The sequence below is a fragment of the Syngnathoides biaculeatus genome, chromosome 4 (genome assembly GCF_019802595.1).
Source record: "Syngnathoides biaculeatus isolate LvHL_M chromosome 4, ASM1980259v1, whole genome shotgun sequence".
NCBI lineage: Eukaryota > Metazoa > Chordata > Actinopteri > Syngnathiformes > Syngnathidae > Syngnathoides > Syngnathoides biaculeatus.
The window spans coordinates 21,881,085-21,999,929 of NC_084643.1; the positions used below are offsets into that span (position 1 = coordinate 21,881,085).

Here is a 118,845-nt window from a genome sequence, read left to right on the forward strand (position 1 = left end):
ACTTGGAAATGCCACTCCACGTAGAGAAAAGTCAAAATAAAGTCATCAGGATCTTCTGAGTTAAGTATTAAGTCATACAACACTATTACAGGAAGAAAATAAAAGCTGAAGCACCAAGTACCCCCTACTCCGCAACACGTAACAGTTAACTCCTTGCGCTACAACTATAGTTGTGTCACTTGTCTTTATATAACATCCTTTATCCATCCATTTTCAGTGCCACATAGTCACTCGGGTTGAGGGCTTGCTGAACTGGTGGAAAGCCAATTACAGGCCACATATAAACAAGCATTTGTACTCACATTCACAGCTACGGGCAATTTAGAGACTTATATTAACCTACAATGCATGCTTTTTGAGATATGGTAGGAAGTGAGTACCGGGAGAAAACCCATGCAGGCACAGGGAGAACATGTAAACTCCATACCGGCGACCCAGGGATTTGAACCAGAGTCCTCAAAACTGCGAGGCATATGTCCTAACCACTAAGTCAACCACCATTCCATCGTTCATATAATAAATGGAGATATATTTGCACTTGTTAACCCTCACCATTAATATAAAAGTGTCAGCATAATACTTCATGATGACAGGAGTAAGAAACCAACAACTTTTCTTTTCTTGTTTTATATATATATATATATATATATATATATATATATATATATATATATATATATAGACACACACACACACGTGGAAAAAAAAATGTACCGTAATTTCTGGATTATCAGACGCACCCGATAAGCCTCGCTCAGTCCATTTTGTACATACATATGCAGCACCTGTCTATAAGGTGCATGTGCCCACATGCTATGTATGATATTTACAAAGAAAGACGGTACACAGAAAGAGTTTTCAAAGTTTAATAATATACCTTAGCATTTCTTTCCAAATAGTGCCTCTGACGCGGCAGTATCACAGGAGCACTACGGTAGTAACACAGCACTAACAGGGCTGGGTTAAAAAAAAAAAAAAAAAAAAAAAAAACATCGGTAAAAGTCACTGAGATGCGGCAGTAACACAGCAGCAACACTGTTCAGGGCACCTGCTTTTATTGCCTCTGAAAGCTTTTGTCATCTTATTATATTGGTCCAGTTCTTCCCACTGCAGTTTCCAGCATCTCCCCATCGATACATTTATGCCAAGTTTACGTGCAGCAGCTCTGTTTGCTTCTTTATTGGCCATCTCGATTGCTTTTGAAAGCTGCGTCCGATGCATTTCTTCTTGCATTTTCCATGAGGGTGGGTTCATGCTAATGTTATTCCTGCATAAAGCTCGACGTTACATTAAACTTGCGTCTTCCTCAAGACATATTCCACCTGTCTCACCTTTTCTGCTCGAGCTCCCTGGCGGCGATTAGAAAAAAAATGCATGAATTAGCCGCATCATTGCATAAACCGGAGGGTTGAAAGCGGGTGACAAAAGTCGCGTCTTATAGTCCGGAAATTACGGTACTGTGGTTTCAATTTTATGTAGCACTGTATGCTTTGAAAACAACTACATTGCAGTCACACTCATTCAAATCACAATCTCATACTTAGATACTGAAACATTACCAGTTATATCCCAGAAATGTTTTCAGTGTAATGGAATTTCCTTTTACATGGCTCATGATGTTGATGACTAAATGACGTAAATGCCATCAGAACTTGTGCTTTTGTGATAACGTCTGAAGATGCTCAGTACGGTTAACTTGCATTTCCTGTTTCCGGGTGAATACTGACTGTTTAGGATCAGGCTTGTTTTGTTACCAACGTTTATGACGTAAACATGTAAATTAATGTCAAGACTACACAAAATAACCAATCTCTTTCAATATCTATGCATTTCTACTCATAGCAAATTTTATGCGCAGGATTTTTTGTGCTCGACTGTGCAGATTGCGAGTGCGATGGCGCACAGGCGCCCGTCAAGTCAGAGTGAAGGACATTGTAACTAAAAATAAAGTTCTCCTTGTTTGGTAAGAAAAACCTTTTATCTTGAAATCACTTTTTTTTCCCCTCAACACTCCCCTTTATATGTGCTGATTTTTCAGAATAATTAAACATGTCATCTGATCATTTAGGGTCATTTGTTCAAGACACTGTTCAACTGTCACCATTGTTGTTGCTTTGGTTCCTTGTTACTGAAAGGAAAGTAAAATCAGCTACCGGAAATGACTAAAAAGTGATGAGGAACCGCCACCCTATTGCGTCCCAAACACCATTAGCCGTCGTGACATTTTTGCCTTGGAGAAGGACCACATTTTCAAAACTGCGCATGTGGGTCACGCTCGAGTATAAAGGCAAACTCTGTGCGGGAGAGCTGCAGTGACATCAGCACAGTCGCCGCACACATGAGTATAAAGACACCTTTTAAGACATTGGCACCATGCACTTGGCAAAGTGTCTCAATCCCTCGGCTTCTCCAGATATTGTGCATGCTGAGGGTCAGCACGTTTTGACGATGCGGAGTATTGCGTCAATGGAAAGGGCGATACAGTGATACGAGATGTCTCTGCAGGAGGCTTTCAAACTCACTTTCAATGCTCCCTACTCAGCGAAACACACCATCCATCCATTTGCTTCTAATTATTCCATCGCAGGGGCAGCATCTTTAGCTGAAATACATCTTGAAGCAACTTTCCTGGAACTAGAAAGCTCACAAACGCAATTAAACAGAGTTGCTGCCGTGAAAGTAGTATGGGATATTCCCATTCACCTGTTTTTTTTTTTTTTAACTGAGTCAACTCTTCTTCCTTAAAATCTGCAAAGTTAAGGCTTTATTTTTCACCAACAACAAATACATATAAGTTGCGGTCCACTCAATACGGAGAGCCTCCCAACTTTTTTCAAGGCTATGTTCCATCCATTTTTTTGAGCCCCACTTCCTCACGAGGGTCACAGAATTGCTGGAGCCTTTCCCAGGTTTCGTCGGGCAGGGGGCAGGGTACACCCTGAACTGACTGCCAGCCGATCGCAGTCCAAGCTATGTCATAATTTCCAAATATGGGATGGCCGCACCACCGTTGCGGTCATTGTTGCACATCGACTGTGCCGTTTCACACAGACCAAGTGCAGTGTGAAAAGGCCTTTAAAGTGTGACGATTATTGGTTTCCATACTCTATAGTTACAGCCCTATGAAAGCAATTTTGTTTCTCTGGTTGACTGAATTGTATCCTGGAATTAGGAACAATAATGTATTTGATATTCAATTGAGCATTATAGCAGGTTAAGACTATATACTATTGCAGAATTTATCAATGAAAATGTGTGAAACTCCATTTAGTCCCAACTAAAGAAGAAATTATTGGTCCTCTCAAAACAGAATGGTGAACCTTTCAGGATGTTTGACTGAACATTACAAGAAACAAGTCCTACATTTTTAGTCAGAAATCAGGTTGGATACGTATGATTAAAAGGAACATGTCCTGACCTCTCTAGACACATTTTCAAAACAAGAATTGTAATTTCTTGAAAATAAGGTGCCATTTTTTCCAAAAATATTTTCAAAAAGTCATAGAGCACATTATATTTAGGCATGGATGAAAAATAAAAAAAAAAATACAATCACACTCTATAGTCGAATACAGGGACAGAGTGGTAAAAAAAGGTATACATATAAATTTCGACATCATATTCGATGTCTCATGTTACAAATATTTATTACAGTAATGTGCCCCACCAACCTGAACTCTGACCTCCTCGGTGGGGCGGGGTGGGGGAAGCTTTGCATTTAACGATCGTTAGCATAGCATATTTGTTGCTACTGTACCAAACATCAAACGACTGTCTGCGAGTTTGTTTTAACTTAAAAGACAAAAAAAGGTCGATTGGAAGAAATGTTTCACCAATCTGGCAGATGATACAGGAAAACCGGAAGCAAAACAACGTGAGCTGAAACTACATAGTACGATCATTTGGAAAAAAAAAAAAAAAGGGTTGAAATGCTCGCTTTTTTTAAAAATGCCCATTACGCTAACTTCTACGTAGATTGAGATTTCGTTTTGATCGCGACCTGACGCTATGAAGAGCTGGTACAGATTGCAGCCTAACGGGGGCAAGAGGCTCCGCTGTTAGCACGGTGGACCTTCCCCTCAAAGCGCTGACAATGAGAAATAAAGGGAACCAAGATTCGCCATGGATGGTACAGAGGATGACATGCTCTGGGAGCAAAATAGGATCACTGTACATAATTCAATGGAGGAAGCAACGGAAATGTACCAAATCATCGATGAGTTCGACAGTGATTCACCAAAAGTAGATCAATGGATATTTTTCAGATTGGAGATGAGTCAGATGGTTCTATTGAAGTCTTGGCAAACGATGTGTAATGTAGTGAATAAACTGCACCATGCACAAACATTTTATGCACTAATTTTTAATGCAAAAAAATGTTTAAGTTAAATAGTTTTCAATTATTTATTTAAGACTGTAATATGTGTTAAACAGGATTAATAAAATGTTATGCTATGGTTGAGCATTTATTTTAGTTAATTGAGGGATTCTTCTCTAACAATTGGCGGGACCAGGACAAGCGTGTCCTGTCCCAAGATATATATTATTGCTGCATCTGTGCATGCACAAAGATTATTATTAATGATTGTTGTACAGACGATTTTTTGAAAACCAATACAAGTAAAAACAATAAAAGTAAAAACCTAGCAAAATAGAAATACAGATAATTGCTAGGATTTTGAGCATATGGATCGTAGCAAATTGGAGGTGCACATTGTACATTGAGAGAAGGGTTTTCCTGATTTTTTTAGGTCAACTTTGGGGGTGCGCATTATACTCGAGAAATTACGGTAGGTCTCTTCCTTTCATAATTCAGTAATGGCCTCACCCTATCGCAAAAAAATATGATAACGTTTGTATGATCAGACTTGCTCTCATCTTCCATTACCATCCAAATGTCTAGTTTCCTATCAATGTTGGACTGTGTTACAACAAGCATAATAAACTGCCTTTATACCTAGAGTGGACTTGCGCAGTTGATAGGCTTCAAAGCTTTCTTGAAGACACCCATATCTCTTGGTGAGTTTCTCTTTCTTGAGCTCCAGTCCAGGCTGGAGGGCAAGGTTTTCCTCTGCCAAGGTTCTGTTGTTTACAAGTGTTGTCTCTTTACTTAGCTGGACTTCCTGCATCTGAAACAACACAATATCGGCAATGCACATTAGGATCATAAAGGAGTCAAATTTACCTCAAGGATCAGAAAAAAAATAAAAACATCCAGTAAGGAAAGGTGTTTGTCCATAACATTATTTTGTCAATGATATGAGAAATCATATATATATATATATATATATATAAATTTCATGTAACAATCTTTTTCATGTCCATATCAGAAAAGGGCTCAGTAGTTTTAAAAATATAAAATGTTTACATTGCCATGAAAACAATGATCTTAACTGTAACAATACAAGGATTCTGCTGCCCTAGCAAACAACTACTAATAATTATTAGAATGAGTCTCATTGCCTAATGTGCAATTATAACAACCAATATATGTGAGGACCTGAGAGAAGTTAAACGCATACCTTAATGTTACAAACAATGGAATATGTTTTTCGACTGACTCATGCATACCTTATTACACTGAACAGACATGTTGTACTGGACAAGTAACTAAATACATGAAATACCATTGTCTTGTGCTCATGTTTTTACAAGCCAGTTTGCACTTGTATCGTAGCTAGCTAAAAGATGCAAATCTATAAATAGCATCCACACCTGCAGGCCTTGTTTGACAAAAATAAAAATAAAAAAAAAACATTTTCCAATGGAAAGTACCCTTTTGTTACACTCTCCATCTGTCCATCCATTTCTATCAACTTATCCTCAACAAACTTTGGGCAACTCTCTAACCTAAAAACTGAGACTGATTCTTTAACAAATTCTCTATCTTGCTTTTACTACACACTTTCAGGGAAACATAATCACAGTGACATGAACACAAGTTAGAAACAATACTCTTAAACCAGTTCTGCAGTTTTAATAATTGTTGGTCTTTTAGAATTATAATCTTTGTCATTGCACAATCATTAATTTAATTTGTTGGTTTCCCTGAGTGGAACAATACTCTCACAACTAACTGCAACTTAGCAAAAAGGGATTGGTTTGACCAACACTAACAAAAGAAAATAACTTAAGACGTGACATTGAACAGTATTTTTGCAAATCATGCAAAGCTTTAGTTTGTTAGCATCTTGAGGTTTAAATCTAAGTGTGTTCTGAAATAATAGTGTCAATTGCAAAGTAAAGAAATATGATGAGTATAAAGCTGGAAAGTGAATCTGTTGCAAGATAGCAGCATATACAATATGACTGATCACTACAATACTGAATGTTTGTAAGAGTGTACTGTACACCGCTTGTAATTTTTATGGATAGTGACTTGCATCCCTCAGCCCCACTTTCTACAAGTTCATAGCACATCAAAAATATGTGACTTGTTGGAGCTTTTATATCATCATAAAAACGCTCATGTTGTTGTTTTCCATTCAGCTTGTCCCTTTCGGGGTCGCCACAGCGTATCATCTCAGATGAACGCATATATATGTTTGGCACAATTTTTACGCCGGATGCCCTTCCTGACGCAAGCCTTCTCAGGGAGTGGAGGCCCTAGTGGGATACGAACCCACAACCCCTGGTTTACTAAACCAGTGCTCTAACCACTATTGGCATAAAAACAATGAGTGTGACTGATACAATACAAAAGACGGTTAATCCTGACACAAATTCCATAGATATTTATTCTGGGAAACCTCTTAATGAAACAAAGACTCCGGAGATCGACCAGAAGGGCAGACTGTACAGTAGGCAACCTGACCGGTACCCCCACAATTCTATGTGTCAATTCTGGTGACTGTTAAATGTCGCAGTCTACCTTAACTCATTCCCTGCAAATGCTGTCCAAAGTAGTCATTCAGTATCAAGGTATTCTCTGTCATTGTCTTGATGTCTTGAGGGGAACGCCTCTCCCTCAAATTGAAGAAGAAAGAGATGAGGGTGCAGGAGGATAAGAAGATGAAATCATAATGGCAGATATGAGGGAAGTTAAAAATGGAGAAAAGCAAAGCTTTTGGTACATGAAACATATTGCACCAAAACAAGAAAAATATTCCTGTGACTGACAGCAATGACACCTTAGTTCATGCGAGGGAATGATGCCACTGCAAACCATTCCCTTTTTTGCAAATGTATAACCAAACATGCCGGGTGAGAAGACCTCGGCCACTTGCAATCTGATCGTCTGACGACCAGGATTTGAGTAAATGGGATCCGGAATCGAGGCGAGTGAACTCCCTCAGAATCGCCTGGAAGCAGAGCTTCAACTCCTTACTAGGTGAGGTTAGCTACATTTAGCAAGCAAATACGCTCCTTCAATCCTTATCACGTAAACATAATTTAATCCCACGAATTCACATTACAAATATAGAATCTGTTCCCAGTATTGAATTGAATTTTCCATTTGCAGCTCATCCATCTTGCAGTAATGGAACACCCATGAGTCGAACATCTTTTAGGACTTTGACGAAGAACAGTCATGGTTTTTTTTAATCTTGCAAAATACATCAATAAAATGTATGCATGTATTTTTTTTTTAACTTAGAAGTTATACAGTACATCCAGCAGACATTCTACTCTAATTCCAGTATGCAGTGACAACCAAAAAATGTCTCCCCCCAATCATGTCCCACTACAACAATCTTAATGTATTTTTTTTTTAATCATAATATTTCTAAACTGCACAAGTTATGCTTCAAGCAGAAGTGGGGACTAGTTTAGAAGACAATGACAACAGCACAAGAGCCCACTCACCACCAACCATAAATAAAATCCAGATGTGGATAAATTCAACTTTATACACCAGGTAATAAAAACCTGGACTATTAAGGAAGCAGAGGAGAATGAGGAGCAAGAAAGAGCGAGTGGGGGTGCCCCATTTGTTCACCTATTTTTTTGTAAAACTTCGTAAAAGAAAAAAAAAGTGTTAGTCATTGTTCTAAAGCAGGGGTGCTCAATGAGATCGATCGCGAGGGGGGGAAAAAAAAAAGCCATATTTTATTTTGCTTATTTATTTTAATTTTAGCTCACAGCACATGTGCAAACAAGTACAGGAAAACACACGGTCAGTGGGTCCCCCCCTATTTTAAGCTCTCACTTAAGAAATCTTAAACGTGTATGGATGCTGCAGTAAAGGAGACAAAAACAATCACTTTCATATGGAATGGGAGGGTGACATTTTTTTTCACGATGTCATTTTCCAAGTGTGTTTGCCACATCTGCCAGTGTCGTGAAATGTGGACTGGCATTTTCGAACTGTTTATGGAAAATATGACACCGACATTCCGCCTAAAAGCAAGATGAGAATGAGAAAAGTGAACAAACTAAAATCCCAAATGGCCACAACGCAGTCACCGAAGCATCGTTTCCATGTTCGTCACGTCACACATAAAAGAGGCATAGCTGACTTGTTGTTCTGATCTTTAAAAAATAAGGCAGAAATATTATCTTCAATAAAATCTCTGCAGCTGTAAAGGAGTACAGTTACATGACGCTGTGAAGCCATGACTGATGTATGGAAGAACATCTCAGATTGTGTGTGTTTCTCACTGTAGTTGGACGAATCCACAGACGTGAGTGACACAGGCCAGGTAAGCATTTTCATTCGTATGGTGTTTAGCGATCATCAATGTGAACTGAGATAGTCACAAAAAATGTTTAAAGTTAATTATGTTATGCAATATTGGCTCATGCGGTTATGCAAGGCACACAAATACATTTACACAAAGAATCCTCAATGTACTTTAAAATAAATGTGTTTGTCTTTTTTGTAGTGGGTAGATTTTGTGACTTTGTCATTGGTGATTCTTTAAAAAAAAAAAAAAAAAAAAAAAAAAGAAAAAAAACTTGGGAGTGAAAAAAGTCTGGCCACCCTTGTCCTAAAGGACCTGTTTGCCTTCAGATTGTTTTCCTTCAGAAACAGCATTGGCTGAAAATAGTCCATATTTGACTGCTGATTACTAAAGAACAGTATACACTACAGAAACATTTTTCAATGGAAAAAAAAGTGATCTTTCTTTTAGTGTTTACATCGTCACGTGACAATATTCTGTGGGGCTTGTAAAATTGCTTGAAAACGCCTGCCAGTCTGGGGGTTCCCTGCTCAGGAAACGGGTGGCAGGGAATGAGTTAAGAATCTTAAATTACAAAGAAGAGAATAGTTCAGGCTTGGGCATGAATGACAAAGCTGTTTGACAACAGATGTAATTTAGTAACAATACAACCCGCTTCTCTTTTTGTTGGTGTTAGTAGGTACAATATTGGGTCTTTTACCATAAAGAAAAGACTGTCTCATGTGTGGACATATTGGTTTACATGCAAAATGCAGGATGCAGTTTTCCTTCAAAGTTCTTGTAATAATGAAGCAAGAATTGACAATGCAGGTAAGCTATTGTCTTCATGTAACACATTATTGAGGTGCACTTCTGTGCACGGCTAAATGATCCATGACACCCACTCTTTATTTCCATTCAGTGCCTTTTAGCCAAAACTACAATAAGCGCACCTATGCAAGTCTTTACTTGGTTGAAACTCTTCTCAAGACTAAAGTCAACAACTGTATTATTGTTCAAGTAAATACACCCCTCCCACTCTGTAGCTTATGAAAAGAGGAAAACAGAGACTGACTGACAGGGCGTGGATAAGAAACAGAAAGACTGACTCACAACCCAGTCATAGTCTACCTTTGTAAGGTGAAGCGAATGGTCCTTGAACATTTTACCTTACAATGGACAGTAACTAAGGGAAAAGTCATCATTCGTTTGCAGTTCAAGAAAACATCTTAAAATTTCTGAGTGGAATCGAAAATAAAACGCTCAAGTAACTTGAAAAAATTATTTATTTAGAAATCACGTATAGTGTTTCTAATTACCTACCTCACGGGTTGAAAAAAATAGCAAAGAACGGATGAAGTCCTCACATGGCCACATGTACAGTAAATCATAAAGCAATAATTTTCCTGAGCTACTGACTCAGCAAATTACTTTGAAGCCGTAAACCCTAGATCAAAAGTTTCGATTTTGAAGTAGTTGGGTACTGCAGCACAAAATCCCTTGTAGTTAGTGTGAGAGCATTTTGATAGCCTCAGTTTTACGGAAATACTGTTCTCGGAAAACACGAAACACCGAGTAAGGCTTTTCAGATTAGATAATCGAGATAACGTGTCGACGAGTTAGCCAATAATTAGCAGGTTTTCCCCAGTGCTGTCTGGCAGGACGACACGTATCCGTAAGAGTCGTGCCGTAGCTAGGAAACTTCTTGGCATGTTTTCGCGTGACTCATCAAGACAGTGCTTCCTTATATATATATAGAACTGTTGGAAAACGTGCATTCAAAACAGAATACACTAATGATCACTTGAAATAATATTTGCCTGACAAGGTTAACAATTTGCACGTTTGTCATCAAGTGCTGTTACTTTAAATATAGTAAATATTATATATTCAAATGACAAACACTGACACGGTGTCGAGTGGGGTGTTTGGTTGGAAAATAAAACAAAGGGTTCAGGAAATAGTAACCGACCAGCGAGCCAGTAGCTAGCAACAACGACATTAGCAAAAGCTGAACATACCTCGTCCATTTCGTGAATCATTTTAGTAAGTTTTTCGTCGTCCTCGAGAATTTCGTTGAGCTGTGTCAACGAATACTCGCCAAATTTGTTGGAAAAGTTCGACATTTTCGCAGCCGTCGTGTATTTATCCTCGATACAGTGCCTCTTCTTCCCGTTTGTGACAGCTGACTGAGCTTCTCCTTCAGGAAGTACATATAATACAGGCCCAAAGTTGCATTCAGGGCCAGTCGGAAAAAGGTTAATGTGGTGTATATATAGCAAACGGGCAATTGATCAAGTAAAAAGAAGTTAACTTACACAACGCACGATCATTTAAAAAAATCTAGATTACAGTATTTATAGTAAGAGATGACAAATTAATCGTCAGAGGATTCAAAGCAGCATACAGGAACTGGGTTTTCTTAAATATACAAAATCTACATTTTCAATGAAATACATACTTGTAGGAAGAGGAAATTTAATTAAATGTAACGCAAGAACTAAGAAAAAGAGAGACTTATATTGGTTATTTTGTGACTATTACTTTATCCACATACAAAATCATAACACAGAGTACCGAAACACAAAACACTATTTACAGCCTAAATAGCCCATCAGCCTCTTTTTTTCCCATCAATTGGCCTTAAAGTGCAACATTTGCCCTTAAATCAATCAATACTGTATTATATATTCAATCAGTTAATGAACAAATATATACCACCATCAAAAGTCCCAGACCTCAATGACTCAATTATTCCAGTTGAAAATCTTTATTGAATATTTATTTTCAGAACATATTTTCTCAAAACCACGTCGTTCAGATCACATTCAAAGTAAATGGGGAGATATTGATCAGTGTGTAGCATCCATGTGCCTGTGTGTTCTTCCTACATCATATGGATTTATGGTCCTGGCCAGGGGCCATCCATAGCATACCTGGATTGCTAGTCAACTATGACAATTGAGTTAATTTAGGTCTGGAGAATGGGTGGGTGTGAAGAACTTCTAGGTGCAGCTGAGGCGTAGAGAAGCTCCAATTTGGTGACCTCAGTATTGCATCTTGCAGAAAGATGATGTGGTTCTGTTAGCATCATCAAGCCATGATATCCAACACGAACCGAACCGCTGCTGAGTGTGAAGAGGCTGGGATGAAAACTTGCACCTCCAAATCTGAGACCATCATCCTTAAGTTGGAAAGTGCCCTCTTCAGGTGGGGGATCAGATCCTGCCCCAAGTGGAGTTTGGATATCTCGGGGTCTTGTTCACGATTGAGGGAAGAATGGAACAGGAGATCAACAGGCACATCGTTGCAGCATCTGCAGTGATGCAGACTTTGCATTGGTCAGTTGTGGTGAAGGAGCTAAGCCGAAAGGTGAAGTTCTCTTCAACAGTCGATCTACAGTACGTCATAAAATCACATGACTTTTGTTTACGTCGCCATATTGCCGGTCAAACAAAGCATTGTTCAATGCTAAGTTTGTTGAGACGAAACGAAAACATGTCTTACAGGACGATGCCCAGAGTTTTGTCCAATACGGTTAGACATTTAAGAAATTAGATAAGAAAAGATAAGAAATTGGACTGTTAATTCACTTCTACTTGTCTTGGACAACTTGCTATACACATGTATCTGGTGAGTAAGTTGTTGAGATTTACACAGAAAAGTTTGAAAGCGTATAAAAGTCTGGACGAATACAAATACAGTGAAGAAAATAAGTATTTGAACACCTTGCTCTATTGCAAGTTCTCCGACTTAGAAATAATGGAGGGGTCTGAAATTTTCATCAAAGGTGCATGTCCACTGTGAGAAAGATAATCAAAAAAGAAAAATCCAGAAATCACAATGCATGATTTTTTAACAATTTATTTGTGTGATACAGCTGCAAATAAGTATTTGAACACCTGTCTATCATAGAATTCTGACCCTCAAAGACCTGTTAGTCCGCCTTTAAACGTCCACCTCCACTCCATGCATTATTCTAAATCAGATGCATCTGTGTGAGGTCGTTAGCTGCATAAAGACAGAAGTCGACTCCATACAATCAGTCAGACTCAAACTTGTAACATGGCCAAGACCAAAGAGCTGTCCAAAGACACCAGAGACAAAATTGTACAACTCCACAAGGCAGGAAAGGGTTACGGAAAAATTGTCAAGCAGCTTGGTGAAAAAAGGTCCACTGTGGGAGCAATCATTAGAAAATGGAAGAAGCTAAACATGACAGTCAATATCAATCAGAGTGGAGCCCCATCCAAGATATCACCTCGTGGGGTCTCAATAATCCTTAGAAAAGTGAGGATGACAGGATGACTGCACTGTATTAAGGAGAGGATGACCGCGGCCATGTATTGTGAGATTTTGGGGAACAACCTCTTGCCCTCAGTCAGAGCATTGAAGATGGGTCGTGGCTGGGTCTTTCAACATGACAATGACTTGAAGCACACAGCCAGGAAAACCAAGGAGTGGCTCCGTAAGAAGCATATCAAGGTTCTGGTGTGGCCTAGCCAATCTCCAGACCTAAACCCAATAGAAAGTCTTTGGAGGGAGCTGAAACTCCGTGTTTCTTAGCGACAGACCAGAAACTTGTCTGATCTAGAGAAGATCTGTGTGGATGAGTGGGCCAAAATCCCTCCTGCAGTGTGTGCAAACCTGGTTAACAACTACAGGAAGAGGTCAAACGTTTCCTGTCATTGTTCACCAGGTACCAAATATTAACATTTGTTTTCTCAGGTCTTCAAATATTTTTTGCAGCTGTATCACACAAATAAATTGTTAAAAAAAAATCATACATTGTGATTTCTGGGTTTTTCTTTTTCGATTGTCTCTCTCATAGAGGACATGCACCTACGATGAGTTTCAGACCCCTCCATGATTTCAAAGTGGAAGAACTTGCAATATAGCAGGGCGTTCAAATACTTAATCCCTTCACTATGCTTCGTTCCTGGATCTGTTCTCAATCAGAAATAAATCCAGCATACTGATGTGGAGACGGCACGTGAACGCGGAAGCGTATTTGGACACGTTAACCTTGGCCGAAATCCATCTATCTTTTCAGCTGGTATTCATTTCTCAGTGGGAGAACTTGCAATATAGAAGGGTATTCAAATACTTATTTTCTTCACTGTACGTTCCTTCACTCGCCTTTAGTCCTGAGCTGTGGGTTGTGACAGAAAGAACAATACATGAGCGGCTGAAATGAGTTTCCTCAGATGGGTGTCCAGGCTCTCTTTTAGAGATAGGGTGAGAAGCTCGGTCATCCGGGAGGGACTCAGTGTAGAGCCTCTGCTCTTTTGCATTGAGAGGAGCTAGATGAGGTGGCTCAGACGTTTGGGATGCCGCTCTTGTGAGGTGTTCCGGGCATGTCCCAACAGGAGGAGAACACAGGGATGACCAAGGACACACTGGAGACACTAGGTGTTTCAGTTTTGTTGGGAACATCTGGGGAAAGCTGGAGGAAGCGGCTGGGGAGAGGGAAGTCTGGGTTTTACCAAAGCGATAATCCCTGCAATCTAAAATTGTGACTTGTATTTAAACGGTAGTGTATTCATCCATCCAGCCTTCTATCCATACATTTTCTTAGACTTATCTTCACAAGGGTCGCGGGAGTGCTGGAGCCTATCCCGGCTGTCAACGGGCAAGAGGCGGGATACACCCTGAACTGATTGCCAGCCAATCGCAGGGCACATGGAGACAGAGGAGTCACTCACAATCACACCAAGGAGCAATTTAGTGTCCAATTAATGTTGCATGTTTTTGGGATGTGGGAGGAAGCCAGAGTTCCCGGGGAAAACATCCAAACTCCACCCAGAGGGGCCAGGATTTGAAATCCAGTCCTCAGAACTGTGAGGCCAATGCTATAACCAGTTGCTCCACTGTGTACTGTGTATTGTGCTGTGAAAACTGACCCGCTCTTTGTTTTTTTGGGGCATATTTATCATGAAAATATCTCCGATCATGAAGCTGATTTTAGTATTAATATTAAGACAATTGAAATGTGAAATTGTTTCAAAAGAATTTTATTACAGAAAAAAAACCCAAACCTATTTTGCTCAACATGAAGGTGCAAACCTTATAACCTGTTGACACCAAAAACTGGAATAACTTGACATCAATAACAGATTATTTATTTTTGCATCACTGAGCAGAATTGTTTACTAACATTTATTTAGGGTTGCTGGGCATAAACAGTAGTTGAGGTCACAGCACAGCGTCTCATTTTTTTTAACCCTATAGTTACGGTCATAGAACATAACCTCTTTTTTCGTCAGTCAGATGGATTTACTAATTGATTCTAGCGTTTCTTACTGCATAACCACAGGGCGCTTGAGGGCATCAATAGATAGCTAGACATTCAGTCTACAGATTACTGATACCCTGCTAAAACATTTCTATAGAAATTCTATAGAATTTGTACAGAACAACTTGTTCGATAGAACTTTGGCTGAGAATTTCTATAGAAATTCTATAGGACTTGGGTCCTAAAGTTCTATAGTTCTTTAGAAATGTTCTATAGAAAATTTTTAGCAGCATCAAATTTTTGGGGTCAATGGAAGGGAATCCTTTATTGTCATTCATGCTTTTCACCTTGGAACTCTCCCATGGATGTGATCTTAGTCACATGTGGCCTGCAGTTTTTTAGATGTTATTTAAGGTTTATTTAAGACTTGGACATATCGCTGTTGCTCTCCTGGAGTAATTTTGGCCGATCACTCCTGAGAAGTTGCTCCATTCCCAGTTTTCTCCATTTGTGGGTATGGCTCCAAATGGGTCAGTGGACTCCCCAAACCATGGAAATTCATTTGTAATCTTTTCCAGACTCCTCCAGACTGCTCCTTGTAGGTCCTTTATTTCTTTGGATTGTAGCGTAATAGATTGAGCTCTCATACCCCACTTTATGTTGTCTCACAGGTAAAATTTAAGTGATTTCTTCATTTAATAAATCTGGAGGTAATACAGCCTGGCTGTGGCGAGTGAAATCAAATTCAACTGTCCTAAAACTGTGGGTGGGCAATTACATTTTTTACAAAGGGCCAGATAGTTTTGGATTCTTTTCCATTTAAAAAAGAAATGTTAATTTAGAAAGAGCTTTTTCAAATTATTTGGGCTCTTTTACGGATTGGAATTAGCAATGTGATCCAAAACAAAACCAAAAAAAAAAACTGAAATCCGTCAGGAGCAAATACTTTTTCTATAGCTCTGTAATTTTTTTCTTGCACACCAGTAGTCAAAATTAGTGTGAAAATTATGCATATATTTAATGAAATATTGAAAAACCAGTAACTCGCCTGACTTTGGTGCGGTAGCGTTACGTTCAATTCCCAATCAGTGACGGTGCAATTGTGAGTGCAAATGATCATCCGTGTCTGTGTGTGCCCTGCGACTGAGTGACGATTAGTCAGGATGTAGTCGACCTTTTGTCCGAAGTGCGTTGCGTTAGGCTCCAGCTGCCGATGACCCTCACCACGATAAGCGGTGTTGAAAATTGATGCATATTGAAAAACCAAACAACAAAAAACATATCTACATAGTTTATTCTCAGTAGCGAGGATTGTAGTCTTGCTCACTTGCACTGCTGCTTTGTCTGCTACGCTGGTGTCCTCCATCAGCTTTCCAAGAGGAATTCTCTGAATGATTCAGTACTTCATCCCCTGTCTCTATGCCCAGAACCTGTCGCTGCACCAGTTTGTAGTACAACCCCCCACTGGCCATCAGTTGACTGTGAGATCCCTGTTCAGCCACACAGCCCTTATCAATCACAATGATGCTGTCTGCCCTCTCCACGGTACTGAGCCGATGTGCAACAACTAAGACTGTGTGCTCCCTCATGATGTTGTTCAGAGCTTGCTGTACCTGTATGAATGATAAGATTAAAGAAAAGATTAAATGACAGGGTGAAACCTCCAAGGCATATGCAAATAAAACAAGCAAGGCTGCTATGATTTTATATATCATAAGGAGTATACAGTGTAGTCAAAACATATCATGGATTATATCAGAATTTTTGATAACCTTAAATGTGTCGAATTAGACTGTGGATAAGTGGGCTAACCGGAGCATTTAATGAGCTACAAAAATGAATTTTGAAACCAATCAAAAGGCACACAAGGCAATCGGTGATTAGATTGTCGAGGTGGGTAGTCAGGGCCCTTAAGATCCCAAATCTGTTATTATAGTCTGTCAAAATAAAACTGTCATAAAAAAAAAAACGTTGCAGTCTTGGTCGGCGTGATGACAGTTTTAAAGACCAGCACATTCATTAGCAGTCTTTTTGCTGTTTAGCTGTCAGTAATAATGAGTAGTCATTTCAAAAGTTAAATATGAAGGGACGTTATCGCCCCATACACACACAGATAATATATATTGTTTAAATATACTTATTGTTGGAGGTTATTCAGTATTTTTATTTTGTCTATCCTGTTAGTTCTGTTGAGAAGAGTAAAATCCTAAGAAATTGATGAAAACCAAACAAAAATTCCAGATTTAATTGACATTTATCCATAAGGTCTATTTAGGGGGGCTATTTTACCAAACCAAGTTTTTCTAGCAGTTGGGATGGAAAATGGGTTCAACAGTGCCTCAATAAGTGTGAAAATTAATTAAAAGACGCTTTTTTTTTTTTTTTATAAACGAGAGGCCTGAAACCAAGTCATTCGAATTTCTCAAGCTTATCTACGTCACTAGCAAAGATCTCCATCTTCCCCTTCCACGCCCGAGCTAGCGTTGTCAACAATTTCTCTCACTAATCGACATCCCTAACAAAGATCTCTTTCCACTGCGGGGCCATCACTGCCAACATGACAAATGTGCTCCCACAAGTGGGTCTTCTACATGGAGATCTTTACCAAATATGGACAAAGCGGATAGAAATCGTGATCAAACCGAAGTAGCTGCCAGAGGGGCCTTTTCTGGACACTGTTTTTTTTTTTTTTTTTTTTAAATAAACTTGAGACTTTTACACGAGGTCCATGTTAGAGTCACTCAATGGAGGTCTAAATGCCCAAAAGAGAGGAAGTTTAAGACCTGTCGATACTTTAACATATGGAGTTACTCTTAAAATTCAATAATGCTGAGTGTTGCTGATGACGGTGATTTAAATTAATTTCCTTCCTTGTACAATTGAGTTGTTGATGATCAAGCATTGAGGTCATGGGATTAAAAAAAAATTATAGCATCCCAAAAGAACCACTTTTTTCCAGAAGGTTTATTCAAAAGAAATGTTTGCTGTAAACTAGATCAACAATAAAAAAAAATTGTCCTGCATGTGTAGCTCCAAGCAAATTTTTGCTGCCTTTGCCTTATGGAATTTTTGGAACACATTAATATAAACATTTACAACAGTCAATAACCCATAACTGCTGAAAACAAACCAAGTCAACATTTCTTACTTTTGTGATGATAAATAATAAGTACTCCTGTAATCCAACCAGCATGTGGTCAGTCTGTTCCACATTTGCTCCCACCCAAAAATTAAAAATAAACATCTACCTACAAAATGCAAAACGAAGAATGCATTCTTCTCTGAATGCATGCAGACATAATACACGTACTTTCACCCCCTTTATGTTCCAGTTGAATTGTGAATTAAATGACATGAGGTGCAATTGACTTCACAGGTTCCACTCGACAGCGTTCAATGATTCAAGACAAGTTATGAGAGTGCATTACGAGGGTGTCTTTCATTTCAATAAAAACAGTATGTCACTTACAATATGTTCACTCTCTGCATCCAAGGCACTGGTCGCTTCATCTAAGATAAGAACACGAGGTTGTCGGACAAGAGCTCTTGCAATGGCCACCCTTTGTTTTTGCCCACCTGACAACTGTGCGCCTTTCTCGCCAACACCTAGCAAGTGTAAAAATGCAAACACAGAGCACAAATAGTTTAACTCTTGGCAATCATTTGAGGGATACTATTACAACATTTAACAATATCACATATACTCTAAGAGAAATAGATTTGAAAGACAGAAATGAAGATATGCAATAATAACTTGATTGATAGCCATGGGGCAGGCCGATGATGAAATCATGGGCATTCGCCTTTATGGCTGCCTGTATGACAGCCTCCATGGGGACATCAGTCAGCCCATAAGTGATGTTCTCCTCTATTGTTCTGGCAAAAAGCACCGGCTCTTGACCTACAAGCGCCACCTGTATAATGATATGATAATGATGATAATGACAATGCATAAAATAAAATCCAGGAGGAGATCATCAAAATGGTAATGCATTGGTTAGGTTCATCAACAATAATGATTAATAATGGTGTCATTGTCTTCCATTGCTATTTCTATGAATTTATAGTACATTTCATAAATCGCAGAATTTCACATTTTCATTCCTGACCATCTGACACAGACTGACCCGAGAATGGAGGTCTCCATGATTGAAGGTGTGAACAGGCTTTCCGTCCAGCAGGACTTGACCTTGCTGGGGAACATAAAAGTTTTCCAATAGGTTGACGCAAGAGCTCTTTCCACTGCCTGAAGGTCCAACCAGGGCGGTCACCTCGCCAGGCTTAAGAGTGAATGACACTCCCTACAATATACCAATAATTATTAAACCTCAACAGCGAACCATCTTGAATCCCATGGGATTTGTTATATGTACTGGAAATTTAACCTTGAGAATTTCAATCTCTGGTCGAGTAGGGTAGGAAAATGTGATGTCTTGAAAATCTACCAGACCAGTGAATGTCTCCAGACTATCTGTACCATCTGGTGGGTGTTTGGGTTTTCGGTCTAAGTACTCGAAAACCTTTTCAGCAGCTCCTACGCCCTGCATGAGGCCTGAGTAAACTGATGCAATGTTCTGCAAGGTGGATGCAACATGAATTTAGTAACAGAAATATGGACCTTGTTCATGTTTTAGTCCAAACAAACACAATAACAGAAAATAAATATATACCGCCAAACATTCCCCCATTTCAAGCATGTATATGAAAAAGGATAACAACTGGCTGCTTTCCATCTGACCAGTCACCACAAGGTGGCCACCATAGGTGAGGATGGTAACCTCCAGAGCGAGCTCTGATATCTAGAAAACAGAAACACTAGATAAATACCTTCTCTCTGATCAATATCTTCCATCCATCCATCCATCAATCCATCCATCGTTATTAGAAAACAATTAGTGATGCATCATCTGATACCTACACAACTGGACCACATATAACAGGCATATGCCAGGGCTTGTTTCTTGTTCAGATGGTACATGACAACCAGCTTGTCATAGTAGGAGTCAGCCTCTCGATGTTCATTGGCAAAGCTTCGTACTGTCTTCATGGCTGAAATGGTTTCTTCCGCAACTTTGTTAGCCTTTGCAAGAGTTGTTTGAACCTCTTTAGTTAGTTTCTGGAAATAAAGTATTTATATTAGTTATCTACCATTAATCTTGATTAAAATTATATATAAAATATTCAATAGATTACCTTGTAGTAATTGCCATAGTACTCGGAAAGAAGGGCTATAAAAGGAAGTCCCATCATATTCACTAAGGTTAGCTTCCAGGACATTCCAAACATGAAAATGAGAAACCCAACAGCCTTGATGGTGCTCCTCAAGAACACATTAATATTCTGGGAGATGAGGTCACTCACTTGGGTGGTGTCAGCTGACAGACGTGACGTGATGTCACCTGGAGAGTGACAAGTAGATGAGAATATTAAAGTGCCTTGTAAACCGAAGGATGGATGCTATGGTGAAGCTGTTAACATTACCTGTATGGTTCTCATCAAAAAAGCCAATATCCTGCCTCATCAGAGTTCTAAAGAGATGGTTTCTGAACCGAAGATTTAATCGTGCAAATGTGAGTGTAAACACTCCGCCACGCACTCCAACTGCAACTGAACTGAACGGAAGTAAAGTGCTTTTGTCAGGCATTTTAATATTTATGTTTATCATTGACTAAATTACAGACATTCTGGGCTGACAGCTTTTGCAGAACCAATCATGATGGCTTTGAAAAAGAAAAAAAAAAAAAAAAAAAAAATCAGTTACCATAATTTCTCATGAATAATGTGAAACATTTTCAAAAATTGTCAAAAGCCAATCATGCACATTATACATAGATATCGGAGTGAATGGCGTGGAAACCCACAATTTATAAGTTTATAAACCGCTATCTAGATGTCATGAAAAAACTGTACTTTCATTCCAAAAGCCAACCGCCACCTAGAGGTGATGAGAAAGGTGTACTTTCATTTCAAAATCCCATCACCAACCTAGTTGTTATAAAAAAAAGTGTAGCCTTCACTTTCTTTCCAATATGACGGATGTATTAATTATTGCATATATGTACAATTTGCTCACAAGTTTACAGAATTTGTGAAATGTCTGATGACTGAACAACAATCAATTTCTTTGTTTTGTTGAATGAGAATATCTTTCTGAAATGGTTGACCATTTAATTTGAATCCCATTAAAATAACATTCTGAGTTTCGCCTGACCTTTAATATTTTCTTTAAAGAATTGTACCCATCTGACAAATTCTGCCAGGGTAATTAAACATATGACCACAACTGTTTTCTCATGAACTAAATAAAAATAGCACTGTGAATTTCAAAATAAGAGGAAATAAAAATGATTGTTTAAAAAAAGTGCTTAACTTCTGAATAATTATATGAAAGAAAAAAAAAAAAAAACTAACAATATACAGCTAGTACTTCATGTGTTGATAATATGGGTAGAAGCAAAATCAGGCATTTCAAAAATGCATTAAACATAGGTAGAAGAGTTTTCCAGATTTTTTTAGGTCAACTTTTGGGGTGTACATTACACATGGGGGCCCATGAAACATGAGAAATTACAGGTAATGTAATTTTCTGATTCCCTCCACCAACAACATACAAACAGTACGCACGCGCGCTGCCACCTTTGTAATTTTCGGACAGCTGTTAAAGTCGCAAAGCTGTGGGTTCCATGAATGTCAGCGGTGCAATGCATTAAACCAGTTCACGAGCAGTCTGGACTCCGGACGAAATTGAAAGCTATCACTTTTAATTTTAAATGTCTTTTAAACTAACTATTGTAAGTCCTTCACTGAGTCAGTCCTTGCCCCCATGATGATTTCTGACCGTCCACTTCAGTATAGTGTGTAAGTAGTAGCGTATAAGTAGTTGTGAACCCACAATGTATTCTCCACTTAAGACTATAACATCCATTCATTTTCTTGACCACTTATCCACACAAAGGTTGCAGGAGTGCTGGACCCTATCCCAGCTGTCAACGGGCAGGAGGCGGGATAAACCCTGAACTAGTTGCCAGCAAATCGCAGGGCACATCGAGACAAACAGACGCACTCACAATCACACGTGGGGGCAATTTAAAATGTTGTTTTTGGGACGTGGGAGGAAACCCACACAGGCACAGGGTGAACATGCAAACTCCACACAGGCGGTGTCCGGTATTGAATCTGGGACCTCAGAACTGTGAGGCCAACTCTTTTTCTTAGTTACTCAAAATATAAACGAATTAGATTTACAAACTGATGTGTTACCATCATTGGTGTGCAGTCACTGTATTTGAGTAAAAATGTTTACCAACCAAAATCTCATTGTAAAAACATACATGCATCTACCTCGACTAAGAAAACAGGCTTAGTTAGTAACACTGAATCTACACATAAGGTTTGTTGCCACCTCCTGGAGATACCAGTCGTTAAAGTGGTGCAAAATTATCTTGAAAGATGAAAAATTGTTTTCATAACCCACACTAAAATCAGCAGACTCTTCCATGACCATTTTTTGTGGAAATTGCCTTTGCTGGTTTTTTATGTAATACAGTACTACTAACAGATCATGAAACCTCCTTGAATGAGGTAATACTGTCCCTTATGACACACATTTCGGTTATGATTTTAACCTCCAAAACATATACTGTGAATTATTTTAAAGATGCACATCTCCCTCTGCCCCATCAAAATGATTATAGTCACCTGGTGAAGGCCAAGACTGTCAGTGTGATGGCAGGTTTAGCAAAGTATTCCATGCTATGGTGAACCACAATGCTATCGATCGCCTTCCCATAGTAGTAAGGAATGAAGGCTTCACCTGTGAGTGACAAAAGAAATTCACAGTGGAAACACTTCATTTGGTCTCTAATTATTTGTTATTAAAAAAAAAACAAATGTTATCCTCAAAACTTGGAGCAGTGTGTATTATTCCAAGTGGTACTTGGTGCAACGGGTTTGAAAATGACATGACTCAATAAATGATACTAAAGTAACCTGTAGCATTACAAAATACAACAAATATGGATTTTGAAGTGTTTGATAGGTCATGACTAAACTAATAAATTAATTTTCGACATGAGCGGGGATGCAACATTCTAAAAAAAAAAAAAAATCAATTCTAATAAAATTAAAATATTTTACACAGTAAAATGGTTTTGAATAAAGGTAATTCAGTTCGTATTGTCAAAGCAAAGCAAAGCAAACAAAACTAGCTGATTACCATCCCACTAAAGATACTCACACACAGCAGATATGACAAGGAAGATGATAGCTACAGTTAACAGTCCCCCATCTTTTTTCGTGTAGCTCAGTAGACGTCCCAGCGTAGCCCCAGTGGTGGTCTTCTCTGTTTCATTCTTCTCACTATTGTTTTTCCCCTCAATGCATACCCCATCTTCCTCCTCTTCACCCTCAGGCTGAAGCAAGTTCTCAGTGTCATCACAATGTCCCAATTCACTGATATTTTCCTTCCCTAGAACCCACCACACCCCGAGAACTCCCAAGGAGGAAAAACAGGTCCAGCAAATCAGACTCAAAGACCAAGGACGATGAGCTAGCGACTCAAGTTCACTGAGCATCAGCAGCTTGGCCAGAGTATATGTTATAATGGTCTGACAGACTAAGAGGACGATGGTGGTGAGTCTAGCCACCCTATTTGGGCCATCTTCTCTGTTCCATAGCACTCCAATAGATGCACCCAGGAGGAGAGAAGATCGAAGCAGCACAGTCCCCCAGACGTCCAGTGTTGACTGCAGAATGCTAAAGTTCAAACCATCTTCCACAAAAATGTGAAACTGTGATCCGTGAATATATAGGAGTGTGGCGATAATTATGTCCACTAGAATGTATGAAATAGTACAACTCACATTTAGTTTGATACCCATGCTGATTCCTTTGTTTGTCAAGCGCTAAAAGAGAAACAGTGACTGATACTGTTGTGTTTGAACAGTAAAGAGTACTGTATTCAGGTTGAGGATTTTGGGCCAATTATAAATCCCTGAATCGAGTGAATTGACTATACCCTGACGGTTCAGGTTACATTCAGGGCAGTAGCAAACTAATTCCGTAATAGAGTGTCAACAAAAATAATTCCCACTTTGGGAATTGTTTGGGGACACAGACTATCCATGGTAATTAGCTTACGGCAGACAGCAACACATCTTTCCGCTGCTATCAGCACCTGCGTTATCAAGTCTCGTGGCACTGCCAGTCATGCTGTTAGTAAAGTCCAAAGAGACTTACCGAGGGTTTGCTGAATAAAGAGTCTCAGATAAACGCCAACAACTCGGGAGTCAACGCGCTAACCTTGTAATGTCAGGTCGAGTTAGTTTGGGCAGGTGAGAATTCGGTTTTATAGCGACGAAATGGTGTGCCCCCGTCTAAGTCCTGATATTTGACATTGACTTGGGAAATCATTGACGTGAGTACGGCGTCCCCCTTTGACTTTAAATTCTGCTTCCTGGAGGTAAAGCAGGCGGACACCCAGATTTAGCCATCTCGGTCGCGGAAGGGACCACGTCTAAAGCTCCGCCCACACTAAGTCCTGCAAGTTCAGGAACGCGAGTCACAAGTCACGGCTCTTAAAGACAACGTCACTGATGCAACCAATTACCTCGTCATGAAAGCCTTTTTAAATGCTCATACGTATTTTGACATACACCGCGCATTTCAGACTATAGTACAGATAGTAAGTAGCCCTATACTACTACATACAACCAACTAACTACCAACTATTGAAGTTATTGTCAAGCAGGCACTTGGCGTAGTGCATTGTGGTATGGTTCCGGGTTGGAACCGCCGAGTGGGAAATTTGGAAAACCTCAATATTAGCTATAACGTGCACCCATAAAATTGATGAGGATTCATGTTAAAAGGTCATTCTTAAAAGGAAGGATGGGTACTAACGGTCCATATTTCAACAACAAAACAAATCTACGTATTATTTGAAATGATTTATTGCTCAAGAAAATGAAGCTACCAATGTTTTCCAATATTAGTACATTTTAGCATTCTTTTCCTTTCACCATGACCCGTTAGGGGTCGCCACAGCGTGTCATCTTTTTCAATGTGAGCCTATCTCTTGTATCTTCCTCACTTAACACCAAGTGCCCTCATGTCTTCCCTCATAACATCCATCAACCTTCTCTTTGGTCTTCTTCTTGCTTTTGCCTGGCAGCTCCATCCTCAGAAGCCTTCTACCAATATACTGACTCTCTTGCCTCTGGACATGTCCAAACCATTGAAGTCTGTTCTCTCAAACCTTGTCTCCAGAACATCCAACTTTGGCTGTCCCTCTAATGAGCTCATATCTATCACACCTGCTCACTCATTGAGAGAACCTCAACATCTTCATTCCTGCCACGTCCAGCTCTGCTTCCTGTTGCCACCGTCTCACCATAGTTTTATAAACTTTGCCCTTCATCCTAGCAGAGACACTTCTGTCACATAACACACCAGACACCTTCCGCCAGTTGTTCCAACCTGCTTGGACCCGTTTTTTCACTTTTTTAACACACTCACCATTGCTCTGGATTGTTGACCCCAAGTATTTGAAGTCGTCCACCCTCGCGATCTCTTCTCCCTGGTGCCTCACTCTTCCCCTTCTACCTCTCTCATTCACACACATTTTACCTCGGCTAATCTTCATTCCTCTCCTTTCCAGTATATGCCTCCATCTTTCTAATTGTTCCTCCACCTGCTCCCTACTTTCACTGCACATCACGAAAACATCATGGTCCAAGGGGATTCCAGACTAACCTCATATGTCAACCTACCTACCTACCTACCTACCTACCTACCTACCTACCTACCTACCTATCTATCTATCTATCTATCTATCTATCTATCTATCTATCTATCTATCTATCTATCTATCTATCTATCTATCTACTATCTATCTATCTATCTATCTATCTATCTATCTATCTATCTATCTATCTATCTATCTATCTATCTATCTATCTATCTATCTATCTATCTATCTATCTATCTATCTATCTATCTATCTATCTATCTATCTATCTATCTATCTATCTATCTATCTATCTATCTATCTATCTATCTTCTCCACTACCACTTCTTTACAGTAAGTAACCTCCTTCAGATTGCACCATCTGCACAAACTATGATCTACCTGTGTGCTTCTACCTCTGGTCTTGTAGATCACTTTATGTTCCTGCCTCTTCTGGAAAAAAGTTTTCACTACTGCCATTTCCATCCTTTTTGCAAAGTCCACCACCATCTGGCCCTCAAAGTTCCTTTCCTGGATGTCGTAGTTACCCATCACTTCTTCATCGCCCCTGTTTCCTTCAACATGTCCATTACAATCTGCACCAATCAGAACTCTTTCTCTGTCTGAGATGCTGAGAACTACTTCATCTAGTTCCTTCCAGAATTTCTCCTTCAACTCTAGGGCACATCCTACCTGTGGGGCACAGCCGCTAATCAGATTTTACATACCCTCAATTTCAAATTTCAGCCTCATCACCCGATCTGATGCTCTTTTCACCTCCAGGACATTCTTAGCCAGCTCTTCCTTTAAAATAACCCCAACTCCATTTCTCTTCCCATCTACTCCATGGTAGAATAACCTAAAGCCTGCTCCTAAACTTCTAGCCTTACTACCTTTCTACCTGCTCTCTTGGTTGCAATATATATGAAGCTTTCTCCTCATCATCATGTCCTTTAGATGGACGCTCATATTTATTTGGCACAGTTTTACACCGAATGCCCTTCCTGATGCAACCCTCTGCATTTATCCGGGCTTGGGATCAGCCTACAGATTGCACTGGCTTGTGCCCCGTTGGGCTGCATTTCAGTACATTTTAGCATAAATGGTCAATAATTGCCTTTGGAATACCCACTTTTCATCACCAAAATCAACAGGCCGCCCCGGTCTTGAAATGATGACAAAATTCACTGCATGTCAGGTGTGATGAAAATGAATGTACAACAAGAAAAAGTGGCAAGAATTGTTCATATTTCAGATATATCAGAGGTGGTTAGAGTAGCCAAATATTACACTCAAGTAAGACTATTATTACTTAACAATAATGTGACTCAAGTAAAAGTAGTCCTCCAAAAAAATTGTAAAAAGTACACAGAAAACAGTGCCAGCAGACAGTGCCAGAACAATACTACGACACATAAAAGCTGTTGTTTTTCTTCATCACAAGTTAAGCACAAGTTGCACGATTCCTTCAATGGTAATGAAAAACTTTCCAACATTGTTGCCAAGTACCACATTAATTAGACGGGAGGGTACTGTATAGAGGGAATGCGCCTAGGTCATAGAATTATGTCATTTTCATTTAGGCCACCATACTGACGATCAGACGAAGCATTGTTGAAAGTTGATTCCGTTGAGACAAAATGAAAATATATCTGATAGCACAACACCTGATGCTGTTAAAGATTTAGAAGGTGATAACAAACGAAGATATGCGGAAAAATCAGACACTTGGCATAGAGGATCCATTTTTAATGCCGAAGTCAATGTTTTTGCCAATAAGAAATTGGACTGTTGATTTGCTTCCCTGTCTTAGATAACTGGATAAACATGTATCTGGTGAATAAGTTGTCAAGTTTTACACAGAAGAGTTTAAAAGTGTATAAAAGGCTGGACCCATACAAATAATTCGTTTCTGGATGAGTCATAGTAGAATTGAATGAAATAAGTTTCATCATATGATGGCAAAGGTATGTTACAATTTACAATACTATACTTTGCATAAGCCAGGGCATTAAATCTAGCTATGATTTTGGACCAAGTTATTGCAGAATGCCTCGAGATTTTTTTAAACTGACAACAAAGCTAACTGGAGTGTTTGAAGCTCAGACTTTATTATGTCTAATGAACCAAGAAGTATTCATAGATTGATGTTGCTGTTTTTGAAACATTCTAATCATCCATATACCATTTGTGGAAAAAAATAAAAAAATTAGGACAGGGAGTCGTCTCCTCCATAAACCTCTCTGTGACAGTTTATTATTTTTTTTAAATATGCATTGTTGGCAAATGAGTCAACTTGGCATTGTGAATACTTATTAATAATTTGAGCTAGAGAAGAACAATTCCTCCCTGAAATGAAATGATCGCTACTATAGGCGTGTGTATTTCGTAGGGCACCATCCATCCCGTTTAATTGGCAAAATCCATCCACATTTTCTGGTCTTTTTAGCTGGCATTCTATAGAATATCTTTCAAGAACTGTCTCGTCTATTGTGACAACCCACAGCACAACAGGTCTCGGGCATTGTGAAAAATCTGCTCCGGTTCAGCGTCTCCTGCACTGCCGAGCAGCAATATGGCGTTGTAAACAAACTGACGCCACATGCACAATCTCTATGGGTTGTTTTCACTGACGTCACATTTTTTGCCTAATTACCCATACAGCACTGCGCACCACCATTTAAACGCCCTACCTAATTCGCCTACCAGTGTGAAAGTCTCCGGAATGCTCTTCCTTACTGTTTGTGTTTTTGTGATTCACAAGCGTCTCGGGACTCAAGTACACAAGAGGACTTGCTAACCATCAGAGAGCCTTCCTCTGACTTTTCTTCTGACTTTTTTTCGACAACTCTCGCCACTTCGCTGAAGCTTTTCCAGAGTTCCCAATTGGCGCACTCTTCAAAGCCTCGTGACAAAGAGGCTCGCAATCTGGGATACAAGTCCGCCTTGAAAGCAGGGACATCCTCTAACGCTTCCGATGAAAGACTTTGGACGTTCTGAGATTCTGTGCTTCACGGAAACTTGGCTTTGTGGATATGTGCCTAACGAGTGCTTGACGCTGCTATCACGCTGTCCGGCTTCAACCGTGTCGACAGGCTAATAAACTTAATTGATACTCTTTCAGAAGGCCGACAGAGTTAAGATCCATTTTTTGTTGGTCACTTAAAAGATTTGAGAATTTTATGAAACACTGGATTTATTTATTCCGGTCTTTCTGCCATTGTCATCAAATTTTGAATAAACATTTTGCTTTGCTTGTGGTGAACTAATATAAAAATTGAATAAATGGAGTTTGGCTCTATATTAAATAAAATAATATTCCACCGCCTTTCATTTTCCGTGTAAGCATACCGGTGAGTAAGTTGAGTTTTTTTATATGGACACTTGTACGCTAACACGGAAAATGAAAGGCGGTGGAAGATGCTTTTATATGAACGAGGAATGGTGGATGGACGTTACAGAGCTCAGCACACAGAGACACTGTTTTTGAACTGTAAGCCGTTTTATTCGCCATGTGAGTTCACATCTTTTTCAGTGAAGAAAATAAGTATTTCAACACCCTGCGATATTGCAAGTTCTTCCATAGAGAAATCATGAAGGGGTCTGAAATTTTCATCGTAGGTGCATGTCCACTGTGAGAGAGAGAGAGAACTTAAAAGTAAAAATCCAGAAATCACAATGTATGATTTTTTTAACGATTTATTTGTGTGATACAAAATAAGTATTTGAACACCTGAGAAAAGCAATGTTAATATTTGGTATAGTAGCTTTTGTTTGCAATTACAGAGGTCAAACATATCCTGTAGTTGTTCACCAGGTTTCCACACACTGCAGGTAGGATTTTGGCCCACTCTGCCACACAGATCTTCTCTAGATCAGACAGGTTTCTGGGCTGTCGCTGAGAAACATGGAGTTTCAGCTCCCTCCAAAGATTTTCTATTGGGTTCCAGTCTGGAGACTGGCTAGGCCACACCAGAACCTTCACATGCTTCTTACGGAGCCACTCCTTGGTTTTCCTGGCTGTGTGCTTTGGGTCATTGTCATGTTGCTGTTGAAAGACCCAGCCACCACCCATCTTCAATGCTCTGACTGAGGGAAAGAGGTTGTTCCCCAAAATCTCACAATACATGGCTGCGGTCATCCTCTCCTTAGTACCATGCAGTTGTCCTGTCCCATGTGCAGAAAAACACCCCCAAAGCATGATGCTACCATCCCCATGCTTCACAGTAGGGACAGCGTTCTTGGGATGGAACTCATCATTCGTCTGCTGCCAAACACGGTCAGTGGAATTATGACCATAAAGTTCCATTTTGGTCTTATCTGACCACAAAACTTTCTCCCATTATTCCTCTGTATCATCCAAATGGTCATTGGCGAAATGAAGACGGGCCTTAACGTGGTGGTTTAAACAGAGGAACCTTAATTCCGTGCCATGCCTGATTTCAAACCATGACTTCTTAGTGTATTACCACCAGTCACGTTGGAAACGGTGGTTCCACCTATTTTAGGTCATTGACCAAGTCCTGTCATGTAGTCCTTGGCTGATTCTTCACCTTCCTGACCATCATTGAGATCCCACAAGGTGATATCTTGCATGGGGCTCCACTCCGATTGAGCTTGACCGTCATGTTTAGCTTCTTCCATTTTCTAATGATTGCTCCAACAGTGGACCTTTTTCACTGAGCTGCTTGGCAATTTCTCCATACCCCTTTCCAGCTGTGTGGAGTTGTACAATTTTGTCTCTGGTGTCTTTTGGACAGCTCTTTGGTCTTGGCCATGTTACAAGTTTGAGTCTGACGGATTGTATGTGGAGGACAGGTGTCTATGCAGCCAACGACCTCACACAGGTACATCTGATTCAAGATAATACATGGAGTGGAGGTGGACTTTTAAAGGCGGACTAACAGGTCTTTGAGGGTCAGAATTCTAGCTGATGGACAGGTGTTCAAATAATTATTTGCAGCTTTATTGCACAAATCGTTAAAAACAAATACATTGTGATTTCTGGATTTTTTTTTTTTTTTAGATTATCTTTCTCACAGTGGACATGCACCTTTTGATGAAAATTTCAGACCCCTCCATGATTTCTAAGTGGAATAACTTGCAATATAGCAGGGTGTTCAAATACTTATTTTCTTCACTGTAGCATGACCGCTGCGCTGGCAAAACTCGCTGAGCAGATAAACGAGATTGAAAAAAACCCCAACCAGATTCACCACTCATTATTCTAGGAGATTTTAACACAGCTAAACTTAAGCACAAACTTCCTAAATATGGGTTGATTTCACGTGACGTCAAGATCAAGGGCACAATACTGTGCTTTTGTGACACAGTCCTGAGTCCCATGATGTGTGTATGCCAGTTAGCCTAGTAGTCAGTCTGGGCTTGATGTGTTGTTGGTCACGTTTTCAATAAATGCACTGAGAAACATAATGTCATCCACCTTCCTTCATTGATTAAAATGATGTAAACATAGCTGGTCAAGTGCGACATTCTTTCACACCTCATGCATGTCGCGTAAGGCCTCAAAACTGTCACCAATCATCGCCAAAATATTGTCCTGAATGTAGGTGGCCACATCAAAATGTGTCTGAAAATGAGATATTTCATCAGAAAAAGTCTAAAGTGACAACTAATCCTTTTTGGGGGGTCTGCAAGCATAGTTTTTAAAGCGCAGAACTCTGTATACAGTATACAATGTAATAAGTGCCAATGTTCTCACAATTAACTAACTTCACAACAAAATACTACCAAAGGCAAAAGTGAACTGAAATAATTTAATACTTTCTGAAGAAATATTGTATTTCATCTGGTTTCCAGGCAAAGAAGCACAATTAATCATGATCATTAGAGCCAGTTATACAACGTTAGTGTTAAACGTCATTTTAACACCATCTAGGTACCCCTTGCTGAAATGTGGTCTCCTTCTGAGATGAACATTGAAGAGAGTCCTGAATCCTCAATGGACATCAGATTCAGTGAAGTGATAAGTTAATTCAGTTTTTATAACTTGAGAGCTGGTTTGCTCTGTGGCCAGCACAGTCTCCACAGGGAACGACAAATATAAACCCTCTTCTTTCAGTTTTTTCGAGGAATGTGGATCTCCAACACAAAACGGAGGCTCAGATGTTTTTAAAGTCACTGAGGGGTTACTGTGTGCCTTTCTTTTTACACTCTTCTCCTGTTTGTAGGCTGCTTTCATGTTGGCTATCACCTGAAAAGAAGACCCACATTCAGAGAGAAAACAGGTAAAGGAAAATGAACAGCGTAATTGAATTCATCCAGATACAGTGTATACATATAGTTTTTTTCTAAATCTATTCAACTCTTCATTGTAATTTAAAATGAATTCACTAGATTAATTTAAACATTTTGCTTTGCTTGTGGTGAATTAATATACAGGCTTTACTTTTTGGAAAAAAAAATGGAATAAATGGAGTTAGCCTCGATATTAAAAAAATAATATTCCATATTATGGGCACCTACCTGTATGCTTACACGGAAAACGAAAGGCAGTGGAAAAAGCTTTTATATCAACGAGGAATGATGGACGGACGTTACAGAGCTCAGCACACACTGCAGCCCGCTTTTAGAGTTGCTGTTTTTGAACTGTAAGCTGTTTTATTCGCCAGGTGAGTTCACATCTTTTATCCTAGTCAGTATTTACATTCCGCCTCAAGCTAATCAAGCTAGCATGACCGTCGCTCTGATAAAGCTTGCAGAGCAGATAAACGAGATTGAAAAAAAAAACAAACCACAGTTTCGCCGCTCATTATTTTAGATTTTAACACACTAAAACACGCTAAACAAAGCCCAAGTGTCATCCCTATAAACATTCTAAAATAGATATTGTAATGAAAAAAACGTATAACATTATTCACCAGAATATCTATACGAAAAAAATAAATGTGAGCAGAGAGCGCATCATCCATGCGCAAAGTTGCAGAAGTCTCATTCTACGATATCCAAGTGGTCGCCAAATTGGCTGCGTCCTCCGTCCGTGACGTCACCCAGACATTCGCAAAAGAAAACACGCGGTTCACCCTAACTATGGGAGACAAACGCGCCCATCCTGACACGGAAGCTCTTTTTGAAAAGGAGAACACCACACAACTGAGTGAAGTTACAGGGGCAAAATTACACTATTGTTTTGAGCCCTCGGGGCAATACTACACGATTGTTTCGAGCCATATTGAGATGATATGCGATCATGGCCAAACCTCATCCCCGTCCGATCCACTTCCGCCGCTGAGATGAGTCGGCCCGTGTGGCTTATGACAGAGCCGATTCCTGCTTTAGGGGGGTATTCACAGACGGCGCAGTACTGAGCAACACAGTCGAGCCGGGTCGCTTTACGTGCGCACGCGGCTGAGTGACGCATTCTCGGCTGAGTTCTTCAGAGCCGCCGCCGTCCCCAAAGCCTGACGCCCTGCCTTCGCAGAAGCAGTGACCGCTGAACGCGGCGCCTCAGCCGGTGTGGCTGATTTTCTGGCCGTGGCGGCATATAATGGAGCGGAGCCGTGCTGCTTTTAGGGGTATGTTCAAAGCCGCCGCAGTACTTGTTGAACACCGACGAGCCGGGGCGCATTACTGCCTACGTGTTATTTGGAACCCACGAAGCTCTCGTCCTCTACACCCATGCAATCCATTTTTCACAACCAACCGGGTCTCTTGCAAACTTATGAAGGCTAAATCCATTCTCCCGAGTGTTCAAGCAATGTCCAGCAATGCAATGAGCCGGCATTTTGGCTAACACGAAGAAAAAACGAGCTACCTTCCCGGAGGTAAAACTAATGGAAACAAACAAGTCCACGAGGGGGCGCCTCTGTACTGTACGTCACTTCCTGCTTGTTCTCGAAAACAAATCCCTTGAGAGGATTTTCATGGCGAGAGTTACAAAAAGCTGTATCCGTCAAAATCATGTTCTGTGGTGAAAAAAAGGCATGGGCCCATATTGGCTGATGTTTTTTCATTAATAACATACTAAAAATCATCTATTTCATGACAGGAGCCCTTTAATCACGAACTCCCTCAATATGGGTTGTTTTCACGTGACGTCACCAATTGTGCTGCCTCGGGCAAATAGCTCACGAAATACCATCAAGACTCAAATTTTATATACTACTATTTATATACTATAAAAAAATAAGAATGAACTAACCATTTACGAAATGTCTTGAGCGGACAAGTGCCCGATCCCACTGCTCCTCCTTTGTGATTTATGTCACATAGAGTAAAAGATCAAGGGCACAATACTGCGCCTTTGTGACGCAGTCCCGAGTCCCATGATGTGGGGTATGCCAGTTAGCTAAGTAGTCAGTCTGGACTTAATATGCTGTCGCTCGCGTCTTCAATAAATGGAGTTAGAAACATAATGTCGTCCACCTTGCATATGTATGTGTAACGAGCTCAGGGATAAAAAATGACCACTGTACGAGACGGCACAAAAAAAGAACACACACACACACACAATATATAATTCACTCAATTGATTAAAAAAAAAGAACCTTCAAGCTAATAATGACCCCATTTCACTTAAGATAAGATAATCAATTACCAGTTGCTTAACAGTGTCCTGCTGTTCCTGCATTATGGTCATGTATGTAGAAGCCTTCTCTTTGACAGAATAGAGATCCTGCTCGTCATCATATCCTAGTGGCCCAAATGTAGCCTATGTGAAAGCAAAGAGAATTCAGAGAACAGAAAACCAACTGCCTTGCTAAAATCCAATTCCGTTGAAATTGGGATGTTGTGTTAGATTAAAACAATAAAAACAATGATTTAGAAATCATGTTAAACTTATATTTAGTTAAATACACTACAAATACAAGCTATTTAATGTTTAAACTGATTAACTTTTTTTGCAAATATTCATCAACTTGGATTTTTATGGCTGCAACATGTACCAAAACAGCTGGGACGGGTCATGTTTACCAAAGCGTTATATCACCTTTTCTTTAAACAACATTCAATAAAGGCTTGGAAACTAGACACTAATTGTTGAAGCGATGTAGGTGGAATTCTTTCCCATTCTTGCTTGACGTACATCTTCAGATAGTCAACAGTCCAGGGTCTCCGTTGTCATGTTTTACACTTCATAATGCGGCACACATTTTCCACGAGAGACACGTCTGGACTGCAACCAGGCCAGTCTTGTACCCTCATTCTTTTAACGATGGAGCAATTCTGTTGTCACACATGGAGAAGGTGGTTTGACACTGTAAATTGAGAAACACTGTCCATACAATGTTCGACTATGTTGTCACTAAGAGTTGAACTTCGCCCCATCATTGCTTGTGAATTACTAAACTCAGGGAAGCTCCTTTTCTTACCTAATCATGGGACCCCCCTTTCGCAGTCTTTTTTGCTACGTGTCCCATATTTTTTTGAATGTGTTGCAGCCTATTTGCTAAAAACAAAGTTTATCAGTTTGAACATTAAATATCTTGTCTTTGTAGTGTATTAAGTATAGGTTGAACAAGTTAAGCATGTCATTGTATTTTGTTTTAACTTAAGTTTAATACAACGTCCCAACCTTATTGGAAATTGGGTTTGTAGCTTGTGCCAAATCTTACCTGGTTAAGATTATTAGCTTTCCGATTAAACATGAGCGAATAAGGAGTGAACTTAGTTGTGGGGTTTATGGATGTTCTAAAGAGAAACAGCAGAGGGTCCAGGAAGTCGTCCCAGTCTGCCTGCTTTTCCTTCACCATCTCTCTAATGGCCTCTTTCAGCAACGGACTGGTGCAGTCGTGTAACGGGTTAAGCTGAGGTTGGGCCAGAGGAGAGACTTTCTGCACGATGCCCCATCTGTTGCTCAGCAGATTTGTTACCTGCCAAAAAGAATCCACAACACACTGACCAACAAAAGTTCCAAACTTTGTCATCCTTTGACCGATGAGCTTGCTTGATTCGTTTTGAACTTACATCTCACCTCATCACAGAATTCTGCGCTCTGTGTGCACACAACTGTTTTAGGAGCACCAAACCTGAAAACAGGATAAAAGCATACTTTTAAGCCATACATTTCTAAATATTTAAAAAAATATACATTACAAGTCAGGTTTTACCTTGATTTGATGTTAAGATTTTAAGGACCTTAAAGTGCCTCTAAAGTTAAAATAAAAATGTCTTATAAGTTTGACATACCACAAAGAAGAAGGTTGTTAATTTAAAACAAATAAAAATCACATACAACACACATGGATAAAATTGTTTCGGCTCCTCTGTTAATGAAAAACCCAGTGGTGACAGCAATTAAATCAGACAAAAATAACAAATGAAAATGTAATGGAAATTAAATAATGAAAATTAGCATTGCTTTTGAATTGTGGCTCAACAGAATTATTTTAAAAACAAAACTCATGAAACAGGCCTAGACAAAAATTATGACACCCTTAATATTTTAACACAACGTTTTGAGGCAATCACTATAATCAATGGATTTTTCTAACTTTCAATGGGAAGTCTGCATCTTTCACCAGGTATTTTGACCCAGACTTCATGAGCAAACTGCTCCAGTTATCTCAGGTTTGAAGAGTACTGCCTCCACATGGCTTGTTTCAGCTTGAATCAGTTCCAATAAATGGATCAATCCATTTATTTTTTTGCTTTTCATTACTTTTTGTTTTAGAGTTCCTGTAACAGTCATGGAAAAATAGAGATAAAAAAAAAATCTGTATTTTTCAATGACAAGCATTTCCATTTTCCATACCTGGAAATGGATTAAATCAAATTCCTTACTTTCCTTACAGGCGTAGGAACTCTATACGCTACGTAATTTTTTCCGTCACAACAATGGCTTTTTCTTTGTTTAACAGAGGCATACAAACAACTTGTCCACGTGTATGTAAAATGAAGCAACAAAATCACGGTAATGACGCTATGAGCATGTCTTACGAATCCGCTGAAACCACAACCCTCTCAAACGTGAATCAAATATGTTGATTAAGTTTACCATGAAAGCTGCTAGCCACCAGCGAACATGACAAGATAAGCAAGCACAACGCAGTTCTTAGTCTTGCACGTTTTGAGCAATTATCTTTAAACAAGTATAATGCACAGCATTTAGGAAAACATCTCTGAATATATTTAAAGGGCTACTGACACGTAAAGCATGATTTTCAGGATGTTTTTGATTTAAAAAAAAAAAAAAAAAAAAGATAGCCAGAATGGACCCATCTGTTTTTTCACCACACGTCAATGATGTTGTCGTATATGGATTTTTGCATCTCCTGCCATATGAAAATCCTCTCGAGGCATTTGTGTTGGAGAAGAACCAGGAAGTAACGTTTTTTGCAGTAGCCGGGTCGAGTGTTTATATTGGTTTTTACCTATTGTAACGGTGAAAAATTACTTGGGTTTTTTTCATCGTGTTAGTCAAAATGCTGGCTCATCGTATTGCTGGATTTTGCTCAAACACTCGGGAAGATGGATTCACTCTTCCACACTTTTGCAAAATACCCGGTTCGTCGTGAAAAATGGATTGCGCAAGTGCAAAGGACGACAGCTTTGTTGGTTCTAAATGAGTACCTGTATTGCGTTTAAGACAATTTAATCAGACACACAAAACTATAAAATAGAAGTACAAAGACAGTTTAGTAGCGTGTAACATGAGCTAACTAGCTAACTCGACGTATAGTCACCAAACTCAAACAACTTCTCCGAAAGCAGCAATAATAGAAAGCTCTGTCGGCGTCCGACTACGTAGTCCTTCTCTCAGAACATAACAACAGCAGTGAATAGTAACCGGGAAGTGTTACAGGTATATATCCATCCATCCATTTTCTTAGCCGCACGATGGTCGAAGGTGTCCTGGAGCCTATCCCAGCTGTCAACGGGCTGGAGGCAGGTTACACACACGCCGACACAGGGAAAACATGCAAACTCCACACAGAGAAGTCCGGGATTGAACAGCTGCACCACTGTGCAGCCCCATAAAATATGTTGTTGCTTATACAGTACCACCACGAGAGGCTATAACTTAGCGGCTAATAACCAGCAAAGATTAAATGCGTGCAAATTTCCCCGCTGATGAATCTGCCTCAACTGCGACAGCCACAGAGCTTTATCCTGTCAGGTTGACCCCACGGGAGATTAAAGAAAGACAAATTTGGGTACGTTTTCACAGTTTTGGTGCAGAACAAGTTGGCATCTTGGCTTAGCTAGTACAAATGGTTTGTAATGCTAAGCACCGGCGACATCTTGGGCGCCATCAAGTATGTTTCTTCCGCGTTTGGCTGCGAAAGCTGGCATACATCCAGATTTTGCTTGGATTTAAAAAATGTTCTTTATTTTCAATTAATGTCCAAAATATATGTAATAATATTACTTCACATTGAAGGGTTTATTGTACATATGAATTTTGGGGAGAGTCTTCCTTTAAGTATAGACGAGGAAATCCTCACCTTGTCTGTACTGCCACAGCATGGCAGCTGAAAGATTTCGTTCTCTTGCTTGCACTCAAGGTCACGATGACTTTCTGGTCAGTCTTTTTCAAAACATGGCGTTTCAAAGTGATCAGCACAGATTTGCTATCTGCTATTCTTTTTTCACTAGGAAAGCGAAAGAAACTCGCCACTGCCTGAACAAAAAAATGCTACACAGCAAAACATCGTGAAATCGAAAACACAAGAGCAACAGCATGTAACAATACCACATAACGCCAAACTGTTATGTCACAGTGTCGGATCTGGCTGAATACCAGAAGGAACTCCTGTCGATCCAAAAAGCAGAAGACGGATCCTGGATTGTATTTATCAATTTAACTGCTGTATATCTGATCACTTCAAAACGGCAGATGTGGTTTGTAAAGAGGTTCTCGGGTTAAACAAAATGTTTAAAATTTTGTCTTCTGAACTTAAAAATTGACATATCCACTAACAACTAGAGAGCTGAACTTTACTCTTGTTGACAAAAGCTCATGTCATTTCAAGTGACTTTTACCTGGACATGCATTTGGAAATACATCTCGCGACAGAGACAGCATCCGTCTTTTGGACTGGAAATGCCTCGGGCCATTTACTAAAGTAATCAATGAGAACTGCAGCATGTGTGTTGCATTGCTGGGTTTCTGGGAAAGGCCCTGTGGAACACAAAAAAGAAACGCAAAGAGTGTCTCAAAGTTGGAACCCATGACAGAAAAAAGAAAGGGGGAAAAAAAAAAAAAATATATATATATATATATATTTTAAACAAGAAAATTGAGCATAAACCTATAATGTCAATTCCAACTATATCCCATGGAGCATCAACTTTGATAGGCCGGACTGTCCTCGCCATATTTTTATTCCTCTCTGCATGCTGACATGTTTCACATACTTTAATCTGAAAAATCAAATCAGACAGGTTAAGCATCAGCATTTTTCTACAGTCCATTTATGCTAATATATATACACAGTATTTATAAGCACATAATAACAGTACCCAGTCCACCACATCCTTGATGATGCCCAGCCAGTAGTACTTGCTTTGAATTCTATGGACAGTCTTCTTCTGACCTAAATGATGTCCGATGTCATTGAAGTGGCAGTCGAGAAAAATCTGCCTCTTCCTCTCAGCCTCAATGACCACCTCTCTCTTTTCTTCTTTCTTTGGCCCTACATAATAGAGCTTTCCATCTTACAACATAGAGACAAATTGTAATTTAGTGGGTGCAGGCAGGAAAGGTTCTTATAAACTATTTCAAATTACATAAATGTAAAAAAATGTGAAAGAAAAAGTTCATGCTCTTTCAGTAATAAGAGTATCACAGCAAATGTATTTGTTTTCTTGTTTTCTGGGGTGTCGCCTGGTTAAACGTCACTGTGAACTTGGAACCAATGTTTAAGTTTAGCAAGCTCTTTTCTGTCAATAAATAAATAAATAATGAACTTTTTGAGTTGGAATGTTTTCTCCATGATGGTCACTGAACGAAAGTGGTCATTTAAAAAAAAGTATAAAAAGTTCCGAAAAAAATGTGTTACAAAGTACAGTACACACCGTGATGATTTCAAATTAGCATGTATAGGAAACGGAAGTTCGTCGATCTTGACGCGCTTGACAAGGGGGAATCTAGACGTACATTTCGTCAAATCGATAGTGTATAATGTTTTAAAGCAAGCCTTACCGTCGATGATGAATTTCTGCGCGTATCTTTTTAGGTTCTTCTTCCTTAAGGGATTCGTCGTCTGCGGGAAGCACCCCTTGGCCACAAAAGTGTAAATGTCACCAAGTTTATTCGAGCTAGAGTCGACGACTTCCTCTTCTGCTACTTGTAAATGGTCCACGCTCAACATTTTTTGTTCAATAACCAGTTTAATAACGTCACAAAAAGAAACGTCAGAATACACCTAGCAGCATCTTAAAGCTAATGTTGAAGCATGCGACGAGAGTAGCGTCGTCTTCTTCTTTTTCATTCTAATGATGAAAAGCAACACAAAGGATCGTTATCGCCACCAACTGTTTCTTCCACAAAATGTGTTTTGATAACGCGCATGGAGCTGTCATTGCTCAGCGGTAAACGCTGGGAAAAAATTATGACATGCACGTCTGCCACATTTGTGTCAAAACAGTCATGTGTAATAGAACCTTATTTTGTAAAGGTTGATTTGATAGACGTTATTTTTTGCTCATAAGTTGCGACGGAGTTTATTGTGTCTTTAAAATAATTGTTTACACAGCTGTGTCATGGTTCAATGGTGAGTTTTATTTGATTTCAGTTTAAAATCAATGGGTAGTAAATGTGGTTGGACATTTCCGTTTTTATTTTCATCAGTGAAAAGAAACAAACGTTGGACAGTATTACAAATGTACTTGAGTCGGTCTGGATACCACCCGGAACTTAAAGAGAAAATACCTATATTTATTTCTTAGTGGTAATGTCACAATATAGTTGTTTTCGTGACTTGGTGATTTTCACATCAGAGTTGCTCACGTAAATTATTTGACAACCGACACGTTATTAATTATCCATCCATATTCTTAGCCGCTTATCCTCAGAAGGGTCCCGGGGAGTGCTGGAAGCTATCGCAGCTATCATCGGGCAGGAGGCGGGGTACACCTTGAACTGGTTCCCAGCCATTGGCGCAACCGCACTCACAATCACATCTACGGACAATTTAGAGTGTCCAAATAATGTTGCATGTTTTTGGGATGTGGTAGGAAACCGGAGTGCCCGGAGAAAACCAACGCAAGCACGGGAGAACATGAAAACTCCACACAGGCGGGTCCGGGATGGAACCCGGGACCTCAGAACTGTGAGGCCAAAGCTTTCGAGCTGAAGCCCAACGTGCCGTTCGTTTTTAAATAAATGCAGTAATTTTATTTGCAAGTATTTATATACTTCTGTAATGACATGGAAATTTTATTAAGAACGAAACTTTAATTTTCATCTTTGAATTCCGTCATGGTTATTATCACATTTCACACGAGTTTGCTTGTGAACCGGAAGTGCTTGTCATGATAATTTTCAAATAAGGAAGTGTGTCGGTCTTGTGTCTTGATATTTTTCAAGTTGTAATCAGCTCTTTTCTAGTGACCAGACCCCAATGACAAATGAGGGGAAAGACAAGCAGCAGTTTTATAACTGCAGCTGCTTCACGACAGACAACATTTTCCTTGAGGACTACAAGCTTCACGTTCGATTTGTGACAGAGGAGCAGTTCAGACGAGACTATGTAGCAGTGAGTTCACTTCAGGAATGCTTGATTTGATTGCACTTTTGAACCCCAGGTATTTCTGTCACCTATATATTTTAGCTATTGAAGAGGCTCGGCTGCGTTACGGAACAACAGTTTGGGGATCTCCTTAGCAAGGCAAGTACGTTGAGACGTGATATTTCTGCTACTTTGGATTTTTGGGTAACAGTGGTGAGCAAACACAACTATGAGGCCGAAGTAATCGTATACAAACAGCTCATGAATAAAAGTTTGTGGACAAGTTTAAAACTCAGTGAGTGAACAAAAATACTGCATCAAAAACCGACATCAACGTGAAAAGGATGTCACCCCATGAGCTCAGGAACACTTCTGAAAAACATTGTCATGAAATACGGTTCAGCACTACATATGTAAGTGCAACTCTACTCTGCAAAGCAAAAGCCATTTTTCAACAACACCCCAAAACCCCGGCGGCTTCTCTGGCCTTGAGCTCCTCTAAAATGGAGTGATGTAAAGTGAAAAACTTCTGTTGTCGTGACGAGCCCACATTTCAAATTGTTTATGGACATTGTGGACGTCGTGTCTTCCCGGCAAAAGAAGAAAAGAACCAACCAGACTGTTATGGACTCAAAGTTAAAAAGCTAGCATCTGTGATGGCACGGGTAGCTTACACATCTGTGAATGCACCATTAATGCTGTGAAAGGGGCATATGCAGTTGAAGCCTTTAAAACTTTACACGTACTGTGAAAATACACACATTATTTTTTTTTGTCTCACTTTTTCAGGTCAGTGCGATCACCATAACTATTTAATTTTGTTAAATGCCACTATTATGAGAAAATTTAGAGAATTTTACATTTACTTTGAGGATGGAAGTTTACATATATTTCCTTAGAATGGATTAGCATTTCCTTCGACCTGCATGACTTTGGTCAATGTTTTCCACAAGTGTCTGACAGTACTCTGCTGGAATCCTGGCCCGTTACTCCTGACGGAACTAGTGGAACTGAGTCAGGTTTGTCGATTGCCTTGCTCGCACACACCTTTTCATATCTTCCCACACATTTTCGATTCAGATCTGGGCTTTGTGATGGCCACTCTAAGATGTACTTTATCCTCAAGCCCCTTTTTAACCATTTTGGCAGTACACTTAGGGCCATTGTCCATTTGGAAAATCCATTTGCACCTAGCTTTTAGCTTACTGGCTGATGTCTTTAAGATGTTGTCTTAATATCAACATGTAGTGTACTTTCTTCATGTATCATCTATTTTATGAAGAGCTCCAGGTCCTGCTGTAGCAAAACAGCCACCCAGCATGATGTTGGTCATTATGGCCAAACGTAATCTGTTTTTTTTTTGTTTGTTTCTTTCGGGTAATGGCTTCATTCTCGGTGAGTGGGCTGTCATCCCATTCCATGCAGACAAGGTTGACTGTGGCTACTGACACTTTCTTATTAGCTTCATCCAGCATCTTCACATGCTCCTGGCACTGTTAACCTGCAGTGCACTTATGGAAATTCAGCTACTGTGGGCCAAAGACGAAGGAAAGGTGGGAAGCGGGTTCTTTGACAGAAAGAGAAGAGGAAAGCACTGAGCCTAGAGCTGAATGTGGGGGCACTTTGAATGTTCGGTGTATGACAGAAAAATCTCAGGAGTTGGTTGACTTGATTATTACGAGAAAGAGTAATATATTGTGTGTCCAGGAAACCAGGTGGAAAGACAGTAAGACTTGAGGTTTAGGGTCAGGATTTACAATTTTTTACCATTATGTAGATGGGAAGAGAAATGTAGTTGTGGTTATTTTAAAGGAAAATTAACTAAAAATGTCCTTGAGGTGAAAAGATCAAGAGATGAGGCTGAAACTTGAAATTGAAGGTGTTATGTATAATGTGATTAGCGCCTATGCCCCACAGGTAGGATCTGATCTAGACGTGAAGTAGAAATTCTGGAAGGAGCTGGGCGAAGTAGTTCTGAACGTGTGTGTGTGTGTGTGTGTGTGTGTGTGTGTGTGTGTGTGTGTGTGTGTGTGACAGAGAGAGAGAGAGAGAGAGAGAGAGAGAAATGATTGGTGCAGATTGTTAGACATGTTGGCATAAGAAACCAGCGATAAAGAAGTGATGGGTAAGTATGGCATTCACAAAACAAACTTGGATGGATAGCTAGTTGTGGACTTTGCATAAAGGATATAAACGGATGTACTGAACACCTTTTTCCCCAGAAAGGGTAGGAACATATGGTGACCTACAAGAGGAGAGGTAGAAGGACAGAGGTGGATTAGATTTTGTGTAGACGATGTAATCTAAAGGTTTCTGATTATAAGGTAGTAGTAAGGGAGAGTGTGGATGGACAGTAAATGATGGAGGTGTGTAAGATGGCTATGGTTATGGGCAGGGAACTTAAAAAGACTAAGGCAAAGCAGAGAACCATATGGTGGAAGCTGAAAAAGGGAATGTGCGGATTTTTGGGAAGAGGTGAGACAGGCTCTGGGTGGACAGGAAGAGCTTCCAGAAGACTGGACCAATACAATCAAGGTCATCAGAGAGACAGGTAAGAGAGTATTTGGTGTATCTTCTGGTAGGAAAGGTGAGAGTGAGACTTGGTGGTGGAATCTCACAGTAGAGGAACTCGTACAAGGAAAGCGGTTAGCTCCGAAAAAGTAGGGCATTGATAGGACCGAGGAGAGGTAAATAGAATACATTGTGAAGTGACGTAGGGCAAAGATAGAGGTGGAAAGGGATATATACAGGTTGGTCAGACAGAAGGACCCAGAAGGGAAGGATGTGTAGCAAGTTAGGGTAATTAAGGATAAAGATGGAAATGCGTTGACTGCCAGTAGTGTGCTGGACAGGTGGAAAGAATACTTTGAGCAGTTGATGAATGAGGAAAATGAGAGGGGAAAGTAGATGAGGTAAGTGTGTTGAACCAGGAAGTGGCAATGTTTAGTAAGGTGGACATCAAAAAGACATTAAATACGATGAAAAAAATGGAAAGGCAGTTGGTCCTGATGACATTCCTTTGAAGATTTGGAAGCATTTAGGAGAGGTGGCTGTGGAGTTTTTGACCATCTTTTTCTACCTAATTCATGTGAGTGAAGATGACTGTAAAATGGAGGAAAGGTTTCCTGCTGCTCATTTTTAAGAACAAGGGTGGTATGCAGATGTATTGGAATGATAGAGGAATGAAGTTGATGAACCACACAAGTTATGGGAAAAAGTAATGAAGGCAAGACTCAGGGCTAAAGTGAGTATTAACGAGTGAGAGTATGGTTTCATGCCTAGAAAGAGTACCACAGATGCCATATTTGCGTTGAGAATGTTGATGGGAAAGTACAGATAAGGTTAGAAGCCGCTATATTGCCTCTTTGTGGATCAAGAGAGAACCTTTCAGAGAGTACCCTGAGATGAACTGTGGTACTTTATGCGGAAGTTGAATTGGCAGAAAAGTATGCTAGGATAATAGAGGGATACGTATGAGGGCAGTAGAAGAGTGGTGAGTTGTCCACTAGGTGTGACTGAGGAATTTAAGGTTAAGGTGGGACTGCATCAGGGATTAGTCCTGAGCCCCTTCCTGTTTGCAGTGGTGATGGATTGGCTACTAAATGAGATTAGACTTTAATCCCTGTGGACCATGATATTTGCAGATGACATTGTGATCTGTGGTGAAAGCAGGGATCAGGTGGAGGAACAATTAGAAAGATTGAGGCATGCACTGGAAAGGAGAGGAATGAAGATAAACCTTCGATGGTTTGGACACGTCCAGAGGAAAGAGAGTGGGTATATTGGTAGAAGTGATCAGGCTGGAGTTGCCTGGCAAAAGAGTGAGAGGAAGACCAAAAAGATTGATGGATGTTGTGAGGGAAGAAATGAGGGCAATTGGGGGTAGAGAGGAGGATGCAGGAGATAGGTGTACATGGAAAAAGGTGACGCGCTGTGGTGACCCCCAACAGGACAAGCCAAAAAGAAAAGAAGAAGAAAAAACACAACAAATGGATGCATCAGTAGTTTGTTGAATTTATTTTTAAAAGAGCGGTTGGTAACAAAAAGTCTTTCTGTATCTCAACATTATTAAAAGTGATGAATTTTGTCCAAATTTTAGGAATAGACATGAAGTGGATGCATGCCTTAGTGGGCCGCATAAAATGAAATGGCAGGCCAGATATGCCCTTGAGTTTTACATGTGTGGTCTGTGACATGAAATCCTGATAATTTTTAAATAATAATTTAATAATTATAATGTTTTTTGTGGTTGTTAAGTGACAAAATGCGGAATTTTGCAAGGGATAAACGCTGTACTTGTGCAAACCACAAAAGAGGTTTTGGATGTCAATTGTTACTTCTTGGCTTAGATTTCCCAGGAAGTGGACAGGCGAATACATCTTGCAAGGATGTCTGTTGACAGAACTGCTATCATAAAAAGCACATATCGACCTCTTCATCCTCATGTCTACCATCTGCAGGTAAATTATTTCGTTGTTGTAGGTGTCACCATTATGTCTCATAAACATTTCTCTGAGACATTTGCATGTCTCTTGTCAGGAGTCGTTTCTTGCGGCCGAGTTCAAGCACATAGTCGAGAATTGTCAACGTCGCAACGTCACACTCAAAAATCTTTCTCACTTATTGGAAGAAGAAACAGGTGAGCTAAACAAACATTTTCATATCAAAGTAATGCAACTATAGTACAGTTTATCGTATGTCACCAGGTCGACACTTTTGATACGTCTTTTGTGTGTTTGCCTAACATATTGGTACGTTGTAAACCAACCAACCAGTCCAGGGTTTACCCTGCCTCCTGCCCGACGACAGCTCGGATAGGGTCCAGCATTCTCGTGACCTTCGTGAGAATAAGCGTCTCTGAAAATGGATGGATGGATGAATGCATTCAGCATTTTAGGCCATGAAAAAAGGCAATGTAAAACTAAAAAACAAATTTTTTACTCTAGTATAATATGGGTGTACACAAGTCCATCAACGTACTGGACAATTGGCTGGAACAAACACTTTGCCTGTGTTAGTCCGTTTTATCGAAGTTCCAATGTAGTTGTTTATTTGTTGGCATGACACTGGAACACACAATTTACCATCGCTTTATTAATCTGCTAAAGCACCCAGGGTTTATCGCTTCCCAGTGTTCAACAAGACCTTCTGTCAGGAACTGATGGACGAGCTGGACAACTTTGAGTGTTCTACAGCACCTAAAGGTCGACCCAACACAATGAACAAATATGGGGTGATTAATTAACTTTTTTGGGGATCTGGGGTCCTGTTCAAATGTGGTTTCTGTGGTATTCCAGGCAATCACCTCATTTCACATAGCCAGCTTCAGTTTCACAAACCTTAATGGTGAATGACATTGTTCTGTCAAAATACATAAAGTAAGAATTGCAGACCACATATACCTGCACCCTTTTGACATAAAAAGTGGTTAAAATCATTTGGGTTTTGGGCATTGTTCTGAAACAAATGTGATAACCGAGGTCAGAGCTTTAGGGCATTCAAGGAACCCAGTGGCTACTCAGGGTTTCCAGTTTAGGAATTTTTCCTCCCCACGAGTGACTTTTTTTTTTTTTAATAGTGATGAGCAACAAACCTTGTGAGTGTCATGTTATTGGACATTCCTGGTTACATTTCCCTGAAATAAGCAGATGGGAAACACAGTGTGCCCTCGCCCACCGTTCACAGCCCCGCATATTCAGACTATTCTCTTGCAAGTTTTTTTTTTTAAATATTTAATTTACCGCATTTTCATGATTGTAGAGGTCTTCAATTCTGTTCTAAATAGACAAGGCGCCATATTAGACATGGCACTTTACAATTTGGTATATACTACTCCAGGGGTGCTCAATGCGTTGATCAATCGCGAGGCAGTTTCGGTCGATCGCAACGGCGTGCCAATAAAAAAAAAAAAAAAAAGAAAAGACAGCCATATTTTTTTTTAACTTTAGCTCACTGCACATGTGCAAACAACGACAGTACAGGAAAACAGACCGTCAGTGAGTTCCCCCTATTTTAAGCTCTCGCTTAAGAAATCTGAACAAACATGAGTATGGATGCTGCAGTAAAGAAGATTACAAGCCTATCACTTTCATATGGAATGGGAGGCGGACAACTTTTTAACAGTCAAGTGTGTTTGCCTCATCTGCCATTGCAGTGAAATGTGGAGCGGCATTTTCGAACTGTTCATGGAAAATACGTAACCGACATTCCGCCGAAAAGCAAAATGAGAATGAGAAAAGTGAACAAACTAAAATCCCAACTGGCCGCACAGCAGTCACTTTTCACACAATTTAGTTCAACAGCGAAAGCCGCCGCCATCGTTTCCGTGTTTGTCACATTACGCATAAAAGAGACATAGCTGACTCGTTCCGATCTTTTGAAAATAAGGCGGAAATATTATATTCAATAAAATCTCTTTAGCTGTAAAGGAGTACAGTTACATGGCCAAAGCTTATGTGTGGAAGGACATCTCAGATTGTGTTTCTCACTGCAGTTGGACGAATCCACTGACATTAGTGAGACAGCCCAAGTGTGCATTTTCATTTGTATGGTTTTTGTGGTTATCAACGTGAACCCAGATTGTTACAAAAAATGTTTAAAGTTAATTATGTTGTGTAATATTGGCTCATGCAGTTATGCAAGGTACACAAACATACATTTACACAAAGAATCCTCAATATACTTTTAAATAAATATGTTTTGCATTTTTGGAGTGGGTAGATCTTTGCGACTTGGTCATTCATTTCATCATTGGTCATTCTAAAAAATATATTATTTGTTAGTTATGGTAGTCTGTTTGCTGTGGTGTGGTAATTTTAGTTTCGATCTGACACTGTGAGCGTGGGCAACATCGTCAATGACCTGCCTACACAGGCATTGTGTGGAGCAATGTAAGATTCTTCTGCTTACAGATGTATAAAGCAATTATTCTTCTCTGCCTTCTGAGGGCCATCAAGTGCATCTTACGGTTGCTAAAATATGGTACACATCATACATAGGTATATTAATACTACATCCATTATTCGCGGGCGGTGGAAGGGGCGTAATACCCTCGAATAACGAGGGAACACTGTATTCAGTTTTTCTCCAGAGACCCAACTATTTGTGTCCAAAAAACAAGTAATATGCCCCTTTTTGAGTCAAAGCTCTAATTAAGTCTTAAATGTCTGACTTGAATCTTCAATTCTGCAAAGGCATGTCTTGTTTTCTTCTTAGATCCTCCTCAATGAACTTGGCTTTGATGAGTGCTTTGTTACACCTCTTCGTGAGCATTACCTACATCCACTCACCTCCTTGCTCTACCCTGATTGTGGAGGACACTGTCTGGACAGTCACAAAGCATTTGTTGTCAAATACGACATAAATGAAGACCTGGACCTCAGCTACCACTACGATAATGCAGAGGTCACACTCAATGTCTCCCTGGGGAGGGATTTCACAGAGGGCAACCTTTACTTTGGTGATATGAGACAGGTAATCATGTTTACAGTGAGTCCCTCCTCTAGGAGTGCTTTTAATTTATTATTATGATTGGTAATAAATATGAGCGGTACAGTTTTATGCCACTTTTTATATGGATGATTCTGCAGAAAAAGACTGTTGAGCACTTTGGAGGACGCCAGTTCAAATCCCAGCCTGAGCTGTGTGGAGTTTGTATGTTTTCCTTGTGCCTGTGTAGGTTTTCTCCAGACACTGTGGTTTCCTCCCACATTCCGAAAACATGCATTAATTGAAGAGTCTAAATTTACCGTAGCTGTGAATGTGAATGCGACTGGTTGTTTGTTTCTATGTACCCTGTGATTGGCTGGCGACCAGTTCAGGGTCTACCCCGCCTTTTTCCCGAAGATAACTATGATAGGTTCCAGCAAACCACAACCCATGTGAGGATAAGCAGAACGGAACAGAAGGTGAATGAATGATTGTTATGTTGCAGGTAGCTCTGAGTGACACTGAATGTTCAGAGATTGAACACAGAGCGTGCCAGGGCATTCTTCACCGGGGCCAGCACATGCATGGGGCCCTGCCTATATCTTCCGGTCAGCGATGGAACCTCATCATTTGGATGAGATCCTCCCAGGAGCGCAACAGACTTTGCCCCATGTGCAATAGGAAGCCTGTACTGGTGGAAGGCAAAGGCTTTGCTGACGGATTCACCAGAGCCTCTACTGCGCTGCTCGCTGACTTCTGTGCACTCACCTGATGTATGCTGAAGAAGCACATGTGATTGGCAGTGTGTCCATCCCTTTGTTGACATGAGGTATTTCATCCTAAAATAGGTACCGCTTTCATCCACTCGGATTGATCCAAATGAGTAGTAAATTCGATTCACCATTTCAATCTAGTGTCACTATACAACAGCTAAATATAATTTGTTGTGTAACGTTGGCGCCAATCTGCTTATTTTCGGATCCAAGCCTCTTTTTACCCTTTTTATGTCAGATGATAAGACTCTGGCTCCTGACCATGAACGGTGTGTGAACGAGATTGATTGCTATAATTTATATTTAAAATCTAAACTGATAAAATGTGTGGTTTGAATTATTCAATTGGTTTTTTTTTTTTCTTGATTTGATTCAATGTATTTATTCCACTCATTTTATGTTTTGACATCCTTTTGATAATATTAATTGTCATGTTAAGAATGTAATCAAAACACTATTATGTTGCCTCCTACAGGAAGAGCAATCAATTTGCATCTGCTTGTCACTACAATTACACACACTAGTGACTGTGATGCTTCAGAAAATTTCTCCGGTAGTTCTAACTAACATAAATCAAGTCCCAGCCCGGCCTTTGAAGAGTTTCCATGTTCTTCCCGTGTCAGTGTGGGTTTTCTCTTGTTACTCCGGTTTCCTCCAACATCCCCAAAATGTGCGCGGTAGGTTGATTGAAGACTAAATTGCCCGCAAGTGTCAATATGAGTGCAAAATTATTTTTACATCTGTTTATTAATATCTACTTGCTCAAAGATAGTTGGGAGAGGCTCCAGCATGACTGCAACCCTCATGAGGATGAGAGGTATAGAAAATAAATGGATATTGTAGGAAGGCACTGGAATATTATGGACAGGTTCAACATCAACACTGCACAAAAATATAGAAACAAAAACTGATGTAATCAAATGTATTGCACATACATTTGCCGCCAAAAGTAATAGATTGGCAAGGTTAATTCCTCTGTTTTTATTGTTTACTTAAGACATTTTGGTTTCAGATCACAAGATGAATATCAGACAAAAGTTATGATTTTTTTCATGGTGTTTACATCTAGATCTGTTATAGAACGCAGAACAAATCACCCTTTGTTGTAATCCACCCGCATTTCAAGTGAGCAAAGGTGTTTGATCAGGAATCATGAAATTACCAAAGTGAATGACAGTCAATATTTGGTGGCATCAAATTTACTTGCAATAACTGAATCAAGACTGTGACCCATGAACTAGACAGCATTCTTCATTTGAAATGCTTTTCCTGCAGCCTCTTTCACTTCTTGGTACTCTTGTCTGACCTGTTTGTCTTGCGCTGTTCTTTTTCAGGACATTCCAAATTGTTGTATTGCCAAGTGATGTTTGTGCAATAGCTCTGATTGATTTTCTCTTTTGTCAGGTTTTCTCCCATAGACAGCTCTCTGGTCTTCATGTTTTCTGAACACGAAATTCTGTTTTCAGTGGTGAAACCCAAATCCAATAAGCACTATCTCACGATTAAGTAATCAATCTAAAAGACAACACCTGAGCAACTAGAAACACCTGTCAAGCACATGTTCCAATACTTTTTCTCACTTGAAAAGTATGTGACTTCAAACAAAAAGTGTTCTGTGCCGAGTTGTTTCACACATCCCTATCTAAATTCAGAACTTTTGTCCCATAGTCATATTTTGAGTGGAAACCCAAGTGTCTTCAGTGTACAACAAAAACAAAGGAATTGACCGAGCCATTCCAAAACCTTTGGAGGGGAGTATAAGTTAAATAAAAATTGGACCTAAATAAATGTTTGAAAATAAAAAGGTTAAATACTGTACAACTCAACTGTATTCGACCTTTAACCCTAAATATTTCCAACTACACACTGGTACAAAATTTAAATGAGTGAATCACTTTGTACTGCTATAGAGAGCCTAGAGGTACCACTACCGCACCTTGCGAACCACAATTCTAGGCCATTGTATTGATATAGTTAGTTTTCGTGATAGTAAAGTTGGACTGTCCCATAAAACCTTTGGCATATTTAAAGATAAAAAAAAAGTACATGTTAGAGTACAGTCATTTTTAATGTTAGAAATCTTTAAGCTGGACAGGTGGATATTATGACACACTTGTTCATAGTTGTCCATTTCTCATCCAGTTTTACTGAAACCAAAAACCTGAACTGCATAACTTGCTCAACAAAACAATAAGAACATCAAGACATTTGGTTGTTTCTTTTTGTTCCGGGTAAATTTCCCAATGTAAGAATGTTCCACTCTGGGGGGTTGGGAGAGCATGGACAAAGGAGAGCTACTTCTGAGTGATTTGAGATGCACCACAGCTTTTGAAAACACACCATTATACACCATATAATACAGTAAAACTACTGAAAATAAATTGGTAACTTTACAATGTTATGTAAATATATACGAGTTAAGTTGAGGGGCAAGTTGGCCTGTCGTCATAACGCTGTATGCACATGCGGCTGACATGACAGTACCGAACAATGACTATATTGTAGTAATAGTACACCATTATACATCAAAGGAAGTAGAACAACACACGGAAACTTGTATTTATTAATATGTCAGTACAAGTTGAATTATCAGAACCCACTTGTTTGAAAGAGAGATTTGTGAAGCTGTCCAGGACGCCCCCTACTGTCCTTGGGCAAGTTGTGGCTCTGCTCTTAAAGCATCCAAAATTCATAATGTAGTCTCGCTACTCATGTCTCGAGGCCGGTGTTGGTCCATATCTGAGTCTTCATCAGACTCCATCTCTATCTTGACTTGTGGGACAGGGCAGGCCATCCCTCGGGCCGTTGGCATGGCTGGTGATGACGGGCAGGATATCTTCAGATGAAGGGTAATGCTGAGGAAGGGCAAGCGCCAGTTACCTCACACACTAATCAGGCAAAAACATGACGTGTTTGAAGAGGTAGGCCAAGGGGAGAAAAACAAGTTTGGTTGCGGGACTAGAGCAGCTCACGATGTGTGCAAGCGAGGAAGGGCACATGATTGTGAAGGGGTAGGGCGTCTCCTGTGTAGTGAATGACTCGAAGCAGTAGACACTATTGTAAGATGTATCTCAGGTAAAGTGCACTTTAATGAATATCTTTTGTAACAAATACTTCAATTAAAGAAAAACTATACAAAGTTGCCGAAATAATTAACTTGATCATTTATTAGTTGTTCTCCTCATTCATAGACTGTACAACTAGTCATGTACAGTGATTTTCATGTATGCTAAACTACTTCACATTGTATCTGTACATGCATCTCATATAACCAACTACTGTCCAGTGAAATTTGCTTTTGCTGTCTTTCCAAACCATGCCTCTTTCAAAGCAATGCAGAAATGATGGTCCATTGGCATACAAGGAAGAACCAAATAAAAACAGGCATAAAGGGTGATATGTATTGTAGGACAAAAGTATCACGTCTATCAACTGTTCTTTGACTGTAGACAAGGGAAAAGATTAACAAAAGTTCCTCCAGGAGTTACTTCAATTCACATGAAAGTATAGTTGATTTGCCAAAGAGTTTTAGGACATGGGTGAAAAAAAGAAACAACCAAAGTAATAATGGTTCTTGTTACATTTGAATGAGTGTAATAATAATAAAAAAAAAACCTAGAGATGAATCTTCTAAACTTCCTGTTTGTCCTTTACAAACATTTTTGTGTATCTCTTTGATTTTTCTTATTTATGCAGTGCATTATTCCAAGCACTGAAATATAAACATCCTGACAAATGGATTTTAGACACACCAAATGTACGCATACATTTTAATTAATTCCACAGCGCCAGTCTTTCAAAATGTTATACACATAAAGGAAAAAAATACAATCTATGCAAAATGATTCCTTGTGCGCATATTGTGAAAGATTCAGTACACAGCACAGGAAGAGAAGCAGCAAACATTATGCAGCAAGAATGATTATAATCTGCATTGCCTTAAAGTGCATGGAAAGGACACTAAATGAGATTATAATTGAGCCTCAGCACAGCACTCGGTGAGGACAATGGTGTTGCTGTCAGTAGTGCGTCTCCAATTGTGGGTGTTCCTGTGTCCATTATTCACATCTCATCCAATAATATCACAGAGGAAATTATATAGGGAGAAGCAAAGCAATACGAGTCATCACAGAAAGTGTAACACTACTAATGTAATGAAAGAATTAAATAAATAAAAAGCAACACATTGACAACAGATTTACAATAAACGATTAAACCAACACAAAGGTATTGTTGTCAGATTTTCTAAATGTATGTATTCATTTAATCTTCTGTAGGATATCATCAAATGGTGGAAGACTTAATGAATTGTGCAGAAATGTCCGAGTGTATGGTGATAGTATTCAGTCTGGTGGGTTATTTGTAGGTGGATTTGTACACTTCTGGATAATAAATCAGAATTTCATACTTCAACTAGGTATCATGGCGGACGACTGATAAGCACATCTGCCTCACAGTGCTGAGGACTGCGGTTGCGGTTCTGAGGACTGTGTGGTGGATTCCATGTTCTCCGAGTGCCTGCATGGGTTTATTCCAGTTAGTCCGGTTTCTTCCCAGATCCCACAAACACGTGTGGTAAATTGATTGAAGACTCGAAATCAGAGGCCTACAACTGGTGGCCCGCGGGCCATTTGCAGCCTCAAAATATTTTGTGGCCCCCAAATGAGAAAGTTGAATGTTAATGCGGGCCTCGCGTTTTACAATGTTGTGTGTGGAGCTGATGAACCTACCAATCACAGTGAGGTATATGGCCCTCAAGGACGTGACATTGACCGGGTTAGCTGAGTAACATTTTTCTTTGAGTGAAAGTTACAGCAGCGTTGCCATTGAGTTTTTATTAGTAATTTTCCAAATAACTTGTTTAAACCTCTGTCCTTGATTAGGGTAAAAAGATCTTTGAGAAGATTGGATTTTTTTTCCAAATTTTTCATGTAAACCGTGCCCGTGCATGTGCGACCCAGACTCTGCCTCCAGTGCAACCAAGGTAAATTGAGTTTGAGACCACTGCTCTAAATTGCCTGAAGGTGTGAATGTGTGAATGGTTGTTTCTATGTGCCCAGTGCTTGGCTGGCCACCAGTTCAGGGCGTACCCGCCGCTCACCTCAAGATAACTGGGATAGGCTTGAGCACGCCCGTGACCCCAGTGAAGGTAAGCAGGAGAGAAAATTTGATGGATGGATTGGAGATTACTCTATGAATTTATCATGTGAGCTCAAGTGTGTTAAGCGTGAATTTGTCCTGATAATTGGGGACTGAAACAGGTCAAGGAGAGTCTTAAATATTAAATGTGTTGAATATTTATGACCAAAAATCTTCATGTGTGCGCGCAAAGTTGAGTAGGGATGAAACTGTCTCTAGTGTACCAATAAAACAAAACTCTCATTGTATGAAAGTTAACAGTTGTGGGAGTTCAGGAAAAAGGCAAAGCTAGTTTATTTGCTGAGCTTCTCATCTGGCTCTGAGATAATCCTTTTTATATCTTTATCAGTTTTTAGAATGTCTCATTGATTTAATTTCTTAATTAACAATGGCTCATGTACCTTTGTTTTATATTTTTGTTAATGCTACAATGTTACATAAAATATTACCTAAACCAGTCGTGTCAAAAATACGGCCTGTGGGCCAAAACTGGCCCACCAGGGTACAAGCCGGCAAGCAGGAAGTATTTGAAAGTGGAAAAAATACACAAGATTTTTATGGTGGTGGGGACTAAGGATAATTTTGATTAGTATATAGAAAACAGAATATTAACAATTGCTTGGTCTTCATCACGTTTTAATTTTAGAGTGCAGTACTATATACTTTTGTGCCTGAAAATACTATCACTACGATCAGTAATTATGCACCCATGTGGATGGCAAACATGAGCAATATTTTATCAAGAGGTTGCTTTGCAAATATCCAGTCATTTTCTGAGCCGCTTATCCTCACAAAGGTTGAAGGGGTGGTGGAGCCTAACCCAGCTGTCTTCGGGCAGGAGGTGAGGTACACCCAGAACTGGTTACCAGCCAATTGCAGTGTACATAGAAACGAACAAACTATCATTCACACCTAGGGGCAGTTTCGAGTGTCCAATTACTGTTGCATGTTTTTGGGATGTGGGAGGAAACCAGAGTGCCTGGAGAAAACCCACGCAGGAACGGGAAGAAGATGCAAATTCCATACAGACTGGGCTGAGATTTGAACCCAGGTCCTCAGAACTGTGAGGTAAATCCTCTGAACCAGTCAATATTTCAATTTATGCTATATTAAAAATATGCATAATAATAAATATAGCAGAATTTTAGTGGCATCATAATTTGATATCAAATTAGGCTGCATGTTGCCTGTGAACTACAATGAGTTTACCAACACTGGAACAGATTGGTTTGAACCTGGAGCCCCTTATTTCCATTCTTCTTTTCCAAGAGGAAAATAAGTTTTTACTTTTGAACAAATCAAGAGGTCGACTAGAATCCCAAATCTGACTGTTGGATAGAAAATCTTCCACTATATTCCAATCTTTTGACCAAGACAACTCTGATTCCCATTACTTATTCAAACTGTGCATATGTATCATTAAAAACAACCACGAGAACCACTAATAATGCATGTGTTTGCGTTAAAGAGCTTGGTGTGTGGGAGAAGGCTGGCAGTAAGCCCCCCACTCAGACTGTACAACATCAGGATAGACCAGATCTTTGTAGGGGATGTGCAATTTAAGGACACAGTACCTGCGATCCAAATCTGAATCAGAACTTGGTGAATGGTTGGAGTAAGGGCTGTACTTATCCTGCAAGTCAATACACACACGCACACAAACACACAAATACAAATTCAGATATGGCCTGCAGGGGGCAGTAAAACGTCATATTCCTCACCGCTTCTTCACTGGCTTCCAATTTGGGCTTTTTCTTGTCTTTCCCCCCTTTCTTGTCGTCATCTTTCTTTTTCTCTTTTTCCGGCAGAAGGTCATCCAGCCAAGCAAGGTCATGCTGGGAGAAGACCAAGTCCAGCATTTTGCGGACAACCATCAGTCCCAGGATCTAAAGTTTAATACAACAAAAGGCACATACACATTCTCATGGATCTGAAGTTTAATGCAACACACACGTTTTCACATTGTCACCAACATTTGTCTCATAGGCAGGTTATGGGCTGTACTGTATATGATGCAGTCGGATGGCATTTTAAGATGACATTAACATGAATCACATGTATAATTAATATTGTATAATTATGTAGATCATCAGTGTACTACAGGCGAATGTATTGTTGTAGCAGCCATGAATCTCACTATTTCTGGAGCATGCAGAAGAGATTTAATCTAATAACCAACTTGAAATATACAATACAGTAGTAGTTATATTCATGATAATTACATACCATAACTGGAAAGATGATAGCTAAAAAGGTAGATTTGAGTATCCACAGTACAGCCAGGCATATGATCTGGATCAGGGTGAACAGGTGCACCCTTCTCAGAGGAACATGGCGCAGGTAGGAAAGGTCAGGTTGATGCTTGGATGGCATCATGTACAATTTAATCCTGTCCCAGAACTAAGGATGATAATTAAAACAAGGTTGTGTCAGTTTCAAGTACCCAGTCAAATGGTTGCAGATGTCATCTTGGGTCACTCGTCATACAGGTCCAGATGGAATACATTATATGAGCATGAATTATTGAACCATGTGGCAGAGGGGTGAAGAAGTTAATTGAATGCAGACCTATAAAATGAATGAGCAATCACTGATTATTTGTAGGGTTCGCTTATGTGTCACAGCTCAGACTGCGTATGATAACTGTTGTTTTCATGGCAGGTAAAATACTAATAATAGTGATAGTAATGTGGTTGGTGACTGCATGCAATCACGTATAATTTGTTTAAGTGTGCAAGCAGTCAGGTGTTTATCTGCCTGCTGGGTTGGTTTGTTTTGACAGCTTCCAATGACTTCATTCCTCCTCTCCATCAATTAACCGAGGAAATAATAAATACAAAAGGCAAGGGCCAAAAACAAGGAATGAGGTCAGATGACTACAAGGTGTAAAACTTGAAACATTAAAACAAGACTTGACAGACTACGGTGGTACTAGAATGCTGGGACATGGCAACGAGGCAAATCACTCACAAGAAGCTCGTAAATGCACTCCAGCCCACACACACACACACACACACACAACAAACTGGCAACTCACCAACACAAAACACGAGGCATATATACAAGACATATTTCACGTCAATGAGACACAGGTGAGGTACTGCTGCCAGGAGAAGCCACGTGCAAAGGGAGTGGCCTGGCCACGCCCCAGACACTAGGACACATTTTGGCTCATAGCATACCTGAATTCCGCTGAGGGAAGCTACTCCCATGTAGAGGAAGACACCGTACAACACAGGCATCGGGATGAACTACAGAGAGGACAGGCAAAATCTTCTAATAAACTGTAAAGTTTAACCCCACTACAATGCATGTGGGAGAAAAAAAGCCAAAATACAGTCCTGTTTAAGTCTCAGTCCACAATCACTTCAGTTGTTTTAATGATCCTTTTTGAGAGCCGGTATTCAGACATATTGGATTAAAATTGTAAATAGTAAAGGGATGGTGCACGAGCCAAGGGAAAATACAACATGCAATTTATTTTAATTGTTTGAGTCCGGGGAACCATCCACCCAGCAGAATCAAAATAGCTCCTCCTGTCTGTCATCCTCCATGAAGCAGGAACTAGCCAGCTAACTAAGACACAGATAATTAATTGAAAAATAATAAAATAAAATAAATACACTTCAAGACATTACTACAATTGATTTAAGGTGGTAGCATTTGCTTTCTTCACTCTTAAGCCTTGTGCTTTAAAATTTCATGCATAAATAAAAAGAAGGATATTCATAGCATATGTGCCTCATTCCCAGTGTTCTTCATACCTTCAATACTGGAGCAAGGAAGATGGAGACCCCAGTGAGAACAAACACTAGTATGCCAGTCACTCGTTGTTCTCTGTAATGCCAATATTAATAGAGAACACACAAAAATATCAATTTGTCTTTTCTTCTTTTCAAATGATTTTTATTTCATCCATCCAGTACATGCAATTGTCTTTTTTATTGCTATTTGCTGACCTGACTCCGAGGAACTGTGGCTGCTCACCGGGAGCACTGGACTCGCTTTCCATCTTCAGCGAGTCTATGTGTGCGATGGAGATGACGGTGGCAGCGACATACCAGGGCAAACCCAAGAAGGAACAAGCGGCCATCAGGACCCCTACCCAGAATAGATCCAAATGATAGCCGCAACCTTTCTACAGGGAGAGGGGCCACAGAATCATAGTTAACAGTAAGCTATTGCCCCCTTTTTTTTTTTTTTGCATTATTCTTCATGTGGTACTTTTCAGGTACAATGTACAATGTGAAGCCTCCATTGTTCAAAGAAGAACTTTGGCTTAGTTAAATTAGTTATACAGTACCAGTATATAATAATATATATAGTATATAATAATAATAATATCTGAAAGGTCAGTTGAGGATGCAACATATAGAAAACATGGAGATACAATATATGCAGTTATATTTAATGGGATTTTATTGTTTTGATTTACTTTAAAAAGTACTATTTTGAACCCTACATAGAAATTCTGTTTTCAATCTACTGCAGTTAATTTGTTTTGTTTTATCCATGACAACAACTCAGGAGTTCAACCCCTTGGGAGTTTGGAAGGTTTAGGGTTCTTGCTCAAGGGTACCTATGTGGAACTTTGGAAGCATTTCTACAACCTGCATTGGGATTCAACGCCACCCTTCTCTGGCAGACAAGAATCTAATTATTTCTGAGCAAGTTCCATTTACAACCAAATTTTGATTAGGAAATGAAGTACCGTATTGTACCTTCAGTTTGTTTTCCTTGCGGTTGACAATGACAGCACTGATTTGCTGGTCCATGAAGATGAGGATGGTGACAAGGAGGGCAGGGACAAAACTGCCCAGATAAACCCACCAGGGGTTCTTGCCAAACGGCAACACCAGCCAGCCACGATCTGGCCGAGTAGGCTAGGAAGAGATGAGAAAAGTCTTGGGACTTATTGCGGAATATCATCTTGTCATTAAATATTCAATGATCCAGTCAGGAAATGTGTTTACAGTAATTGGAAGCCACATCATCTTTTTGAAAATTCTCATTTTCTTTTGTTATACTAGTATTTACATGTTGAAATTGCTTGTCCATTCTTTACCCTTCATTGTTTTTGGAATAGTTGCCCATTTTCATGATGGATTCAAATGAACACAATCAACGGGGGTATCGACAGCCTCACAATTTGTTTCGCTCATCCAACTATGGCAGAGTTATATGAAAGCTTCTGCTGACAGCAGTATGCTGTAGTATATGCTATACAATGACGTAACAAACAGTGAAGAGCCTCTTTAAATACAAAGCAATTAGCGGAAACATGTTGCATGCGTGTGACCTTTGTATTCCTCCTTGTGGCTATTTTTGGCATAATGTGATATATTTTCACAGTGAGCTGTTATAAGAGAAGATGCAACACGCTGAGTAACTGCATCATTAGTGTTGTAATCAATTATTTAAGTTCCCACCTGTTTGGAAAATGACAAGCACCCTGTGCGAGATTCAAGTCTACACGCAAAATTAGAGCTTAGTGTAATGAAATGGCCAGTTTTGAATCAAGCTGAAAAAAAATCATGCCACAATTACAAAATGTTCTTGATCGTTTTGCAGTAATCTATGGAACCTGCTACAGCCAACATTTTTCATTATTTTTTTTTTTTTTTTGGGGGGGGGGGTGTATGGATATAGCCTGTACCTTGAATTCTGTTGGTACAATCAACTTGGGGGTTTTGAGGCCAATCAACATGTCAAGGCCCACAAACGTCATGATCGACATAAAGATAGAAAAGTCACTGATGAGTTTCCTCAGCTGAAAAAAAGAGACAGAAAACAAACATTATGACCAACCAGTTCAACTATGCAATCAACAATTTAACACTTCGACAAGGTCAAACAGAAAACATGGGAATTAGCTTAAGTTGCTTACATGTAAACAGTCAAACAATCACCAAATGAAGATTGTTTATTCATTTAATGTGACTGATTGCTGGGTCCAAACGTTTTGATTTGTAGAGTTTAGCTTTACTATGATATATTGTGGTTGAAACACATTGTCCTCTCGGAGCCTAATCCTGTGTTGAAATATTCGCGTATATTTACTTTATATGTACTTTTACACTGTAAACTGTCTTTGCACATCTGTGAATATTTTGCCACTGTGGCAGTCTTGCTGAGCTTCACATTTGCATACATCTACACTCTTAATAGCAACATAATACATGTACTAATTGGCTCAGATGTATTGTATTATTACCTGAAGTTCAATAGTTTAATTTTAGTGTATTTAGATATTTTTTATTCTGTTCTGTGATGTGAGGTAAGAGTTGAACCATTGCATTTCTGCTCTCTATGACAATAAACCTCTGGAAATCTTTTAACCGGCATCCACTAAAAGGTTGGCCGTTTCCTCATTCAAACATTTAAAGTGGAAAGACATATTTATTTATTTATTTTTGCATATTTTTAGGGCTGATTTCTAGATAACTATTCTCACGCATCAGCATTGTGATTTTGCTGGTTGTGCAGTGCGCAGTGTGGCTTGATGATGTTTAACAGTCGCTTGGCTTTGGTTCTGCAGGGGTGACAATGCCCCCGTTACGCAGTACAGGGGGCATTATAAATTGTCATTCTGAGCATGTTTCCCCAGGAAGGCGGAATTTAGAAACTGGTTCCCTCAGACATCCCAACATACCTTCATGACAATTGATTTTGGCAATATGCGTTTTAGATTTGTCTGAGTGGCTTACTGACGGACTGCGGAGTTATTACGCCGCAGAGAAAGGATAAAAACTTTTTATACTTTTCACAGATTGTGTTTTATTAAAAAAATACCAAATGTTGCCTTCTCACCCTATTGGGACAGTTTTACAGGGCTCCAATTTATTCTACATTATTGTAAGTTGTATTCTAAATATACCACCGCTGTCCAATAACAACCATGTGGTTCACTTTATTATCATGAGTAATTCAAATTTTGTTTTCATCAGTGTCGTTAAAATAAAACACCACAAACAATAGTTTATTATACAGATATATACCGTATGTGTTCTTATAACCAAGTTTGCTTAATGTTCAACATTTAATTTTAAAACGGACATAGTACCACTCATGCTATGGCTGTTATTTATGCATTATGTCTCCACACTCAACATTTTTCTAGTCTCACCATTTTTTTTCAAAAACAAAAATGGCCAGTTATTGAGTTGCATAAACTTCTGAGGTAATAACTAAAAATAATTTCTGTCACTCTCAAAATTGAAAGGTTCTTCTCTTGGGATTGCTCGTTTCAGCTTCTTCCACGCATATTCAATGGGGTTTAGATCAGGGCTCATCCAAGACTACATCAGAATAGCCAGATAATTTGCCCTTAGTAATCATTCTTCAATGTTTTTTTTCCTGTGTTTTGGTTCTTTCTTTTTGATCCTGTTGGAAAACCGATCCGGGTATTCTGCAGCTAATACTAAGCTTTCTAAAATTGGGCAACCTATTTTGCTCTAGAATATTGTGATAGCCTTGACATTTGACAGCATCAGATGCACCAATACAGCTACAAAACATAACCAAGTCTCCTTCCTGTTTCAAAGTAAGTAAGTAAGTAAGTATTTCTAATTATTTTAATGTATGCTTCATTTTTGAGATGTTGAATTTGTAGGTGATATGAAAGGGCAAAAAGACAATCTCCCAGAACTTTTGTGCCTCTGAATGTACATTTAAGAAAAGTCCATTCAGGTAATGTTTTATTTTGTTCATGTGACTGTGACATGTCTACAAAAAAAAAAAAAAAACTATTGTGAAGAGGCTTGGTCATATTCTAAGGCTGCTTTGCTTGGTCTGGAAAAGAAGATAGGGTTAGGGTTGGATGGTACAATAAAACTTCAAGGCAATCAAGGGACTCTGAAACAAAATGTGCTGACCAGCATCAGAAAGCTTCATTACAGCGACAGGTTTGGGTCTTTCAACAGGATAAAACCCAAAATGAGTGGGTACAAACACCAAACAATGGTAAAGAATAAAACATTGGTCTATTCAGAGTTGTCCCTATATGAGCCTTGATCTAAATTCTGTTTAATACCTGTGGAGGGAGATGAAACATGCAGTCTGGAGAAGGTACCTTCAACTCTCAGAGACCTGGAGCACTTTGTAATCAGGGCGAGGGTGGACTACAAGACAGACATACAGCTACTATTGGGTCACTTAGTCACCTTGGTGGGAAAGTAACGGCTGAACTTGAACTTCTTGAGGGTGACAGTCATGGAGTATGTTCCAAAGAAGAGGATGAAGGACATAAGTGCCAGATCTGGGACATACTTGCAGGAATTCCCCACCAAAGATCCACCGTACTTCAAACACTCCTTCTTACTCAGCTGGCTCCAGTCCAGAGCTGTCACATTCAACTGCGGTTGGTTGGGCAGCAGTGGTGCAGAGATAAAGACAGTGAACAAAATGAACGTGCTTTTTTCAGACTTCCAAGCAGAAAGCAACATGTGCCAGCACAGATGCAACATTGCAGTCCACGCAAGACAGAAGGATTGTGAGGATGGTCGGATGGATGGTGATAAAAGGAAAGAAAATAACAGGACAGCAATACAGCCACCAATTATGATGGCAGAGTACTCATTGGGAAAAACAAGATATCGATAACTGGGACTCTACTTTCAACTGGAAATTAATGGATCCAAAAAAGTATTAGGAAAACTCAGCGAAAATAAGCACTTACCCCAGAGACACTAGAGCTGTTATCTGGCATTGGAACTAAACCATTGAAGATCATTGCCGCCACTGTTTGTGAGTCGGAGAGGACAGGTTGAGGCCAAGGGTTTAATGAGACATAAAGAGCAGATGAGGAGGGGAAACAGAAGGGAATAGAAAAGAAATGCACAACATCATAATGAGAAGGCAGCAGAATGCTGTCTGCGGGGCATGCCATCCAATAAAATGGGGACTCACTTGGAAGAGATGGGAGCCAAATTGTTGAAGCATGCCAAAAGCAAACAAGAGACAAATCAGTTACGGAAATCAATGTCTGTAGAAATTACGACGTGTTTTACAGTCAATCTGTGTCATCAATATGAGGTGTGCCAGAAAAGTTCCAGGACTGAGGTGGGGGGTCCGGGGGGCATTAATGCAGGGCTTGCTGTGGTGGTCCTGCCTGGCTGCAAGGTCTTTTAATGCATTACACACATATTCCCTTTTTTAATGCCTGACGTACAATGATCTTTGGGTGAGGGGGCTCCTGGGGAAAAGTTGAAGTTTGAAGCTTGGATTTCAAATTTTTCTGACTCCAATCGTGGGATTTCTCTGACACACATCGTCAACTATCTGTCCACTGTTGACATGTCTCAAAAAGATGGACACTAAGAAATTCCACTAATGCAGCTGTTTTCATGGAATTCTATTGCGCTGTATTCTATGTCCAAGAAAATAAATGTGGCTGAGCTGCCACGGATTTGGGGCACCACCACTTCGATTGCCCAAATTATTATGGTATTTTCTTGGGCCCCTGACAGTGTTGGGCCTTTAGACTTCCCTTAATGTTATAAAACCTTTACTTGGACCTGCAGGAGAAGGAATGGTTTTGCTTTAAAGAATTGTTGATTGTCATAAAATGAAGCTGTGCAGGATTCTGTTTTCAGCTGCACTGCTAAAACATTTTAAAATAAAACAAACATCTGTGCGCTTACAATGAATAATTGCTTTATCTGGCATTAACGTTAAAACGATCAGTGTTCAAACTCATGTGGTTGGCAGGGTGCACATTAGTAGGTTGATTTTGTTCTGTACTCCTAGAATTTTTATGATCAATGTACTTGTCCCTGAAAGAAAGAATAAACTCACTCGGGTCTGGGGCCAAGCACTCGCACTTGTAAGCAGTGACATAGTCTGGCTTGAAGTTGGTGTTGATAGGGTAGTATTTGAAGGAGCCCACCATCTTCTTGATTGCATCAGAGATGAAGATGAAGGAAATGAGACTGGAGAAGCCCTCTTCAGTGAAACGTGTCATGTACTTGATAATGTAACTGGCATCAGTCGCCACCAGGATGAAACACTGCAAGCACGAGTGGATACCTATCCACAGGCGCAGCTCCATGTAATCAATGTTGTTATTCCTTCAGAAAGGACAAAATCAAGGATGTGTGGTGAATGAATTGCTGAAGTGAGTCAAGATCCAACATATAAAGCGTTCAAGGCCCTAAAGCCCCTCCAGGACAAACTTACCCCCGTAACGCCAAAGAAATTAGATACTAAAGAGTTCAACGAAAATTATTGTGAAAAAGGATACTGGAGCAAATTTTGTTATTGAGCTGAATACATAGCAAGAATTTGGTTTCACAATGTTTTAATAAATTTTCCGATATATATATATTATATATTGTAGCATTAGAAGATCCAAAGTGTTACACTGTTAGACCCCCTTCAAATATTTTTTGTCAAAGCCACTGTTCTCTCATCCACCAATCTGATGTCACGCCAATATTCAGGAAACCTTGTGCCAATCCCCAAAACCCCAATGCTCCCTCCTATTTCCAAACTTCTAATTCTGTGAAAGAATATTGGATTCTTGAGAAAACTGTTGCTTCTTCACTACATGCCCTTCTAAATTGCAACCAGCTCTATGAACGGTTCCATTCTGGTATCTGCCTGCTTCACTATTGAAATTGAACTACTCAACATTATTTAAAAAAAAAAAAAAAAAAAAATGATCTGCTTGTAGCTGATTGGGGCCTCTTAACCCTCTTCATTCAACCCATGCACAATCATTGGATGACTCAACACTATTAACATCACAAAAACGTGAATGGGGAAGTTTCTTTGAGTCAGTGGGAAAGAATTGCATTTGCAGGAGAGGTAGCGCTGCGTGTCATTCACGTAGCAATAAAAATGGATGCGGTTTTTGGAGGAGATATTTCAGATGGGAATGACCTATGTGATGAAGGGAAAGCAACCCAAGAGCCCAGATTGCAGAAAAAAAGCGAGCACCACCCGACAATAAAAGCATCGTTGAGGCGCATTGACACATCGTCAAACATAACATTACGATGATTATTTTTCTTTTCCTTGAATTTCTTTTGCTAGTGTACCTCTACCTTAAGAGATATCTTTAAGTTTCATATTTGCCATTAAGGGGTGAAGCTTTACAATTTTTGATACAACGAGTTTAAAAGTTGAGTCATGCAATGTTACTATTACTGTAATTGGCAACACGGTACAGTGGGCCGCAAGTGATAAACACTTAAACAATAGTGAAAGACTTGAATCTTTCAGGAAATACAAAAACATGATAAAAATTAAACCGTAACATGGTAAGTCATTTCCATCAAAATTGGATTTCTTCGCACAGAGGAGATTAAATAAAATTCAACCTAAATATAAAAATTCAGGGGTTTTGTCTTTTTCTTAGATCACCGGGAGATCCGTAGCTTTACTGAATCAACATGGACGTAATTGAATTTAAATCCTATATGAGTGATTATTCACATGTACTTTCAGATTCCAATTATTTGTATGTTTACAGGATATGTCTCCACTTAAAACCCATAATTCCTGTCTATTGCATTGTCATTTGTTGGTAAAGAGGCTCACTTGCTGAATTCAAATAGGAGCTTTTCAAAGATGAGGATGGGTCCAGTTGAGCTGAGAATGATGAGCGGCTGACCACTAAGCAGACAGAACACAGAGCCAGCCAGAGCTGTACCGAGGAAACTTTCCATGACACCCTGTGGAGGGCGAGAGGGACAGACAGATAATGTTGTAGGATGAAGATGACTATGAGTGAGGCTTTATTGTTAAAAAAGTTTACAAGGAAAGCAAGAAAGATGACGTGAACTAAACTACTAAAGCTGACCACGGTGTCCACTCATAAGATTGATCATGTAATGATGGCGATGTGCCCTGCGATTAGCTGGCAACCAGTTCAGGGTGTACCCTGCTTCCTGCCTGTTAACAGCTGGGGTAGGCTGTAGCACTCCCGTGACCCTTATGAGGATAAGTAGCTAAGAAGATGGATGGATGGATAATGGCAATACAATTAATTGATATGTGGCACTTTTGTGATGATTTTTACCTTGGTGATATTTCAAGTTAAAGTGATTTCTATCCAGTCACTGGGTCTCTTTAATAATAAATGTATCAGTCTAAATTTATCTTTAAAATTAGCGTTCTTTAAAGTGTTTCTAAAGATTTTTTCCTCAAAATTGTCCGATATAATGAGTGATAATAATTTCCAAAACGTAAAAAAATATAGTTATATTTTTATGAATGTCTTAATGCAACATATCAGAGCTTTTTTTCCACTTTCTTGTTATTTTTTTGCCAATTAGTAGTCAATTTACAAAGTTCCTCACTATATTTGTATCTAAAACAAGCAATCTTCTACAATTGTATATGCGAGCCAATCTGTGAATGTACACACATGCACCACAAAAATAAAAAAAAAACGAGAGAGAAACAAATTTGTTGCTCAATGTCAGTATTTACTTTCCTACAGCCAACTAAAGAAGAGGCCATGTGCGTTGTTTTACCTGGTAGTTTTCTGTGGCATCTCCCAGAAGGCCACCAAAGGTAATTGCATTAGTGATGCAGCCCAAGTAGATGAAGAGCACGGCAGAAATGGACTGAATGTGGAAACCCTCGTAGAAGTCACTGGGCAGCCATGGCAGTTTACGCTTTATGTCCAGGTACAATCCACCACAGAACCTATGACATAGACAAAACTGTTAGTGATTCTGATGTACACGTAGAGAGGCATTGTAATGTGGAGAGCAGCAAATATATTAATATCGTCTCTATGTGCGCAGTTTCCAACTGATTTTATCCAAGGTGTGCCATTCGGAATGATTTTTGTTTGCAGACTAATTGCAAGGTATTGCATGATGAATGGAGGGTAATTCGTATCTGAAGTCCCTGAAAAGTTCACATGCTAGATTTACCTTGTACACCACTAGAAACTACACCCACAATTCTTTTATGGTTGCATTAATAACTCTCTGACAATTTAAATTAAGAATAATATCTTTGTAAAATGATTTTTTTTAAATTGTTTTGTTGTTATTGTTCTTGTGCTGTATATTTCCTAATAAAACCAGCGCTAGATTTAAATACGATATTTAGCTGACCCAGGCAAAGTTAAAAAAATACAGCACGCCTGCTTTCAAATTGTGAAGCAAAGCCGTGTTGGTCTGCCAGATAATTAAAAGGGAAAAAAAACAAACATATTTTTATGGTAAGGGGATTGCATGTTTCTTTTGGGGGGTTGTAATTATACACAAATAAACATGACACCTTGGGAAACCCAAAGAATTAAAAAGATTAATGAACAGTCACATTTGGGAACTCACCGTCCAGTGAAGGCCAGTTCCTCTCCTAGTTCATGTTGTGCCGGCATTTCATCCTCAACCAGGCCTCCTCCTCCTCCTCCTGCTGTACCATTCATCTGGCCCAATTCATTTAAGGAGAACACTGACTTCCTGGAAAATTTTTTTTGTAAAAATGACATACAATGGTTAAGCCATTAAAATGTGTGACTATTTCGAGCACATTCCTAAAAAAAAAAAAAACAAAAAAAAAACAACTCCAACCTTTTGTCTGCGGAAGGAACTTTTTTGGGTGGCTCAATACGGATTTTGGGATCCCATTCCCCGGGTGGGAGCACAATCACCTCATCCAAAAACTCATCTATGCCCGCAATGAGGTCCTCACGGTCTCGGGCTTTGTAAGCTACGTCGCTGAAGAGCTAGGAGAGGAAAACAGAGAGAGATTACAGTATTTCATTGGGAATATGTTATGGTGATCAGTATAATGGATGCGGTAAGCAAAGTAAAGAAAATGTATTTGCATACAGAAGGTGATTCAATGCACTTTACATGATTATACTGTAAAACACTCACACTTGGGGCTGACGCCACCTCTGTTTGCAACTTATTCCATTTTTTTTGCAACATGATAGCTATATGCTGCTTCACCATGTTTGCTTTGGACTCTGCACTCCACACACTTGAGTCAGTCAATCTCAGACCCCTACTCGGTTTGTATTCCATCAGCATTTCTTTCATTACTACTGTATATGCACTTTAGTATATTATCCTGAGTTTGTTATAAGAGGGGTTTGGCTCATTTCAACCTCTGTTGTCCTTTGGAGACTTGTTAAACATAAATTGTGCAAGCCATATTGACATTTCAAACCCAGCTGGATTTCATTTAAGAACACCTGCCAGTTACCAGCTAATGATGCGCTCGAGGCTGAGAGTCAAGTACGGGGGAGCATCAGTCATGAAAGCAAATGATAGGAGGGATTCTAACCGACAGCAAAAAGAGTCCATTTTCATCATCCATTCTATCTTTGTGAATGGAAGCTGGCAACAGTGCAGGTCTGTACTCAGTGAGATTAATAACTACAACACTGAACAAACATGACTCTCACAGAGTGGCCTTTAACATTTGAAATCACCAGACTGATAGCAGACATATTTTCCCAAGAGCAGCAGCACGCTCATTGATTTTCCCCCACCAGCACAAACAACTCAACTTCATCTTGGACTAAGGTTTTTTTTTTTTTTTCCTCAAGGCTTTTTCTCTGCCTTTCATTTTATGAAAAGTTTGACAAGCAATCCACACTGAGTGTAGGTTTAATAACATGGTGAACAATTAATGAAACATATGTTTCATAACTTAAGCCATATGAGCATATATAAGTTAGACATGGCTGTGTGGAATTAGTTGCAGTACTTTTCAGCCAAATTTAAATCTCCCCCACATGCAGCTTTTTAACTATGCAGTAAATTTAATGAAAGAACAGTAAAAATCGTTAGTGAGTCCATTAATCTTTAATGCCATTCAAATCAGTCTTTAATCTGTTTGAAATGTAAAGAATTTCCTTTAAATTGATCCTCACTAATGTAATCACCAAAAGGTGATGGGACTACACGTTAAACTCTGAAGCATAGGTAAACATTTGTAGTTAGAATGCTCCCTGAAGCTCTTCTTTTTCTTCTTATTATTCTTCTGCTCTTCTTTTTGTAGTAATTGTTTTTAAAATCTCAAGTCTAATTTTCAATGAAGAACGTCTTTCACTGAGAATGATTATACTCACAAGGTGCCTGAGTAAGCCTAAATATTGGCCAGTGTACTGTATCATGGTCAAATCTGTACAAGGTGCATAAAATGTGGAGTAAAAAAGCTTTGGATTCCATATTGATTAATTATTAGACAATATTGTAATATTATAGTCTTACATCTGGGATCAGGAGAAAAAATGCATCAAGTACCAAGATGGCAGGTGCTCACCACTCAAGTATTTTCTTTTTGTTATTTTTGCTCTTTGGCTGACACTTCGCGACTTGCATGACAGAGGACTTGTTAGGCATTGGGGAGTACCCTCAATACCTTTTTCTGCCAACTTTCACAAATCAACATTTTTTTCCCTCAGAACTACTGACCAGTGGAGCAGCTGAGTTCTATCGTGCATGAAGGAAGTCTAGATGGCATACTAGGGGTAAGAGAGCTGACATCCTGGTCAGGCTGTGACAACAAGGATTTCGCCATACAAATCTACGCTCTCTACCCAAATAAACAAACATGCTTTATCTTCTTACAGTAACGACCAGTAATGACTTTGCACACTCTGCCGCCTTCTGCTTCACAGAAACTTGGCGTTGTGCATGCATTCCTGACGACACTGTACCGCTCCATATCTTCCACCTATACTGAGCAGACTATGACATGACGCTATTGGGGAATACAAAAGGTGGTGGATGTGCTTCTAACTCAACAAAAAAAACGGTGCACCAACGAAAAATGCTGTACTGCAAATGCTAATAAAGGAAACAAACTTGGGAAAAAAAGGGCTCACATTCACCCTTCATTATTCCTGAAGACTTGAACAAAGCTAAACTTAACCTCAAGCTCCATAAATACAAGCTGTGCTTTAACTGTCCCATCAGGGAAAGCTAAATTCTTGACCACGCTATACCACGCTGAAGTACTCATACCGTCCCATTCCCCATGTAGGTTAAGGGCTCCTCTGATCGCTGAATCAGAATCAGCTTTAATGGCCAAGTATGTAGCAACACACAAGGAAGGCAGTCGGTGCTGCCCTGGTACGACATTTGCTGTTTAATTCACTTAATACCGACATACAAGCACAAAGTTCAATGTGCTTAGTTTGTGATGAAAAAGGTGAAGTAGACTAATGAAGCAAAGATGGAACTTCAAGACTGTTTAGACTGCACAGACTGGAGTGTCCTTGAAACTTCAACTGGCAGCTTGGATGAATATCCGGACACTGTTACAGCTTACATCAACTTCTGTGAAGACGTTTCTGTACCAGCAAATTTTTGTTGGTTGCTTTTGCATGTTCAATAACAACGAGTTGTGGTTCACTGCAAAACTTTGCCAACTTTGCCAGGCCAAAGAGAATGTCTATCAAAGTAGGGACAGAGTCCTGTTCAATCAGACCAGAAACCAGATGACAAAAGAAATCAATATTACCAAGAGAAATTACAGAAAAGCACTCCGCTGATAACGACTACGGATATGTTTAGCAAGTATTACAATCACAAACCAACTACAAGGGGACAACAAAAAAGCACCAGCTGATGACTGAAATGCCTTCTACGCTGCCGCGTTGGCTCGCGTACGGCAGCGGCGCTGAACAATGCTCCCGACAATGGCACACTCAGCCGTGTGCGACGACAACGCCGTAAAGTAGCCCGGCTCAGCTCCACGATAAGCCACGTCCGCCGGTCATGGCTTCGGGGAAGGCTGGGCCTTGGGCTCGTGGACGGCGGCGGCTCTGAACAATGCTGCCGACAATGCCGTACTCAGCTGCGTGCGACGACAATGCTGTAAAGCACCCCAACTCGGCGGTGTTGTTCATCACGCAGGACGGCAGCTATGAACAACGCTGTAAAGCGGCCTGGCTCGGCGCCATGATAATCACCTCGGCGCCGAAAATGAGTCACCTCGGCCGGGGTAGCTCATCACAGCCGGTCGCTGGCCTTGTCAGCTGGGGTGGCTCGTCTCACCGGCCAGCTGTGATGAGCCGTGACGGCTCATCTCCGCCGCGGAAGTGGATCGGATGGGGAGGCAGTTTGGCCATGATAGCATATCATCTGAATATGGCTCGAAACAATAGGGTAATATTGCCCCGGTAGCTTCATTCGGTTGTGTGATGTTCTCTTCTTCGAAGAGAGCTTCCGTGTCAGAAGGGGCGTGTTCATCTCCCATAGTAGCGTCCACTGCGTGTTTTCAATGGCGAATGTCTGGAGTGAAATCACGGACAGGGGATGCAGCCAATATGGCGACCACTTGGACGTCATCGAATGACACTTCTGCAACTTTGCGCATGGATGACGCGCTCTCCGCTCATATATATTTTTTTGTATAGAGATTGAAGTGAATAATGTTATATGTATTTTTCATTACAATATCTATTTTAGTATTTATATAGGGATGACACTTGACCTTTAAATCTGGAACACCTTGACGGTGCAGGGACCTATGCAAGGGTTCTGTTCATGGACTTCAGCTCTGCATTTAACACCATCATCCCTGAAGTCATCTCCTCCAAGTTTCTGCACTCCAATGTCTCTCCTGCCATTTTCCTTTGGATCTACAGTATCCTGATTGGTAAGTCACAGCCTTTGAGGCTGAAGGACACTACCACATCCACATGCACTATCAGTAACAGGCCCCCCTAGAATGTGTTCTCTCTCTCTCTCCACTGTTCGCTTTCTACATGGGTGATTGCATCTCAACCCACCCTGTTATCATACTCACAAAGTTTGCAAATGACACCAGAGGCATCAGCCTCATCAGTCTGCATATTGACAAGAGGTGGAGCAGCTGAAGTTTTGGTCCAGGCAACACAAGATAGTGGAGATTATTGTGGACTTCATGAAACACCCAGTGTTTTAGGATAATGATTTTTTTTTTCACCAGGTTAAATATTTATTTCTGTTGATGATGAACCTTAAGGAAAATTTTACATACAACAGAACATTTGCATCGTTTTCAGTTGTAGTCAATGTAACAAAGCATTGAACCTTAGGGTCCAATATATTACATACTCAATGCCAAAAACATTTTCAAAATCTAATTACTTACATCATCAACCATCAGCGTTGCTATGGCTCGGCCTATTTCGTTATATGACTTGGCCTTTCCCTGTGGTCCCAGGAGAATGAACAGGAATCTGTGCAGTGATGAAACAAAGATGAGGTATCTGCGGGGGAAAGATTTGGTGTGTGACATTGACAAAGTGAAGAGCCATTTTACCTGGTCGGCACAGGCACCTCAGTCAGACCTCCTAGTGTTGTAGCTTGGGACAGGCGAACAAAGGCAACAAAGGGTTTGTTGAGGAAATCCACTTCGCCCACCAGCACATTGGATGCCTCTGCATCCCTGGGAATCTTCTTCATGAATTTGTTTTTCAACTAATGATAACAGAGATATAGTAGTAAGACAGTGTCTTATAAGATACTAAAACAATATTGGGCCACATTTACCAGCTATTCTAACCAAATTTTCATTCTAAAATCTACTCATACACATTCTTGAAGATGATTTTGGTATTCAAACATGTTTTCTTCTGGCAAATCTCATCACATAAACATGCAAAATCAGTGCTTAGTTATGTGTGAGACCGGCAGTGTAGTAGTGTACACAGTGGTGGCTTTGCGCACGACCATTCATTTGCAGTCTGTACACAGAAGAGTAAACATCTGCTTTTCTGAAAGGAATTGTAGAGTTTCAAGGGGTCTCCACTAACGCCATAAAATGTTGTAGATTTCATATTCAATGCTTTCTACGCTTTTCTTCATGCTTTTGGGAGAAATATATGCTGCCATCCAACCAACGTCTTTTTCATGGACCCCCAACTTATTTCAAAAAGACAATGTTAAATCACATTCACGTGCTACAACACCATGGCTTCATAGTAAAAGAGTGAGGGTACTCAACTGGCCTGTTTGCAGTCAAGACCTGTCTCCCATTGAAAATGTTTGGTGTATTATGAAGTGTAAAATACAACAATAGAGACGCCAGACTGTTGAACAGCTGAAGGTCTACATCAAGCAAGAATGGGAAAGAATTCCACCTACAAAGCGTCAACAATTAGTGTCCTCAGTTCCCAAGCATTTAATGAATGCTAAAAGAAAAGATGATGTAACACAGTGGTAAACATGATCCTGTGCTAGCTTTTTGGGAATGTGTTGCAGCCATAAAATTCAAAGTTAAGTAGTATTTGCTCAAAACAATAAAGTTTATCAGTTTGAAAACTAAATATATTGTCTTTGTAGTGTATTCAATTTAATAAAGTTGAACATGATTTGCAAATCATTGTATTCTGTTTTTCTTTTTTTAACACAGCGCCCCACTTCATTGGAATTGGGTTTGCAATTTGAACCAGTGTGTAAAAATTCTGAATATTCTGACTAACAATTGGATTTATCGTGATGGAGAATAGGATATATTGTACAGTATATTGATTTCATTTTCAGTTTTTTCATCTTCGTTTTGGCCATGAGTATAAAGAAGTGGCTAAATAATGCGAGCTGGTCCATAGGACTTTTGGGGAGCACATTGACCTGTATATTCATTTGTGAAAGTGTAGCAACAGTTTAGTAGCACAATAACACTCAATAATAGAGAGCCTTGCCAATAACCCACAGCCTGAATCTGTAGCGCCATGTGCGGGCCAAGCACGGGGCTAATATGATCCATTTTCTATCAGCTCAATATTGACACAGACAATGGTGGAAAGTATCCTCTGCCCACTGTCACATGGGAAGCTATAGGTCAGTAAATAGAATCGGACTGCCCTTTCCAGCACATTGTGTCATCCTAAACACATACATTTTAATTTATTGCTGGCACAACAGTCAACCAATGTGAATAACATTTATTTCGACCCACAGTATGCGTTTTGAAATCCAGAAACTAAATTGAAACAGCAGCACACCCTTAAATCTGTCTAAGCATGTGTCAGGGGGCTTAAGGTCCATTGTATGAGCCTTGAAAATGAGTCTGTTGTGTGCGAGCACGCTTCCTTTATCGCCGGCTGTCACCTTCAAAGACTGATGGCACTAAAGGCAGGCCCGCCTCTCACCACACCAATGAAGCATCAATTCAACACCTCAGTGAGGTACTAGGTGGTAATTGCAAAAATAAGTGGAAAATAAAAGCTACATCGATATGCTTCAGGGTGGAAAATAGACATTATAACATTGTAAAGGAGCTGTAGGAAAATGAATTTAGCCATCAGTCATTGTAGTGGACAAAAAGTTACAAGTTCTCTACTCAGATGTCAAATGTTTAATGATAAGCTCTCCTTCAGCAGCACAATTTTAGCCATATGTGCCTAATATTGTCCTTTCAGATGTCGTTGGAGTTCGTTTTATAATCCTCTACTACAGTAAACGTAAAAGAGTAGAATGCCTAAACCGGTAGAAGAGAAAACTGAGAGGAGGAATACAAAGTGGTGAAACTCAAGAAATCCAAGATGGTAAGTATATATAACAGATTAAATATAAAGTCGAGATGGACAAGTGCAAACAAATAATGAAGCATGGTTTGAAAAGATGGATGAAACATTTAGGGCAACCAATTCATTAAAAAAACATTCAAAAAGAAGGTTGGAGGACGTAGACTGCAATTAGGGCAAATTTAGAAGGCGGAAGAGAAAATGCTATTGTGGAAAAAGAAGAAGAAGAACAGGGAAGCAGCTGGTCCTGAAGATGTAAGGAAGGCTATAGGAGAGATGACTGTGATGTTCCTGACTTCAACAAGAACTTGGGTAATGAAAACTATACCACAGGAGTGGAAGAAACTACTTGAAGCCAGGCTACGAAACAAATAATATTTTGTGGGCTGCAATATAGTTTCATTCAATGGTCATAGAGAAGCACAGAGTAGGTCAGAAAGAGCTATACTGTATATTTAGGAATGTGAAAAATATGATAGGGTAGGATCTGAGTATTTTATGAGAAAGACGTGATAGAAAAGTAAGCCAAAGTGTTGCAAAATATGTACGAGACAGTAGTGAAATGTGGCACAGGAGTGACAAATGGCTTCAAGGTGGAGGTATGACTGGATCAGGGCTCAACCCTGAGCCCCTTCTTGTTTGTGAGAGCAACGGAGAGGGTGAGGTAAGGTAGCCCTCCCAGGCAACTATGATGCTTGCAGGTGACGGTGTAATTTGCTATTCTATTTGCTAGGAGAGCTCATGGAACCCTTGTCAGACCGGTACACTCTTGCTCTAGCTCTTTTGATGCTCCATGTGCAGCCTGTAGATTTACAAATCAAAAACATTTAAGGGAAAGTTAACTATTTAGTTTTGTTTGCTAGGCCTGCCCCGAGCTAACGAGCTAGCCTTTGTGTTAATGAGCATATGAGTTAAGGAGCTTAACATTTTGCAGCACTGCGGCAAACTCATTTAAAACATCAGTTCTCTCCGAGTAGTTGTGTGCTAGTTCCCAATTGACACAAACACAGGAAACATTAACGGTTTATTAAGCACAACCTCAGTGGCTCAAGTCATTCAGCCAGTAGCTAACAACAGCTAAATTTAACGTTTATTTGATTCATAGATGAAGGGGTCATCTTCAGCGGGCCGAACACACAGTAACTGGATTTAATGGACACTTTTTTTGTCAGTCAGATAGAAATCATTCCGAGAGCTCTGGTCAACTGTCATTTGTGACGTGATCTTTCCCGAGCGAGTGTTTACATGAAGTGCACTACATTTACTCTGAACAGTGATGTGCACATCGTCAATAACGTCACATCATTCACCAAGATGGAGGCCCATCCTCTATTCCCCACCAGAGTTGGAAATGATTTTATATATTTATCATAAAAAATGCGTGATTTAAAACAACTTTGTAGTAGTTAAAAAGAATCTCACAATCTCTGTCAGCAGCTACCATATTTATGCCATGCGCAAACGATGACGTCACTAAGCATTTATGTGGAGATGAAGAATCCGCAGGCAGACCTTTTCCTGACTCTATTTCAAATGATGGCCTACATGGAAACATTTACTTCTGATTGGTTTGGCAAAAGGAATAGTTCACCTTTGTGTATTCTGTTTGAGGTTTTTATTTGGAGCATTTTAATTTGGTTTGGGCTTCAAAACCGATGACAATCGGAATAGAGGACTCCATCTTGCCTTGCAGTTCTTTATTCTTTATTTCAGACCCAAGGGATCCATATCAGAGTAAAGAAAAAATAATTTAAGAGAGAAACAAGATTGTAAATTACATGAGCAACAATTACAATAGTAACAACAATAATCATAAAAAAAAAAACTATCCTAAGAAAAAGGGTGGGGCTTATTTTTCATGATTTTAGAGCTATTTTCAATCATTCGTTTGTGACCATTTTTAGGAAAATATATCGTCTTATAAAATTGCTATCGTGACAGGGCTAGTTATATGCTTCTCTTCTGTTATATGCTTCATCAAACTAATTTTGATATCATTTAGAGACAACCCAAGAAAATACAAAATGCAGTTTTCAAATGACAATTCAATTTATTAAGCCACAAAAAAATATCTGAACCTTTTTGACCCTCTGTGAGAAGGTAATTGCCCCCTTGTTACATCACAAAGTCAATGTGACTAACCACAAATTTGGGAAAGGTGAGTCTGAAAAAAGTTGCAAAGCCTTTTCCAAGGCTTTGGAGCTCCAACACACCACTGTCAAAGCCATAATCCACAAATGGAGAAAACTGGGAATACTGGCATATCTTCCCAGGAGTAGACAACCAACTAAAATTACTCCAGGAGTGTGACGACGACTCAGCCAGGAGGTCACAAAAGAACCTTGAACAACATCCAAAGACCTGAAGGCCTCGCTAGCCTAACATTTGACAAAAAACATCTTGATGATCCTCAAGACTTTTGGAGATGGATGATGGTGGCAGTGTGATAGTTTGGTCCTGCTATTGGGGCTCCTTGCTGCCTCAGGACCAGGACAACTCACTGTACTATCTGTACTGTACTGATTGACTGTGATTGATGGAACAATGACGTCTGCTGTGTACCAGAAAATCCTGAAGGAGAACAACCAACCATCTGTTCGTGCCATCAAACTCAAGCGCTCTTGGATCATGCATCAGGACAATGATCCGAAACACACCACCAAATTCACTTCTGAATGGCTAAAACTCCTCCCAAATTTAAGGTTTTGGAGTGACCAAGTCAAAGTCCGGATTTAAATTCAAATGAGGTGCTGTGCTGTGACCTTAAATGGGCAGTTCATGCTAGAAAACTCTCCAATATGGCGGAGTTGAAACAATTCTACAAAAAGAGTGGGACAAAATTCCTCCAGAAAAACTCCTCACCAATTTCCGCAAACAAATTATCAGGTTCACTTTTTCACAAAAGGCCAGTAAGGTTTGTAATTGTTTTGTGCCTTAATAAATTGAATTATCATTTCCTCGGGTTGTCTCTGAGGGATATCACATTTCATTTGTTGATTTCAATATTATAAATAAGATTTGATAGATATGCAAAAAAAGAAAAGAAAAGAAACAGAAAATATGTGGGGTGGAAATACATCTTCAAGGCACAGTAGTGGTAGATGAGTTAAAAATTAACCCCCCAGGCAGAGGAGCTAAAGGAAAACCAAAGAGGAAGCTTATGGATGTGGTCAGAGAGGACATGACTATAGTATAGTTTTAACGTTATTATTATTATTTTTTGTTATTTTTTAACTGTAGAATGTATGTGTACTTGTTAAAGACTTACCTGGTCTGTGCTGGGCGTATCTGCAATGTCATTCATACTCCTACTCTGAGCGTGACCTGCTGGGTGACAACAACAACGACAAAGACTCTCGCTTGGGCAGATCTACAAATAAGATGCAGTGTGTTTGCTTCATAGCATTAATTTGTTACTCGTAATTCAATGTTACCCTAAAACTGAGACATAAAACAATGTGTATTCAAACAAAAACTGTTCAACCAAAAAAAAAAATCAAAAGAAAGCCTGTTTGATTAATGCCAGCATCTAATGTGAAATGCCACAAATCAGCTAAAATAACAATAACATAATTATAACCCTTCAAATAACTGCTACTTGAACAAACAGAGCAGCAACACACAAAAACAGTATACCGCATAATCACAGGCAAATATACTGTTTGCTCTGTGGGAACGGCCATTACAGAAACTCTGTAAGCGACCTTCTCTAGCTGTTCCTCTTGCTCTATCTATCTATCTATCTATCTATCTATCTATCTATCTATCTACTATCTATCTATCTTCTCTATCTATCTAGCTCTATCTATCTATCTATCTATCTATCTATCTATCTATCTATCTCTATCTATCTATCTATCGATCTATCTATCTATCTATCTATCTCTATCTATCTATCTATCTATCTATCTATCTATCTATCTATCTATCTATCTCTATCTATCTATCTATCTATCTATCTTCTATCTATCTCTATCTATCTATCTATCTATCTATCTATCTATCTATCTATCTATCTATCTATCTATCTATCTATCTATCTATCTATCTATCTATCTATCTATCTATCCATCCATCCATCCATCCATCCATCTATCCATCTATCCATCTATCTATCTATCCATCCATCATCCATCCATCCATCCATCCAGAAGTGGTGCATGACGCAGCACATTGAGGTACTCCATTAATGGCGCGCAACGGTAATTGTGACATTAATGACGTGTGTGGTAAAACATGTTTTGGGACAACTTGTGGAGTGAGTTGTGAAAACAATGGCCGTTCGATAACACTTTTTATACATATATATATTTGTACGAATATTGACTCTTGAGTAATCACCGATACTGAGTAACAATTCCACTAGTACCTTTGCGGCATAAAATCTAATGTAACACAATGACAGATACGTGTCAACAAAAATGGTTTCTTTCTTTCTAGTGCTCATGATAATTCGTCGATGTGTCAAACTGCTCCAGTGTAACGCCAATGACTCTCTCAGCTGGTAAAGGAATATACCACACTTGGACAATATGCACGTATTTATCATTGTTGTAACAGCTAGCACTGACTGCTTATTTTAATGAGGAGGAAATGAGTAGCAGCAAAAACAAGGGAATAGGAGCATCCTGTACTAATTTCATGGCAACATCTTGGAGAATTTAAGATTGTTTTTGAGCTACAGTTCCACAAAGAGTGCTTACAGGGTGAGCAGGGAGCAATTTGAAAAAACATTTTGGTATATCGTTTACCAATTGTGACAAGACTTGGTGTTGTGAGACTATGACTTCCTCCATTTTTCTCGCATTGAATACCAAATACCATTTTCAGCATCAAATGCCTTCTTGCCTCCCCGTCACATGGCATTCCATTTCACCTCTTTTTTTGCCTTAAGTATCGATGGCTGGTATCACTGATACCTTGAAATAAAGCTAGTATTAGTCCAATACCAGCTTTAGTTGATGTAGTGCCCTGCCTGATATCTCCTATCAGTAGTTGCCAACCCTTGTAAAAACCCATAAAAAATCATTATGTAGACTCTCACGCAGGCGGCCATAGGTTCCAGACTGCTGCTTGATTCGGAGGTCCTCTGTGGATCTGTTATAGTTGGCCACCGGGACTGGGCCAGGTGCCCCTCTGGCCCCCACTGAGCGAGCTAACAAGGAAGAGATAGAAACAGAGGACAGATTGGATTCTCGATGGCAAAATTGCTCAGCCATCATACATTGATATATTCACTGTAGACGTGTTGTCATTCACAAATGGTGACATATTTAAAATAATTGGAACGTGTCGCATTATAAATATCAGAATAAAAACACGGGAATAGAAAAAAAAAACAATACTATGGCTGCATGTTTGGCTTGTAATGGCTTGTCCTACTAATGAACCCCAATGATGGTGGGACATTCTGTAAACTATGTCCCACGTTGGGAATTGGAGTATATAGGAGCAATGTGCAGATTTGTTGTTTGTATTTAATTTACATAGCAGGAGGGCCTTATTTTCCAGTCGAACAGTACATTCATTTACTCACAAATGGTTGAACTAGACTTTCCAATGTCAGCGAGAGAGCGATGGATTGGTTTCTTGGTCTGGTGTCGATGTTTCCTCAGCAGAACAAAACTGATTTTTTCTCGCAGCTCAGGCAGGATCATGCCTTCCTCTATCTGTCTTTCAATGATGTCATCTATAAAAACAAATATTTAGGACCTGATTTGCTCAAGGTTTTGCATATTCAAAAATGGGTGCAACTTTATTGCGCACTTAGACAGATGTGTAAGCTCGTCCATTAACCAGAAGGTAAATAAATACAGTTTTCACATATTGTAAATTTGATATACAAGTTGAAGTGAAGCTGTGACAACACATAGAAGAAGAAGACAATATTGGAATTAGTTCAAGCTCAGATCCACAACTCAATGAACTCACTATTCTTAAGAAATGAATATGTGCAATGCTGCATTACTGTAGAGCTAATAGATACTAAATACACGCTAAAAATGTCTGATTCAGTTTATTAACTTTATGGACAGAATTTCTGGGTGCAGCTGAGATTTTGAGGGATTCCAGTTTGGTAGCCTCAACATTGTGCCTCTGCTTTTCCCGGATTATTTGGTTATTATGATTTCATCAAGCCATGGTTTTCAGCTCTCGAGGATCTGCTTTTTGAGTGAGGGAAGAATGGAGCAGGAGATTGACAGGCAGATCGGTGCAGGATCTACAGTGACCCAAACTCTGCATCGGTCTGTCATGGTCAAGAAAGTGGTGAGCTGAAATGCAAGGCTCTGTAATGTACTGGTCGCTCTACGTGCCTATCTTCACCTGTGATCATGAGTTGTGGGGCATGACCAAGAGAAAAAAATCATACAAGCAACGGAAATTGGTTTCCTTCACAGGGTGTAGGGGCTGTCTTTAGAGATATGATGGCAAGCTCTGTCATCCGGGAGGGCTCAGAGTAAAGCTGGATGAGGTGGGTCGGCCATCTGGTTAGGATGCCACCTGGATTCCTCTCTGGTGAGGTGTTCCAGGGATGTCTCAACGGAGAATTTCTTGCAATTGTGTTCTTTTTTATTCTGTCCATTTAGTTCTATGGTGTAAAAGAAATGAAACATCTGTGAAAGGAACTGGAGTCTGACAAACGAACTATGGGCGGCATATGAATATTGATTTAAAAGTCAGTGTGGGGTCACTGATGGTGTAGTGGTACACACCCCTGACTGCGGGAAGCGTGGTATCGATTCCCGCTCAGTGATGGTGTCGATATGTGCCTTGCGACTGACTCGCAACCAGTTCAGAGAGTAGTCGGCCTTTTTCCAATGTTAGCTGGAATAGGCTCCAGAATTCCCGCGACCCTAGTGAGGATGCCCTCAGTATGATTATGAGCGCAAATGGTTGTTTGTCTCTATGTGCCCAGAGATTGGCTGACAACAAGTTCAGGGTGTTTCCTGCCTTTCCCAAAGATAGCTGGGAGAGGCTTCAGCAACCCTTGTGAGGATAAGCAGCTCATATAATGGATGGATGGATGTCAATGTCAACTACGAGCTCCTCTGGCTGATTGGCATATGGTTCGCTCTCTATTGGGGTACAGGGCGATTCATTGATGTGATCGCAGAAAACATCTGAAACGTCAAAATGAACAAGTCCAGAACACAGTGATGAAAAAAGAGGGTAAATAGAAGAAAGAGAGGTCACGTTGTTGTTAATTTGGGTTTATCCCTTTAGATGTGACAACAGCAAGTATTCCCATGATCTAACCCTACAGTCATGAAATGAAGAAATTGTTCTTGAAATTTTATACTGTTAATTGTTACATGTAAACAAAAGGGAATGTTAAAAGCTATGCTGTTGAACTTCATGGTTAGTGTATGTAAATTGCCAATGGTGAGTGGGCGCCATATCAAATCTGGCCTCGGGCATCACAATGGCTTGGGTCGGCCCTGGGTATGTCCACATATGCCCCGCAAGTTGATATAAAATTCCCAATGCCATGCGAGTTATGAAAAGCTCACCAACTATTTGAGGCAAAGAATAGCCGTCCAGATCCAAAAGAATTATTCCTGTCTGAAGACACGTCCTGAGCTCAAACAGACTGTGCAAGGACAACGTGGACACGTGCGGTTTGCTCCACCTCTCACCTCCCTCCTCTACTTTCTCCTCAAACTTCACCCACCTGAAAGCAAACAGCAAAAACACAGACTGCATCACAGGATGTTGAACACAGGAAGACACGGCAGAAGGCTTTTGGACGTGGAGCAGCGTGGATGTGAAACCGGGCTAGCGGGTCCTCAACTGAGTTCATAGGAAATTGCCAAGTGTGGACATTGTCTTGCCCATTCCAAGAACTTACAAGGTCTAAAAGGTTGTAAAAATATTCTGTCTCTCTTAAAAAGTTAATGTTATCCCCACTGAGCATCTTATTGCTCCCCCCCGCCTGGTGTTTGAGTTGAACTGAAAGGGAGAGAAAAAATAAAGAACAAAACTTTGTGTTATATAAGTTACAAGTATCTATGTGAGCTGAAAATAAAGTATTATTAAAGTGATTTTTTAATCACCCATTTCTGCTCACATCTAATACCTACAATTTAATTGTAATTATTATATTAAAACTTGCAACAGTGCAGCAAAAATATCCAATCAGTGACTGTAGAGACAGAGGCTCAAACTTTTTTTTAAACTACCAATACAGTATTTACCACACAGAATGATTTTTGTATGGTAATTGCTGAGATTTGTGTACCAATTTTTCAACACTCAAGTTTGGTCAGTAAGTTTTAATAAATTAACTTGTCTTGCAACCACAATGTCATGTTGTATAAATAAAAATTATTTACTTGAAAAAAACAGTGGTGGGTAACTGCTGGAACTGCTTGTCTTCAAGCAGGCAGAAAATGCTGCATTTCTCCACTTGAATGTGGTTCACATTTGCCATTTGCTTGAGTACAAAGATTGTAACTTATGTTTCAATGATTGATTGCACTTGTGGCAATGTGCATTCAATCAAGACATACCTGTGATTTTCACCATCTACCTTTGAGAAATACAACCACAGTTTTGACTGTTTCACTCTGTCCGGCATGATTGACAATCACATGTAGTACAGACTTTGTGGTCAGCGGTGGTGTCATAAATGCAAAATTTGCTCATCTGCAAATTACATGTTGCATCCATCATGCGATGCAAACTTTTGCAGTTGTGTTTGACTTTATGGTAAAAAGTAGCTGCCTGCCTGAGTGAAAAATCATGACACTACTGTTACTGACTGTTCACAACAAACTAAAACAAGAATAACCAAACTTTTATGTTAGTGTGACATTTGGAGAGTGAGGAGGAGAGCGAGATGCAAGAATTTTAGACTGCTATGTTGGAATAGCAACTTGGCAACAGAGATAACACAATCCCGCCTGCTGGCCACTGGTTAAAATAAACATTTTTGACCTTGTCCACAAAAAAAAACAATCAAACAAAGAAACAAAAAAAAAAAAACAATTAAGAATCAAAATGAGAGAATCGGAAGTGGAAACGCAATCATTAAGAGTCATACGATGCCCAACCCTGATCTTCAAGGACATGATAAGTATGCAGCATTAGGGCGTGTGAGCAGCCACCTTGCAGACTCCTTCCACTCCAGTTCATCCCCTTCACGCTGCAGAGTGTCCATTTCAGTGAAGAGTGTGGGTGTTGGCATGTCATCATCCTCACTCAGGATGTAGCGAAGCCGCTCAGCAGCTGGTGACACTGAATGGAAAACGAGACGTTCAGAAAAATAGAAATAAATTAGCAGGCTTCACTGAATGGTTGAAATGTTATAGGAACAATGCCAAGCATGTTTCCTTACTTTTGTTCAAATACAGAAGCATTTTTCATAATTGTTGTTAAATTTTCTGTGAATGTGGGTGAGCATGTCACTTGCAAGTTTGCCCACCCAGACAAAGGTTCTGGGTTTCTGTGTTGAGCTTGCATGATCCAGTGCTTGTGTGGGTGTTATGTTTATTCCAGCTTCCTCCCACATTAAACAAGTAAAGACTCAAAATTGTACATAAGTGTAAATATGCATGTGAATGGTTCCTTATCTGTATTTGCCCTGTGAATAACCATCTTGCCTAAAGTTAGCTAGGATAGACCTATGGTCACCCATGACCCTAAAAAATGCAGAAGTCGTAGAAATTGGATGGAAGGATAAATAGGTAATTCAGGTACTCCAATTTGGTGCTGATCCGAGCTGCCTTGTTTAGCCTTGGAAGAGGAAGAAGGAAATCCTCATTGTGAAAAGTGCCACTGCGTCTTCCCTTCTCCTGTTTGGCAGCCAAGCGCTGTCAATCAGCAAGACATTAATAACTACTTGAAAGACTCTATATTCTTTAGAGACTGACAGTACGAGGCCATCTCTAAAGATCCCACATATTTCAATATCTTGTACCCTCAGTGTTCCTCATAGAACCTCAAGTGACCAAATGCCAAAGAAGTTATTCTAAACATGCATGCTTTATCTTTGGTTGTTTTTTTTATTTTTCTAATTTTTTTTAGCACTAGTTCCAAAGGATCACTGATGGTGTAGTGGTACACACGCCTCACTTTGGTGTGGGCAGCGTGGGATTGATTCCTGCTCAGTGACGATCTCAATATGTGCCCCGTGACTGAATGACTACCAGTTCTGAGTGTAGTCGGCCTTTTTGTTAGCTGGGATAGGCTCCAGCATTCCCCCAAACCTTGTGAGGTTAAGCGGCTTGGAAAATGGATGGATAATTCCAAAAGATGGAAAACTGCCATTCATGGTGTTACGTGAGATGTAAGCATATTGTCCAATCCATCCTGCCATTTTCGATAAGTATACTGTTTACAGACTACACCTTGGATTGGTCGCCAATCAATCACAGTGAACTCACACATTAACACTCACACTCAGACCGCCACCATGAGAGAACTCACCGCATGCTATTCGGCAAGTGAAACACTACACTTTTAGTGACATGATAGGTTCTTTTGTTACATAGCCATTTTTAAATTTTGAATTCGGCGAATGAGCATTATCCATATTGTATTTGATTTTTCAAAGAAATATCTTGCTGTTCGCAGGTGCTGAGAACCTATTTTTTAAATTAAACATTTGTTAAACATTTTGACTCTTGTTGACATTTTAGCAACTAACAAAGATGGTCATCGACTCAAATTGATATTCATTGATATGGTAAGTATAACACTGTAACAGTACTTTTGAAAATAGCAGGCTTTGGTCTTATCATGTAGCGATCACTTTCATTTTAAAAGAAGCAGATTAACTGGACCTTATCCTTGACATTTTTTAACTTGGGAGTTGTGCTCAAAGAAATGGCGGGACAAGGAATAAATCAGATGTCTAGTAAAGATGCTGAATCATACGCCCTAAAATGGTTGCAAGTTTCAGGTCTGATGGGGTGCCCTTGAAAATACATCCTGACTGTGCTCCAAGTGAGCCCTACGACACTCTGGACCATTTAACGCCGACCATTTAAAGATATCGTAATGGCAGCTCCTAGGAGGCTGTTATTATTGTCGCTCAGCCCCCAAAACTGACCGTATAATGCAGTCTGTACATTCGGAACATTACAGTAGAGATTAGATATAAAGTTGAAATTATATAACGTACTGTGCACCATTTTCACAACTCCTTGGTTGTGGTAGAAGTTTATACAATGTGATTTTTTTTGTTGTTGTTTGCTTTATACCAATGCATAATGAGCTCTATTTATTTTTTTGAAAAAAATATTTATTGCTTATTGCTCTGCATCTCACGCTACTTTATGGATATTCAGCCATCAACGTTCAGTGTTGTACTGTCTGTCAAAATGAAGACCAACAAAACTTCACCAGTGGTACTGTTGGGTAACAAGCTATATGCAAACCTATAGGTTCAAGTAATTACTGTCCACGTGTTATCCTCTAATGTCATCAGTGATCAATATTATTGACATGCTCTGACGATAGCAACCCAGGGTTTAGTCCTCTTATGTTTCTTTTTGAAATATGACAAAGAGCATTTGCAAAACTACAGCAACTCTAATAAGAGATAGATTACATTCACTGCACGACAGTACGGCATATTAGATTTTCGCTGTCATTCAGATGGTTTCAGAGTATGGCCAAATAGCACTTTCAAAGTAAATAATGAGAAATTGCTCATAAAATTGACTAAATCTTCACAATGGAAATGAAGCCAACCAGGTAGTTTGATTGTTTGTGCAATGGAGAAAAGAGGAAAAAGAGACCATGACAAAAATAAGACATGCTGATTATTTTGCCAGTAGTCAAACACTGCGTCTGAAAATGGAACCGGCAGCCACCAAAATGATTCAACGTCCAACCTTTTTGATAGTGGTCCTACCGACTATGCCCGTCAACTTACTTGTGCAGTTTATGTCTTGGAGACTCTGGTCATGTGAATCCATGAGTCCTTCCTCCATGTCTATGTCTCTGTAATGGTCAGGCTCGTGATTTCTGTGGTGGCTGTAGCGTCTGTCTCTGTCCGTGTTGCTGTTGTCATGACTAGAACGCCTTCGCCTGCGCTTACGCCGATATCCTCGAGGAACTGGTACGCCGATGTAGATGGACTGATGATCTGCTGCCAGTGATGACATAAAGATACGTGAATATGTACAAAAACAGAAGCGCTTTTGAAAATAATTCAGCTTCAACCACCTATGTAGGGAACATACACACTAAGGAAATTACCTGTCGGACCCGCCTTTATGGGACCCGAGGCAAAATTTGATTATGTTGCCCTCTATTTACGTATATCAACAAAGTCGATTGTTGATAATCCAATCATCCATCTTATCCTCACGAGGGTCATGCGGAGTGCTGGAGCCAATCCCAGCTGTAGTCTTGCAGGAGGCAGAGTACACCCTGAACTGGTTACCAGTCAATCGCAGGGCACATAGAGACAAACAACCATTTTGCACTCACTATCACTAGGAGCAATTTAGAGTGTCCCATTAATGTTGCATGTTATTGGGATGTGGGAGGAAACCCACGCAGGGACGGGGAGAACATGCAAAATCCACACAGGTGGGGTGACGATTTGAATCCTGGTCCTCAGAACTGTGAAACCATCGCTCTAGACATCCTTCCCCGTGCCGCCCAAGTACAGATAATTCATTGTTGAATTTCCCCTTGAGAGGTTATAAGGACAATAGGAATTTAAAACAAAGCACAATTTCACAACAAGATCCATGATTTACACAACTTTCCAAGAGATAAACCACCAAAAGCAAGATTCTGAACATCATCTAGCCCTTGTAAAAGTAATACAAATAAACCAGTTTGCTATGAATTTACAGGAAAGGTGTCATCAAGCTAAAAAAAAATTTGGGCCTAAAAATAAACTAACAACAATGTCCAAAATAATTTGTCAAGCTAGAACAACAAAGTGCGAGACAAATAATACAATACAAAACAATACAACACTACACTATGACTGTGATTGAATTACCAAACTGCATTACATGTAAAATACTTTACATTGGACATAAATCAAAGTCCCCACTGTGTGTCGCAATCAAAAGTAGTACTTGACTTTCACAGTGACATTGGCAGATGACATTTTTCATTCCACTTTCATTATACTGCATGATTTATTCTATTCCTCAGTTTATTAACAACCGCTTCCTTAATATTTTCGTTGCACAGATGCCTACAAAAAACAACATCCCTGCAATGTTTTGTAATTTATCATTTGGCAAGCGTGTGAGATCACAATTAAAACTAATTACACAATACTGTAAACGCCATGTGCAATAGCGAAGCTGTTTGTGACACACTCCAAAACACAAAGTCTCCAATTATAACCACGCAGTATGTACAGTAAACACATAGGACACGTTGCCTGTGCATTTTGAGCCTATTTGCAATGTTCAACTGCAAAATATGTTTACGAAAAACCCTGTTTTTCTTCTCAGAGGGCGTCTTTGAAAATATCTCGCTCACCTTCCTGCTCCTCGTAGCGTAGCTGTGAGTCACCCATCCCTCTGTCTCTGTGCTCCATCCTAGGAATTTAGACAAAGAGTGTGACAGAGTTAAAAGTAAAAGCCACAATATGGTTAAAGGTTATTGTTGTATTTCATATTTGCAATCGTAATGGATTTATGTAGATATGATCATGTTGAAAGGTTTTGCCACTTTTTTTATGTTTTGTGCTTTAAGGTACAAACATTGAACACATTGACTTTTTAAAACCTAACTAGCATCATTCTTGTTTTTTTCAGTCTATATCAGAAACATGTTATGAATTAAGTAAAGTTGATAAAGTGGGAATTATGAATTACTGCCAAGATGATATGTGATTTTGATCGTGATGGTATCTGCTTGTTATTTCATCATTTTTTGTGAGGATGCCTGTAAACAATGTGTGTGTTGTTGCTACGATTGTATGTTAGTCATATAAGAGCAACATCAGTAGTGCATCTTGTGCACTGACCCGCATGTTGGTTTATACAAGAGATCAATGGGAAACTAATTAAAAGCCGGGGTAAGTCAATGGAAATTTGCATGCTAGAAAAAAATGTGAGGGTAACTTAAGGCACAACTCTCAAACTCTCACATTAAATGCAACCAGCACAGTTTCAGGCCAGCATGTTTCTACTGAGCAGAGATTCACAACATTGACTGGCAGATATGATATTTGCCGAATGCCACATGCAGATGCGGAGCAGCGGCAGTTCTTAGGGTGGCCCAGTAAAGGCCCCATCGCACCATGACGTTCTGGTCAGCGTTCTATAACGTTTGAGGAAACGTTGATAGTCGCCCATGGTAGCCGGGATAGCCCCAGAAGAGCGTTGTTTGAACACTAGTGAACGTCAATGATCGCTGGGAATCGGCGGAGAACGCCGGACCGGAGAAAAAGTTTTGAACATGCACAAAAGTTCTCACCGAGACCAGCGTTCATCAACGTTTAATTTTAAACGCTATAGAACGCTGACCAGAACGTCATGGTGTGACGGGTCCCTAACACTGAGCAATCCATCCCTTTCCGTATCACTTATCCTCACTTTGGTCTTGGGCGTGCTGGCACCTATTACAACTCAGTTCTGGCAAGAAACTGCCAGCCAATTGCAGGGCATATATAGACAAGTAAGCATTCGAACTTACATTGACACCAACAAGCAATTGACAGTTAGCGTCAATTACCATGCATGTTCTTGCTATGTGGGAGGAAACCAGAGAACCCAGAGAAAATTCACAAAAGCATGGGGAGAACCTGCAAACTCCACATCGGGGATACCAGATTTGAAACCGCGACCTCAAAACTGTAATGCAGATGTGCAGCTAACCGGTCGGCTGCCGTCCTGCCTGCTTTGCGCTTATGTTACGCTTACCACAACACAAAACCAAGCAAGCCTATGACAGTAAATGTTATACAGTATTTGTGAAAGGTTGCTGAAATGCAGGCAGGGCACCAGGATTTTTTTTCGCTCCCGGTGCCAAGGGTGGGCGGCAGGGAGAACATGCAAACTCCACACATGGGGGACAGGGATTTGAGCCCCGGTCCTCAGAACTATGAGGTAGATGCTCTCACCAGTCACTCATTTGCAATATTATTGTCGTATAAAATAAAATGGTGGAGGAGGGTAACTGGGGGTGCAAGTATTTCTGATGGGGCAATAGTACTGTACCCCCTAGCCTCAATGTAGGACCGTCCCTGCTGAAATGTTACGTTCCTCTCCTACTTTTGGTCTAAAGTTAAAAATTGCATCACTGCATTTATTAATTCATGCTATTTTTTATTAATTGCATATTTATTGTATTGTATTAGGAACATTCTTAATTGTATTCTAAACCCCTGACAAGGGACTTAGACTTGACTGAAGGTACAGTGCCTTGTGAAAGTATTCGGCGCCCTTGAACTTTTCAACCTTTCGCCACATTCAAACAAAGATATAACATTTTCATTTTTGTCAAGAATCAACAGGTGGGATACAATCATGAAGTGGAAGAAAATTTATTGGATACTTTGTACTTTTTTTAAACAAATAAAAAACTGAAAAGTGGGGCATGCAATATTATTTGGCCCCTTTACTTTCAAACTCACTCCAGAAGTTCAGCAAGGATCTCTGAATGATCCAATGTTGAACGATGATGATGGATAGAATCCACCTGTGTGTAATCAAGTCTCCATATAAATGCACCTGCTCTGTGATAGCATCATCAAGACCAAGGAACACACCAGGCAGGTCCAAGATACTGTTGTGGAGAAGTTTAAAGCCAGATTTGAATCCAAAAATTTTTCCCAAGCTTTAAACATCTCAAGGATCACTGTGCAAGCAATCATATTGAAATGGAAGGAGTATCATACCACTGCAAATCTACCAAGACCCGGTCATCCCTCTAAACTTTCAGAAGACTGATCAGAGATGCAGCCAAGAGGCCCATGACCTCTCTGGATGAACTGCAGAGATCTACAGCTGAGGACGGAGAGTCTGTCCATATGACAACAATCAGTCGTACACTGCACAAATCGGGCCTTTATGGAAGAGTGCCAAAGGAAAGCCCTTTCTCAAAGATATCCATAAAAAGTCCCGTTCAAAGTTTGCCACCAGCCACCTGGGAGACACACCAAAAATGTGGAAGATGGTGGGGATGAAACCAAAATTGAACTTTTTGGCCACAATGCAAAACAATATGTTTGGAGTAAAAGCAACACAGCTCATCACCCTGAACACACCATCCCCACTGTCAAACAAGGTGGTGCCAGCCTCATGTTTTTTTTCAGCAGAGACAAGGAAGATGGGTAAAATTGATGGGAAGATGAATGGAGTCAAATACAGGGCCATTCTGGAAGAAAATCTGTTGGATTCTGCAAAAGACCTGAGACTGGGATGGATATTGATCTCTTGGAAAATGATCCAAAACATTATGCCAAATATACAATGGAATGGTTCACAAATAAACGTATCCAGGTGTTAGAATGACCAAGTCAAAGTCCAGCCCTGAATCCAATCGAGAATCTGTGGGAAGAGCTGAAGACTGCTTGTTCACAAACGCTCTCTATCCAATCTCATTGAGCTCAAGATGTTTTGCAAGGAAAAATGGGAAAGAATTTCAGTCTCCCGATGTGCAAAACACATGGAAAAATACCCCAAGCGACTTGCAGCTGTAATTGCAGCAAAAGGTGGCGCTACAAAGTATTAATGCAAGGGTGCTGAATAATATTGCACGCCCCACTTTTCAGGTTTTTATTTGTTAAAAAAGTTTAAAATATCCAATAAATTTTGTTCCACTTCATGATTGTGTCCCACCTGTTTTTGATTCTTGACAAAAATTTTTTTTGTATCTTTATGTTTGAAGCCTGAAATGTGGCAAAAGGTTGAAAAGTTCAAAGGGGCCGAATACTTTCACAAGGCTCTGTAGATGCATTTTCATTTTTTAAAATGCAATGTTGTATATATGCTTCCTGTTCAATAAACATTATTTTAATTTCAATAAAAATAAAAGCAACACACATACATTGAGCAGGCTTCTTTTTTTTTTTTTTACCTCACCAACCTGATGATCTAACTCTTGTTGATGTACATACAGTACCTTCATTATTTTCTCTGTATTTCATGGCCCCGTCACACCATGACGTTCTGGTCAGCATTCTATAGTATTAGAGGAAACGTTGCTAGTCGCCCTTGGTCGCCGGGATAGCGCCAGAAGAGCGTTGTTCGAACGCTAGTGAACGTCAGTGATTGCTGGGAACCGGTGGAGAACGCCGGTCCGGAAAAAAAGTTTTGAACATGCACAAAAGTTCTCACGTGACCAGCGTTCATCAACGTTTATTTTTAAACGCTGCAGAACGTTCAAGAATGTTCGTGGAACGTTTTACTAACGTTCGGCGAGCGTTGCAGGCGTTTGGCTATCGTTAGTAAGTCGTTACTGTAGCGTTATGTGGTTGTTACTTAATCGTTTGCTTTGCAGTGAACGACTCACTGACGACCTGTCAACGACCACTGAACAATCCCCTAGCGCACACAGCATGTAACTAAAGTCAAACAAACGTCCTTTGGCGTCCATTGAGCGTCATTCGAGCTTTTCCCATACGTCCATGCATATGGGTATATAAACCGATGCTTTGCATTCTTACTTGCAGTGCTAGTTACTGAAGTCCGCGCCCCACCTTTTTATCGTCTAGGTGGCATGATGCTGACTGTTCAAACTCATGAGAACAACTGAAGTGAGTATGAAATTTCCAACGTTTTCGTTCCCGTTCCACTGTAAAAATTAGACGCCAGCAAAACACTATTCTGTCATTATTCACCCATTTAGTCACACGCTCAACGCGCTTGTCTAACATTGACAAATCGCTCATCGCGCGCCAGTGACACGTTAGTACACGCGAATGGTTTTTAGGGGTATCTTATTTGGTCGCTGTTACACGCTTCTTGTGCGTTAGACACACGTTAAGTCATGCGTTAGACACACGTTAATCACACGCCGGATGTGTCATCTGCATTTGAGAATGCTGAAAAATAGAACGATTGAAATGTTGACCAGAACCTCATGGTGTGACGGAGCCTTCACACACTGTTTGTATCTTACTTTCAGGCTACTCACTCTCAGGATCCTGATCTAGCTCTCATCCATCTTCGTTGATTGAACAATTACCTGTAGGTATGAATGTGACCGTGAATGGTTTGTTTGTTTCTATGTGCCCTGAGACAAGCTGGTGACCGGTTCAGGGTCTATCCCACCTCTTGTCCAAGAATAGCTGGGATAACCCTTAACTCCAGCCAGGCCCTCTCTCCCCTCTGGTCTAGCACGGCTGCTAATGAAAAGGCAACCTAAATTATTGTAAGCCTGCATGAATTTAAGCAAACGTTAATGTAACTTCTTGTGCAGGATGCAGATGTGACTACCTGCCTAACAAATGTACAAGATACTGTAGTTCACTTGTTTGAGACTGGGTTCAACCAGAGTCAGATGTATTTAGACTAACAGTTTCCCCCTACCTGATTGAAAAAAATATTTTCTAGTGCCCCTGAGTTTTGAACTGTTACAATAAATCACAGATCGTGTTAGACATAAAATGTGTTGTGATTTGGTTTATGAGCTGTTCCTTTCCTTCTCTGTACTTTTCTCTTCCCGTTATTATAATATAAGTGGACCTTGATCAATCAGATTTATCTGTGCAATGTTATTTAGCATTTCTACATCACTAGTGATAAATGCTATATTCTAAAACTTGATCTTCGACTAAAGCTGAAAGTCTACATTTTAATGGAGACTTAATATAATGTATTTTAAAGTGTCTAAATGTACTGTTAATGTAATCCCCCCACTGTTGGTATATAAACTCAGCATCATTGAAAATGTTGTCATTGTCTAAATACACATGGATGTAAATGTGCCCAGCCAATTGGGCTGTCAATAAAAACAAACTCCAATAATCTAAAGGGGGACAAAACTGTATTATATGTTTAAAAAAAGTGACTGTGTGATATGTAATGTTTAATTTATACAGCTGCAGAGGACTGCCAACAAATCTCACTGTAGTCAAACTTTAATTTTAGGAGATTGAGTTAAATAAATAGTTTAAATAGACCTCCAGTACTTTGTAGAGAAGGGAAATTATAAAAAAAAAAAAAAATACCCAACTAGTCAAGCTGATAAGCAATCAACAACCCAAAGAAAGATATTAGTTCTCTGCTTCTGTAGTTCATTTACATCTATACAACTGTCTTTAAGTAATTCTTTAAATGCACAAAAATAGTGAGTTAGCATTTTTTCTCTTTCCAAATGTTTCTTTTCGGTGTGCTCTGAAAGAGTTGCAGTTGTAATTATTTAAGTTACATTGACTTGGCACAGGTACGGTAGTGCAGCTGTAGAGCGCTGGCCTCACAGTTCTGAGGACCGGGGTTCAATCCTGGCCCGCCTGTGTGGAGTTTGCATGTTCTCCCCATGCCTGCGTGGTTTTTCTCCGGGCATTCCGGTTTCCTCCCACATCCCAAAAACATGCATTCATTGGAGATTCAAAATTGCCCCTCGTTATGATTATGAGTGCAACTGTTGGTGTGTATGCCCTGCGATTAGTTGGCAACCAGTTCAGGGTGTACCCTGCCTCTTGCCCGATGACAGCTGGGATTGGGTCCAGCACTCCCGCGAGCCTTTTGAGGATGAGTGGCTCAGATAATAGATGGATGGATGGATGGATGGATGGATGACTTGGCACAGTGCTCTTTCTATCGTTGACAGCCCAGAGGGATATGATTTGAGTTGTAAGGTGGTAATATTAGCCTCGCATACCCAAGTTGAGCTGCAGTTGGAAATGTTTGCAGTGGTGGCTCAGTGCCTCAGTAATTAGTGCTGTCACATCAGTGTCCTTCACACCCAGTAGGCAGCAAGGATCAATGGGATCACCCTGTCAAAACTAAACACAAGCTGCACTCAAGCTCACGTGCACATGGGATAGTGTTCATGTGCTAGGACGCCTGCACTAAAAGAGGATCCACATTGTATATGCACCACGTCACCATGTCTGGCAACAAAACTGAGGACACTGAACCCTAAATGCAAATGTCAAAATTTGTCCGAAGTGTCTATTTTTTTTTTGGTTGTCATTATAACCAGCACTGCCTTAACCTTTGACATTGCTATGTTAGTGGATTTTAGACACCTTGTATTCCTCTACCTTCTGTTCGAGGATTGCCCCACAGATTCTCAATAGAGTTTCGGTACAGAGAAGTGCTTTATTTAGCAACTGTCCAACAGACAAACGGGACAAGCAGGTGTGGTGCTACCAGGAAACTGTGTACCAGTGTGTGATGTGTCCACTAAAGATCTGCAATGTCCTCTTGTCAAAGGTCAGCAGGAAGGACAGGCTAGCCAGCAGCTACATCAGGATCTGAATGGGCAAGCCCCAATGAGAGGTGGGACTGCAGAGGCAGGATGGAACATGCTGGAGCTCTTTGAAATTCATCAGTCTCAGCTACTAGCAGGAGAAGGCCTGCTTTGCATTGGAGAGGAAGGACTCTGCTGACAATGTGATAAGAAGTGTGCAATCTGCAAATCTGCTGAAGTGAAAAATCTCCATCCTACATTAACTTGGCAGAGGACCCTACAGATCAGTCTAGGCTTCATGATCAGAGCACGCTACGACACCATCCGATGACCCTAGAACCTTTCCGTGTGGTTTGGGACAGAAGTTAACTGTCTGCTGTGTGGTACCATTAACGCTAGTCGTGTTCTATCAGGATGCAAGGCAGTGCTGACCAACGGACACTTTTGGTGGTGTCAGGACCAAGTACTACTTTAGCTGAAAGACCACCTGGAAAGATGCACAGTTAAAGTAAACCACAGCCAGGAAACAGCAAGGCCTGCACTAGCCACTTTGGTCAAGCCAGGGGAAATGTGCACAGCACCAACACAGGAATCTACATTCCTCAGACCAAAGATTGGCAAATGCTTGGAACTGACGGCTAGTCTTTCTGAGAGAGACAGAGCGCTACTACTCTCTGACCAGACATTATCTTGAGGTCTGAGGTCTAGAGATCGGTGCTCTACCCAAGACAGCACCCAATGAGGATGTGAAGAACTCAGAGCTCGGGGTGGAGGGCCACGAAGCTGGCTGGAAACCCAAGATATTTCCTGTCACAGTTGGAATGTTTTTTTCAGCAAGGCACCAGTTCAGTTGTTCCACAGTACTGCGAAGATATTAGCAAGTGTGCGGCAAGCAGTAAAGGAGCTTGGAAAAGCGGTAGAGAAAGCAAACTTTTGGCTTGGCTCCAGAGGTGGAAAGCAGAGGGGTCAAACATCATAGAATGATTTACTTTTACTTTATTTTCATGTTGGAATACTGTACTGTTGCCAATTTCTGAAGGTAGTGAGTGACGCTCTGCTTCAGTATGTCACTGTACATGTTGGCATTCATGGTCACTTCATTGAACTGTTGCTTCCCTGTGCTGGCAGCAATCATACAGTCCAGACCACAATACTCCCACCACCAAGCTTGACTGTAGACTGGACACTTTTCTTTGAAGTCATTATCTGGTTGTTACAGACACACTTGATACCATCTGAACCAAGTTAGTTTATCTTGGTTCCACCAGACCACACTACGGGGTTCCAGTAGTCCAAGTCCTGTGTTTTCTTGTCTTTAGTAAACTGTTTGTAAGGTTTCTTGTAAATCATGTGTAGGAGAGCCTTCCTAATGGAATGGCAGTGATGCAAACCATTTTGATGCAGTGTGCAGTATACCGTATGGTTAAAGCACTGACCCGTAACCGCTTCAAGCTCTACAGCAGGGCTCAGCAACCTTTTTGAGACTGAGGGCTGCTTCGTGAGCACCGATCGTATGAAGGGCTACGTGACCTGTTTGTGGCAAATTTCAGATTCAGTTCATTACACCTACGTAAAAGTTTTCGTTTTAATTTATTGTACTAAATTACATTACAGGTATTTTAAAATTTTAATTCATGTTAGCAAGTCAGATTCAGAATTTAAAGCACAAATAATAGTAACAATTTGTGGCCTACGGTATTTTTAGAACATACCTCTCCTTATATGGTCCTCGCAGGCTACCATTCGCCCACGAGCACCGTGTTGGTGACCCCTGCTCTGTAGCAAAGCTGCTGACGCCCATACATCCATTTTCCAAAGACCTCTGGATTTGATCCTTCGCATATGAACTTTGATTATTCATGTAGTAGCCTCTTCTGAAAGAAACATCTACTGTTAAACTGCTATATGGTCTTGTCCAGCATGCTGCAGCAAACTTTCAGGTAGTTTGTAATCCAGGCCATCGTTATGCAGAGCAACATTTTCGCCCCCAGATCGTCATACAACTTATTGCCATGGTGTGCTACTTTGAAGTTCCAGTGAACTGTATGAACATGTGTTAGAGCGATGAAGCCGACTTTAAAGTGGGACTGACATCCCTATAAAGATTCTAAAATAGATATTGTAATGAAAAATACATATAACAGTATTCACTTCAATGTCTTTACGAAAAAAAAAAGTGAGCGGAGAGCGCGTCATCCATGCACAAAGTTGCACAATTGAGTGTCCCTTGACATCCAAGTGGTCACCATATTAGTCGCGTCCTCTGTCACTGACGTCATCGTCACTTTTGCCGTTGAAACACTCGCAGAGCCTGCTACTATGGAAGCCGAAAAACAGAGATATTCGCATTTTTCCGACAACCCTTCTGACACCGAAGCTCTTTTTGAAAAGGACAACACCACACAACCGAGTGAAGTTACTGGGGATATATTACACTACTGTTTCGACCCCTCAGGGCAATATTACACTATTGTTTCGAGCCATATTCAGATGATATGCCATCACGGCCAAACCGCATCCCATCCGATCCACTCCCGCGGCAGAGATGAGCCATCGCGGCTCATTGCAGCCGGCCGTTGTGGCCTATGACAGAGCCGAGCGATGCTGCTTTAGTGGGGTGCTTGCAGCTTTATGCGCGCACGCGACTGAGTAATATACCCCCGTCGCAAAGCCCGAAGCGCAGCCTTCGCAGAAGCTGTGACCGCCGAACGCAGCGCCTCAGCCGGTGTGGCTGAGTTTCGGCGCCAGTGGTGGCATATAAGGAGGAGGTGGAGCCGAGCTATGTTGCTTTTAGGGTTATGTTCAAAGTCGCTGCAGTACGCGATGAACTCTATCGAGACATTGTTGGCTGGGCGACGCGCACATCAACGCATTTCATACGCGGATCTTTTGTTACGTTATGAGAGAGACCGATTACGTGGTCCGTACCAAACTATTATTTTTTTTTTGGAGCTGTATATATACCTACCTGTTATTTGGAACCCACGAAGCTCTCGTCCTCTGCACCCGTGCAATTCATTTTTCACAACGAACAGGGTCTCTTTCAAACTTATGAAGGGTAATTACATTCTCCCGAGTGTTCAAGCAATGTCCAGCAACGCAATGAGCCGGCATTTTGGCTAACACGAAGGAACAACGAGCTACCTTCTCGGAGGTAAAACTAAAAACTAATGGAATCAAACGAGTCCACGAGGGCGTGCCGGTGTCCTTAACGTCACTTCCTGCTTCTTCTCGAAAACAAATCCCTGAGGTTTTCATGGCGGGAGTTACAAAAAGCTGCATACGTCAAAATCATGTTTTGTGGAGGAAAAAAACACATGGGACCATATTGGCTGTAGGTTTTTCATTAATAATATATCAAAAATCCTCCATTTGACGACACTTGAGCTTTAACATACCTGCTTCCTTATATACCTTATAACACTAATAAGTGGCATACAGTAGGATGGAAGGTCGGGTGTTAATATACTTGTAGGCATTTCCCCCAAAAAATAAAGAATATGTACACATATGTGAGGTCAGGTCCATACTCACTCACTCACTCACTCACTCACTCACTCACTCACTCACTCACTCACTCACTCACTCACTCATCACTCACTCACTCACTCACTCACTCACTCACACTCACTCACTCACTCACTCACTCACTCACTCACTCACTCACTCACTCACTCACTCACTCACTCACTCACTCACTCACTCACTCACTCACTCACTCACTCGACACTGTATACTGTGTATATAACTACTTCAAAATGTTATTATTACTTGGAAATCTATTTTGGGAAAGAAAAGCACATTTTCAATTTTACGAATATATTTAATCAGAAATGTGGTCTTGATGTTGTTTTCTGGTAAATTATTATTTTGTATGGAAGGGGCTGATTGGAGTGGAATGAATGGACTATCTACATACAGGAAGTATAGAGGCCCATTTATAGCAACAATCAATCCTGAATTCTAATGAAATGTTGTGTTGGAGAGGGTTGGTTAGTAAGGGCTAATTGATGATTAGAAAACGGTTGTGCAATTATGTCAGCACAGCTTTAAGATGTTGTCCTGATTAGAGAAGCTATAAAACTGGTCTTAAACCTGGTTAAGTATCTGGAGCTTCAACATTTATGGAATTGACTATACTCCTAAATAGGCTAGAAAAAAAAGTTTCTTGTTGTAATGATAAATTAAGGCTACTTCATGCAAGATATTACTAAGAAACTGGATATTTCCTTCAACGGTAGGCACACACCAGCTCAAACCAGATTAAAAAGAGAAGTGGTCCTGGTGCAAAACTACAAGTACATTAGACTTTCTAATTTGAGATCCAGATGTCGTGCAGGTCCTCACTTATCAGCTTCAGTAAATTGTATCTGCAAATCGCCAGTCTCATAACCACAGTCAAGAGGCGATGGGGGGATTGTGGCTTTCAAGGCAACGTGGCAGAATAAAGAGCCATATTTCAAAGCAGCTAATGAAAAAAAAAAAGAAGGTCGAAAGAACCCAAACATTGCACAGACGAAGGAAGACTGAAAAAATTGTAGGGATGAACACATCTAAAATCGATAGTGGTTGGATCACAAAGAAGGAAATTTATGAGATGTAGCTCAACAAAAGTACTGGTGGAGAAGGGCCTGATGTCATCATCTGTTAATGAGATGGTTTGGGGCTGCTTTGGTGCTGGAGAATCTTACAATGTTGAAAAGATTTTGAACAAGAAAGGCTACCACTGTGCCATATCTGTGGACAGTGCTTCAAGGAAGTCAGTTTCCCCCAACAACAGGATAAAGACACAAAGCACATCTCCAAATTAATGCCAGAGCTATTTAGAGAAAAAGCAGTTCATGTCTGGAACAGAGTGGCCAAAGCAGTCACCAGATCGCAACGCTATTGAGGTGTTGTGTGAGTAAATCTCGATACCAACATTGGCCAGAGTAAAAAGCTGTCAAAAGTGGTCAAGGGCAAGAATGTGGACCCACACAGGGGTGAAATGGGTTACATCAGCAAAAGACTTGGTGAGAAGGTAATAACTTCCTCTGCCATTGTTTGAAAGTAGAAGACACACACCTATAATTTGGTCCATGCAAAATCTTGTCACGGGGAGTGAGGACGATGATAAGAAAAGTAAACGAGCAGGGTCAAAGTACAGGTAGGAACTTTACAATGATCATTTTGACCTTAGAGACCAAGAGAACAACTGGTAACACACGACTGACTAATGGTCTGAAATGCTGTGGTGCTTTGCACCCATAGGATCCCACTGCTCAAGAAGACACACGCACAGGCCCACCTTGAGTTTGCCATTGAACATCTGAATTACAGTACTTAGGTAAGGTTTGCGAGTTGGAGTTAATGTTGAACAATTTGTTATCGTCTCAACGCAACTTGTTTGGAGGATGAAATAAAGTCAGAAGATTACCAACATAACGATGACCCACAACCTACTGCTCTCTGAGCAACAAATGAGTGTCTCTCACTCACTGGAGGGAGTGGGAGCTTCAAGATTCAAACCAGTAGCCAAGAAAACTGAAAGATTTAGAGAATTATGTAATGGGTGGTTGGCAGATATCCCTCCTTAGCTGTATGCAATCCAAGTGACCAACTACAAGAAATGGCTTTCTCAACCAAGTACTTCTTTTGGTTTTGCATGCGTATGTGTTTATTTAAAATGAAAACTACAGCTTGAAATCATCCATGCATCCATTTTCTGAGCCGAAGGAGGGTCGCGGGAGTCCGGAAGCCAATCCCAGCTGTCATCGAGTTGGAAGCTGGGTACACCCTGACCTGGTTGCCATTCAATTTCAGGGCACATGGAGACAGAGAACAGTCACACTCATAATCATACCTAGGGGCAATTTAGAGTCTCCAAGTAATTCATGTTTTTTGGGATGTGCGAGGAAAAGGGAGTGCCCGGAGAAAACCCACGCAGGCACGGGGACAATATGCAAACTCCACACAGGGAGAACCCTGGTCCTCAGAACAGAGAGGCCAATGGTCTACAACTGCTCCACCGTGCCGTCATTTTCCAAGAATGGCTTTTTGTGTAAGAACTCCCCTAAGTAATCTTATACCTTTATACATAGTAAACCTCAAACAACCAATACAACACCCATCAAATAATCAGTAACAATCATTGGCACTTCTCATACACATCTCTCTGACCTGTACGTTGGAGCAGTACAGAGGAAAGCAGTCTGCACTTGTCACATCCACTTCATAATAATTTTCTGTTACTCCCTTCTGGGAGCCATTAGCAGCCTACCCCAATAGCAAAAAGAACTTTTTGTACAAAGACTTTTTTTATTCATATAGCAGTGTCTTTTAAATAATAACATAAAGTCATACATTTGTGTTTTGGTGGTGGGGTTATGTGGTTTTATGCATTTGTAGAGTGTATGTGTTGTGTTCTCCAAGCCTCATGTGAAAGACAACTATCTGGCACCATGTGGGAGACAAACGTTTTTAAAATTTTATCATCCATCGTCCATTTTCTGAGCAGCCTATCCTCCCTAGGGAACAAACATGATGAAGCAGCATTTAACTTTTACACTGCACACAAATGGAATGAGTTACCAACAAATGATTTCTCATGATTTTTAAAGTATTGCCACTTTTAATATATCGTACACCGTACACTGTTATTAATTGTACTTTTACTTATTCATTTCTATTGTTTTTATCACAGTTAATTTTTTTTTGTGGTGGGGGATTCAAATCTTTTTGTGTATGAAATGCGCTATGTAAATAAATTTGCTTCGTTCGTGCTTTTTTAGGATCACAGGTGTGCTAGTATCTATTTCACCTAACTTCAAGGGAGAGGTGGAGTACAGCCTGAACTGGTTTCCAGCTGCAGGATACATATAGTATAAAAAAAAAAAAAAACTTCATGCTCACGCTTTTATTGAATTTTGTTCACGTGTCTGTATGCGTTGATAAAAATTTATATGGGTGGCACGGTGATAACTGAAGAGCACATCCGTCTCACAATTCTGAGGTCCTGGGTTCAAATCCGGCCTCTATGTGTGATTGTTTGCATGTTCTCCCCATGCCTCCGTGGGTGTTCTCCGGGTTCTCTGGCTTCCCCCATATCCCAAAAAAACATGCACGGTAGTTGAACTGAAGACTCCGAATTGTTCGTAGGGGTGAATGTGAATGCGATTAATTGTTCATTTATATCAGCCCTGCGATTGGCTGACAACCATTCAGGGTGTACGACGCCCAGATATACACCAGTGCTCCCGCGACTCTTGTGGGAATAAGCGGTTAACAGAATTGATGTATAAAAAAAACTATGAGTTTAAAAACATGCTTATTCTATGACAATATATTTGCTATTTTCGATTAAAACGTGATTTAGAACAATTAATGACAAAGCCTCTAATTAATTCATTTTTTAAAAATGTGTTAAATGTACCAAACTACAACATAGGATAACAAAATAAAACATAACGTTGCATTGAGTAGCGTGGTGTAGGATAACATTTGACAGTGGAGCGCAACAGGAGATGAAACAATGCTGCAATGGGAAAAACAACAAACAAACACAACTACAAAATGCAATATTGCAAGAGTAATGTAATTATAAAGTGTAGGTTCTACCTGGTTCCCGCAATCCTTGTGAGGATGGGCGGCTCAGAAAAAAAATGGATGGAAGGTTCTACTTGTTTCAGCTGGCAAGACAGATGAGGCAAACGAAGAAATGGCTCTTATAGCTTGTTTGGTCTGTGGTTTGAAGCTTCAGCAAAGTTGTGAATAAGATAAACAAAGCAAAGAGGAAAGCGCTCCATTCATTTTGCTCTCTGATTGTCAAACACACTCTCTCTCCCTCCCTCTCTCTCTGCATGTTCCATGGCTGGTTCTATAATGGATAAAGTAGGACTGGCAAAGACCTCCAGGCAGGGAGTTATATCAAAATACACTTGACATCAGGCTGTCAGAGGAACTCTCAGTGTACTCCACCAGCAGGTCAATATGCACTTATGGACACTTGTTTAAGTACACCCACACAATCTAATCGAGTCAAATATGGCAGCGCGGTGGGAAAAAAATGCCTTTACAACAATATTTGTTTTATCAACACTAAATTACTCAGGATTGGAGCCCTGAGTGCAATTGTGCATCAGTAGCCATGCGAATGTCCGATATTCTCTGTTCAATGGTGTAGCGGGACTCTTGAAGGTCTGATAACATTTGTTTAAAATTGCAGTTTTCAGAGGACACAAGATTTCATGAAAAAGCCAGTCTGACTCAAAATGATAAACACCACTAATAGTGATTCTACACAGAAAAAATGAAAACACAATGATCTGATTGTAAAGCTGTTGGAATAATCTTTATTGTCCAGATAGCAATACATTTTGTAAAACAAAACAAAATTCCTGGTTACCACATGTAATAAAAAAAATACAAAAAAGTACTTGACCTACAAGCGTAATGGAAAATATATGTATAGAAACACCTTTTTTGTGTGCAGTGCTGTATAGAATCATACTGTAAAAATGTACCAAATGAAAAAAAGCAACTACCTGTTGTCGTCTCTGAATCTCCTCACCATAGCGGATACAGTGAAAATACTTTGGTTAGGCTGCACTTGCTTTCTTCCCACCCCCCCTAATTGTCAAACCATGGGAAAGAACACGGTCAACAAAGAGTGCCTTGATTTCTTCTGAAATACATTTTTTTTTGTCCAATACCTCCTCTCGTTCACCTCTTCAACCATCTCTTACATTTACTGTCTCTCTCTGAATGTCTCTAAGCATGGTGAAACTTCAACAACCAGTGCTCACTGAACTGGCTTCTAATGGTCTCTTCACATCATTAGCCACAAAATGCACCGTAATGACTTTTGAGTTGCTAGGTTTATGTCGAGACCACTGTGCTTTATTTGAGCTTCACTTTTGCTACCTGTCATGCAACATAAGTGCATCAGAGTGCAATATGTGTTGTAGTGGGTAAAACTATGTTTCCAAGTTGTCTAACTAAGTGAAAAGTGCTTAGGGCTCTCCCAAAAGAGTGACCAATTCGCTCAGGGCACTGAGCATTCAGTTCAGGCAATAAAGTTTTGTGTTTTAGCTATTTAGAAATACTCTAAATTGAGGTAAGTGAAACATTAGAAACTCTGGACTGTCTTAAACTTCAGGAATTCTCCAAATCTTTACCTAGTTTGTGATTTAAAGGGAATTGACCTTCCAAATAAATATTCCCTTACATAGAGGAGGTAGAGGTTCTTATTCCCTCTTGTTGCATGCTGTTTGAGCAACACTGAAGTCGCCGTTGAACACTCCGAAGGTGCCAGGATCATAAATGTCATGGAGACAACATGCATGACGGCAATGACGTTTGCTACAAGCTGACTTTCAAAGTCAACCAACAATTGTACAAGTGAAAACTTGTAACAGGAGATAGTTTGTCTGTTTGCGAGTAACACACATAAAAATAACGGTTTATTTTTTGGTTCCGTTTAGTCATCTCTCTCACTTTAGTTTACTTTTTACCCCTGATTCTCAACCCTCGTCACATCTTCTGTGAGACGCACTGGGCTCCACATTGACGATGGTCCTGATAAGTGCAGATCCTCCTATATTCGCAATACTTATAATACTCAGGTCATGCTTTCTGATTTTTGTTTTTCACCGACATTAAATATATTGATATTCATCACAGAATGACTGCTCAAATATGTCAAACCTGGATAAGGGATTAAAATATACTGACATACAGAAGAGTTCATGTAAGAATTTCAAAAAGAAACAAAAAAAACTTGTGCAAACGGCTCATAACTGCTGCAAAAATCAATTGATGGTTAGTGAGCGGATCATCAAAGTAATACAAAAAGGGCCACCGATCAAGAGCTAATGGACTAGGACCATGAAAGTACAAAGAACTTCTGGATAGAGATGCAAATGAAGTGTGTAATCGTCATGTACAATGTCAGTTGTCTTAATATGAAGGAGTACAACTTGCTGACTGAAGGACCAAAACGGTTTGAAGGTGCAACAGCATATGAAGCAGTCAGTAGATTGCTTCAAGTTTCCACTGTGTCATAATACAAGTTTATTCAAAGGTGCTGAGGCAGGTACAATTCTCTGCTTTAGTAATACTGAAATAGAAGTTTGAGCTGGGTCAGACACACAGTACAGCAGAGTTTCTTAAAATGAGGTCGGCGGACTACTGGTTTCCTGCAATAGAACAAAGTGGTACGCAAGTTACTCGTGCTGGTGGGGGATGGGATTTATTGGCTTTCACTTGTAGTGCTTTTCTGCCTTCAAGGTAATCTAAGCACTTAACACTTATCTCAATCAACCGATGACACGGCATCTGGTGCGAGTAGGGCTTCAGTATCTTGCTCAAGGACACATATATATGGTCACAGGGGGCTAAGAACAAGCCCACAACCCTTGGGTTGGGAGACCACCACTCTACCGCGTGTCCAAGCGAAAAATGTTCTGCACCTCCATTGCTGAGGTGTCCAACCGGAGCTGCTGGCATAAGGTGGTTGGCACCTCTTGTGGAAGCAATCCCCGGACCTGTTGGTGGACATCAATGGTGTGGGACTCCGTCAAAATGAAGAAGGAGTCCTATTGGGCCTTTTTGACCTGTGGAACTCCTGAGTCAGCTGATGGCTCAGGGCTGTCCAAGTAGAATTTTTGTTTGTTGGTCCGTGAAACAAAAACTTGGGCATGGGAGGAATTCGGTGAGGCCATGGAGAAAGACTTCCAAACAACTTTGCAGAAATTCTGGTACACCATCCGACGTCTCAGGAAGGGGAACCAGTGCACCACCAGCAGTGTGTATCGAGATGGACCACTGCTGACCTAGACTCTGGACCTTGTGAGTCGTTGGGGAGAATACTTGGAAGACCTATTCAATTCCACCGATACACCTTCCCAAGAAGAAACAGAGTCTGGGTTCTCTGAGGTGAGCCCTCCTTTCCCTGAGGCTGAGGTCACCGAGGTGGTTAAAAAGCTCTTCGGTAGCAAGCTCCCGGGGATGGATGAGAGACAACAACTCTAAATTGCCCATAGGTGTGAATGTGACTTATAATAGTCGTTGATATGGTTCCTGCGATTGGCTGGCAACCAGTTCAGAGCACACCCGCAACCCTGAGTGGAGGATAAGCAGTATGGAAAACCGATGGATGGACGAACATTGCAATTTCATTGGAATTGGAATTTGTTAGCATTGTATATCATTGAATACTTCATGTGACAGAACTGGTCTCGAACACAACGTCTGTGATAAAGGATTATTGTAGATCCAGCAGTCATGAATGAATACTCCTGAGTCTGTTTAATTGAATACGTAAATGAAAGGGTGGTTTTTTTTTAAATATTACTAAACTGGAATTTAATTAGTGAGGTAATTCATTTTCCCTAAATGAAAAAAAAACAGGTGTTAATCAAGTGGCCCTTAAGGATGAAGGCAGCACATTGGTTGTTGCATTTCTCCCTGAAAATTAAAAAAAGGTGGGTTCTAGACAAGAAGAATAGTGTACTTTACATAAAACAGTGATGGGAAAGTGGAAAATATATAAAAAAAAAGTGGAAGAAATGATTGGGTGCTTGCCTAAAATGTTCTTTAATGCTTTAAAATGAAAAGCAAAACTAAAGAGGCAGTGAAGAAAACGTAATGGGCCAAAGAATAGCCAAATGGGTCAAAACTCAGCCAATACTCAGCTTCGGGGTCATCAAGGACAATCTGAAGTTACTTGTGAGTACTTTGGCAATTAAAAGACCACTGTATACAATGAATCTCATGTCAAGTCCCTCTGAAGAAAAATGTGGTCAATTTTCCCAACGAGAGAAGAGCACACCCACTTTGGGTCCAAGGACCACAGAGTTGTTTGTCAGACACAATTCAAAACACAGTACACTGAAGACAGCAAAGTACTGTGGTGCAGGCTGGATGATAACAGTACGCTTGAGACATACCGGAAGGTCTGGCTGGAACCATGTTATTGCGGGAACTACCCAACTTCCATGAGCAAAATACCAAGCAAATGAATGTGTCTGGAGAGAATTAATTAATTGAGATACACAATAACAATACAGAGGCACATGGGTCAGGAAAAGAATTTGTACGTCACATGAGGAAAGGGACTTATGAGTTTAAAAGTCATTTAAGGTAATAAATATTTCAATAGTGGACACAAGTAACAAACAAAAAAAACCCAACATGCAAGACATTTGTACAAGAAGTGCAGTACAGGACACAAAATAGAAAAATAAACTATTATCTGTGCATATACAATGAAGAAAATAAGTATTTGAACACCCTGCTACTATAACATTCAATATCCAATCAGCAGTTATTTGTGTATTTGCCAAATGAACTGCTAAATTTTGATTTTGACAATCTATATCTGATTAATCTGGTTCAATTAAATTAAAATAAAATAAAATTAAAATTAAAAGTATGGTTGAAAGTAGTCGTAATAAAGGCTAAGAAATCCAGAGACAGATATTTTTGACAACCATATGTTGAAATCTGATACTTTTATTCAGGCTGCCACTGACTGCTGCCCATTACAGGCTTCCACGGGACTGATGCAATAAATACACAAAAATAATAAATAGTGAAGCCTTAATTTACTAATGATTATGGAGCATTATGTTTATCCTATTACAAAACACAGTCCATTCCAATAACTGTCCCATTGTAATATTGACAATTCTAAAAATATGGAAATTCAGACAGATTTTTATAGAAGTGAGGTTCTATAGGTTGGCAGCTCTCCCTTCTTAGCCTTGGCATAATAATTTCTTATTTTGGCTTCAGCTTTCGGCCTTGATTTCTTCTTTTTTGGTTTTGGCCGTGAATTTTCACTTCAGTGCAACACTTAACTTTTATGCAGGAGTTGAGCTCATTCACGTATGTTATCGTCAATATATCATAATACATATTAACCGGTCTGCATACTGCATATGACTCTTTAAATAATGAGTTTTTCTTTAGAAGACTAACTATTCATCCATTTTCCACACCGCGTATCCTTGCTTGGGTTACGGGGGTGCTGGAGCCTATCTCAGCTGACTATTGGCGAGAGGTCGGGTATACCTAGCACTGGTCGCCAGCCAATCGCAGAGCACATATGAACAAACAATCCTTCACTTACATTCACACCCATGGTCAATTTAGTAATCGCCTTACCTACCATGCATGCTTTAGGGATGTGGAAGGAAATCAGAATACACAGAGAAAACCCATGCAGGCATGCAGAGAGGATGTAAAGTTTATGCTGGTGAACCGAATTTGATCCCAGGTCCTCAGGACTGTGAGGCAGATGTGCCAGGGGTATCAAATTAATGACTTCTGTGGGAGGACCATTATGACTGTGATTCCATATGAAGCAAATATCACCTCTGTCAGGTTCACCAATCAGACATTATTAAACAGGACATAAAAGGAAGCAAAGACACCAGTTCAAGTCTAGCGAGGAGAGAGGAGAGGAACTGTCTCGTACAATTCACCACTGCACTCTCTGATTATCCTCTCCTCAGCACCTCTATTTATTTAGTTTTAAGACGCCCCTTATTTACATGGATGTTACAAAAAGGAGACGACAAGCAAAACAGTTTAAAACAAGGTGTACATGTTTGTTCATGTGCGTGTGCATGTGTGGAAGATTGCTGAATACATCATTTCTTTAACAGGCAGCAGTTCTAACAGTTCTGATGATTAGATGTTTTTCTTCTTGCTATCTCCTGCTAGGAGGCTGCCACGTTATCTAGGGCAGAGCAAAGCATTTATTTATTGGAAGCAAATGTATGATAATTATGATCACAATTATTCCTACAACCTCATATAATAAGATATACACAACAAATTGATGAATAACGAGTTGTAAAATCAGAAGTCTACAAAAAAAACCTCGTTCTTAACTATGACATTTCTTTTCAAAGTGAGATTGAGAACAAAAATGCTTGCAATATCTCATTCAATTTTAACTTCAATATGTGTACATAAAATGCCCTGGTGGGCTGTATCTGGCACCCAGGCCACCAGTTTGACACCTGTGTGCCAACGAGTCAGAGGTTAACGATTGTTCCGACCTTTGAGTTGATGTAGCAATTTTACATTAGAACAATCTCATAATGACTTTGGGCAAGAGGCAGGGTAGATCCTGACTGAACTGGTTGCCAGCCAATCACAGGGCACAAACATACAAGTAACCATTCACAACTACGGGGCAATTAAGAATCTTCAATTAACTCAATCAAATATCATTGGTATTTTTGGAATGTGGGAGGAAACTGGAGTACCCGGAGAAAAACCATTTGCAAACTCAACATAGGAAGGGCAGAGCGAGGATTTGAACCCTCACCCTCTGAACTTTGAGGCACGATGAACTCATTCACCGTGCCGTACAAGACATGATTTATTTTTGTGAGTCAATGTATACCTACCCTTTAATTGGACCACAAAATCGCTTTTTGTATGTATGTGTGTGTGTGTGCGCGCAATCAAAAATGCAATCACCCTTTTGATTTTGAATAGTATGCAATCTTAGATTGCTTGTGATCGGTCTCTCTTTTAATCAGTGCTTTCTGGGCACTTTTCTGTGTTTTGTAGATTTATTCTTACTTAGCGTATATGTTGTTATTTTTACCCTAAAATTCAGAAACTATGTGCTTTGCGTCCTCCTCCTCTGTCCTATTCAATTATATTGTTACAACATCTCCTCTGTTGTCCCTGTCTTTCCAATGTCTTGTTTTCATGTCAGGATCAACTAATCCTCTTCTCAAAGCATTTTAAATGATGATGCTTATCCGTAGTGCCGCAGTTATCCCCCTTTGGCTATTAGTTGTTGAAAACATGCTGTTTGCTCTTTGCTGCAACATTGACAGCCCAAAATACGGTAGCAATTTTCCAAAAACCCAGAAAATTGTATGTCATTATATCCGCTAAGTAAATGTGCTTTTGACAACAACCGGTAAGTAATCTTCACAGTGTGGGCTGTCAACATGTTTGCACGTTTTTTTCTGTGACTAACAACAAAAATTCATGACCACATTGTGACATTCACAGTTTGTTTGACCGCCACACATCAACGTGAAGCAGGTGTGTGTCATAAATCATCTATTTGCTGTACTTATTCAATCTGCTGTCCCTGGACTGTCATTGTGAGGGAGGAAGAGCGTTGAGAAGTGATTGAGGATAGATGACCGCGGGGTGGAAATGGAACTGTGTGAAGTCAAGCACTACTCAAATTACTAGTAAATTGTGGCTAATGCGACTGTAATATCTACTGAGGCACCACTGCTTAAAGTACAGAACAGGGAGGGAAAATAACATCAGCTTTTATGAAACGACCAAGTGCAGGATAGCTTCAAATTGTGGCCTCCATTTTCAGTCCGCGTCACAGATCATTTTTCAGATTTTCAGGATTTTGTCTTAGTTCTGGCAGGGTGCAGGTCTTTAAGAGTGTGTAGTGGGTACTGAAATTCTGTTCAATAGTCTTGACTGTCTATTGCAGTCTGATTTTGTCCTTTGTAGCTGCTGAGTAGAACTGCCCTAACAGCTCTTGTGGCACCCTTTGCTTCCTCAGAAAACACAGGAAGTACATCCTCTGCTGTGTATTTTTGAGGATGGAATTGAAGTTGGTGTGCCACTTCAGGCAGACTGACAGACCGTAATTCCGTGGAACTTGAAGGTCTCAACGGTTGACATAGGGCAGTTAGACAGCGTTAGGAGCAGCTGTGGCAAAGGATGCATCCTGATGTCCTTGATCATCTCTACCGTCTTAAGCATATTCCACTCCATGTTGTGTCGGTCACACCAAAGCTCCAGCTGCTCCACTTCCTGTCGATATCCAGACGCTCCACCGTCTTTGATGAGGATGATGCATCTGCAACCTTCAGGAGTTTGACAGTCGGATGTGTCGTTTGTATGGAGAAAAAAAGAGTAGCGGAGAGAGGACACATCCTTGGGGGGCCCCATTGCTGATGGTGTGTTTAGGTGTCATTAGTTCCAACAAAAAAACATCTTCAAAGACTTTAGTATCCCTGTTTCAAAGGTGGAAAGCTAGTAATACGTTTGAGGAGCATTAAACTGTCAAGAACCACTCTGGAGATGGGGGGAAGAAAAAATGATGACAGAAGTCTTCAAAGGTTTGGTGCAAAAGGTGCAAAAAACACCATGTAAAAGATCTTAAGACCTAATGGCCAACCAGGAACACTTTCAAGCACCATACACCGCATACTAAATGAAACTGTGCTTTAAGCATGGAGGCCAAAAAAGACACAATTGCGGAAGAAAACATGTAAAAAGCAATGGCCAATCTTTGCACATTTTTTTTTTTACGGTCAGATGAACTAAAAATGGCATCGCACACAAATAGTGTTGACAGACTTCGGTCGGAAGCCTTTAAGGAAAAGAACACCCAGCAAACAGTCACGCATGTTGGACGATGCCTAATGCATGGGGTTGCTTCTTACATATGGCACTGGAAGCCTTGACTTTATCATAGGTATGATGAAATAAAAAAATGTTCAATAGGTTTTACAGCAAAATGTATTATCCAGTGTAAGAAAACTTGGTTTGAGGCAAGGCTCATCGGTCCTCTAGTGAGACAAAGACACAAACCACAGAAAAACACAGGATTTGTTGAAAAGGTGGACAGTGAAGAAAATAAGTATTTGAACATCCTGCTATATTGCAAGTTCTCCCACTTAGAAATCATGGAGGTGTCTGAAATTTTCATCGTAGGTGCATGCCCACTTTGAGAGAGATAATCTGAAAAGAAAAATCCAGAAATCACAATGCATGATTTTATTTAACAATTTATTTGTGTGATACAGCTGCAGCCCTATGGGGGCACAAACCAGTGCAATCTGTAGGCTGGTCCCAAGCCCGGATAAATGCAGAGGGTTGCGTCAGGAAGGGCATCCGGCGTAAAAACTGTGCCAAACAAATATGAGCGTTCATCTTAAGAATCCCATACCGGATCGGTCGTGGCCCGGGTTAACAACGCCCGCCCCCGGCACTGCTAACCTGCAGGGCGTTGGTGGAAATTCAGCTACTGTGGGTCGAAGACAAAGAAGAGGAGGAAACCGGATCCAGCGTCAGAAGAAAAAGAGGAATGCACAGAGCCTACAACTGAGTGTAGGGACTTTGAATGTTGGGACTATGACAGGAAAAGCTCAGGAGTTGGTTGACATGATGATTAGGAGAAGGGTTTGATATTCTGTGCATCCAAGAGAGCAGGTGGAAAGGTAGTAAGGCTAGAAGTTTAGGAGCAGGGTTTAAATTATTCTACCACAGAGTAGATGGGAAGAGAAATGGAGTAGGGGTTATTTTAAAGGAAGAGCTGGCTAAGAATGTCTTGGAGGTGAAAAGAGTATCAGATCGAGTGATGAGACTAAAATTTGAAATTGAGGGTGTTATGTATAATGTGGTTAAAGGCTATGCACCACAGGTAGGATGTGACCTAGAGTTGAAAGAGAAATTCTGGAAGGAACTAGATGAAGTAGTTCTGAGCATCCCAGACAGCGAGAGAGTTGTGATTGGTGCAGATTGTAATGGACATATTGGGAAAGGAAACAGGGGCGATGAAGAAGTGATGGGTAAGTACGGCATCCAGGAAAGGAACTTTGAAGGGCAGATGGTGGTGGACTTTGCAAAAAGGATGGAGATGGCTGTAGTGAACACTTATTTCCAGAAGAGGGAGGAACATATAGTGACCTACAAGAGCGGAGGTAGAACCATGCAGGTAGATTATATTTTGTGCAGACGATGTAATCTGAAGGAGGTTACTGACTGTAAAGTAGTGGTAGGGGAGAGTGTAGCTCGACAGCATAGGATGGTAGTATGTAGGATGATTCTGGTGGTGGGTAGGAAGATTAAGAAGACAAAGATAGAGCAGAGAACCATGTGGTAGAAGCTGAGAAAGGAAGAATGTTGTGCGGCCTTCCGGAAAGAGGTGAGACAGGCTCTCGATGGACAACCGAAGCTCCCGGAAGACTGGACGACGACAGCCAAGGTGATCAGAGAGACAGGCAGGAGAGTACTTGGTGTGTCATCTAGTAGGAAAGGGGAGAAGGAGACTTGGTGGTGGAACCCCATAATACAGGGAGTCATACAAGGAAAGAGATTAGCGAAGAAGAAGTGGGATACTGAGAGGAGTGAGGAGAGGCGAAAGGAGTACATCGAGATGCGACGTAGGGCAAAGGTAGAGGTGGCAAAGGCTAAACAAGAGGCATATGAAGACATGTACACCAGGTTGGACACAAAAGAAGGAGAAAAGGATCTCTACAGGTTGGCCAGACAGAGGGATAGAGATGGGAAGGATGTGCAGCAAGTGAAGGTGATTAAGGATAGAGATGGAAATGTGTTGACTGGTGCCGGTAGTGTGCTAAATAGATGGAAAGAATACTTTGAGAAGTTGATGAATGAAGAAAATGAGAGAGAAGGAAGAGCTGAAGAGGCAAGAGTGAAGGACCAGGAAGTGGAAATGATTACTAAGGGGGAAGTCAGAAAGGCACTACAAAGGATGAAAAATGGAAAGGCAGTTGGTCCTGATGACATACCGGTAGAGGTATGGAAGCAATTTGGAGAGATGGCTGTGGAGTTTTTGACCAACTTATTCAACAGAATACTAGCGGGCGAAAAGATGCCTGAAGAATGGAGGAAAAGTGTTCTAGTTCCCATTTTTAAGAACAAAGGGGATGTTCAGAGCTGTGGGAACTATAGAGGAATAAAGTTGATGAGCCACACAATGAAGTTATGGGAAAGAGTAGTGGAGGCTAGACAGAAGTAAGTATCTGCGAGCAACAGTATGGTTTCATGCCGAGAAAGAGTACCACAGATGCATTATTTGCCTTGAGGATGCTCATGGAAAAGTACAGAGAAGGTCAGAAGGAGCTACATTGTGTCTTTGTGGATCTAGAGAAAGCCTATGACAGAGTACCAAGAGAGGAACTGTGGTACTGCATGCGTAGGTCTGGTGTGGCAGAGAAGTATGTTAAAATAGTACAGGACATGTATGATGGCAGCAGAACAATGGTGAGGTGTGCCTTAGGTGTGACAGAGGAATTTAAGGTGGAGGTGGGACTGCATCAGGGATCAGCTCTGAGCCCCTTCATGTTTGCAGTGGTAATGGATAGGCTGACAGATGAGGTTAGACTGGAATCCCCTTGGACCATGATGTTCGCAGATGATATTGTCATATGCAGTGAAAGCAGGAAGCATGCAGAGGAACAATTGGAAAGATGGAGACATGCACTGGAAAGGAGAGGAATGAAGATTAGCCGAAGTAAAACAGAATATATGTGCGTGAATGAGAAAAGTGGAGGGGGAAGAGTGAGGCTACGGGGAGAAGAGATAGCGAGAGTGGACGACTTCAAATACTTGGGGTCAACAATACAGAGCAATGGAGAGTGTGGTCAGGAAGTGAAGAAACGGGTCCAAGCAGGTTGGAACAGCTGGCGAAAGGTGTCTGGTGTGTTATGTGACAGAAGAGTGTCTGCTAGGATGAAGGGCAAAGTTTACAAAACAGTGGTGAGGCCGGCCATGATGTACGGATTAGAGACGGTGGCACTGAAGAAACAACAGGAAGCTGAACTGGAGGTGGCAGAAATGAAGATGTTGAGGTTCTCGCTCGGAGTGACCAGGTTGGATATGATTAGAAATGAGCTCATTAGAGGGACAGCCAAAGCTGGATGTTTTGGAGACAAGATTCGAGAGACCAGACTTCGAGGGTTTGGACATGTTCAGAGGCGAGAGAGTGAGTATATTAGTGGAAGGATGCCGAGGTTTGAGCTGCCAGGCAAACGAGCGAGAGGAAGACTAAAGAAAAGGTTAATGGATGTTGTGAGGGAAGACATGAGGACAGTGGATGTTAGAGAGGAAAATGCACGAGATAGGCTTAGATGGAAAAAGATGGCACGCTGTGGCGACCCCTAATGGGACAAGCCGAAAGGAAAAGAAGAAGAAGAAGCTGCAAATAAGAATTTGAAGACCTGAGAAAAACAATGTTAATATTTGGTACAGTAGCCTTTGTTTGCAATTACAGAGGTCAAACGTTTCCTGTAGTTGTTCACCAGGTTTGCACACACTACAGGAGGGATTTTGGCCCACTCCTACACAAAGATCTTCTCTGTATCAGATAGATTTCTGGGCTGTCCCTGAGAAACACGGAGTTTCAGCTCCCTCCAAATATTTTCTATTGGGTTTTGGTCTGGAGATTGGCTAGGCCACGCCAGAACCTTGATATGCTTCTCACGCAGCCACTCCTTGGTTTTCCTGACTGTGTGCTTTGGGTCATTGTCATGTTAAAAGACCCAGCCACGACCCATCTTCAATGCTCTGACTGAGGGAAAGAGGTTGTTCCCCAAAATCTCACAATACATTGCCGCAGTCATTCTCTTTTTAATACAGTGCAGTCGTCTTGTCCCAGGTGCAGAAAAACACCCCCAAAGCATGATGCTACCAACCCTATGCTTCACAGTAGGGATGGTGTTCTTGAGATGAAACTCATCATACGTCTTCCTCTAAACACGGTTAGTGGAATTATGACCAAAAAGTTCCATTTTGGTCTCATCTGACCACAAAACCTTCTCCCATGACTCCTCTGTGTCATCCAAATGGTCATTGGCAAACTTAAGACGGGCCTTGACATGTGCTGGTTTAAGCAGGGGAACCTTCCGTGCCATGCATGATTTCAAACCATGACGTCTTAGTTTATTACCAACAGTCACCTTGGAAACGGTGCTCCCAGCTCTTTTCAGGACATTGACCAAGTCCTGTCGTGTAGTCCTGGGCTGATTCATCACCTTTCTAAGGATCATTGAGACCCCATTATCTTGCATGGGGCTCCACTCCGATTGAGCTTGACCGTCATGTTTAGCATCTTCCATTTTCTAATGATTGCTCCAACAGTGGACCTTTTTTCACCAAGCTGCTTGGCAATTTCTCCGTAGCCCTTTCCAGCCGTGTCGAGTTGTACAATTTTGTCTCTGGTGTCTTTGGACAACTCTTTGGTCTTGGCCATGTTACAAGTTTGCGTCTTACTGATTGTATGGGGTGGACAGGTGTATTTATGCAACTAACAACCTCACATAGGTGCATCTGATTCAGGATAATACATGGAGTGGTGGTGGACTTTTAAAGGAGAACGAACAGGTCTTTGAGGGTCAGAATTCTAGCTGATAGACAGGTGTTCAAATACTTATTTTCAGCTGTATCACACAAATAAATTGTTAAAGAAATCATACATTGGGATTTCTGGATTTTTATTTTTAGATTATCTGTCTCACATTGGACATGGACCTTTTGATGAAAATTTCAGACCCCTCCATGATTTTTAAGTGGGAGAACTTGCAATTTAGCAGGGTGTTCAAATACTTATTTTCTTCACTGTAAATGGAATATTTTAAAATGGCCAGTAATGGGTCCTGATCTCAATCCAGTTAATAATCTTTGGGAGAACTGAATCTACCATTGGGGAAAAGAATCCTGCAAATATTCACGAGCTTAGAAAGAGAGGAAGAAAACACCAAGTGAGAACTGCAGTACTGAAGTTCATAGATGGATGAAACATTTGGATACTGTCATTGTTGCTAGAGGGTGTGCATACAAATATTGAAGGTTGCCAATATAGTTGCAGATGCTGCTTTCTTTCTTTCTTTCTTTCTTTCTTTCTTTCTTTCTTTCTTTTTTTAAATTGGTAAAAGAAAAAAAAAGGTTTAGACCTCCAATTAAAAGATCCTTATGATATAAGTTTGGTAAATTTCCATTTATTTCTGAAGATCATACACGGTATGGAAATCCAAATTAAGGGGTAGTAGAAGTCATCCAACCTAGAGTCCAATTAGTAAGATTGAAGGTGTTGGTTAAAGTTGGATTGCCCGGTTAAATTATACTAGTTTTGAGTGTTGTATGAACCATCCTTTTGGAGTAACCTAGTCAAAGTCCTAACCTCAACCCCATCAAGATGCTGAGGCATTTTGACATTGAGCGATTCAAATCAGACAACCCATGAATGTCTGACTTTTACATGTTCTGTTTCATTAAACATAAACATTATCTGTGGTGTGTATTAATAATCCGTCCATCCATTTTCTTAACCGCTTATCCTCATGAGGGTCGCGGGGAGTGCTGGAGCCTATCCCAGTTGTCAACGGGTAGTAGGGGGGGGTACACCCAGAACTGGTTGCCACCCAATCGCAGGGCACATTGAGACAAACAGATATACTCACAATCACACCTTGGGGCAATTTAGAGTGTCCAGTTAATGTTGCATGTTTTTAGGAATGTGGGAGGAAACCGGAGTGCCCTGAGGAAACCCACGCAGGCACATGGAGAACATGCAAACTCCACACAGGCGGGTCCCGGATTGAATCCGGGACCTCAGAACTGTGAGGCCAACGCTTTACCAGCTGATCCACTGTACTGCCCGGTATCTATTAGTGTACAAAAAAAAATGTTCACCAATTGTTGCGACTAAGTTGAAGATCAGATCACAATATCACATTTTATGACCAATTTGTTTATCCCCAGCAGATGGACTCTATGTATGTAGCACTTCAGTTTTGGGTAGAGGCATTCTCACAACCGATCTAGGTAAACACACGATACAGTAACAATGACAAAATGTAACTTTTCAAAATATATTTGGTACTGTCTGCTGGAATTATGTAAAGTTACCATGAAAGTTATCAACTGAGAGAACTAACTTAAAAAAAAAAAAAAAAAAAAAAAAGCATTTATTATTGCTCGGTAGCCAAGTATCAGCAAAGAGAGCAAAGGATCCATATTGGATTTATTGAGCCATTCAGTTTCACACTACTTACAGGTACAGTGCCTTGTGAAGGTATTCGCCCCCCTTGAACTTTTCAACCCTTTGCCACATTTTAGGCATCAAACATAGAGAAGTGGGACACACCAGGCAGGTCCGAGATACTGTTGAGAAGTTTAAAGCCGGATTTGGATCCACAAAGATTTCCCAAGCTTTTAACATCTCAAGGAGCACTGTGCAAGACATCATATTGGAATGGAAGGAGTATCAGACCACTGCAGAGATCTACAGCTGGGGACGGAGAGTCTGTCCACTGCGTACACTGCACAAATCTGGCCTTTATGGAAGAGTGCCAAGAAGAAAGCCATTTTTCAAAGATATCCATAAAACGTCTCGTTTAAAGTTTACCACAAACCACTTGGGAGACACACCAAACATGTGGAAGAAGGTGCTCTGGTCAGATGAAACCAAAATGGAACTTTTTGGCCACAATGCAAAACAATATGTTTGGCGTAAAAGCAACACAGCTCATTACTCTGAACACACCATCCCCACTGTCAAACACGGTGGTGGCAGCCTCATGGTTTGGGCCTGCTTTTCTTCAGCAGGGGCAGGGAAGCTGTTTAAAAATACAATAGAATGGTTCACAAATAAACGTATCCAGGTGATAGAATGGCCAAGTCAAAGTCCAGACCTGAATCCAATCGAGAATCTGTGGGCAGAGCTGAAGACTGCTGTTCACAAACGCTCTCCATCCAACCTCACTGACCTCGAGCTGTTTTGGAATTAAGAATGGGCAAGAATTTCAGTCTCTCAACGTGCAAAACTGCACAACGCCTGAAATGTAG

General features: G+C 40.3%; 5 protein-coding genes across 18 annotated transcripts in view; 1 reads left to right on the forward strand and 4 right to left on the reverse strand.

Moving 5' to 3' along the window:
• vps37ba (VPS37B subunit of ESCRT-I a) overlaps positions 1–10,837 on the reverse strand; it is a 25,992-nt gene extending 15,155 nt beyond the window's left edge. The window contains exons 1-2 of the mRNA XM_061817515.1: positions 10,625–10,837; positions 4,958–5,129 (exon numbers count right to left, since the gene is read on the reverse strand). Of these exons, the coding sequence (XP_061673499.1) occupies positions 4,958–5,129; positions 10,625–10,729 (277 nt within the window). The 5' untranslated portion in view covers positions 10,730–10,837. The remainder of the gene's footprint in view (positions 1–4,957; positions 5,130–10,624) is intronic.
• A 969-nt stretch (positions 10,838–11,806) lies between these two features.
• On the reverse strand, positions 11,807–24,426 carry abcb9 (ATP-binding cassette, sub-family B (MDR/TAP), member 9). Of its 4 annotated transcripts, none has more exons than XM_061817650.1 (13): positions 23,075–24,426; positions 22,537–22,651; positions 20,320–20,450; positions 20,200–20,237; positions 20,032–20,103; positions 19,757–19,954; positions 19,509–19,637; positions 19,224–19,412; positions 18,966–19,139; positions 18,593–18,752; positions 18,308–18,444; positions 16,166–16,451; positions 13,656–14,062 (listed from the first exon to the last, which is right to left on the reverse strand). In XM_061817650.1, the coding sequence occupies exons 1-13, from the start codon at positions 23,715–23,717 to the stop codon at positions 13,671–13,673; spliced, it is 2,664 nt and encodes an 887-aa protein (XP_061673634.1). In that variant the 5' UTR covers positions 23,718–24,426; the 3' UTR covers positions 13,656–13,670. The 4 variants fall into 4 exon arrangements, with proteins under 4 accessions (XP_061673635.1, XP_061673634.1, XP_061673636.1 ...); XM_061817652.1 differs by having other exon boundaries at positions 20,032–20,237; positions 23,075–23,582; positions 24,076–24,422; XM_061817651.1 differs by lacking the exon at positions 13,656–14,062 and adding an exon at positions 11,807–11,919 and having other exon boundaries at positions 20,032–20,237; positions 23,075–24,419.
• Positions 24,427–31,327: 6,901 nt separating this feature from the next.
• zgc:113436 (uncharacterized protein LOC503528 homolog) lies at positions 31,328–39,984 on the reverse strand. 4 transcript variants are annotated; one of them, XM_061818567.1, is made up of 9 exons: positions 39,672–39,984; positions 38,990–39,183; positions 38,779–38,890; positions 38,510–38,648; positions 37,972–38,118; positions 35,499–35,553; positions 35,140–35,397; positions 34,122–34,235; positions 31,328–31,778 (listed from the first exon to the last, which is right to left on the reverse strand). In XM_061818567.1, exons 1-9 carry the CDS (start codon positions 39,838–39,840, stop codon positions 31,524–31,526), a joined length of 1,443 nt encoding a protein of 480 aa, XP_061674551.1. In that variant the 5' UTR covers positions 39,841–39,984; the 3' UTR covers positions 31,328–31,523. The 4 variants fall into 4 exon arrangements, with proteins under 4 accessions (XP_061674551.1, XP_061674550.1, XP_061674553.1 ...); XM_061818566.1 differs by having other exon boundaries at positions 35,140–35,421; XM_061818569.1 differs by lacking the exon at positions 37,972–38,118.
• On the forward strand, positions 32,795–49,692 carry ogfod2 (2-oxoglutarate and iron-dependent oxygenase domain containing 2). 7 transcript variants are annotated; one of them, XM_061818573.1, is made up of 8 exons: positions 32,795–33,099; positions 41,079–41,226; positions 41,302–41,358; positions 45,549–45,659; positions 45,739–45,838; positions 46,308–46,432; positions 48,415–48,672; positions 49,133–49,682. In XM_061818573.1, the coding sequence occupies exons 2-8, from the start codon at positions 41,092–41,094 to the stop codon at positions 49,397–49,399; spliced, it is 1,053 nt and encodes a 350-aa protein (XP_061674557.1). In that variant the 5' UTR covers positions 32,795–33,099; positions 41,079–41,091; the 3' UTR covers positions 49,400–49,682. The 7 variants fall into 7 exon arrangements, with proteins under 7 accessions (XP_061674557.1, XP_061674555.1, XP_061674556.1 ...); XM_061818571.1 differs by lacking the exon at positions 32,795–33,099 and adding an exon at positions 40,065–40,242 and having other exon boundaries at positions 49,133–49,683; XM_061818572.1 differs by lacking the exon at positions 32,795–33,099 and adding an exon at positions 40,763–40,800 and having other exon boundaries at positions 46,332–46,432; positions 49,133–49,692.
• Positions 49,693–52,066: 2,374 nt separating this feature from the next.
• On the reverse strand, positions 52,067–86,952 carry slc4a5a (solute carrier family 4 member 5a). Of its 2 annotated transcripts, none has more exons than XM_061818564.1 (24): positions 86,858–86,952; positions 84,084–84,213; positions 82,488–82,648; positions 80,513–80,665; positions 80,021–80,131; positions 78,245–78,300; positions 72,771–72,928; positions 72,600–72,687; positions 68,075–68,229; positions 67,835–67,963; positions 67,019–67,193; positions 66,081–66,214; positions 64,335–64,606; positions 63,217–63,251; positions 62,702–62,893; positions 60,196–60,309; positions 59,261–59,422; positions 58,499–58,677; positions 58,304–58,376; positions 57,722–57,790; positions 56,766–56,939; positions 56,261–56,425; positions 56,114–56,172; positions 52,067–52,255 (listed from the first exon to the last, which is right to left on the reverse strand). In XM_061818564.1, exons 1-24 carry the CDS (start codon positions 86,913–86,915, stop codon positions 52,090–52,092), a joined length of 3,168 nt encoding a protein of 1,055 aa, XP_061674548.1. In that variant the 5' UTR covers positions 86,916–86,952; the 3' UTR covers positions 52,067–52,089. The 2 variants fall into 2 exon arrangements, with proteins under 2 accessions (XP_061674548.1, XP_061674547.1); XM_061818563.1 differs by having other exon boundaries at positions 63,217–63,278.
• Between the last annotated feature and the right edge of the window lie 31,893 nt (positions 86,953–118,845).

What these genes read in the sequence shown, in the direction of transcription:
- slc4a5a (XM_061818563.1), bottom strand. Translation starts at nt 86,915, where the DNA reads ATGGAGGAAGGACTCATGGATTCACATGACCAGAGTCTCCAAGACATA. An exon ending in GCAAGGAAAACAAACTGAAG is followed by an intron (nt 58,678 to 59,260) that starts GTACAATACGGT and finishes CTCTCCCTGTAG; the next exon opens with AAAGGTTGCGGCTATCATTT. An exon ending in GATTCAGATTTGGATCGCAG is followed by an intron (nt 52,256 to 56,113) that starts GTACTGTGTCCT and finishes GCCCTTCCTCAG; the next exon opens with CATTACCCTTCATCTGAAGA.
- zgc:113436 (XM_061818566.1), bottom strand. Translation starts at nt 39,840, where the DNA reads ATGTTGAGCGTGGACCATTTACAAGTAGCAGAAGAGGAAGTCGTCGAC. An exon ending in TCAAGGATGTGGTGGACTGG is followed by an intron (nt 38,891 to 38,989) that starts GTACTGTTATTA and finishes TTGATTTTTCAG; the next exon opens with ATTAAAGTATGTGAAACATG. An exon ending in GCTGTGGCAGTACAGACAAG is followed by an intron (nt 35,554 to 37,971) that starts GTGAGGATTTCC and finishes TCCTGTTTTCAG; the next exon opens with GTTTGGTGCTCCTAAAACAG.
- ogfod2 (XM_061818570.1), top strand. Translation starts at nt 40,778, where the DNA reads ATGGAACCCGGGACCTCAGAACT. An exon ending in ACACAATGAACAAATATGGG is followed by an intron (nt 46,433 to 48,414) that starts GTGATTAATTAA and finishes TTTTCTTCTTAG; the next exon opens with ATCCTCCTCAATGAACTTGG. An exon ending in ACTTTGGTGATATGAGACAG is followed by an intron (nt 48,673 to 49,132) that starts GTAATCATGTTT and finishes GTTATGTTGCAG; the next exon opens with GTAGCTCTGAGTGACACTGA.
- abcb9 (XM_061817648.1), bottom strand. Translation starts at nt 23,717, where the DNA reads ATGGGTATCAAACTAAATGTGAGTTGTACTATTTCATACATTCTAGTG. An exon ending in ATGGAGACCTCCATTCTCGG is followed by an intron (nt 18,753 to 18,965) that starts GTCAGTCTGTGT and finishes ATCATTATACAG; the next exon opens with GTGGCGCTTGTAGGTCAAGA. An exon ending in CAGACAAAGCAGCAGTGCAA is followed by an intron (nt 14,063 to 16,165) that starts GTGAGCAAGACT and finishes CCCTCTCCCCAG; the next exon opens with CCGCTTCCTCCAGCTTTCCC.